The sequence below is a fragment of the Dermochelys coriacea genome, chromosome 7, assembly GCF_009764565.3.
Source record: "Dermochelys coriacea isolate rDerCor1 chromosome 7, rDerCor1.pri.v4, whole genome shotgun sequence".
NCBI classification, from domain to species: Eukaryota; Metazoa; Chordata; order Testudines; family Dermochelyidae; genus Dermochelys; species Dermochelys coriacea.
In genome coordinates this window covers 91,141,890-91,256,636 of record NC_050074.1, presented here as the reverse complement: position 1 = coordinate 91,256,636, position 114,747 = coordinate 91,141,890, and the positions used below count along the sequence as shown (strand labels likewise).

The following is a 114,747-nucleotide window of genomic DNA, read 5'->3' as shown; positions in this document are numbered from 1 at the left end:
AATAAAGGATTTTTTTCCAGTTTAAAAAAAAACCAAAGAAAAAACCACTCTCTTGTAGCCATCTGGCCTGACCCTGTCACAGCTCATAATTATGAACAAACTGAAAGGCAAACTTTTCAGTGCAAATATTGACTGTGTGGCCTTTTTATTAGAGAAGCAAAACTACATTTTAAGGTCCCAATCCTGAAAAAACCTATATTCATGCTTAACTTTGTGCACAGTACGTAGCCCCACTGACTTCAATGGGTCTACTCACAGGGCACACAGTCAAGTGTGTGAGAGAGCTATTGAGAATACATAAAGATATGCATATGTATTAGTCTTTGCAGGATCTGGGCATAATTTTGCAATGTTATTCAAGAACAAACTGATAAAGCACAATGGATGAGATATTGCAGACAGAGCCTGATCCAACTCCCATTGGAGATAAAGACAGTATTTCCACTGACTTCAATGGGAGCGGGATTAAGCCCACAATGATTCATTTCCTTTAATTTGTGGACATTTGAAATTGGCATGGTCTTTCACAGGAATACAGAAAGCCTACAGAATCAGACCTATATTGGATTTCCCCCCACTGGAGAAAGATGCATTTTTATTCATAAATGTTTAGGCATAAAAGCATCTTTTCTTTAAGGGTTATTTAATAAGAAGACGACTTTTTTTTTTCCAATTAAGCACTTTACATTTGTCTCCTTTCCACATTTCAGTCTAAAAGTGAAAAAAAAAAGGTTTTAAAACAGTTTGAGCAAATCAGTATTAAATGACAAATAATAAATTTAATTAGTTTAATAAATTTAATTTAATTAATAAATATTTAATTAGATACAATTTTAAACATTTATAGCTAAAAGGAAACTAAACATAAGAATATATCAAGAAACTATTTACATTTATTTTTAATCAAGAACTGTTTGCAGCTTTGAGTGTTCATAATGTTGTACACATATCCATGAACCAATAAAACCCACAATTAAAGTAATAAAAAACATTTTAATAAGCAAATAATTTTCTTTTAAGAACATAACAGGACCACTCCTTCAGCCCTTGTCTTGTGAGTGGTTCCATTGACTTTAGTGAAAAGAGAGTGCTCAGCACCTCCTAGGAGATGCACTTTATTTCAAGTACTCAGACCCACAGGAACCAGGGTTTCAAGATTGAGTCCATAGTTTCTTGTGAAGTACCAAGTTAGTTTTTTTATCCTTCTGAAATCTGCTCCAAGCTCTACAAGCCTGTCCAATAAATACTTTCCAAAAATGAGCTGTAACAGAAGTTTTGCTCAGAAAATAAAACTAGTTCTGGCTTTTTGAAAAATTTACACGATGTCAAAAAAAAAATCAAAAAACCAAATGCCATCTGCCCATGCATTTGTGCAATTTTGAATTGCAAAACTGAATCAAAATGTCTCTGTGCTGCTGAAATAAAATACATTTCAGCAAAGGGTGTGACAAGCGCTAAAATTCAAAGGGTAAATTCTGCTTGTTGCAACAGTAAACTGAATCTTTCTCTAGTAATCAGTCACTATGGCCAAACCTCAGACCCTGGAGACTCAGTATGGTTCTGACAACCCAAAAGTTTGTTTTTTCAAAACACTAGCATCAGCAGGACTACCTGAATATGTAAGGACTACACAAGTGAGTAAGAGTTTCAAGATCAAACTTATTCTCTCCCATGGAAACAACCTAGGGAAGGGATGAAATTACACTGAAAAGTTTGCAAATTTCAGTTCACAGAGCTCCATCATTACCCGTGGGGCAGGAGTTGCAGGGCCAGAGGGCGTGATCCTCCAAATACACAGCTTTTCCAATATTTGTGGGGAAATCCCATTTACCTCAGGACATTTACAATGGATGGGGAAGCCCTGAAGAGCACAGGCTGTTCCCAGTTTCTAACAGGACCTTCCCTCTCCTCCCTAGCAGCACAGATTCTTCTAATCTCTGCTTCCCTAACACATTTACAGATCATTTTCGGCTAGTATATGTGCACCTCTCATTCCCTCCACTCCTAAACTAGGAGGGGATAACTTGGACATATTACTTGTCAATCCCTTCTGGGCTAAAAGACTGCCTTACAGTTAACTGAGCCACACAGTGATATGCCACAGCACACCCTACATAAGGACTAATTGATTCTAGGGGCTCAGTTAGCATTACTCATCAACAGCAAGGTAAACTGTTAAACTGGGATCCTATTTTTTTATTCAGTGCTCTGAACTGAGTGGAACCACACTTGTTCTTTGGCACAGCTTAACTTTTTATGCTTGTTAATTTTGGCACCACTACACCAATCTCTTTCCTCTACTAAGAACGTAACACTAAGGCTTTTAAAGAGACCAACAAAGACATCCTGGTTACCTGAAATAAGAAGCCTTTCAGCTTAAACACAGACAGTTCGAAATGCCAAAATTACTGTACTAACACATGGGTTTTTCATATCAGTGTTCTCCAATATTTTAGTCTTCAAGAATTTCTGATCCTGTAGCATGGCACGAATTTTGAATGTAACAAGAATTCTTATATCTTGTTCATGCATCCACAATTAATTTCTATAAGAAAGAAAGAAAAAAGTACCTCCTCATGTTCCAGTCACCTTGCAAATCAAAAGCATATTGTGGGGTTTTCTTGAAATTGGTTTAATAAAGGAGATTAAAATCAGCCTTGCTAAATCTCACCCTCCCAACTCACATAACTTTTTACTTATGAGACAGCAATAACACTACTTTTTTCATTAATGTGGTAAAATTGGGAGTAACTTTTGTGCTTGGACATCATTTTCAGGATGATTTTACAAGGCTGGATTAAATGGACAGATATCATTAATAAATACACTCTGTTCTCTTCCCAAAAATACGACAGGCGGTTGTGTGAAAGAAGATTATAGAAAGATTTGTCCAGTGAATATTTTGCCAAACACAGAACCCTGTAAGTGTTTGACAAATTCCATAGTAAATTCTGATGGGGCCACTTTTTTTCTTATTCATTAAAAGCAACACTTTTAAATTAGCTCTGCAAATAATCCTACTTTGACAGTTACCCCATGTCCTTCATATAAATAATAGGTTTTACCTCAGGAATTGAAACTTGCTGTGGTCTAAGGTCTGGAACGTGTTATACTCTGGATCAGTTTCAATAAGTCCAGAGGTCCAGAGGGACAAGTGACAATGTTAAAGTTGGTGATTGCATAGTAAGAGGGGACATGTTAGTCAAGTTGCTTAATATACAAGTGAAAAGTTCTCAGATTGTATGGCGATGAGCTTGGTATAAGAATCTATAAAAAAATAGAATAGAATAGAGAAGGTCGGTCAAGCACTTCTATTTAACATTTCACATAATACAGGAATAAGGGGCCTTCCAATGTAAAAAAGGCAACACATTTAAAATTTAAAAGGTGATAAAACTAACTTTGTCACTGAGCTGTTACAGTGTATCCAAAAGAAAAACATCTCCTTAAGAAAGCGGCAATATCAGTCTTTTACAATTTAGTAGGAAAAATAAATAAGATAGAGGTACAAATTTTAACTTTAACTTGAGCTATTTGTTAATTTTTGGTTTTAAAAAAAACTCAGGTGAGAACTTTAAAAAAAAAAAGTGTCCTCTTCACTTGGAAGGTCTGCATTTCAGCTCCAATAGGGATAGTCTTGGGTCAGGGATCAGACAGAAAAAAAAATGATTCTGGTACCTTAAGGATTTTAAGACAATGAGGTTAATGTATGTAAATAGACCTTTCTCTTAATATAAAGTTATAACCTTTGACTTTACACAGTGTAAACAAACTACTGATATCTCTTATCATAGCTATGCATGCAATGCTTTGTTTAAAACAGCATAAAATTTGGCCCTGCATAAAATGTCACTTAAAGATCATTTAATTTATAATACATTGTGAGATTAGATAAATGCTTTGCTGCTAAACAAGGTTACAACTTCTTTAATTACAAGAGGTAGTAAAAAGAAAAGGAGTACTTGTGGCACCTTAGAGACTAACAAATTTATTAGAGCATAAGCTTTCGTGAGCTACAGCTCACTTCATCGGATGCATTTGGTGGAAAAAACAGAGGAGAGATTTATATACACACACACAGAGAACATGAAACAATGGGTTTATCATACACACTGTAAGGAGAGTGATCACTTAAGATAAGCCATCACCAACAGCACGGGGGGGAAGGAGGAAAACCTTTCATGGTGACAAGCAGGTAGGCTAATTCCAGCAGTTAACAAGAATATCAGAGGAACAGTGGGGGGTGGGGTGGGAGGGAGAAATACCATGGGGAAATAGTTTTACTTTGTGTAATGACTCATCCATTCCCAGTCTCTATTCAAGCCTAAGTTAATTGTATCCAGTTTGCAAATTAATTCCAATTCAGCAGTCTCTCGTTGGAGTCTGTTTTTGAAGCTTTTTTGTTGAAGTATAGCCACTCTTAGGTCTGTGATCGAGTGACCAGAGAGATTGAAGTGTTCTCCAACTGGTTTTTGAATGTTATAATTCTTGACGTCTGATTTGTGTCCATTCATTCTTTTACGTAGAGACTGTCCAGTTTGGCCAATGTACATGGCAGAGGGGCATTGCTGGCACATGATGGCATATATCACATTGGTAGATGCGCAGGTGAACGAGCCTCTGATAGTGTGGAAGTTTACTGTTTGCTATTCCCCTTTCTAAGCTTTAACTTCAGAGTTACCTTACACACCAAGTGGAGGAAAGGGGAAGCTGAATTTACATACATACTTAAACTGGAATTTCAAATTTGAACCTTTATATCCATCCAAAGATTTGAATTATAGCTTCTAGTTTTTGTGGTTCCTCATTATTTTCTATGCCTAATTCCTGTATCCCTTATTATAATGTTACCCACCCAAATCTGAAGGAAATTTGAAGTCTTCAAAAGCCTGAACTATGAAGAAATACACTAAATGATTTTGATTACTATGACATGGCAGCAAGCTATATGGTTAGGATTGTTCACTTGTTCTTACCAAAAACCTGATGTTCCTGTTCTGGCAGGATAGGCTCTATATTATCTCCACAGGTACCTGCTGTAGAACTCAGTGTAGTTATACCAGCACACTCTGACCTGTCTGTCCTGGCATTAGTCTATTTAAGGAAGTGAGCAATAGGCACTCGATACTAACATGGTCAACTACCTTCTTTTATTTATTTACAAAAATGGTTTTTTGGAGGAGAATTACAAATAAGCCCCAAGAAGAACAATGAGACCAGAAACATAAAACAGAGGTCAAGTATTGGGAAATTCAGAAAGCACCAGGAGCAGGCACAGCTGAATATGCTAAGTTTTAAACCCTCACTACTGTCATTTAACTTATTTTTTTAAAAAAATTGCCTTGACAATATCACCAACACAAAAAAACAAAGGGCCAAATTCAGCTTCAAGGTGACTCCATTAACCTTAGTGGTTTTACAGCAAAGCAAGCTGGCCCCTAGTTTAAAAACCTAACTGTGCAGGCGAGATACCAACTCCACATAGCAGGTCTGAATCTTTTTCAAAGGCTGAATTTTCGATTCTCATTTTCAGGATGATTTTACAAGGCTGGATTAAATGGACAGATGTCATTTAATAAATACACTCTGTTCTCTTCCCAAAAATATGACAGGCAGCTGTGTGAAAGAAGATTATAGAAAGATTTGTCCAGTGAATATTTTGCCAAACAGAGAACCCTGTAAGTGTAAGAATCCTGGAAGCAGATGCACCACCTTCTTAGTCAATACATAAAAGTAGCCTTGTCACTGGTTCTGGATGGCAGCCATTCATCCACTCTGTCTGGCAGTTAGATTCTGCACTAGTAAAGGATGGCTGGAGTGGGGATGGGGAGAGAAACAGAAAAAGGGTTAAAAAAGCAGAAATGGGGAGGAATGTCATTACAGGGGGAGCCAATAGCTATTCCTGTATTTAGGTTGCCTAACACTTTCCATTATAAAAAGATTCCTGCAACTTTTTTTCAAGAAGTTCTAACACTTTCATTGTTTGCAGCAGGTCTTTGAAATTTGACAGGGAAAAAACTATGGGGCTAAAGATGTACCTATCACTTGCCCCAAGGACAAGTGTCCAGATTTGTCCAGTTTGGGGTGAGTTAAAAACTTTCAAAATAACTATTTCCCTTCTCTCACCTGCATTCCTCAGGTAAACATTGACAGCCTGCCAAAATAACTAAATGTGAACATTCTAATGAGCCAAGTTCACATTGCCTCCCAAGCAGCAGCAGCAGCCACTGCCCTGGGAATCCTGGGAATCCAGAGAGCAGCTGCTGCAGCAGCAGTTGAGTGGGGAGAGCAGGGCTGTATTCTTCCTCCGTACCCAGCACTTTCCACCCATCCAGGATCTGACACGTGGTCCCAGTGGCCCGTTTCCCACCTCTGGAAGCGCAACATGGGGGCAGGATCCATGAAAAGAACCCATTAGACTCAGCACATATAAAAAGAAAAACCCTTAAGAAATTAGATACAAAAAAGAGTTAGAAGAATGTTATTTAGGTTGGCAAGTCAAGCACTCAGAAATTATGGTTGCCTGGGCAAACTTAATTAAGCTCCCTTGAGCACATGCATCATGACAGTGTAACTACATAATCACGTTCTGTTTTTTTCCACAGAACTCCTGCCTCATTCAGTGGTCAGAATGGATGCACAATGGGACAGAATTAAGTTGCTCATGCATTCTTAAATGTAGCATTTCCTAAATTCCAACTGCTTGACTTTGCAACCTTAATGTTCTGGGGTGATCTTTTTATTATTTTAAATGTAATTTCTGTTTAAAATGCTTGGGGTTTATATACTTGCTCTTTGGTATTTTAGGTTTATGGACAAGAGGAAGATTCTTTTTTGACCTTCATAATATCATCTCTGGGAATAGAGCTGAGAGATGAGCAATCTGAATAGATCAGCTATCATCAGAGCAGTTATGACTTTTAGTTTTCTTTTTATTATTTGCAGCAGTTGTATCAAGTTGTTAATCAAGGATCTTTTTTCTCTAAAAAAAACAGAAGCAGGTAAATGAAGCCTATGTACTTCAGTGGAAAGAGGCAGGGCCTGATCTTGCTAACTGCCCTCTACTCCTGTTGATTTCAGTGCTGAGTGAGGGAGGTTCAGCATGCCAATGGATTGGTCCATCTTTAATCATAGCACTATGTATTATTTTCAAACAAACTATTATTCCAAGGCTATATCAGTTTGGCAGCATGTTTGTGGTTAATTGATTAACTTCTTTATGACAACATTCAGGTAAGCAATCAAATCAAAACTACTTGAGAAATCAGAAGAAAATGTGATATAATGGTAAACTGTTAATATGGGACTTTCCTAGGCAGCATGACAGAGCAGATTTTTAGAGAGACAAGATGGGTGATGTAATATCTTTTATTGGACCAATATCCTGGAATCAACATGGCTACAACTACACTGCATAGAGCAGATTTCTATCAATCTACCATTTGTTTCCTCAATCATAATTCAGTCTGAAATACAGGAATACTTTACTCCTTTTGTGAGGTGTGAAATTGCGCTGGTCATTTTCAGCATATGGTCTGAGCATTAATCTGCATTTTACAATACATATATCCCATCTTTTCATTAGGCATAGCAAAGATGCACTCTGTGCCTCTTGAAGCCCTGGAATGGATTTCATCCTTTCTATTAACTTGTAAAAGTTTCTGTTTCCATACAAAAGAAGAATACATATGCTTTTTCTCAAATAAAACAAATTACTTTTAAAAGTACAAGCTAAGCTTGTTGCATTGCTAAGATTATTACGTTTGTTTCCATGTTGTATTTTTATCTCTGATTTTACTACACTATAATAATACATTGTAAATAACCATTACAGCATCGATACCCTGAACAGTTTGGATTCTACTCAGAAGGGGGCCAGACTGTACAACTCTTGCTTACATTAAGAACCACAGATTTCAATGGGGGCTACTTATGGAATAAGATACCAATTTAGCGTGAGTCAGGTTACAAAATCTGGCCCTGTATAGCAATATTCTCCTATATCTAGCTTTAGGATTGAACTTTACTCTCTGGAGTAGGAACAATAATTTAAAAGAGAATAATTTAATCAATGGAATTAACCTCAATTGGACTACATTATCATAATTGAGAGAAGAATTAGCCCTTTGTGTTTAAAAATCAGAATTGTGCACCAAGCACCTGACACCCTATCTTTGTGCCATATCCTACCCTTATTTCACAGGCAGAATTCCCAAGGAAGTCAATGAAAATTTTGCCCAAAACTCAAGTGCAGACAAGGGGCAAATCTGTATTGAAAAGGAGTCAAATCCTTCTACTGAAATGGATGACCGTTTTGCCGTTGACTTCAATGAAACCAGCATCTGACCCAATATCATCATTGCATGATGTTACTTTGTTCCTCAAAACATAAAGCAAAACTACAGAGGTCAGCTAATAGATGAGCAAGGAAAATTCTTATTGCAAACCACTAAGATGCTTCAGATCAAGAAGAATAAACAAAAACTTTGGATATATTTCAGATGTACAGAGCATGAATAAAAGTATTTCCCTCCTGCTACACTCATATTGATTTACTTGGGGGACAGGTGATTCTGTTAAGTCTAATTGGAGTAGATCAATGTAGGAAAACTGGGTGTACCTGTGGGCTTCCTGAGCCTTACCCATAATTCAGGTAGAAGCTCTAACGACCTCATTCTGGGAGCTCCAAGAGAGAGTTCCCTTCCCACCTCCAGGACTATAAACATGCTGGATGAGGAAGAAAGTTAGATTCTCAGTCTTGATTAGCTTAAACTCTTGGTATAGAAGATTGTTTAAAAAATATGTATAATACAGGATTTGGATTTGCTGAAATAAGTAAATGAAACTTGTTAGTTTTTCCTCAAGGTAGACAGTTAAAAAGAAACTTGATCAAAAGGGATTCTTATTATGATGGAGTTTCTATAGACAAATTTAAAGATATATGTTAATTTTTTGCATCTTTTTGGACAACTGATTCTTACAGTAAATACTTTCCCATGAGGAACGTTATTTTGGATTTTATTTTATTTTTAGTTTGGCTGCTTAAGATATTAATACAGGAACAGCCCTGCGACCATGTTTGAAATATTAAAAGCTTTCTTTCTGACTGATTCATTGTTACATATAGAACCTTTATCAGCCAATGCTTCACTGTTCATAGATGAATCAGAAAAACATTTCAGATCGTATATTTGCGGTTCCAATTTATAGCTTAGAGCAGATTCAAATTTTTTTGCTGGGTCCCCTGTGAAAATATTTCAGCCTGTGACAACCTCCCCCATAAAAAAAGTGATAGCAAATTATTGTACATACTCATAGGAGCATAGTCATGGTATTGTCATCCTTACTTATGCGCTGCTGCTGGCAATGGTGCTGCCTACAGAGCTGGGTGGCTGGAGAATGGCAGCTGTTGTACCCAGATCCCCTCTCCCAGGCAATATTTTTTGTGGTCTTGCAACCCCCTTACAATAGCCTTGCTATTCTCTTTTGGGTCAGGACTCCCAGTTTGAGAAACGCTGATTTAGAGGATGAAGATGAGCAAGAGAGAAATGAAGATGATTAAATAACTGCTTTAACAAAATAGTCCCCAGATAGCTCTGATGCTTACTGGAGGGACTTCATGGGGAAGGAGTACATTCTTAAACATCTTATGGAACTGCCCAAAATAAGTAAATGTTGGTTGCATGCTTTAGTTCAGTGTTTTTCAAACCATGGGTCGCGACCCAGTACTGGGTTGCGCCATGTAAGGCACTGGATCACCTTGCTCTGGTCAGCACTGCCAACTGGGACGTTAAAAGTCCTGTTTGCAGTGCTGCCCAGCTAAGGCAAGCTAATGCCTACCTGTTTTGCAGCCAGCAGCAGGTCCAACTTCTAGGCAGGAGTGCCACGGGGCTCCATGCGCTGCCCCCATCTTGAGCACTGGCTCCACACTCCCATTGGCCAAAAACTTGGCAATGGGAGCTGGAGGGGTGATGCCTGCGGGTGAGAGTTTCGCAAGCCACTTGTGCACCTCTGCCTAGGAGCAGGACTCGCTGCTGGCTGCTTCTGGGGTGCAGTACAGTCCATGGTGCCGGGTCAGGCAGGAAGCCTGCCTCTGCACCCCAGCTGAGCTGCTGACCAGGGGCCGCCAGAGATAAGTTCGTGACCCAACCTCATGCCCCAATCCCCTGCCCCAGCTCTGAGCCCTTCCAAACCTGCAACCTCTTCCTGCACCCCAAACCCCTCATCCCCATCCCCACCCCAGAGCCTGCACCCCCAAGCCAGAGTCCTGACCCCCTCCCACAGCCCAACTCCCTACCCCAGCCCTAAGCACCCCCAAAACCTAGAACCCCTTCCTACACCCCAAACCCCTCATCCCCAGAACTACCCCAGAGCCCTGACCCCCTCCAACACCCCAATACCTGCCCCAGCCAAGAGCCCCCTCCCACACCCTGAATCCCTCATTCCTGGCCCCACCCTGCATCCCTCACCCCCGCACCACAACCCTCTGCCCCAGCCCTGAGCACCTCCCACACCCAAACCCTCCATCCCCAGCTCCAATGGGTTGTGGGCATCAACAATTTTCTTCAACAGGGTCTAGGGTGACAAGTTGTCCCAATTTTATAGGGACAGTCTCAGAGGTGAAAGTAAGCCGGTGTGCCACACCGGGGTGGATCGGCTTCCCCAGGCGCAATTTAAAGGGCCTGCAGCTCCCAGCAGTGGCTGGAGCTCCCGGCCCTTTAAATTGCTGCCAGAGCCCCACTGCTAGAGCCCTGGGGTAGCGGCGGCGGGGCTGGGGCAGCGATTTAAAGGGCCTGGGGCAGTAGCGGCAGCCGAGCCCTGGGCCCTTTAAATCAGTCTGCTTTGGACCAGCTCTAGGGATTAAGTGTGTTATTTTGTAACCAATAGGCCTCTCAGTGAAGGGTACTAGAAGGGTCAAAGGGTGCTAGAAATCCTGTTGATTAAGGATGGGATTTTCAAAGGAGCCTAAAAGAAGTTAAGCACATTACTGCCTAAATCTAAAGCAGTGGTTTTCACTCAAAAGTTAAGAATCCCAGAATGTCCCCCTTCTGTGTATGCTGTATAAGTGTAATACAAATACACTTTTTAATTACATGATTCATAGATTCTAAGGCCAGAAAGGACTATTGTGATCATCTAGTATGATCTCAAGTATAGCACAGGCTATACAACTTCCCTAAAATAATTCCTACAGCATTATTTTAGTAAAACATCCAATCTTGATTTAAAAATTGTCAGTGATAGAGAATCCACCACAACTTTTTGGTAAATAGTTCCAATGGTTAATTACTCTCACTGTTAAAATGTACACCTTATTTCTAGTCTGAATTTGTCTAGCTTCAACTTCCAGCCAATATCTAACTTAAGTAACATCTGTTTAACATCCTCCAGAGATATAGTGGAATGGAAAGAATGTTATCACTATATGATGAGATTGTGTTTCTGGTTTTTACCCAAATACAGAACAGAAATATGTGTTGAATACTTCCTCTTTTCTGCATTATTATTGATAATTCTACCATTTCCATGTAGTATAGAACCAATATTATTATCAGAATTCTTTTTGTCCCTAATATATTTTAAAAACTTTGATTGTCCTTAACTCTTCTAGTCATGGATGTCACCTTGTGTCACTTGGCTTCCCTTATCACTTTTCTACAATTCCTATATTCTGATTTATATTCACTATTATCAACTTCCCCTTTTATTCCACATTACTTTTTTATTTTTACAGCTGTCTTCACTTCACTTCCCCTCTAAACCAGGTTGATTTTTTTAACCAGCCTTTATCCTCGATTTTAGGGTTGTGGCTTTTTGGGTATCTAGGAAGGTATTCTTAAATAACTCCCAATTATCATTCAGATTTTTCTGATTAAATTCTTAATTAAAGTAATTAAGTTAAGTTCCCCTAACTGATTCACTTATAATTGTTTTCAACTTTGTGAAATTAGCCCAATTAAGGCACCAAGTATATGTAATTACTGGTCTGGACTTTATTTTACTTGCACATTATAAATGTGATCAAGTCACGATGACTTGTACCTAAGCTACCATTAACTTTTAGTGCTGTGATCAGTTCTTTTTATCAATTAGAACAAGGTCTAATATAAAATTCCCCTGTGTTGGTGCAACAATTTTTCAGATAGGAAATTGTCATAAGAACATAAGAATGGCCTTCTAGCCCAGTATCCTGTCTTCCAACAGTGGCCAGTGCCAGACACTTTAGAATGAATGAACAGAATAGGGCAGTGATCCGTCCCTAGTCATCCAGTCCCAGCTTCTGGCATTTAGAGGTTTAGGTACACTCAGAGCACGGGGTTGCATTCCTGACAATCCTGGCTAATAGCCATGGATGAACCTATCCTCTATGAACTTATCTAATTCTTTCTTGAACTCAGTTACATTTTTGGCCTTCACAACATCCCCTGGCAACGAGGTTAACAGGTGAACTGTGCATTGTATAAAGTAGTACTTCCTTATCCTTGTTTTTAAGCCACTTTCTATTGATTTTATTGGGTGACCCCTGGTACTTATGGCATGTGAAGGGGTAAATAACACTCCCCTATTCACTTTCTCCACACCATTCATGATTTAATAGATTTCTGTCATATCCCCTCTTAGTCGTCTCTTTTCTAATCTGAACAATTCCTGTCTTTTTAATATCTCCTCATATGGAAGTTATTCTGTACCCCTAATTAGTTTTGTTGCCCTTCTCTGTACCTTTTCTAATTCTAATATATATTTTATTTTTTAAATACAGCAATCAGAGCTGCATACAGTATTCAAGATATGGTGTGCCATGGATTTATGTTAGTGGTGTTATGACATTTTCTGTCTTATCTATTGCTTTTCTAATGGTTCCTAACATTGTGTTGGGGATTTTTTTTTTGGACTGCTCCTGCACATTAAGCAGATGTTTTCAGAATACTATCCACAATGACTCCAAGATCTTTCTTGAGTGGTAACAGCTAATTTAGACCCCATTACATTGTATGTATAGTTTGGGATGTTTTTCAGAGTACATGACTTTGCATTTATCAACACTGAATTCATCTGCCATTTTGTTGCCCAGTCACCCAGTTTAGTGAGATCCCTTTTTAACTCTTTGCAGTCTGCTTTGGACTTAACTATCTTGAGCAATTCTGCCACCTGACTGTTCACCCCATGTCTAGATCACTTATGAATATGCTGAACAACACACGTCCCAGTTCAGATCCTTGGGGGACTCTGTTATTTATATCTCTCCATTGTGAACACTGACCATTTATTCTTACCCTTTGTTTCCTATCTTTTAAACAGTTACCGATCCAGAAGAGGACCGTCCCTCTTATCCCATGATTGCGTACTGTGCTTAAGAGCCATTGATATGGGACCTTATCATAGGCTTTCTGAAAGTCCACCTACACTATGTATCCACTGGATCACCCTCCTCCACATGCTTGTTGACTCCCTCCAAGATTTCTAACAGATTGGCAAGGAATGTTTTCCCTTTACAAAAACTATATTGACTCTTTCCCAACATATCATGTTCATCTATGTGTCTTGATAATTCTATAGTTTCAACCAGTTTGCCTGCTATGTAAGTTACGTTTATTGGCCTGTAATTGCCAGGATCGACTCTGGAGCCTTCTTTAAAAGTCATCATCACATTAGCTATCCTCCAGTCAGAAGCTAATTTAAATGATAGGTTACAAACCACAGGTAATAGTTCTGCAATTTCATATTTGTCTTTCTTCAGAACTCTTGAGTGAATACCACCAGGCCCTGGTGACATATTACTGTTTAATTTATCAATTTGTTCCAAAGCCTTCTCTATGGACACCTCAATCTTGGACTGTTGCTCAGATTTTTCACCTAAAAGAATGGCTCAGGTGTGGGAATATCCCTTACATTCTCTGGAGTGAAGACTGATGCAAATAATTCATTTAGCTTCTCTGCAATGCCTTTGTTTTCTTTGAGTGTTCCTTTAGCGCCTCAATCATTCAGTGGCCACACTGACTGTTTGGCATGCTTCCTGGTTCTGATGTACTTAAAAAAATTGCTGATAGCTTTTTTTGTCTTTTGCTAGTTGCTCTTCAAATTATTATTTTTTTGCCTGCCTAATTATACTTTTACACTTGCCTTGCCAGAGTTTATGCTCCTCTCTATTTTCCTCAGTAGGATTTGACTTCTAATTTTTAAAGGATGTCTTTTTGTCTCTAACCACCTTTTTTACTCTGTTGTAGCTTTTTTTTGTCCTCTTACTTTTTTTTTTTAATTTGGGGATATGCATATTTTCCATGCAGCTTGCAGGCATTTCACCTGTGACTATTCCTTTTAATTTCTGTTTAACTAGCTTCTTCATTTTTGCATAGTTCCCTTTTTGAAGTCAAATTCTACTGTGGGTTTCCCTTTGGTATTTTTCCCCCTACAAGGATGTGAAATTTAATTATTATTGTTGCTATTACTGAGCTGTTCAGCTATATTCAGCTCTTGGACCAGATCCTGTGAGCCACTTAGGACTAAATCAAGAATTGCCTCTCCTTATGGGTTCCAGGGCTAGCTGCTCCATGAATCAGTCATTAATAGTGTGTAGACATTTTATCCTGAGGTGACGTACCCAGTCAATAAGGGGATTGTTGAAAAATCATGGTTATTACTGAGTTTTCTGTTTCTGTAACATCTCTAATCTTCCTGACCATTTCACAAGCACCATCACCATCCTGATAAGGTGATCGGTACTATATTCCTATTGCTACACTCTTATTATTCAAGCTTGGAATTTCAATCCATTAAGATGTTATGGTACTGTTTGATTCACTTAAGATTTTTACTATATTTGACTCTGCTTTCTTTTACATATAGTGCCATTCCCCCTCCAGTGCCACCTACTGTCATTCCTATATATTTTGTATACTTGTATTACAGTGTCCTATTGATTATCATCATTCCACCAAGTTTCTGTGATGCCTATTATATCAAGATCCTCATTTAATGCCAGGTGCTCAATTTCACCAATCTTTAAATTTAGACTTCTAGCATTTGTATATATGCACTTATAAAATTTGTCAATATTTAGTCGTCTGCCTTCATCTGATGTAACTGAATGGGACTCTTTTTCACTTGACTGGTACTCTTCATTTCCTACCTGTACTTTATCAGTGTCTCTCCTCTCCTCTCCTCTTTGAGGATATAGAGTATCCCCTTTAATAAATCCTCCCCTGAGGATGTCTCTCTCCAAACAGTTTGCTTCTCCACAACTCTCTGCTTTCACCCAGCCCTTAGTTTAAAAATACTTCTCTGACCTTTTTAATTTTATATGCCAGCAATCCAGTTCCATTTTGGTTTAGGTCGGAGCTCATCCTTCTTGTATAGGCTCCTCCTATCCCATTGCCTAATAAACCCAAATCTTTCCTCTTTCCACTATCATCTCATCTACTCTTTGGGATCCTGCAGTTCTGCCTAACTGGCTCTGTACATGGCCCTGAAAATATTTCAGACAATGTTACCATGGAAGGTCTTGAACCTTAATCTCTTACCTCGCTGACTAAATTTGACCTCCACGACTTCTCTTCTACCTTTCCTTAGGTCACTGGTATGTACATGTACCATGAAGACTGGCTTCTCCGCAGCACTGCATATAAGTCTATCTAGATGTCTTGAGAGATCAGCAACCTTTGCACCTGGCAGGCAATTCATCATGCAATTCTCCCAGTCATCACAAACCCAACTATCTAGATTTCTAATAATCAAATCCCCCATTACTATTACCAGTCTCTTGCTAATAACTGGGGTCCCCTCCCTTGGAGGGATATTCTCAATGTGAAAGGATACCATGACATCCGGATGGTCCCAACTATGGGATCATTTCCCTTCACTCCAGCTTGATGTTCTCCTTCCCCAAGACTTCCATCCTCCTCAACAGCACATAGGCTATCAGACGGGGGTAGTACTCTTCTATTGTGTTTCTGAAAATCTCATCTATGTACCTCTTTGTCTCCCTTAGCTCCTCCAGTTCAGCCACTCTGGTATCAAGAGCCCATACTCAGTCTCTGAGGACCATGAGTTGTCTGCACTGAATGCAGACATATGCCACTTGGCCAAAGGGAAGGTAATCATATATGCTGCATTCAGTGCAACTAACTGCATAGCTCCAACTCTGCTACTGGACTTCTGCCTGCATTGTTTTTTTACTCTTCCAGAGGGCTCTCTTTTTTGTTTGCTTGTTCTTTTGTTGTTTGGGGGAGGGTAAAAGAGGGGTTGGGGGGATACTTGTCCCACATTTAGAATATGTCCATAGGTTTGTCAGCTATAATGTTTAAAAATTTCAAGGATGTTTTAATACTGGCAGCATGAGACTTCTAGCTTATGTCACTCACATTGAAGTCCCCCATGATCTCACAGGTTTTTTCCTATACAGTACAGATACATGAATAAGGAGGTAGTCATCCTTAGTGTGATTTGGTGCTCTGTAGTTGACACCAACTAATGCCCCATCTTGTGCTTTATCTGTTAGGACATTGATCCATAAGTGCTCAAGACCAGTTTCTTCTGAGTTATCAGTGATGCCAAATCAGGTAATTTGGTGTAGAGTAGCACTTTCCCTCCTCCTTTGCTCACTCAATCCTTCCTAAATAGGTTATAGCCACTGATTTTAACATTCCAATGGTGTGAATCATCCCACCAGGTTTTAGTAGTATCAACTAGATCAAAGTTATGCTCATAAAGAGCAATTCTAATTCCTCAATTTCAGAGTAGCAGCCGTGTTAGTCTGTATTCGCAAAAAGAAAAGGAGTACTTGTGGCACCTTAGAGACTAACAAATTTATTAGAGCATAAGCTTTCGTGAGCTACAGCTCACTGCATCGGATGCTGTAGCTCACGAAAGCTTATGCTCTAATAAATTTGTTAGTCTCTAAGGTGCCACAAGTACTCCTTTTCTTTTTAATTCCTCAATTGTTACCGAGGCTCCTAGCATTTGTGTATAGGCAATTCAGGAATTTCTTCTCTTCATTTCCTTTAGTTTCTTGATTAATTTTGTTTTCAGTATCTTGATTTCGTCTTGGGTGCTCATATCTTTCCTCTTTTTACCCTCCCGTTTGGCTATTAGTTTAACCCCCTCCTGACTATTCTAACTAGCCTATTCCCAAGGAGATTGAGCCCTCTTCTTTTGAGGTGGAGACCATCCAAACTGTATGGTTCCCTTTCCCTGTAGAAGGTGGACCAATGTTCCACAAAACAAAAATCCTTCACCAGACACTAAACCTATCTTGCCAGTGATTCACTTCCAGAATCTTCTGCCTTCTGTTTTCCTTTGTTCATTGGACAAGACAGATCTCAGAGATCATATACTATTTTCCCCACACAGAATCCCTGCCTCATTCAGTGCACAGGATGAATGGTGCTCAGTTAATACACATCTAGTCAAAGAAAAAGTCATCGTTTTTTTTTTTTTAAAACATAGGCCAAACAATGTATTTTCCCTGGCCTCATTCTTAGAGACAGCTTAACCATTCTGGCTGAAATCTTCCAAAATAACTCAGCCTGAGGCTCCCACCCACATGACACATTTCAGCCCACATGCTTAAAGTCTGGCAAGTAGAAGCAAGTGAAAACACAGTCTTACGATGGGAACTGTCAGACAATAATAGGTGATACAACAAGCTCTGCTTATAATATTACAAAATCATAGAAATGTAGGACTGGAAGGGATTTTGATAGGTCATCTAGTCCCCTGCGCTAAGGCAGGAATAAGTATTATCTAGACTATCACTCACAGGTGTTTTGTCTAATCTGTTTTTAAAAACCGCCAGTGATGGAGAATCCACTACCTCCCTAGGTAATTTGTTCCAGTGCTTAACCACCTGACAGTTAGGAACCTAAATCTCCCTTCCTGAAATTTAAGCTCATTACTTATTGTCTTGTCCTCGGTAGTTAAGGAGAACAATGCATCACCAATGCAATGTTATATCTTTATAACAACTTTTTATGTATTTGTAGACTTAAATCCTCGCTCAGTCTTCTCTTCTCCAGACCAACAAATCCAATTTTTAAAATATTTCCTCCTAGGTCATCTTTTCTACACCTTTAGTAATTTTTGTACAATTTGTCCACATCTTTTCTGAAGTGATATTCCCAGAACATGACACAATACTCCAGCTGAGGCCTTACAATTCCTGAGTGGAAGAATTACTTCTTGTGTCTTGCTTACAATACATCTGTTAAATCAACCCAGAATCATGTTCGCTTTTTTTGCAACAATATTACGTTGACTCATATTCAGTTTCTGATCCATTATAACCCCTGGATCCGTCTCTGCAGTATTCCTTCTTAGGCAGTCATTTCCCATTTTGTATTTGTGCAAGTGATTATTCCTTCCTAAGTGTAGCACTTTCCATTTGTCCTTATTGAATTTCATCCTATTTATTTCAGACCATTTCTCCAGTTTGTTAAGATCATTTTGAATTCTAATCCCACCCTCCAAAGCACTTGCAACTCCTCCCAGCTTGGTATCACCTACAAACTTTTCTACTTTTCTGTTATCCTGCCTAATAATGCATGCTACCACGGAACTTTGAACATCTATAGCTCTTCTTTGTTAATATTATACTGTGAGAAAGTTTTAAAAGACAAAATATTCAATTACAAGGGGTGTAGTGAACTACTCTTTCACTTTCTGCAACTATGACTTGGAGTTACCGCAGGGATAAATTTGGCCCATCATGTACTTGAGAGTAATACATTAACAGATAATATCCTGAAGTGAACCCAGGGTCAATGCACACTGCCTCTGTCAATGTACTTTCAGGACTCTTGACTGTTATTGAAGTACTAGTTCAAGGTAAACAACGTTATCCTACCCAATATCACACTCATGACATAGACAGTTAAGTGACATTATCTTCTTGTCGGATGTATAGATACAAACTTATCGAAAGCACTGTATTTTAGATATAAACATTGTTTCCACTTAAACAGATATTTCAACAGTCAAAATCAGCCCCGGGATAAAAGTAAATATGCCTACACTCCAGTTTCTCAAAAACAATCACTGAGTTCTAGACTGTGAAATTACAACATTCATCTATTGCTTCTGTGTGCCTGTCAGCATGGTCAAGGGAGGAAAGTAGTCTTCAAACCGAGACCCTTCTCTACACATTGTCTGCTCAAGATGCAACAGTGGTTGGTCATACTTTTGAGTTAGCACAGAAGACAATTTAGGAATTGTCCCCTTACACTTCCAACGCATTGCAGAACAGTCAGTCACTCACATCAACTGCCTGGAGTGATTGTGGCATGGCTCCCCGACTGCCATTCCATAAGGACCATGCTATCAGTGGCAGGGGGGTCACCATGCCAACTGACACTGCCTGACAACATTACTGCTATCAGCAGTGCTGGATGCTGTGTGGCTTGGTAAATACAGAGCAAGACAAAGCAAACCAAAGATTGAGGACAGGCCCACATTTTGCTGTACCCATGAAACCAGAAATCACTGGTGAGCAGCATATGCATGCCATGGTCCCTTTGTGCCACAATATGCAACATTAGACCTTACAATTATAACCTTCTAATTACCATCATGCCTTCCCTGACATCTGACTTCAGGGGCTGCCATCTCAAGAACAACTAGAGGCAGAAACCTATACCTGAAATTAATATAGAATCATAGAATCTCAGGGTTGGAAGGGACCTCAGGAGATCATCTAGTCCAACCCCCTGCTCAAAGCAGGACCAATCCCCAATTTTTGCCCCAAATGACCCCCTCAGGGATTGAACTCACAACCCTGGGTTTAGCAAGCTAATGCTCAAACCACTGAGCTATCCCTCCCCCAATATGTTGATATAGATTTCTTATTGACAATGAAACATTCTTAATTATGCCAGCAAACTTGAGGACTGTTTCTTCTGTGTGACTCTAGTGCTTGTGAAAGGTGCAAGATTGACAGTGTAGAAACCGAGGCCAGGTCTACTCTAAAAACTGAAAAACTAAAAACTAAAAACTTTTACAGGTATAGTAATGTCACTTAAGGATGTGATTTTTTAATGACATTTCCATACTGGCCAAAGTGTTAATATAGATACAGTTATACTGGTAAAAAAGTTATTTTGCTGGTATAGCTTGTTTCATTTGGGGAATTTATATAAGCTACACCAGCAGAAACACTCTTGCCAGTATAAGGTGTGTCTCCACCAGGCGAGTTTGCAAGTATAGCTATGCCAGAAAATCTTTTCCAGTGTCGTCTAGGCTTCATGCCTGCAAAGATCTAGTACAATACAGGAAATAGCAACTGCTTCTGCACCTAGCTGCAACTCTGACCTGACTTGTCCCGTGGTTGAAAGGTTTCAAAGTAGCAGCATTGTTAGTCTGTATCCGCAAAAAGAAAAGGAGTACTTGTGGCATTTTAGAGACTAACAAATTTATTTGAGCATAAGCTTTCGTGAGCTACAGCTCAATTCATTGGATGCATTCAGTGGAAAATACAGAGAGATTTATATACACAGAGAACATGAAACAATGAATGTTACCATACACACTGTAACGACAGTGATCAGGTAACATGAGCTATTACCAGCAGGAGAGTGGGATGGAGAAAACCTTTTGTAGTGATAATCAAGGTGGGCCAGTCTACATGCCTGTTCAATCCCAACCTGCTCTGCCACGAATGCTAAGAAGGGTGCTTTTATCACCAGGTGTGGTGGGTTTTGTGCACAGTAACGTGAACATTAGTCCACTGGGAAATGAAGTAAGGCCACCCAGCTCAGGTCACCAAACAGCTACTACACAATAACTTCTAGTAACCAAACACTTAGGTTTGGCCTAAGTTGGTGACACAGAGGTAAAAGACTAACTGTTTGATTACCAGTCCCCTGAACCATCCAATCTCGCAGAGCGCCAAAAAAACAAACAAAAAAAACTCCTTAATTTTTATTTCATATTAGCCTCTGCTGTGATCCATCTTCCAATAAAGTCTATAAAGCTGAGTTTCATAATCATACACTGAAAAAGAGAATGTTTAGAAAAATGGAGTCAACATGAAAACCACTCTTATTTTAACTGTAGGGACACAGAAAAATGTCTACCAGTTAATGTAAAAATGCATATTTATGTGTGCATGTACACTTCCTTTCAGATGGCAAGAACCTATCCTTCAATAACTGACATTTAAGAACACTAAATACAAACAGTAAGCTATGTAATGCTAGCAGCCCTTTAAAACAGATAGTGTTAATAAGCTAATAAAATAAGTTAATAAGTTAATAAAATCCACAAAAGGGAAGAGCAAGGATTTTGGGTGGGGCAAATGGACAAAAATCAAATTGAACAGCTATCTAGTTGACGGATACCAAGTATAATTTCAAATTGAAGTACATCTTTACAAGAGTTATTCTTGACAAACTAACTGCTCTTCTAAAGAAATAGTTAAAAAGCAATATGATACTCCCCTATAAAGATCCTTTCTGCAAAAATACCTACCATGTTCCAACAGCCGTACTTGGATATATTTACTGGGGGAAGAGCTGTAACAATATTATTGTCTGTGAAACTATGCAGATGTAATTTTCTGCATTTCTTTATTTGAAAGAGCAAAAGTCCAACTCCTACATAGCAAAACAGTCATATTTCACCATCACGAGGCAATAAGAGGACCACTCTATTTCACAACTGTGAAGTAATCATAGTTGTAAACTATGACTATTTTAAAAGTGTTATAAAACATCAGAAAAATGTTTGAGCAATTCAGCTAACAGGACTGCAATATTCCAATATACTACAATCAATTTACCCTGATGTCAAAATTCCACTGCAGCGAGCTACCAGTAGTTTTCTTGAAATAATATATCTATAAAGCTTTTTTCTTATTGTAATACAAGATTATCAAAAATGAACATGCAAAAGATTTAGTAGTATGCACTATATAGGATTTTTATAAATTTTTATCTTTATGTTGTCCTTCAGTTAATAAAAAAAACCTTTAAGGCTATTGATATCACTCAGTACCTTGCAGTGTGTATCATTGAGCTCTGCTCTTATGGTCGGATGGCTATTTTAACATCAAAATACATTGAAGTTATATAGGCTAGTTATATGTGAGTTAACCATATAATGTTCTTTCATGTATCAGTGTAATTTAAACAAAGAAACTGAGCCTCTTTAGATGTTAGAGAATTACTTTTTTGTGTTCTTTCAATAATTTATAAACGTGGAGAGGTTTTTCTAAATCCAACAGTACATATTGTCACATATTAATTTCCTTTTTAAATAAAGGAAAAAAATGCAATATCTTCAATGTAACTGAAAAAGAATAAGATACTGTTAATGAAGTCATTTAGTTTCATTGAGATGACATTTCAATCTCTGTGGATGAGAGGACAGGCCTTCAGTATCCAATGATCATTATAGACAGTCATGTCAATGATGAGTCCATCTGAAGGTCCTCCACATCTATATATTTATGTATTACCAAAAGCTCTCTATCAATAAATTATTGTATTATATGTATTCTTATGAATGTTATGAAAAGACCACTTGATTATGAAAGATAACTTTTGTACTGAATTAAGAAAATGCCAATGAAGCCTCAGGTGCATAGAGAACAAGTCTGAAGCTTGTGGATGTTGTGAGGTCTACTTAGTCATGAATGCTACACTGTGCAAAAACTCACATAATAAACAAGGTTAGGTCTACAGTTACACATTACTCACTGCAATTATTTTCAAGTATATTTATTCTCAAAAGTATTAGTTCACTCATAAGAACACAGAAGTTTTATGCAAGTAAGGTTAAATGTTAAGGTCATTATTGAACACCATTGTTCTAAAAAACTCATTTAGCGCCTCAAAGCTAATATTTATTGCTTTTAGAAAAGAACTCTGGAAATCAATGATGTCTTTTCAAATTCAGTAAAACAGAGCATGTGCTGAATTAGACATTTCTCTGTATAATTACCATTAGAATTCCAGACCTCCGCAAGTATCATATACAGAACTAGAGAAAATAATTTTCATTCTAACTAGCAAAAGTCAGATTGCTGTATGTAAAATATTTTGTTCTTAATCTGAATTAAAACAGATTATTTACTAATGAGAGGGACATAGTGCAAACCCTGCTAACAGTCTAGAAGTCAAAGTGATATTCTTCTATTGTTGCCTACATAGCTAAATGGGTATAAAGTGAAAGTACTACCGAGCTAGAATTTTATGAACACAAAAGTGACATCTTGGTTTTCTTAAATTTTGGATTATATAACTCTCTACCCAGTTATCATAAAAGGGTCACATAACCAAATAATTTGTTTCACTGACCAAAATGTAGTTAATACTCACTGCATTTCAAAAGATTAAAAATTCGTAACTACTAAAGATCATGTATACATTCGTTTTTCTGACACATTATCAAACTGTCCATATTCATGGTAACGTCTATTCTGCTACATGAGTATGCCTTCATAGAGCCCCACAGGATACAGTCTGTTGGAGAAAGGTTAATGCACCATTTTCCCCAATAAGGAGCTTCTTTTCATGGAAGAGCAGGAAGAAATCAGGATTTCATTAATGCCCAAAAAGCAGAAAAATTTGGATTCACACTCCTGGAAAAGTAGAGAAAGTGATCAAGTGAGGAGTAAAAGAAGGGAAAGTCTCAACTACCACACTAAATGGGATCTTGTTCGGATATGTAATTTTCTGAGGGCTCCCCCCTCGACAGAAGGAGCCCCAGCCTGCCTGCCCCAGTCACAAAAGATCCCTCGCCCTGAGCATGGGCCGAGTCACCACCCTCCCTGCCCCGAAATCACCCCCACGTCGGCCAAGCCGCCGCCCCCCCAAGTGCTGGGCTGCTGGTCCAGGCTAAGCCAAGTGTTGGGCCAAAACAACAGCACCCCTGCCCCGAAGGGTCCCCCACCCTGGCCCCGGCCAAGCTGGGCCAGCTCCAGCACTGGGCCAAGCCAGCGGCCCCCCCGAACACTGGTCCAGCCCCAGGCTGAGCCACCAGCCCTCCTCACCCCTGAAGGCCCACCCCATCCGAGCTGCTGCCCCCTCCCCCCGCCGAGGCACCAGCCCCCCACCGCATCCGGCCAAGCGGCCTCACTCCCCTGCCTGCCTCTGGCTTGCCACATCCCTCTTCACTTCCCCTCCCCAGAGGCAGAGGGACACAGCGAGCAGCGGGGACTTCCAGGGCAGGGGTGGTGCTGGAATAGAGGACTTTACTGGCAGGCAGCAGCAGGCAGTGGGGGCTTTGGGGAAGGGGCAGGGCCACCATGGCCCAGGTGTCCAATGGAGGGTCAGCAGCAGTTGCGCCAGGGAAGGCTTAACCTTTCTTGGCCTTTTATACCCACTGCCCATGTTGTTTCATTAGGTTTCTTTAATGCCCATCTCAACACGGTGAAACAAACAATTGTATATACATTGCATAAACTAACCAGATTTTATGACCTCTAGAATTACACTACTCCCATGTGGACCCCTCTCCAGAGATTTACTTCCACTCAAAGGAGTTCCCCTGTGACTGTCTGCTTGCAAACAGCAAAGCAATAGATTATCTGATGTGGAAGAGCTTTAAAACAGAGCACCACCAGTTTTATTACAATATGAACAGAATGCTAATATTGCTATATAGTTGCACTTGATGTGCATGGGTTTGATTTAATCAAGGTCTGAATGAACTTGCATCACATTTAAAATATGGTGAATCCATTTATCGAATGACAAATAATGAGAAGATACTTGGAAATCATCCAGTTAAATTAATAGGAGTTTAGTTTAAAGACTTGTATAGTTCTGATTTAAACCAGGAAAAATATGGCAATTCAGTTTGTAATCAACCCTCAAATTCCAAGAAATAATGGAAAACAGTTGGCAACTGAAAGGTGATTTTTACTTATGCATAAGTATTGGCACTTTAATTCATAGATATTAAGGTCAGAAGGGACCATTATGATCATCTAGTCTGACCTCCTGCACAATGCAGGCCACAGAATCTCACCCACCCACTTCTGCGAAAAACCTCTCACCTATGTCTGAGCTATTAATGTCCTCAAATCGTGGTTTAAAGACTTCAAGGAGCAGAGAATTCTCCAGCAAGTGACCCATGCCCCATGCTACAGAAAAAGGCAAAAAACCTCCAGGGCCTCTTCCAATCTGCCCTGGAGGAAAATTCCTTCCCGACCCCAAATATGGCGATCAGCTAAATCCTGAGCATGTGGGCAAGACTCACCAGCCAGATACCCAGGAAAGAATTCTCTGTAGTAACTCAGATCCTACCCCATCTAACATCCCATCACAGGCCATTGGGCCTATTTACCCTGAATATTTAAAGATCAATTAATTGCCAAAATCATGTTATCCCATCATACCATCTCCTCTATAAACTTATTGAGTTTAATCTTAAAGCCAGATAGGTCTTTTGACCCCACTGCTTCCCTTGGAAAGCTATTCCAAAACTTCACTCCTCTGATGGTTAGAAACCTTCATCTAATTTCAAGTCTAAAATTCCCAATGACCAGTTGATATCCATTTTTTCTTGTGTCCACATTGGTACTGAGCTTAAATAATTGCTCTCTATAAATATATCAGAGGGATAAATACCGGAGAGGAAGAGGAATCATATCTCCCCTCAACCTTCTTTTGGTTAGGCTAAATAAGCCAAGCTTCTTGAATCTCCTTTCATAAGACAGGTTTTCCATTCCTCGGATCATCCTAGTAGCCCTTCTCTGTACCTACTCCAGTTTGAATTCATCCTTCTTAAACATGGGAGATCAGAACTGCACACACTATTCCAGATGAGGTCTCACCAGTGCCTTGTATAATGGTACTAAAACCTCCTTATCTCTACTGGAAATACCTTGCCTGATGCATCCCAAGACTGCATTAGCTTTTTTCATGGCCATATCACATTGGCACCTCATAGCCATCCTGTGATCAACCAATACTCCAAGGTCCTTCTCCTCCTCCGTTACTTCTAATTGATGCGTCCCCAGCTTATAACTAAAATTCTTGTTATTAATCCCTAAATGCATAACCTTACACTTCTCATGAGTGAATTTCATCCTATTACTATTACCCCAGTTTACAAGGTCATCCAAATCTTCCTGTATGATATCCCGGTCTCTCTCTAAATTGGCAATACCTCCCAGGTTTGTATCATCCCCAAACTTTATGACCACGCTCCCACTTTTTGTGCCGAGGTCAGTAATAAAAAGTTTAAATAAGATTGGTCCCAAAACTGATCCCTGAAGAACTCCACTGGTAACCTCCCTCCAGGGTGACAGTTCATCTTTCATTAGGACCTACTGTAGACTCCCTGTTAACCATTTCCTTATCCACCTTTCAATTTTCATATTGATCCCCATCTTTTCCAATTAAACTAATAATTCCCCATGTGGCACGGTACCAAATGCCTTACTGAAATCTAGGTAAATTAGATCCACTGCATTTCCTTTGTCTAAAAAATCTGTTACTTTCTCAAAGAAGGAGATCAGGTTGGTTTGGCACGATCTACCTTTTGTAAAACCATGTTGTATTTTGTCCCGTTTACCATTGACCTCAATGTCCTAAACTACTTTCTCCTTCAAAATTTTTTCCAAGACCTTGCAGATGTCAAGATGTCAAACTAACAGGCCTGGATCACTTTTTTTCCTTTCATAAAAATAGGAACTATGTTAGCAATTCTCCAATCATACGGTACAACCCCTGAGTTTACAGATTCATTAAAAATTCTTGCTAATGGGCTTGCAATTTCATGTGCCAATTCCTTTAATATTCTTGGATGTAGATTATCTGGGCCCCCCGATTTAGTCCCATTAAGCTGTTTGAGTTTCGCTTCTACCTCAGATATGGTAATATCTACCTCCATATCCTCATTCCCATTTGTCATGCTACCATTATCCCTAAGATCCTCTTTAGCCTTATTAAAGACTGAGGCAAAGTATTTGTTTAGCTATTGGGCCATGCCTAGATTATCCTTGACCTCCACTCCATCCTCAGTGTTTAGCAGTCCCACTTCTTCTTTCTTTGTTTTCTTCTTATTTATATGGCTATAGAACCTTTTACTGTTGGTTTTAATTCCCTTTGCAAGGTCCAACTCTACTTGACTTTTAGCCTGTCTCACTTTATCCCTACATGTTCTGACCTCAATAAGGTAGCTTTCCTTGCTGATCCCTCCCATCTTTTACTCCCTGTATGCTTTCTGCTTTTTCTTAATCACCTCTCTGAGATGCTTGCTCATCCAGCTTGGTCTACAACTCCTGCCTATGAATTTTTTCCCCTTTCTTGGGATGCAGGCTTCCGATAGCTTCTGCAACTTTGATTTAAAATAATCCCAGGCTTCCTCTGCCTTTAGATCCATAAGTTCTTCAGTCCAATCCACTTCCCTAACTAATTTCCTTAATTTTTGAAAGTCAGCCCTTTTGAAATCAAAAACCCTAGTTGCGGATTTATTTTTGTTAATCCTTCCATTCAGTTTGAACTGAATTAGCTCATGATCCCTTGAACCAAGATTGTCCCCTACAACCATTTTTTCTATGAGGTCCTCACTACTCACCAAAACCAAATCTAAAATGGCATCCCCTCTAGTTGGTTCAGCAACTATTGATGAAGGAATCCATCAGCTATCACATCTAGGAAAATCTGAGCCATATTATTATTATTACTAGCACTCATCCTCCAGTCTATATCTGGGAAGTTAAAGTCTCCCATGATCACGCAGTTTCCATTAGTATTTAATTCATTAAAAACATTAAAGAGGGCTCTATCCATATCCAAATTAGATCCCGGCGGTCTATAGCACACGCCAAGCACTATCCCAGGGGAGGCTCAAGTGTTTTCTTCCCCAATGTAATTTTGCCCAGACCGACTCTGTCTTATCCATTCCATTGCTTCTTATTTCTTTACATTCTACTTCATCGTTGATATACAATGCTACTCCACCACCTTTACCTTTATTTCTGTCTTTCCTAAACAGCACACACCCTTCAATACCTGTACTCCGGTCATGACTACTATTCCACTATGTTTCTGTTATCCCTATAATAGCTGGTTTCACTTCCTGCACCAGTAGCTCTAGTTCCTCCATTTTGTTACCTAGGCTCCTCGCATTGGTGTACAAACATCTTAATTTTTGCTGTTTGGCCTCGCTCACTTTCTGTACCTGATTAGGTACGGTCATTCTACAGCCAGTATTACCTATTAGACTGGTATCCACACTGCCCTTCCTCCTTATATCCATTCTCCTACCCACAGCTGTATCTTTTCTTACTTCGTTTTCTTCCCTCTCAGTGCTAAAATCCGGCATGGAGATTACCTGGACATCTCCCCCAGATTCCTAATTTAAAGCTCTCTTAATCAGTTGTGCCAGCCTCAATCCTAGAAGTCTATTTCATTCCCTACTCAGATGAAGTCCATCCCGAGAGAACTGTCCTCTGTCCATGAATGCCTCCCAGTGGCCATACATCCCAAAGCCCTCCTTATAGCACCACTGCCTAAGCCATCTGTTGATAGTCATAATCTTGTCACACCTTTGTTGCCCTTCTAGGAACAGGCAGAATCCATTACACTTGTACTGTGAATTTCATCCATTATTTATTTAGTTTACAGTTTTGTTTTGTTTTTTAAAATATGGTTTTATTACCATGTTGAAAGTTGCCAGATGACAGTGAATGCTTCACCAACTTATCTTGTCAATATGGCTCAATCCTATTCTGAAAAGGCTAACCTCAAGTTTGAGACAGCAGTTCAGTCTCCTTGATAATTCAATCCTTGGCCTTTCCTCAGAGATTGACAGCTTTGTTGGCAATTAGTGCTAGTTACAGTTGTGGGTCTTGTAACCTAGACAGTTATCCACTGTAGACTGAGATTAACAGCATATTTCATGCAGTCAAAACACACATCGACTTATTTATTTGTATTTTTCCATTTATGCTCTTGGTATTTTACAGATTAATGAATGGCAAGGTCCCTGCTCCTAGAACATAAATCTGAGGGCCTGATCCTGCATCAGTGATTCATAGATTCCAAGGCCAGAAGGGACCATTGTGATCATCCAGTTTGACTTCCTGTATAGCATAGGTCACAGAATTTCCCCAAAATAATTCATGGAGCATATCTTTTACAAAAACATATAATCTTGATTTAAAAATGGTCAGTAATGGAGAATCCACCACAATCCTTGGTAAATTGTCCCACTGATTAATGACCCTCAACATCAAAAATGTACAAAAAATGGACGAGAAGCTGGATATGAGTCAGCAGTGTGCCCTTGTTGCCAAGAAGGCCAATGGCATTTTGGGATGTATAAGTAGGGGCATAGCGAGCAGATCGAGGGACGTGATCGTTCCCCTCTATTCGACACTGGTGAGGCCTCATCTGGAGTACTGTGTCCAGTTTTGGGCCCCACACTACAGGAAGGATGTGGATAAATTGGAAAGAGTACAACGAAGGGCAACAAAAATGATTAGGGGTCTGGAGCACATGACTTATGAGGAGAGGCTGAGGGAGCTGGGATTGTTTAGTCTGCAGAAGAGAAGAATGAGGGGGGATTTGATAGCTGCTTTCAACTACCTGAAAGGGGGTTTCAAAGAGGATGGCTCTAGACTGTTCTCAATGGTAGCAGATGACAGAACGAGGAGTAATGGTCTCAAGTTGCAATGGGGGAGGTTTAGATTGGATATTAGGAAAAACTTTTTCACTAAGAGGGTGGTGAAACACTGGAATGCGTTACCTAGGGAGGTGGTAGAATCTCCTTCCTTAGAGGTTTTTAAGGTTAGGCTTGACAAAGCCCTGGCTGGGATGATTTAACTGGGACTTGGTCCTGCTTTGAGCAGGGGGTTGGACTAGATGACCTTCTGGGGTCCCTTCCAACCCTGATATTCTATGATTCTATGATGATACACCTTATTTCCCATCTGTGTTTGTCTAGCTTCAATTCCAACCACTGGATTGTGTTATATCTTGGACTGAAATATGTGTTCCCCTTGTAGATACTTACAGACTGTGATCAAGTCAACCCTTAACCTGAGCTCCTGGAGTTTATCAATATATCAATATAAGGCATATTTTCTAATCCTTTAATCATGGCTTTTTCTCATGGCTCTTCTCCATTTCATCAACATCCTTCCTAAATTGTGGACACCAGAACTGGACACAATATTCTAGTAGCAGTCAGACCGGTTCCAAATACAGAGGTAAAATAACCTCTCTACTCCTACTTATGCATTCCAGGACTCCATTAGCTCTTTTGGCCTCAGTGTCACATTGGGAGTTCATGTTTAATTGATTATCCATCATCACCCCACAAAATTTTTTTCAGAGTCACTGCTTCCCAGGATAGAGTTCTCCATCCTGTAAGTATGGTCTGCATTCTTTGTGCCTAAATTTCTACATTTACATTTAGTGAGTTCTGTGCCTGGAGTGCTTACACAATAAGGCCAGAAATGATGTTAACATCGCATCTTATCAACGATCTTGGAACTACTGAGAGCACCTATTTGACAGTGTACATCTAGTTTTTGCATGTGAACTTCTTGGGATTATTTAATCAATCATTCTAAACTCCCTCTGCTCTACCACTGTTACATTCTCAATGTGTGTTCAGAATAATTGACTAGATTATAGATAGCTATACACTACTTTAACTTCTTTCCATATACATATATCTATATCTCTATAGATAGAGATATATATGCACACATATATTATTATTTCCATATATAAAATATACAGAATTGCCTTGCTTTTAGGTTCTTTCCAACCAAGTCCCTCTTCCGTCCTTCTACTACTGTGACCTGGCAAACAGAAATGCAACTCCCGAATGATTTTAGAAGGAGCTGTGGCTGCCCAACACTTCTCAGACTCAGGTTCATAATCATTTAAAGAGTTCATAGATTAAAAGCAGGGAACATTCTTTTTCTTTTTTCAAATTGCTGTCCTTGATCATCATTTTCACTAGTAAGCCATCCTTGCTTTTCCTTACTGTTGTGTCCAACGCTAGCACACAAATTATTTCAATTTATTGTAAGCACAGGGCCAGATCCATGGCTAGTATAAATCATTGTAGCTTTATTGACTCCAATGCCAACAACCCCAAGAGTTGTTAGACTGCGTTACCCTTTTCTGTAAGGATGTAGTCATCATTGATGTTACAGTGGAAGTCAATGAGATACAAAAGTTTTCTTCGATGATCAATTTTAAGAAAGAGCATTTCTTTCAAATCCTTACCCTCTTAGCTGTATTGTAACCAGGGTATCAAATATCATGGCAGAACTGCAGTTGGACAATCATTTCACAGAACCGGCCTCTGCCCAAGTGTACTGTACTGTAGATTAATTTATCATTTTATAGTTGGTTTACATTTGTTTTTCCTTTCTACAGTTCTGGAAGAATATAGAAAGGGAGAAATTTTGTGTCAGTGACCCTGCAGAAGCATTGAAGATTTGCAGAGAGGCAGTATGATAGCAGAGTAATATAGTCCCAGACTCCTGGGTTATAATCCCACCTCTGCCCTTGACTCACTGTGTAATATCAGGCATGTCATTTAACTTTGTTCCGTTTTCCCTACTCTGTAAAATGTGGATAATACTTGATTACCTACCATACAAGTGTTGTGAAGACTGGTTAATGTTCATATGGAGCTCTGAAGGTTAAAAGTGCTTTTATTATTATCCCTCCAGTTTTTCCATACATTCTCACAGCTTCAAAGTCCTATGATAAGCTACTGTTTTTCAAGCTAAGCAGGACTGAAAGTGATAACTTAAGTTGCATTCAAGAGTAAAGTATGCTACCCCCAAAGTACTCCCTTCTAGCCTGGGGAATAACAGCCATGGCGCAGGTCATCTGGATTGCTCTACTCCTTCTGCAGAATATAAAGGTCTTCTGAGAATTAATTAGTGAATGTATTATAAAAGATAGTTGTGCTTTGAGATGGGCTGGGAAACTTCAGGGGTTTGACTAAATGAGAAGTGTGTATAATGAGCTAGGTGGAATTTGTCCAAAACAACACAAATAGAGAATAATTAAGCAAGGTGAAGATATATTTTATGGAATCACTCATAATTAAAGTGGTATAGTTTTAAAAACCAATATAGAGGAAACTGTGCTAATCATCAATTGCTAACATTGGCCACTAGGCACTCCCAACAGGGATTTCTTCCTATTAATTGCAGATCAAATTGCTACAATAGCTAGAAAAATTGCTGTTCTTTTATTGGCATTAACAGATTCCACTGTAGCTTTAATATCTTCATGAATGGTTCCTTGAATACTCCCACCTATCTTGAGAGAGGCTACATTTTTAAATTACACTGATAAATATTCAAGGCATACAAGAGAATAAAGCTTTGTGATTCTTTTTTCCTCTAGCCATCTCCTACATGCAAAAAAAATGGAGGGCCAAACGCTAAAATTAAAAGTAGAAAGTTTGCAACTCTGGTCTAACAAAGACATGGCTCAAATTTAAAAGAAAATCATGTGAGGAGATCGTGAAAATAAAACACAAAAGCATATGATGTGTTTCTATTGACTTTAAGGACCACAAAATCTGTGGCTTAAACTGTAAGAAGTGTCCTTGGCCAGAGGAGGCAAAGCACACCTTCAGTTCTGCCATGGCACACTGGTCTTCAGCACAGGTGCTGGAACTAGGGGTCCTGCAGCACCCTCCGGCTTGAAGCGGTTTCCATAATATACAGAGTCTACAGTTCAGTAAAATGGCTCTCAGCAGCCTCCCCACTGTACCAATTGGTCCAGCACCCCCGCCCCCACCACCAGCCTCCTGGGCTCAGGGGTCCAACAGGGGCAGAGAGGTGGGCAGTAAATTGACCAGAGCCCGTTTGCCGGGCGGCTGCCTGCCCGCCCCAAGTTAACCAGACAGACGAGAATCCCACAGCTCTCAACCCCCCTAGCTCCTCCTAGCTGCTCCTTTCAACGCTCCAGTGTAGACGCTCGGCCAACGGGGAGCTGAGCGGAGGCGGTGACTCGCTCCAGCCCCGCGAGCGGCAGGCATTGCACGCGCATAACAAGCCCCCTCGCAGCAAGGTCCCGGCCCAACCAGACTGTCCCCCTGACGCGCGGTGACCCGGGGCCAGGCATCCCTCGGGGAGCGTTCGCGGCGGGTCGGGCTCCCAGGGCGCAGCCGGCAACGCCAAGCGCGGTGCCTGGCAGCGGCGCGGCGCCGGGGCCGGGGGAGCGGCCGCGAAGGCTCCGCGAGCCCGGGGGTGCAGAGCGCGCGCTGGCTCCGCGGGCGGGCGCTAAGCGAGCCTCCTACCGTCGTCGGCTTCTTGCTCTCGGACATGTTGCTGGCGCTGGGCCGGGCACTGCTCGCGGGCGGCGGGGGACGAGGGCAGGCGGCGCTCCAAGCACTGGCGCTGGGGGCAAGGCGGTGTAAAGACTTGGGAGACACGTAGCACTTCCCGGGACCGGCCCCTCAAGCCTCACCCCTCCTCCGTCTCCACCTCCCGCCCGCTCCCCTCCGCCCCCCGGCAGAAGCAGGCGAGCGGGGCTCCGAGCGCGGGGGCTGTGTCCCGGCTTCCCCGCCGCCGCCCCACCGAGCCGCAGGGAGGGAGCGGCCCCCGCCGCGCGGCCGCGAAGGGAACCGGCCGCTCTGCCCCGGAGGCGCGGGGCTGCTCCCAGCGGCGGCGACCGGCCGGGGGCCAGGACAGCGGGCAGTTGTTCCAGGGCTCAGTGAAACACTCCCAAAAGTCCCTGACAGGCAACGGGAGCAGGAGGGGCCAGAGGCGGCAAACAGAGGCAAACAGAGCCCCTCCTCCCCCGTGCGCCCAGCTCAGGTGGAAGCCAACCGGCCCCGGCTACCCACCGCTGCGCTTGGGACCGCACTTGGCTGCAGCTCCCCGCCTCCCAAACTCATAAAGGGCCCGATCCTGCGAGTCTCTTTCCTCACCCCAGTGCGGGTGGCAGAATCAGGCTCTTTGCCACCCCCCGCCCCCCGCCTGAAGTGGACAAATGAGTAAGACGCAGGACCACACATTCACTGGCCAGCTAGGCATAGCCCCCAGCTTCTCTGTTCCCAAGCCCTGCTCTCGCTCCTAAACCACACGGCCTCATTCAGCTCTGACTTCAGCGGAGCAGCCCTGTTAGTCTGTGTTCCCAAAAAGAAAAGGAGGATGGGGGGCACCTTAGAGACTCACAACTGTATTTGAGCATAAGCTTTCGGGAGCTACAGCTCACTTCATCTGATGCGATGAAGTGAGCTGTAGCTCCCGAAAGCTTATGCTCAAATAAATTTGTTAGTCTCTAAGGTGGCACAAGTACTCCTTTTCATTCATCTCTGCCTCTCCTGAAAGGTGACAGGTTTGTAAAAGCACTGGAAAAAATGAACCTTTACCTATAATCTAAGGCTTGTTCTCTTTCTGCACATGTACAGCCAGGTGCTTCTTTGGAGAAATCAGGGAAGGAGGCCTCTTTTCACAACGATTCCTTGCACTCCCTTTGTGCCCTGCCATTTGCCTATGCTGGAGAAGAAAAGTTGCAAAACACCACTGTGGATATGTATTAAGCCTCAAGAACGACAGACACTGGCAAAGGTATTACAGGCTCAAGCCACCTCATGCAAGTAGAAATCTGTGTAAAGTAAGGTAATACTGACTGTCCAACTAGTCTTTTGCAGGGAAATTAGTACAGATTTGGAAGGGAATGATACTACAGAGAGCAGCAGTCCCCTTGCCTGGCTCCCTGCCCACCTGTCCAAAACCACAGAGCCCCAACTGCACAGAGATCCTCTCTAGAGGTGTCCATGGTATTCGGCACGTTTGTGAACCTGTGTTGGCTGAAACCATTCCCTCCAACGAAATGTTAGGCCAAAGGAGCAAGTTTTCGGCTTCTTTCATTCTCTCACTCTTACCCTTCACCTGGGGGGGGGGGGGATGGAGATTCACTCATTGATCATACAGCAAATAAATTGGTCATGTAGGGCTGTGACATGCCCTCAAAATTGAAATCAGATAGCAGTATGCAATGGCCACCAACTGAGGACATCTGCCTAATTAGTACAAAGGAATATGGATGACCTGTTCAATTCATGTCTGATGAGTCCTAACTTTTCCACAATGCAGTTAGCCTGTGCAACTCTCTTCCATTAGAAAACCTTGAGGCCAAGAGCTTAGCTGGATTAAAAAATGGATTGGATGTTTGAATAGATGAGGAGAACATTTAAAGTTAGGAAATTTTTTTAAACTTTTAAACTTTATGATAAAAGCCAACCTCTAACTGATTAGAAAGAAATTTGCCCAAAAGGCAGGAAATTCCGTGAATACCTGGTCAGGACATCTTCTGCTGAAGTGTCTGGTACCAGCTGCTGTCAGAGACAAGACACTGGACTAAACTGGCCACTGCCTGATCCAGTTTAGTAATTTCTAAGTTATGTTTGTATTGTTACTATTTCCACCCATTTTCTGACCCAATCACAACTGTTCTCAAACTCATAATTTAATTTGGCTGTCATTGGCTGAGCAAACCAAGGACCTATACTCAACTTGATGACATTTCTCTGGCTGGTTGGATGTAATGCTGTAGCTTTTGAATGCCACATCTATTCAATTTCAAAATTTCAGGGAATGTTCTAGGTGTCAATGCGTAGAACCCTATTGATTTCGGTGAAAGTCAGAAAACTGGAAGGGGAAATGGGGAAAGTGCAGAGCCCCTACCATCTAGCTAGTAGACCCAGCAGCTTCAAACAGGGTTGTAACTATCTATAGATCAAAGAACCAGTTGATGACAACCATTAAACAACTTTACCTCAACCCCATTTCAGCTCTGCCTATCCTCTCAGTAGAGTTTAAAGTGTGAATGACCTTTCTCCCAAGCAGAAAGGGAAGAAATAAGAATGATAGGGAGTAGGAGGAATGGGGAGTCACACAGCTTCTGGAAGTGAGGGAGAATGGAGGACCATGACATAGGGGGAAGTGGCACACAGTGCACAGCCCCTGGCAGGGGTAGAATGTGAGGGTATGGGAGGAAAGGAGAAAGGGGTAGATAGGGGCTCTGTGTCCCAGCCGGTATGATGGGGAAAGAAGGGTGAACCTGGCATGGGGAGACACGGGGGGGAAGAGAATGGAGGGGGCGGAGCTTGTGGGGAATCTGAAACAGAGTAAGATAGGAGGGTAGCACACAGGGAGCTTGTGAGGGAAAAGGAGAAATGCAAGGAGTCCTGCTGTGAGAATGTGCTCAGCTTATGGAAGTGACAAAGTGTGTGACCCATTAGTGTGTATTACTGACTATGGGCTAAATTCCTCCCAGATATAATTCCAGTGAAGTCCATGCTGTTACATTCAGGATGAATTTGACCATAAGTTTTTCAGGAATCAGCACCCACTAATATATCATGTATTTTCCTTTGATTAATTTTTGTATTAATTGCCTGATTGTAAAATCTGTTCTTGAAGTAAAAAGATAATATAAAAAAACTTCTATGGAAAAAAGTGTCATGATGTAATGATGATTTTAAAGAATTTCTTCTTCTTGATAGTTGTTGGCCCAAGGGAAGTTTGCGTTTGCGCCTCCTCTCCCTGTGCTAGAAGTTGGCAGAAGGCCACCGTCAGTGATTTTACAGTATATTTGGTATCGTTCAACGAAATTCTGAGCTGTAAAAAGATTTCCTTCAGAAGCGTCACAGCTTGGAAAAGAGATGACGAAGAGGGGATTATGATAGAAGTCTATGAAATCATGAATGTCATGGAGAAAGTGAATAGGGAAGTGTTGTAGGAACTGTGGGGTGTCTAAGGGCTAGATAAATGGGAATATCTGTGGGGGATGGCTTATTGCTGAGTGAGGTAGCCTGAGGCCAGTAGAGGTTCTCCACTATCTTCCGTCCCTGCCACCATTTGTGGTGCTGTTCTTTTGCAGCTCAAATATTACAAATGAAGTAATGAGAAAGAGGCCACTGGACTGCAGCTCAGTAGGCTGTGAGACTGCAACTGCAAGCCATTCCTGCGTCACAGCCAAATGCATGACATTCAGTATGTACAGTGGATGAATGGACATGCATGTCCCTTGCGCCATGCGTGAGACGTGACAGTTCTGATTCTGTCGTGTAACCATATGGAATGATGCTATAGTGATTCTGTCACTGAAAAGTGTTTCAGAGTAGCAGCCGTGTTAGTCTGTATTCGCAAAAAGAAAAGGAGTACTTGTGGCACCTTAGAGACTAACAAATTTATTAGAGCATAAGCTTTCGTGAGCTACAGCTCACTTCATCGGATGCATTTGAATGCATCCGATGAAGTGAGCTGTAGCTCACGAAAGCTTATGCTCTAATAAATTTGTTAGTCTCTAAGGTGCCACAAGTACTCCTTTTGTTTTTACTGAAAAGAGTGTTAGGCTGTTGCTTTAATTATTAGCTATAGGCCCAATCTTGCAATCATGGGATTTCTACTGATGCCTGTGGCATTCTGCTAACAGGATTAGGTGCCCTAAGAGGTGGCTTGATTGTACATATATAAATTATAGATGTTGATAGCCTATTTCTCTAACCAAAGAAAGTTATTCGTCTGATATGTTGTCACTGTGAGATCTCTTTCTTGGGAAGGGAGATTCATTTCCCTCTTGCAACCCGGAGTATCATCCAATTTTTTTCTGTTGCTTAACACCCCACCCTTAAAGGCCAGTGTTATAGCTATAGTTCTCTAGGCAAAGAACTCACTGAAGATCCTAGTATGCAACATATTTATTGTTTAACTAACAGGACATTTAGATAGGACAAAGTAAAATAGGTAACCCATAGAATGCTGCCCAACTGTCAGCCAAGTGAATGCTCTCACAACATCCCAAGGAGAGTTCTTATCTCTACAGTCATGAGTGTAAGTATTGCTTGATGGAACCTGGCCAGAAATGCTGATTATGACTCACATGCACACTTGTCTGGTCTTGGCAAGTCCATTGCAACAGTCACTATTGCTGAGATGTGCAAGGAATAGCATCCTGCAGAGATGTGCTGAACACACAGAGATCCCTTGGGAAAAACAAAACATAATTTAATCTCTGACAGGGCTCCCCACCACTAGACTGCAACAGGTGGAATTTACCTGCTCATTTTCTTTCCACCCACAGAAACAGAGTACATCAACCAAAAAGGATACTACACACCATTGATGAAAGCCCTGGTGGTTCAGAGGACAGTTTCCATAGGATGGTCTTGAAAAGTACATAAGACACAAATTGCCCTCTTTGGCTTGAATACTGTTCTCCCCACATGACAGGCACTATCTCCACAGTGATTCTCTATCACCAAGCTTATCTCCTCAATTCTGTGGGTTACGAAACCTCACCCTCACATCCACAGGGAAAGGGTTTTGCCTTAATAATCATTTCATCTTGGGAATGCACAAAGCTGAAGAGCAATTGCAGTATTATTACTGACTACATCACCTATGCTATTTTTGCTTGCTCTGTTTTGCACATCATTTGTAAAAGCAAAGGTGATGTTTTCTACAGGGGGTGGGTGAAGTGGAGAAAACAGATAGAAGCAGCAGCCTGAAACAGCTACACTGTAGGAGTCCACCACTGCTGCAAGTAGCAGGCAAACTAATACCATGAGGGGATGCTCTCTATTACTTTGACATTACCGTGACAATGTCAGCTGTGATTCTCCCTTTACTCTTGTTTTTACTTGTTTATCTAGCATCAGGTCCTCTACTGATCAAAGGCTTCACTATTTAAGTGGCTTGTATAGTCTGTCATTTTGAAGTGAGGAGGGGTTATCTGGCAACACTAGCACTGCTATTACATGACTCATCTCCATTGAGTTTCTTTAATTTTGTACTTAATAAAACACCCACCACAGAGAGCCACATTCTGTGGTCCCCCAGGGAAAACATCACTATGCCATTCATCAAAGGACACTCATGAATTAATCTATCTGCAGCAGTTTTGAGATGTGCAGGGGGTGGGAGTTAACTATAGCTCAAAGTGAAGTGTGAGTGGGGAGGGAGGACTGGTCTGACAGAGGCACTCCTGGTGGTAAGAGGGCACAGAAGTCATTGCTGATTGGGGTTTTGGGAGGAGGAAAGATCATGCAGGAGACAAACAGTATATGAAGGGCCATCAGGACGGGGCAAAGGACATGGAGAAGGAGTCACCAGAGAGAAACACTGTTTGAGAGAAGTAGGTAAAGTTGATTTTCTCCCAGGTTTCACAATCTCCTGCTGGCAGAAAGGACCTAGAGGGGGTCCCAAGGCATGCCGTAGTAGCTCCCTGCTCCTCCAGTCCCTGAAAGGATGGCAGTGTCTATAGTTCAAATGTAAACATGTATACATGACATGTGTTCCTATAATAATTATTATGCCACAATTGAATACATGTAATAACTTTGGCAGCAGCCTTATACCTTGTCATGCCAATAAAGACATTAGCTCTGATAATAAACTGCTCTAGCTTGCATGTCCTGCTTACCAACCCTACTTTCCATCTACTATTTAAAAAAAATATATTGTACAAGCCATGTCTGAAATTGTATATGAAAACTTCATTCACGCTTCTGCAGAAATACAAGATTTCCAGAATTACATGCTCAGAAGATATTTTTAAATTAAGTATAACTTAAAAAATTAACAGAAACTAAGCAAAGCATATTATATATTATCAAAGATGCTGACCATGTCAAACCTCAAATTTCTGCTTGTCTGGTTCTAACCCCTTTCAAGGACAGTGCAATTAGAGTTTTTGAATGACAATAGGGGAAAAAAAATTCTCCCCAATATCCTGTAACTCAAAAATGCCTTAAAAGGATTGTGGCCAAATTTCAAAAACAAGCAAAAAAGCCCGAAATTTTTCAGGTACAAATCACCCATGGAAACATTGATCCCAAAAGGTCAGTTCTTTGGAAAGTTAAAAGATCAAGAAAAAGTAATAATGAAAGGAATTTTGCAACTTTAACAGTACCAGTGATTGCTATGAAAAGAACAAACACTTTAGATACTCAAAATTAGTTTGCCAAGGCTTCACAGCACAGATTAATAGATAAAACAGAGCCATGAAATAATTAATAATAATAATTAGCACTTGTATAGTTCTTTGCATTTTCAAAGCATTGTATAATCATCTAATCTATGTGCTTACTGTCTGAAATCATTATTTTCACTTTACAAACGGGGAAACAAATATCATGTGAGCAATGTCTTTCCCAGGGTCACAGAGCAAGGATATGTCCAAGACAAGATCAGAATTCATTAGCTTTTACATTTTTGCTCATTCCATTAGACCACAGTGCCCTGCGCATTCCATAAAACAAGTTACCGTTAAAAACAATGGTCTCCTGTCTGTTTGTGGAAGGAAGGTCTACGCCACTCGTTTATGAATTATTCTAATCATAATGTTTTCAGACCTTTTTTTATTCTTTAAAATTTCCATGGATGGGCACATATTGTCCCATCTTCCTGCTTCTAAGAGTGATTCAGAAGCACACTATTTTTCAAAAACAACAGTCCTTCCCCACGAAATCACAGAAGTCATGACTTGCTGGTCTCCCATGGTAAAACACCTATCCCTGATTATCATACACTGTTACCCTCTCCTGCAGTGAAGTGACAACTCACAAGGTTCCCAGTTATACTTATTTAACTCTTGCTATTGCATCCACACACCCAACCACATGCAGGAGCCTGCCCTCCACAAAAAGAGTTAATGAAAATGCACTAATAACGATTCACATAGAATCCCATCACTGCCTCCTCCAATCCTCTTTTTTCTTAAACAGGAATTAAGTTTAAGCTTCTTGCCTTGCCTTGCCTTCAAGGCCCCCGCAGCAAAGCCCTGAACTCTGATGCTGTTCCTGGCAGAGTCCTTTCTCCCCTCCTTGCTTTCCCTCACTAACCTCTTATTCCTTTTTCTCAAGCCCATCTTTGTTCCCGTTCCCATGATGCTTCCTATCCAGGGATCAAGTCTCAGTGCGCAAGGCCTCTGCTGTGTCATCAATCACTTCCCTCCCTAAGACTCGCTTCTTTAAAGAGACTACAGATACTAACTAACTCTTTCCCAAAGAAGGAAAATTCAGTGCTGTAAGTCTTCATGCCCTCTATCTCCCAGCTCACCCTGTCTTGTCTTCCTGCCCTTAGGGCAAGTACTCTACCTACTCTACCTCTTCAGTATCAAGCCCATTCTCAGCCCCAAGCTGAAAATAAATGGGAACAGATCCTTGACATTCCCTTGCCTCTTCTTTCCCCAGTTTTCATGGTATCTCCTCCCATCTCTAACCTGCGTGTCTCTACCTTCAATGCTGGCAATACATCACTTATTTCCATTTTCATCATTTTATATTCTCCCTCTCTTTGCACCATCTTCCAGGGTGCTTTGTCATACAGGTTACCGGTCACTCTGTATTGGATGTTATCTCAGAGGCTAACACAAGCATTTTAACTTTTATAACTTGCCGGTGATTTGCTACTACAAGTAAACATCCCGGGTAAGTTTTAAATAATTGTATCTTAAAATTTTTCAGAACACCATAGATCTTTACACCAAAGCAGGTACATATTTTAAGTTTGCAATTTTTCAAGCACTCTTTAAGAAACAAACAAACAAGGATACAAACAAGTGATTTATTGGAGGGGCAAACCCTTTCAGTGTCAAGAAATCAGGGCTTCTTTCTCAGACCAGTTGTGAAAATGACCTCATTGCACATTAAGAAGGTACGGCCCTTTGTCTGGCTTGTCAGAAAAGGTGAGCTAAAGTTACCTGCTACCTGTAGGCACTGCCACACCAGGTCAGCTTGGGGACGCTGACCTATCCCCCACCCTCAGGTGATCGGAAGAGAAGGGGAATACTTATGCCCACATCTGTGCAGGAGAGGCCCTCTTTTCACCTGGACCAGGCTGAGCAGTGCCCACGCTCCTTCCCATGGAACCAGTTGAAATGCCAGGTCACTCCTTTCTCAGGGGGCTGGGAAAGAAATTTTCCCTCACTACCAGATTGACCAAGGCAAGGTGGGTTTTTTTCACCTTCCTCACACCAGGTTAGGGCTTATGGGGGGGAGGGGAGTGTCAAAAATGAAAGGGGGAATTAGGCTATGGTGTTGCAACTCGTTATGTAAGCTTGGGGCGGATGTCCAGAGCAGGTATTCCATAGGGAATGGATACAAAATCTAATAAGATGGTTTGATAAAGGATTTAAAGGAAGTATTCTTTAAAGGAGTGGAAACAGGGCGTGGCTCTGCACTCTTATTACTGGTACTGCAGGGAGTCAAATTCCGCCCTTTATACTCCTCCTTAACCCTCATTTGAGGAGGGAGGTGAGGTCCCAGCAGCAGGCTGGCTGTGGACCAGGAAGGGAAAAGGAGAGGGCTGCCAGCTGTCCCATAGGTATATGTAAATGAATATGGAATTACCTGCACCGTACAATTTTATCTGCCAGATACTCCCAGACATTTAGGAATAAGTTACCAAAATTAAACTACATCCAACGTCCCCTATCCTCCTTCTGGCATACCTGGACACACAGTTTAGGAGTTTCATTGAAAACTGTTTTTTATTTTTAAATTTGAAATTTACATTGTGTTCTTTTAACCCTTCAACAATTTTATTTATCAAATTGTTATGGAAACTGTTGATGTACAGTAAACAGAAGAGTGGGGTTTCTGAAAATGTCCATTTCTCATCTTTCTTTACATACATCAGTAGATTTTTTTCAGTTTTATCTTGGTTCGTTCTGTGTTAGTGTCTCTTTCTTCTTTAAGCATTTGATTACACAGAATTCAATGCGGAGGTAGAATCTATTACATTATTCATGTGTTACTATTTGACCATTGGTCTGACCCACTATGGCCATTCTTATGGAACTGAGGACATTAAGCACCTGTTATTTAGTTTGACCTTTATATATCTGCTTTGCATGTGGCTTTAGCTGTATTTGTATGGCATATGATGCTCATGGCTTGCGCACTTATGTTTAAGCACCCAAGATGAAACAATTCATAGAATGGGTTAGGGATGCCCTGTAGTAACTGTGCCCAAAGAGTAATTAGGGATATTGCATGGGCTAAATGATCCTTTTGAGGGCTGTTAGACATTTCTCAGGCTCCTTGGTGCTACATAGCAGCTGTGCAAAAGAAAGGACAATAGCCTGGTCACCTTTTCCAGAGCATGCAGTACAAGGGGAGCCTTAGACTGAGACTTTCCCAGATGAAAAGTGCAGGGGAAGAAAGAGGAATAAATGCACAAAGTATGCTTAAGCAGTTGGTTGTGTTTGAGATTTGTACAACTCCTGGAGAGAGACGGAGGCCCAACGCAGCTGCTTTGGACAAGGCAGCAGTGTCTGACCTGAGGTTTCTGCAAAACAGAGTAGACTGAGTACAGTTTGTTCAAGGAAACCGGACTTGTGTACAGCTGTAAATAAGTTACATCAAGAAACTGTCTTGGTGTCACAGCTTTCTGCTACAAATGGGAAACTGACCTTCAAGGTGTCAAATTCTGCTTCCACTCAGCAAAGGAGCAACAGTGTTTGGTACATTTAATCTAAAACTAAAACATCAAATGAATAGAGAAATGAACATGAGGGAATAAATAAGAGAAGAAAGTGCATCTCCAAAGGAAGACTGCTCCTGAATGCAGCTGACTAGGCTTTCACATTTTTTAGCAGTAGCAGCCAAGTACAAAGAACTGCGTCAGAGTTCCTGTGAATGAGAGGCATATGACTTCTTTGTCGTTGTCACTCCTCTTTATCACACATTACATGAAGAAAGTTCACAGCCTGATCAAGGTACAGTATATCCTAGGCATGCAGTTATTGATTTGCTCACCAATGTACTGCTAGGACTCTGATCAGAATAGCACAGGCAGCTAATTTGATCACATTTCACTTGAGTTAAATCCACGGATCTGAAGGTATTTTACAAAAGTACCAGAATGGCAGGATGTTGTTGCGTTTACAAGTCTTGCTTAAAGGTGGCTATTGTTGAGATACTTCAAATAAAGATTGAATTTTGCCCTACAAAGATCTGCCTTAGTTCTCTGTTGCTATACTGTATTTTCAGTCTATTTGTAATAAAGTTTCCCTAATAAAAATGAAAATGAATTGGAATTCAAACAACAAATGCCATGCCCATTCTGTCAACTGGAAAGCAACTAAAAAAGGCTATAATTTTTTAAATTGTAGTTTTATTGCTTTTTTAACATAAATGTTTATTTAGCATTATTAAGTGGGAAGTCTTGGTACTGTCAGGAGGAATGTATTATTAAAGTAATTATTTGGATTATATAGTCAGAATAAAGGGGTGGGAGAGAAGGGAAAGAACTATAGTTTTGGTTTTTTTTAAAGGGGGCTTTGTTAAGTTTCACTCCACCATTTTGTTGTTACATTTAATCAATCTAAAATACTGTCCAAAATCTTTAATTGGATACTTTTTCTTGGTTTCTGGTAAGATACTGAAGTTATTTGTATGGGATAAAATCCTGAACTCCTTACTTAGGCAAAGCTCCCATCAAAGTCAATAAAAGCATCACAAGTTCTCCTTACTGACAACCAGAATGGCCCCCTTTTCCTCTCTCCCTACAAAATTAAAAAATACATGAGTTTCCTTCTCTTCTTAGTTCATAAAAAGGGCCCAGACAACTTCCTAGTTCATAAAAAGGGCCCAGACAAAAAGCCACCAACTTTCCACAGTACCTGACAGTCTCAAATGAAATCATTCCCTTTCCCTGGCTTGAGTTCAGACAACACACAGGCTTACCAAACTTGCCAAACTCCACATGGCTGGTGTACGGGTATATTATATTGGGCATCCTGACCAAGAGTGGCTTTATAAGAGGGATTGTGTATGCAAAAGGGGCCAAAAGCAGCAAGCAGGACTTGCTGCTTAGAGACAAGGGAGTCTCTACATAGCCAGAATAAGGACAGAGCTTGTACCCAAATCTGAGGGGTGAGATCAATCTACAGGGTGTGGGGGGGGGAGGATGTTTGGATGTTTGTTTTTCTATACAACTGTATCTTGTGCATTTTAAGAGTAAAGTGTGTTCAAGCTGTTCCTTTGCCAAGCCTGTGTGTTCCTAGTTGTAAGGGCCACGCAGTCCCTGGAGAGTTGAACTGTAAAGTGGAGGGCCCAAGAGGGTAGAGCTCTGGGGAGAGCATGCATAAATGAGTGGAGAGCTTGTGAGGAGGGTTCAACACCAGTCTTGGGACCGATGGCAGCTGAGCCATGGGGCCAAACATCCGAAGGAGGGTGCCAGAGAGGGAGGCTGTGCCCCAGAGCTTGCCTGTGATGCCAGAACCAGACAGCGTCTGGATGCTGCTCAGACCCAGTTGGCTTGAAAGCATGTGGGATCCAAATGTTGGGTCTAATAAAGCAGACTGGTGATCTTCCACTAGAATAACTCATCCAGGACTGTAAGACTGTGTCCAATATAGGGTGCAAATATTCACAGCATCTGTTTAGAAAATGTGGTGTGCTGTTATACAAGAGCAGAGATACAGAAGCAAACCCCCCAACAATTCACAATAGCTCAAGGTTTAGCAAATACTTTACCATAAACAAAATGCTCTCTTTCATTAACCAGCTGGAGATAGGAATCAAAATACAAAGTGCATACAAAATCACAATTTTTCCTCACCTGCATAGGGCAAGGTGAGATAGGATTGGTACACCGTCCCCCTGAATGGGTGACGGCTTATGACCAGCTTCAGCATAATAGAAACAATGACGCATCTCATGCAAATTTAAAAGAGACACTGCACCAATTTTGAGCATTAAAGGAACACAGAAAACTGATTGGGGAGGATTAAGTCATTCTCCTGTTCTTTCTTCAAAGCATCTGTAATATAGGTTTGCGAGAATGCAATCAAGTTTGCAGAGAAAATGTAGCTAGTTGTTTAAAGTTTGCTCCCTCCAACAGCATTTCCAATAAGGGTCCAATCCATCTGTCACAACAGGTGAGTAATCATGATCACTTAAACAATGATAATAAACAGCTACTCCCACTTTTAAAATAACTGAACTACTTGAAGAAAAGTTTTTTATTCATTTTAAAAATAGAATTGGGAGAAAAATTGCTGCCTTTGACTCAACGCTAATGTATACCTCCTTACACTGTAAAGATTTTCTCTTCAGGGGAGGAAAAAAAAGGGTGGGTGGGGGGTAGAAGCATCAGCCTTGCCAATTTGGGACAGATGCCTGAATACTTTATTAGTTCAACAAATTCACTCAATTTCAATACATTCCTGTACCGCTACTGTCTTTCCTCAGCACTGACTATTTGCAAACTTGATTCCTCCAACCTGCTCTGCTGGGTGCTCCAGTAGCCACAGCACCTTCCATCAGTCATGATCTTCTCCACAACTGAAATGTTCTTGATGCCACCAAAGATGAGTCCCCCATCAAACCACATTCTACATCTCAAAATACTTGAAACCCTTGCCACTTTCTATACGCTCAGCTTCCTCACTGAAGTTGTTGTTCTGCTTCCACTGTTTCCATTCTTGTTGACATCTTCTCCCTGTTGTTGAAATTCCTAGCATGTTGGTATGAGGAAGCAGATGACTTTAGCAGGAAAGTCAGATGAAATAGGCTGTGGCAATCAGGTCCAACCACCCCAAGGGAAGAACTGGGGGGGGTCTAAGCCCCAAAGACTAAGTAATTGAATCAACTGGTTGTATATGGTGTTATTGTGCATAAGAATATGTCGAGTAAGGCTTTTTATGAAAGCTTGTAATGATCTGAACTTGGTGGTCATTATGACATATATTTACAGAACTGGTTATGAATTTATGTATACAGAGAACTGGATTCATGTCCACCTTCCCAACCAGATGAGACTTAGCTCCAAGCCCTAAGCATTATACAATCCAGGAAAAAATAAATGATGGGCCATTACATTTAAAGGGAAAACACAGAGATCCTGGCTAGAATTTCACCACTCTATGTAACCATGAGCCAGGACAGAAAAGACAAGAGCCCTTTCTTTAAAAAGAGACTTGAAACTTAAGTCTTCATCCAGAACCAGAGGGACAGTTTCGAAGCCAGGAGGCGGTCTGTGAACAGTCTGTGAACAGTGGATCCCCCCTAGGGCTAGGGAACACACAGAGAAACTCTTCAAAGGTGATAGGAGACTTGCATTAGACTCAGCCTCAGCCTCCCTCACATACTCCAAACTCCTCAGCCCCAGCCCAGAGCCCTCTTCTAACACCCCAAACCTGTCATCCCCAACCCCACCCCAGAGCTTGTACCCCTAGCTGGAGCCCTTACCCCCTCCCACACTCCAACCCTCCCCTTTTTTTTTTTAAAACAAACACCTGGGGAAATTTAACTGTTTAAATGTCACACATTCTCATTAAACACACAGTTTTAATGAGAATGATTATGACAAGACTAGAGAGAGATTTTCAATTTCAGATTTGGATAAACATTTGTTAATTCAACTTCTTTTCCTAATCCACTGTCTACGTTAGGTTTGCTGCTAAAAAAAAAAAAAACATACCACGGGTCAGACTTGATGTTTTCAAACAAAAAAATATATCAAGTGAAATTCATGAGACAATATGAAAAGTAAATGTTTCAAAATTATATCCAAAACAAAGTTCTGGCCTCTTCCTCATTTCTAATATGACATAAGGACAGAGTTTTACAGATATACAGGGAGTATGTCTAGTAACTTTAAAAGTAATCTTATTTTGGTGTAACTGGACCTCAGAAGTTATTCTTGATGATTTTCTGGGGATTGTTTGAGACCTTTTCCAGCCACTGAGAAATCAAAGTATTTGTATTTCTAAAGATAATAGATTCCCTTAAACTACAAAGTCAAGAGACATCTAAAGAACTTCACAACCCAGCACTATCACTGACCATCACCTTCAAATTAAAAAAAAAAAATTGCTTCTGACTCTACAGTAAGTTTTGTCAGTAGGAAAAAAAATGATTATGAGTAAGATAACCGACGGCAGAGATGATCCAGATGATCTTAGAGATCCTGTGCAGAGTTCTCTGCTGTGCATGACATCCACAGGACATAGCAGGCGTACAGAGGAGGTAGTTACGACTCCCTGTTTCTGGTACAGTTCTACACTAGGGCTGGTATGGAGGAGCAATATTGAGAATGCTCTATTCTACACCATTTGGATTTGCACATTAAGGGGCCATTTGGAAATAGCCAGAGTGCACATTGTCCACAGCCCTGCACACCAGAAGTTGTAGGGAAGTGACATAGGAGCCACCTAGGATAGTGCTATGTAAGCTAGGGAGTCCTCTGTGCTAGGAGTTTTCCCAGCTGAGGCAACCTGGCAGCTCATCAGTCCCTTTCAGTGAAAAATGGTGTTTGAGCAGGGCAGAATCTTGGCCCTGCCTCTACATTAAAGTTTTAATCAAAACACATCAAGAAAATCGCTGCCAAATCAAATAAGACTTCTCTAAAAGAACTGAAACAATATTAAACATATATGCTATTGCTAATGCCATGTTCAAAAAGGAAACACAGAACACAATAATACATGGTCCAGTCAAAATGGTACTTAAGAATGGACATACTGGGTCAGACCAATGGTACAGCCAAATATCCTATCTTCCAACAGTGGCCAGTGCCAGCTGCTTCAGAGGGAGAGAACAGAAGAGGGTAATTTATCAAGTGATCCATCCCCGGTCATGCAGCCCAGTTTTTAGCAGTCAGAGGTTTAGGGACACCCAGACCACAGGGTTGCTTCCCTGATTATTTTGGCTGAACATATATTCCATGATCTTATCCAATTCTTGTGACTTCCTGGTCACATTTTGGGTCTTCACAACATCCCATAGCAATGAGTTCCACAGGTTGACTATGCATTGCATGAAGAAGTATACCTATTAATTTCACTAGGTGACCGGTAGTTTGCATGTTATATAAACAGGTAAATAATACTTCCTTATTCACTTTCTCCACACCATTCATGATTTTATAGACCTCTATTATATCCCCTGCTCCCCCCTCAGTCATCTCTTTTCCATGGTGAACAGTCCCAGACTTTTTCTCTTTCCCCTCATATGGAAGCTTGCCCTTCTCTCTACTTTTTCCAATTCTAATATATTCAAGGTGTAGGCATACAATGGATTTATATGGTGGCATGATGATATTTTCTGTCTTATCTATTCCCTTCCTAATGGTTTTTAACATGGTTAGTTTTTTTGACTGCTGTTGCACGTTGAGCAGATGTCTCAAGAGACCCCATCATTGTGTACGTATAGTTGGGATTATGTTTTCTAATGTGCACTACTTTGGATCTATCAACACTGATTTTCATCTGCCATTTTGTTTCCGAGTCACCCAGTTTTGTGAGATCCCTTTGTAACTCTTCACAGTCAGCTTTTGACTTAACTATCCTGAGTAATTTTTACCTCTGCAAATTTTTGCCACCTCATTGTTTACCCTTTTCCAGAACATTTCTGAATATGTTTGACAGCACTGGTCCCAGTACAGACCCTGCAATTTACCTCTCTCCACTATGAAAACTAAACATTTATTCCTACCCTTTGTTTTCTATCTTTCAACCAGTTACTGATCCAGGAGAGGACCTTCCCTCTTATCCATGACTCCTTACTTTGCTTAAGAGCCTTCAGTGAGGGACCTTTTCAAAGGCTTTCTGAAAGTCCAAGTACACTATATTCACTGTATCACCCTTGTCCATGTTTGTTGACCCCCTCAAAAATTATAATAGATTGGTGAGGCATGATTTCACTTTATAAAAGCCATATTGACTCTTCCCCAACATATTGCAGGCACCTGTGTGTCTGACAATTCTGTTCTTTACTATAGTTTCAACCAATTTGCATCATATTGAAATTAGGCTTACTAGCCTGCAATTAGAAAAGGAGTACTTGTGACACCTTAGAGACTAACAAATTTATTTGAGCATAAGCTTTCGTGAGCTACAGCTCACTTCATCGGATGCATTCAATGGAAAATACAGTGTGGAGATTTATATACACACACAGAGAACATGAAACAATGGGTTTTATCATACACACTGTAAGGAGAGTGATCACTTAAGATGAGCTATTACCAACAGAAAGAGGGGGGGGGGGAGAAAACTTTTGTGGTGATAATCAAGGAATGGCCCACCTTGATTATCACCACAAAAACTTTTCTTCCTCCCTCCCCTCTCCTGCTGGTAATAGCTCATCTTAAGTGATCACTCTCCTTACAATGTGTATGATAAAACCCATTGTTTCATGTTCTCTCTGTGTGTATATAAATCTCCCCACTGAATGCATCCGATGAAGTGAGCTCACGAAAGCTTATGCTCAAATAAATTTGTTAGTCTCTAAGGTGTCACAAGTACTCCTTTTCTTTTGGTGGATACAGACTAACACGGCTGCTACTCTGTAGCCTGTAATTGTTAGAATTGCCTCTGGAGCCTGTTTTAAAAATTGGCATCACATTAGCTACCATCCAATCATCTAGTGCAGAGGTTGCTTTAAGTAATACGTTATGTACCAGAATTGTTAGTTCTGCAATTTTACAATTGATTGCCTTCAGAAGTCTTAGGTGAATACCAATTGCTCATAGTGACTTATTACTGTTTGGTTCCAAAAATCTCCTCTAATGACAACTCAGTCTCGGAGAGTTGTTCAGTTTAGTCACCTAAAAAAATGGCTCAGGAGTGGGAATCTCCCTCACCTCCTCTGCAATGAAGACCAATGCAAGGATTCATTTAGCTTCTCCCTAATGGCCTCCTCTTGCTTGAATGCTCAATTAGCACCCTGATTCTCCAGTGATTGTTTGGCAGTCTTCCTGTTTCTGATGTGCTTAAAAAAAAAATAGCTGTTAGGTTTTTTTTAATCCTTAGCTAAGTTGTTCTTCAGAATCTTGTTTGGCCTGCCTAATTATACTCGACTTGCCACAGTTTTTTTCTCCTATTTTCCTCATTTGGATTTGAGTTTCAGAAAGTCTTTTTGTCTTTAACTACCTTATTTTACTCTGTGGTTTAGCCATCACTGCACATAAGTCTGTGCAGAGGTCTGCATCCTTTGCACCCAGTAAGCAATTCACAAAGTGGGCCTCCTGGTCATCCCAAACCCAGCTAACTATATTCTAATAATCAAATTCCCCATTACTATTATCAGTCTCTCCCTAATAACTGAGGTCCCCTCCCCCAGAGTGGTATCCTCAGGTAAAAGGATACCATGACATCATATGGCAGGAGGATCCCAATTATAGGACTGTTTCCCTCTATTCCAGCTTGATATTCTCCTTCCTAGAGACTTTCATCCTTTTCAACAGCACAGAGGCTGTCAGATTTGGGGTGAGACTGCTCTATTGTGTCAGGCTAGTACTGCTCTACTGTGTCCCTGAAAGTCTTGTCTATGTACGTCTCTCTTGGCTCCTCCAGTTCAGCCACTCTGGTCTCAAAAGTCCATACTCTATCTCTGATGCCCCTGAGTGGCTTGCACCGAATGTACACACTTGCCAACTGCCCACAAGGCAGCTAATCATACATGCTGCGTTCAGTGGGCAACCCCTACTCTGCTGCTGGACTTCCGCCTGCGGGATTTTTACTCTTGTGGGGGTGGGGTAGGATTGTTGGTTCTTTGTGTGTCACTTTTTTTTCTTGGGGAAGGGGTATTATTGACTTACGTTTAGAGACTGTATATTAGGTGTATCTTGCTCTCATGCTCCCTCCCAATCCCACACAAAAGTCCCGTGTGGTGCTCCTGTTTGCTAGCTCTTCTATTTGCTGAGGGGCTGGCTTTTAAACTCCTGTTCTCCCTGATTAGTCCCACCTCCTCATTAAAGGAGCCTAAAGAATTAGAGATATAAAAAAATCGCAGGCTAGAGCCTCATTACGAAGATCTCAGCCTTGCCTAGCAGGCCACTAAGCTCAGCACATAACCCACCAACAGACCACACTATGAAGTTCAAGCAAGCAAGACCATAAAAATTAACAAAAACAAACTTACCCCAAGGTCACCTTAGTCACTCTTTTCAGAGTAGCAGCCATGTAGTCTGTATTCGCAAAAGAAAAGAGTACTTGCGGCACCTTAGAGACTAACAAATTTATAGAGACATAAGCTTTCGTGAGCTACAGCTCACTTCAGTACTTGTGGCACCTTAGAGACTAACAAATTTATTAGAGCATAAGCTTTCGTGAGCTACAGCTCACTTCATCCGATGAAGTGAGCTGTAGCTCCGAAAGCTTATGCACTAATAAAATTGTTAGTCTCTAAGGTGCCACAAGTACTCCTTTTCTTTTAGTCACTCTGTTATACCTGGAGAACTCCCTTGTAAAACTCCTCTGTTTGCTAGCTTCTCTGGTCACTTAGGAGCTGGCTTTTTAAACCCCTCTCCTCTCTGGATTGACTAACACGCTGCTTCTCAACCCAAGGATCACAAGCAGGTTTCGAGGGTGGAGTGAAATGACAAAATCATTCTCCCCTTCTTTATGGACAGATTGGAGGTAGGGATCCCGAAACATTTTTCTGTTCATAACATGAAGTCCAAGTATTGAAAAAAAGTTGCGAAGCACTGAACTGCCACTTTCATCAGTAAAGGTCTTCTCCAATTACTAAAAATTAACAGCAACAAAAGTCAAATTATTTAAGAACAGAGACCCCCCAGATTTCTCTTCCCAGGGAATTTTTCTTGTAGTAACTCTAGAAAAATTTCAGTTCCCTACTTCACTAATTCCTTACATTTACATTAACATTAAGAGTAACTGAATGGAGATAAACAAGTTTTTAGTACAAATTCAACCCAAAGAACTACGTATTATATTTACAGAGTTAATTCTAAAAGGACAGTATTGCAAGCTAGTTAGCTCATTGCTCTAAGTTACTCTTGATCAAATACATTTTGTATACTATAGCTTATATGGCACGCTATATAGTATGAAGTGAACAAACAAAGGAAGTTTACAAAAAGGGAGTTCTCATTTTGGCACAATATTTATGAAATAAGAACTTTGCAGAAGACCAATCAGAAATAATCTGGAGGTATATACTTATGGCATTGCTACAAGACAGCTGCATTGGTGAAATTCACCTGCATTCACCTTCAACTCCCACACAGACAGCTAATATTGACTTTTTTCAAGTGCGCTAAGTATGTCAAATGCAGAAACATACAGAGGGAAAAACAGCAGGAAAGGTTATTCTCAAAGCTTCAAGCAATTCTTGAAAAATCTCAAACCCATAAAGCAAAAAAAAAAAAAAAAAATAAAACAAACAGAGCTTAATGCCAAGTGCAAGGGCCACCAGATACTTGGAAATTTTTCTGCTATTTCACAGTCGCAAAGGTACAATGGGCTAGTGGACTGAGCAACAGTCTAGACTCCAGAATTCCTGAGTTCTCAGATAGGACTAAAGAATATTCTGCTTTGGGCAAGTCACTAAACTTGTGTCTTAATTTCCCCATCTTTAAAATTTACTTTGCAGGAATATAGCAAAACTGAGTATTTGTAGGGTATTTTGAATAGGTAAGTTATGTGTAACTTCCCCCTATCAGCCCATAACAAGTGCTTTAGTTCCCTCCAAACTAATGAAACCTTCCCACCCTACTGGTAAGTAGGAGACAAAGAGCAGACATCCATAACTTTCTGAAATATCAGGAACCTTTAAAATAACTTTTCATCATGAGAAACTTTGAGATTGGTTTGAACTCATAGGCAGCATTCTCTCTCCATGATACTTTAATTAATTCATGCAAAACTTTTCTGTAAAAGCATCTCAAGTTGGTGACTTTTGAAAGTTTAGTTTGCAGATTCTCATCTGTATCATGATGAAATACAGGAACATTTATTTAAATCAGTGGCTGGAGTATGAGTTTTTCATTTACAGCTCAATTGTGTTATTTTATCCAGCATTTTCAATACATATTTATGGAAAAAGTTGCAACTTTTAGGTCTTATACTAATACTGTAAAATGGAGAGTAATTAGAACTTCACTTGCATTAATGGCTAGTCTCCTAAAATACACTATATAATTTCAAGACACAGACAATGGTTAAAGCTACATTAGGAGAGAGCTATCACGGGGAGAAAAGGATGCACTCGTTAGTACATCAATAGGAGAATACAGCAAATATGGAAAAACTATTGACAGTCTCCACAAACTACCTTTCACAGCAACAGGAAATGCTCTGGTAATGTTTCAACTACACAAGACACCCACCACCAGGGGAAAGTATCTTTTACATATTAAATTACACAAGATGGGAAGTTAAGCGATACCCAAGCATCAAATATAACTCCACGAAGTGACTATATTTAACACTAAGAGCTATCTAGAAAAATGAAATACCCTGGGTGAAACCTATTTGTCACAAGCCTGGGTCTGAACAAAGCTCTTGTATTATGGTTTAAATGGTTCATTTAATTGTTTTTTTTTTCAAAGTTTCTCAAACTCTAAATTAGGCCCCTAAAGTTTATGGCTTCTTCTACATTGGATAAGTATTTTATTAACATTATTAATAATCTGTCCTGCCTGGTGGGTTAACTACTACAGAACACTGAAGGGTCAGTGATCCGGGAACAAGTCATAACATGGAGAACAGCAGAGAGCTGGTTAACTACAAATAATTGCTGCAGAAAGACACAAGAGTACTACAGAATACCTTTAAAAATAAGTACTAACCTTTCTGTAACTGTTCTTCTTCGAGATGTGTGCTTGGGTCCATTCCACATTAGTTGTGCGCACGCTGCTAGCACAGTCACTGGATATTTTGTGCTTGGTGGTATCCCTTTTGCTGGCTCTAATGCCTCTGGTGCTGCACACTCATGCGCCTGGTATAAGGAGCCTGTCCAGCTCCCCACCCTCTCAGTTCCCGCTTGCTGGCTAATTCTGACCATGGGGCAAGTCAGTGGGTTGTGCAATGGATATGAGCAATACATCTTGAATAACCGTTACAGAAACGTTAGTAACCATTTTTTTCTTCAAGTGCTTGCTCATGTCCATTCCATGTTAGGTGACTCCCAAGTGGTACCATAGGTGGTGAGCTCGGAGGTTCAGAGGACATGTGGATTGCAACACTGCTCTACCAAATGCAGCATCATCTCTAGCCTCCTGGGTGATGGCATAGTGGGGATGAAAAAGTATGTACCGATGACCAAGTCTCTACTCTACAAATATCCTGGACTGGGACCTGATCCAGAAATGCTGGCACCCACCAGCTCATAGCACCTGCGAATGCAGGAAGTAATCCAGGAGGAAATTCTTTGGGCTGAAATTGGCAGGCCTTTCATCCTGTCCACTATTGCCATAAAGAGCTGTGTGGACTTATGGAATAGTTTAGTCCATTCTACATAGAAAGCTAGAGCATGCCTAACGCCCAGTATGTGAAGATGCTACTCATCCTTCTTATTGTGTGGTGTCAGGAAGAATACTGGCAGGAATGAAACTGCGAAACCACCTTCGGGAGGAATGGGGGGGTAGAGGCAAAGTTGTACCTTGTCCTTAAAGGACACTGTATATGGGGGTTCTGATGTAAGGGCCACGATCTTTGAGACCCTCCTGGCCGAGGTAATTGCTACCAGGAAGGTGACCTTCTAGGAGAAGTACAACAAAGGGCACAATGCCAGCAGCTCAAAGGGAGGGCCTGTCAGTCTTGAGAGGACCAGGTCCCACGGTGCACTGGGCTCACAAATCTGCACGTATAGTCTCTCTAAGCCATTGAGGAAGCAAATGGACATTTTTGGGGGGAAGGGGGAAGACAACCTACCATCCACCAGAAGGTGGAAGGCAGAAATGGCTGCTAGGTGTATCTTAAATTGATTAAATGGCTAGGTCCAGCTGTTTCAGATGAAGCAGATACTTCAGCACAGACTGGCGAGGTGACTTAGTGGGTCAGAAGCCTTGTTGGGATGACCACACAGAAAAACACTTCTACTTGGCAAGGTAAGTTGCTCTAGTAGATGGTTTTCTACTACATAGCAATATCTGGTGGACTTTGTCTGAACAGGCCAGCTCTGCTGGTTTAACCATGGAGCTTCCACGCGGTTAGGAGGAGGGCCTTGTGGTTCGGCTGGAGCAATCAGCTGTGATCTTGTGAGATCAGGTCTGGGAGGGAAGGGAGCAGCATCGGGGTTGCTATTGACAGGGTCTAATAATGTGCCAACCAGTGCTGGCATGGTTATGCTGGGGCTATAAGAATAACCTTCGCTCTGTCCTGCTTGAATTTGAGTAAGACTTTGTGCACAATAGGAATGGGAGGAAATGCATAGAATAGGTGCTTTGTCCAAGGGAGCAGGAAGGCATCTGTGAACGAGCCAGGCTGCACCCACGTAGAGAGCAAAACTGCTGAGACTTCCTTTTTTTTTGGTTACAAATAGATCTATGAGAGGAGCCCCTCCTCCCCACATGCTGAAGATGGTCGTGGCTATAATGGGGTAAAGGAACCTGCCGAGGTGATCTGCCAGGTTGTTCCAAGCACCCACAAGGTGAGAAGCTTTTAGGTGGATCGAATGTTTCATGCAGAACTCCCACAAGTGAATGGCCTCTTGACACAGGAGAGAAAGAACATGCCCCCGCCTGTCTGTTGATATAAAACATGGCTGCTGTGTTGTCTGTAAGGACTCACACAACCTTGTCTGCAATCTGGGGTAAAACACCTGGCATGCTAAATGGACTGCTCTGAGCTCTCTGACATTTATATGTAAGGAGAACTCCTCCTAGGACCACAGACCTTGAGTTCTGAGGTGCTTGAGCCGAGACCCCCAACTTAGCTCAGATGCATCTGAGCTTAGGGATACTTAGGGTTGGGGACTGATAAAGGGAATGCCTACCATCTGGGGGTCCCTCCACCAATCTAGAGAGACAAGGACCTGGGCAGGAACTGCAAGCACTGAGACCAAATGATGATGGTTTGGCAAGTATGATGAGGCCACCCACACTTGGAGTATGATGCTCAGTCTTGCCTGCTTACCATGTATGCGCACGCAGCCATATGACCCAATAGTCTGAGACAGAAACAGGCTATCATGATGGGGCAGACCTTGACCTGTGATACCAGGGATGACATTATCTGGAAGCGAGCCTCTGGGAGGAAGGCTCTGGCCGAGGTGAGAATCGAGCACCGCACCAATAAACTATCTTCTGAATGGGGATGAGCATTGACTTCTCCTAATTTATCAGCAGGCCTGGTGCTTGGAAGGTAGCTTGGATCAGGTGGATGCCAGCTCTCACCTAGGACTCGGACCAGCCCTTGATCAGCCTGTCATCAAGATAAAGGGTAGACTGGCACACCTTGCCTTCTGAAGAAGGCTGCCACTACTGCCATGCATTTTGTGAATACTTGAGGGGCTGTCGCCAGGCCGAAGAGGAAGATGGTGAACTGGTAGTGGGTTTGGTTCATGACAAAACCTGAGAAATCTCATGTGGCCCCGAAGTATGGAGATGTGAAAATAGACATCTTAAGTCAAGGGCAGCATACCAGTCCCCTGAATCCAGGAAGGGAATAATGGAGGCAGGGAGACCAGGTGTAACTTCAGTATCCTCAGGTAAGTATTGAGGAAATGCAGGTCTAGGATGGGTCTGAGACCTCCTTTGGCCTTCGGGATTAGGAAATAATGGGAGTAAAACTTTTTCCCTCTCAAGCTCTGAAATAGCTCCTCTGTAGTCCTTACCCAGAAGAGGGCTTGCATTTTCTGAGCAAAAACTGCTCGTGAGAAGAGTCCCTGAAGAGGGACGAGGAAGGGAGGTGGGATGGAGGGACTGAAATAAACTGGAAAGGGTAAGCTTCCTCCATCATCCTCAGTACTCAGCGGTCCAAGGTGATGAGGGACCATGCCAGGCTGAAGAGGGAGAGATGGCTTGAAAACAAAAAAGGGGCAGTATCCAGTACAAGAACTGGTATAATGTCCTTGGGCACCCCATCAAAAGTTCTGCTTGGAGCCTCCCATCTGTGAGGGCTCAGTAGAGAGGCTGAAGAGGGGGTGGGTGGATGTTCGTGTTTATAACCTGTTTTGCTTCTTAAACAGGTCTGGGTTGTGGCGGTGAAGCCGAGAAGTGGACTGGTTGTTGTGGCCTGGAGCATTCCTCAAAGGCATACAGCACACGGACCCAGGGTCTTGAGAGTGGCTCTAAAATCCTTCGGCTGTGAAGCTTCACATCCGTTTGCTCAGAGAAGAGCAAAGTGTCTTCAAACAGAAAGTCCTGAATGGGTGTTGGATCTCCGCTGGGTGACTTGAGGACTGGAGCCAAGAGCATCTGCACATGATCACTGTAGAAGCCATGGAACTAGCCAGCGAATCTGCCGCATCCAGGGTGGGCTGTAGGGAGGCCTTGGCCACAGACTTCCCTTCCTCCACCACAGAAGAGAAATCCTGGCTGGACTTCTGGGGAAGAGAGTCCTTGTATTTCATCACTGACTCCCAGACATTAAAACCGTATCTCCCCAGCAACACCTACTGGTTGGAGATGCAGAGCTTTAGACCCCATATAGTTTAAACTTTTCTACCAAAAGGTCTATTCTCTGGACTCCCTTGCTTTGAAAGTTGTTCCTTGCTGTCCCTCTTATTGGCTGCCAAGATCACTAGGGACCCCAGAAGGGGGTGGGCATACAAGTACTCATAGCCCTGGGCACGGACAAAGTACTTCTTTTCGGCCCTGGAAAGGCAGGGTTTGCTACAAGGCCTTAACCAATCCCATAACGGCCCTAATTGAGAGGGCTGCTTCAATGGGTCTGCGGCAGACAAGGTATCAACCACGCAGTGGGAGAATTCTTTGATTAACTCCAGCTCCAGCCCAAATACCGAGGCCACACTTTTTCAACAACTCCTAGTGAGCTAAGAGTCATTGGGGGTGAGGTGGGGGAAGGGATACATGTGCCCCAGACACTGCCTAATCTTGGGAGGAAGAAGAGACCAGCACCGGCAGCGGGTCCTCTTCTTCTCCTTCTGCACCAACGAGGTCCTGTAGATCTAGGTCCTGAGGCTCGATACTGGGCTTGGTACTGGAGTCAAGGTCAGGTGCGGTTGTAGGGATGGGAGCTCTCTTCTCTCTGAGACTATGGAGTATGAGCATCTGGAAGAGGGCCCTTGAATATGGGGAAACTCCTATGGATTCCAAATGGCCATTGCATCTGCATAGGCCAATGCATACTGGGCCAAGTACCCTGTGTCTGGGTCCATCAACCAGCAGAGCTGCCCGGGGCGGAACTGGCTGACAATAAGCCTTCCTCCAGAGACCATGGAGGGGCAATACCTGTCGGTCTGGGAAACAGTGCCGAGGTGGGAAGACCTGTGTCAAGGCAAGCAGGAATGGTTTCCATCTAGACAGTACCGAGGGCAGGAGTGGCAGAAGCTCCCTAAAAGTGTGGGGGCCACCAAACTGTGGCTCTGCCCTCTTGCAGCCCTTTCTTCCCAAGCTCTCGCACCACACCTTCTCTCTAAGCCTCCACCATCGTTCTGCCCATTCCCTCCAAGGCCCTGCCCTCGCACTGTCCTTTCTCCCAAGGCCCCGCTTCTGCGCTGCCTCTTCCCCAAGGCCTTGCCCCTGCGTGCTCCTCTGAAGCCCCTTCCCCCGTTGTTTTCCCTACACCTGGCAAAGCTGACAATAATTGTCTTAGTCACCCATTTTCCCCCCTTGATAGTCATTTGGTAATTTAAGTAAAATATTTCTCAGCTCGATAAGTACTGGATTGGACTGAAAGAGCTTTAGATGTAGTGTTAAGCTGTACACAATTAGCAATTTCCATCTGGCGATTATAAATTACAGTGCTTATGCAGATGGATTTTTGTATAATCCCCCAGCTTTGGGAGCTAGATTTTCCTTTCGTAGCTGCAAAATCAATAAGGCTCCTTGAAGAGTGTTCAATATACAGGAAATATAAAGCAAACTGAAGTAAAATTCTCAGCACTTGTGGTTTAATACAGATGAAAAATCATCACATGAAGGCAAAAATAGCACTTTAAACAGAAAATAAAAATAGGAACTTATTGAATGTTACTATGTAATCATCATTGAGTTGATGCTCAAGAGCTGCTACACTGATAAAATACAAGGAAATTAAACTTTAATGGAATAGAAATGGCATGTTTATTTACAGTAAGAAGATACACATGTTCAGGGTTTAAGTTTATTGAATAAAAATATTTCTCACAATATTATTATATTTCCATAGTGCCTAGGAGTCTTAGTCAGGAGCAGGACTCCACTGTGTTAGGTGCTACACAAACAGATGTTTAAGTGTCAAATTTCTGAGGTACAAAAGACAAGGCAAGAAATCTATTCTTTTTTCCTTAAGATATTATTGTAATTATTTTAAAAGACTGGCTTCAGTCATGATTAGGGCCCTACTAAATACATGGCTGTGAAAAACGTGTCATGGACCATGCAATCAGACCTCCCCTGTGAAATCTAGTTATTGGAGGGAAAGGGAACGGCTAGGGAACCTACCAGGCCTCTGGCTCCAGCTGCTAGTCTTGGCCAGGCTGGGGAGGAACAGGACTTGCTCTTCCCCTGCACAGCCACTTGGGGGAAGTGGGGGGAAAAAAAAAATCTGACCTACCTCCGGGTACCTACCCCAGCTACAGGAAGCTCCAGGACTGGGCAGCAGCCCTGGTGCTTCCTGCAGTGGTAGGAAGTTGATAGAGATGGGGCTGATCTCCCTGTGCTGCTGAGAGCACTCCAGCCAGGGGCTCCTAGCTACTAGTTCTGGCTGGGCTGGGAGGGACAGGACTTGCTCTACATCTGCAGGGCCGCACTCGGCAGGGAGATCAGATCCACCTCCGGGTACCTACCCTGTGCTGCTGGGAGCACCCTGTAGCCAGGAGAGGTACCCACCTCAACCTCCAGCAACCTCCTGTGGCTACAGGAAGCTCCAGGGCTGCTGCCCAGTCCCAGAGCTTCCTGCAGCCACAGGAGGTACCTGGAAGCAGGTCTGATCTGCCCCAAGAGTGGCTGTGCAGGGGAAGAGCAAGTCCTGTCCCTCCCCAACCTGGCCAGAACTAGCAGCTAGGAGCCCCCGGCTGGGGCACTCCCAGTAGCACATCTAGGTCAGACCCATCTCCACCTGTAGCTCCAGGGTTGCTGCCTTCAGAGCCCAGAAGTGAGGGTGGCAATCCCATAACCCCACCACAAGAGCTTTGCGACCCCTCCACAACCTTCCCTTTGGATCACAACCCCTACAGTTACAACACCATGAAATTTCAGATGTAAACTTCTGAAAACATGGAATTGACTAATTTTCAAATCCTATGGCTGTGAAATTGACCAGAATGGACTGTGAATTCGGTAGGGCCCTAGTCATGATAGTTATTTATTCTAATTCTTTAAATTGCATTTCACTCCTTTAAGTTGTGTATCAGAAATATTAATATAGTCTGTGAGAAGTTTAATTTGGCATACTATTATCCTTTCAATAAGACCCCCATAAAGATCAGTAAATACAATGCACTCCAAAATACAAATTGAAAAATTAAGTTATTGGTTAATATGTAGGTAATGTACATCAACCCCCACTTCAAGGTTACATTAACCAGAGAAAGACATCAATGTGATTATGCTAATATAAATTTCAAATAAAGTAGTTACTAACTGTATTTGCAGGAACTTGCAGTATTTGCCAGAGACCTCGTGTAGTATTATTGCCGACAGAGCTATTGAGATTAGATATCTATATACTAAATAGGGTGAGACTTTTCATATTTCACAGTACTAAAAGGTTTGGCCAAAGCCAATTATTTTCATCCAAGCACCTACAGTAGCACTGCAAATACATACTAGTATAGTAAAAAATATTGGACAACTTTATGCTAGCCAGAATTACAGCGTTGAGATTCATGTTTAGTATGAAAAATTAAGAGGTGGTCAGCTAAAAGATGCCAGAAAGATTGCTCTAGCTTCAAACAATTCTTAGTAAAGGACTATTTCAAGTATTCAATAGTAGCATTAAATATAAGAGATCCAATGTTGGTAGTCGAGTATTTTTGATTGCAGAACGATTGCAAATTAAGGCTTCATCTGATAAGTAAAACATACATCAGATGAAGTGAGCTGTAGCTCACGAAAGCTTATGCTCTAATAAATTTGTTAGTCTCTAAGGTGCCACAAGTACTTCCTTTTCTTTTTGCGCATACCTACAGTATTACTTTGCCAAGATTTTACCATTAAAAAAAAGTAACAAATTAGTTTTGCTCATACCTCTCCAGAAACAAGGAGTATCTAGCATCAGCACAAGTAAAGTCTCAAATGCATAATTTAGAAAGCTTGCCAAAGGAAAAAGATTACTCAAATCATAGTGAATGCTGCGGGATTAAGGTTCCAATCATGCAATTGACGACAAGACACAGCAGTCTACCTGTTGTGACAAAGTTCTGTCCTTGCCTCCATGGGTCCCACGTTTCCTGGCGGATGTTGATAGCCTCAGAGGCTCACTGTGACCCTCCACGTAACCCTTCTTTCTGTAGAGACAAGGGTCACAGTCTACTGAGCCATTTCATCATAAGCCAGCGAGAGAGATGAGGAGAAGTTGTCCTTCCTGCACAGTCTCTGTTGTCTCCCAGTCTCAGTGATTAATCAGGGGGCAAGGTGGTGAGGGGGGGAGCCCAGGCCCACTCTCTACTCCAGGCTCCAGCCCAGGGACCCTATAGTAGCAGCTATGGTAGCTGACCTTTTAGAAACATGACGTACAATTTCCTGGGCTATTTCCTCCTATAGCAGCCCTCACTTCCTCAAGCTCCACTTCACCCTTACCTCAGGGCCTCCTTCTTGTGCCTGATATGGTGTGTATTACTCAGCCTCTCCAACAGCACAACTTCCTCCCACAGCTCCTGACATGCCCACCCACCTAACTGGGAGGCTTTTAACTAGTTTCAGCCAGCGCCTGATTGGCTTCAGATGTTCCAATCAACCTAGCCTTCTCCCTGCCTTCTGGAAAATTCTTAATTGGCCTCAGGTGTCTAATTGACTTGGAGCAGCTGCCATTTCACTTATCCTGGTACCAGGGATTTGTTTAGCCTGGAGCTAATATATCATCTATCTCCCACTACTTTTCCATAGCCATCTGGCCTTGCCCGTCACACGGGCATTGCTGATAGCAGGACTAGCGCCCAACTCTGTAATGGAGCACACTTACCATCTTTCTTAGTTTCCTTTTTCATTTACTAAACAGCAAGTTATGTTAAATTTACAGGTTACACTAAATCACCCAACCGAAGTTAAAATCTTAAGGAGCAGTTACAACATTCATGTAGTACATTTTCAAATATACATTTGCATCGGTAACCTTTTATTAGAATTCTGCAAATTAAATCACTGTCTGAAATAATGAGCTCCAAAAACATACATCTGATTATGCCAAACAAGTAAATCAAGCTTCAGTTTTCCAAAACACCTTACACATAATACAGCAGTATCAAAATAGCACAATTTCAATTATTCAAACTGATTTTCCACCCAGCACACTGATTGACTGGCAGGACACTACTGAATTGTCCTCCGCTGAAAAAAAGAACGCACCTCTGCTTCCCTTTACACATTCCCCTCCCTGTTCCCCCCCCCCCGAAAAAAAGCCTCCACGCACTACAGTGGATGGGACGACTCAGTAGTACCTCCATCTTGGAGCAAATTTAAGTGAATGAAAAAGGCGGCTGCTTTAGTTATAGGAGGCTTATGTCCATTTGTCTATATACTCCAATTTTGTCATCTGATCCCTTTTAATAAACTTCATAGGGTAAAATCCTGGCTCCTAGAAGTGGAAAAAACTTCCAACCTTCAATGAGGAAAACATTTCAACCCATAGGTTCCAAAGCAGAACACAGTCTCATTAAAACAAGGTGAATCACTACTGGAATAGAAGATTATTTGTTTCAGGGGGCTTTTCATAATTGCTTATGCTTACTTTGTATTTAAGCTAAGTGTGTTTAGAAAAAGTTTAATTCTTCATAGCTTTTCTCCCACTTGCTCCTGCAGTGAAGCCCATAATAATGAGTATTATGAAATGCTATTATGACAATAACTGAAGTCATATACTACTATAGCTTCAATATAGGATCAAGCAAGAGAAAAAGCTGATATGAAGATGGAGATAAAACAGAAAAGATCATACAAATACTGACAGTTCATTTCTTTGTCACATTTGCTTCAGTATAAATGATGTTCTTATCCATCCTATCAGTACTTGATTCACTTAAAAAATAACGTGCAGTGATTTAGCTTTACTAAGGTACTAATATTTCACTAAGAATGTTTCCAAATGTTTAGAAATACCCACCGTTTTAGTAATTCCATTCAGTGACAAGTCCTTCTTTGAGATTGGCACATTTATAATACAGCATTGTACTGCCCAGCATAATGCTAAGCCTTGTAAACAGATTGAAACGATGAAAATATAGGTATGGTTCCATTAGAACGTATTAAAAATCAAATTATTTCAAAATTATTTTGAGTTCAAATTTTATATTTCCAAAAAGTTATTTTATCATCTCATTTGACCCTCCTCATTCAATTAACCAATATGACTTGCAAACAACAGAATACATGAGCAAAATTTTCAAGAGCACCTAAGTGAACTCAGTGGGATTTAGGCACTTAGAATTTTACTCCTTGTAATTTTGCAACTGCTCGAGTTTCATTGGTTTTCTATGGGTCTTGACGTTTCTCAATCTGATCTGCCTAATGAGACAATCATGATAAGGATTCTATTGACTGTTTTCAGTATCTGTATTCTATTCAGACACTTATTCTTTGTAACTATCTGCATTTTTTATATTAAAATTTTCTTTCCAGTATTTTACATTTTTTCAGTGGCAAATAATCCTACTTCAATACAGGTGCAATCTCCTTTAAAAATTAGCAATACTGTATTCAAGGAACAAGTAGTCCATTCTTTTAGAAAAAGCAGTCCTGTTTCAAGGATTGGCTGGCACATAGACAGGGGGTACATCTCCACTGCACTTTGGAGTGTGCTTCCCCAGCTCAGGTAGACAGACATATGTTAGCTCTGCTCGAGCTGCATGCAAAACCATCAGTGTAGCTGGAGGCCGCACAGGTAGGAGCTTGGACTAGCCAAACATGTATGAACCCAGGGTGTCCAGTGGGTTAGTACTCAGGTGGTTAGCTCAAGCTGCCACCCATGCTACTCTTGGCTACACTGCTGTTTAGCACGCTAGCTCAAGCAGAACTAGTTCATGTCTGTTGACCCAAGCTGGAAGGACACTCCAGTTGCAGAGTAGACATACCCAAAAAGCCCAAGGTGGCTAATATAACGATAGCATTTGGTTCCAGAACAATATAAAAAATCCCTGCCTGATAGTTATTAGACTATACTATCACCACCACTTGTCAGAGGATGAGGAAATCCAGTCTGAATGGGGCCAAACAGGCAATATTCATATGCCTAACCTGAACTGTTAAACAAGAACAGTATGAAATTGAAGGAGACCTATAAGACTGGCAGAGAATTGTACATCTCTAGAGCAACAGCCATTGCACGGCTTCAGAAAATTCAGGACACACTTCCCTCAGGGACCAATTAGCTCTGGCAGGTAGGCAGAAGCTTTATATGCCATGGAAATTCAACTCCCTGTGTCTTTTTGGGTGGATAATACCCCTTGGTGCACTATCCAAGGAAGTTGCTATGCTCAGAAGAGTGCAGGAATTAGACTCATGACTGACTCCTGCCTAGACAGTGGTTGGAGAGATGAAAGCACTTTGCGCCTTTTCCTTCTGAACCCTGAAAGGGCAGCCAACATCTAGCTGTAAATAAGCAAATAGGAGAGGATCATTTTATGCCTGAGACATCACAGAAACACTAAGAAACAGAAGGAAGGATAGAAAGGGGGAGTCAGATGAGAGGGAAATGCCATCAGTCCCATTAAGTGCCGTTCTGGTAAGCTAAAGTGTCCTGGTCCACTAAACCGATCTACTGTGCAAGCTTAGAAAACAGGAATAATATAAATAATTATATAGTTAATGCATATAAATGTAGAAATATACTTTACTTGCATCTTCATATTTGTAAACAAGCTTATCCCCACAGCCAGTTAATAAAGAAATTATTTTCAAAATTGTGCTCATGCAATAGGACATATATGCTTAGAATTGTAAGAAATCCTGAATTAAGACATAGGATAAGCATTTATCATCAGTCTGGAGATGTAAGAGAAGAATGTGAATATATGAGCAGGAAATAAAAAACCAACACTGATGAGAAACACTTGTTCACCACACAAACCAAACTGCCTACCAGAAATCAATTTCCATGATATTTGCTCTATTCTGCTCCCTCAACAGTTCGTCAGTGGAAGTATCATTAGTTTTTGATCATTACATTCTTCACTGAAGTGGCAGTTTGAAGGATGTCCTTATAATGTTCTTCAGATCCGTGTACAGAGACACGGTTTCCTCTGAGTGAGGAAATGGCAGCAGCTTTTCATTCAACAGTCTCTGTACTTGGTACTCCATCCTCAGGGGTCTTAGCTTGGCACAGTGATAAAGCACAATATCAGGTTTGAGGCATAGGCACAATGCGACCACTACGAAACTTCCGATGCATTGGTTTTTCGTAATTGTTAGCGGCAAGGGGCTCCTCATCCTTGAAGAAACCCATTAGAGCAAGCAGTGGCTGAAGGGTCTCTGCATGTCCAAATTGCAGGATTACAGGTGAAGAAAGGGCATGGAACTAGAAAAACTAAAAGTGAAGAATAAGCAAGATAGTCATCTGTGTTTAAAAGCAAACACTAATGTACCGTTCAGTTATTAGCAAAAAGTGTAGATTATTTTAAACATTTGTTTTACCACTGACATTTACTAAAAACCCATTTGGAAACAGAGGTGTCCAACTATCTGAAACTTTTTATTAAAAAAACAAAACAACAACAACAACATTTTAAAATGTATTTTGTAACAATCAAAAATGAATTGTCCTTTTAAAAAAGTTAGCAGCTGTATTTTACCTATTGAAGTACTATTACTAGCAATTAATGCTAAGTAGTGACCAGAAGTTTTAGTACACAAACAAAACGATGACTTATTTGCATGCTGAAATATCAGATGATTGAAATATTAGTATAGACGGGCAAAGCCTGTTCAGAAAGGACAAGCACGGAAAAAAGAATGATGGGTTCCATTACATACTAAGACACTTGCTCTGATACCTGGTGAAAAGCAAACCCGTTGAAAGACTCTTGGTGAAGATAAAAGGAAGAAAACTAGGGACAATGTCATGGCAGGGATCTACTATAAGGCCACCAAATCAGGAGTAGAAGTGTATCAAGCATTTTTAGAATAAAACCACAGAAGTATCCAAAGCACAGGACCTAGTGATAACGGAGGATGTTAGCTGCCCAAATATTTGTTGAAAAAATATATGGCAGACACGGATTGTCCACCAAGTTTTTAGAATGTAACTGCGGACAGCATTTTTGTTTTAGAAGATAGGATGGAAGTAAATAGGGGCTGGTTATTTTAGATTTTATTCTGACAAATAGGGGGAACTGGTTGAGAATCTGAAGGTGGAAGGCAACTTGCGTGAAGGTGACCACACACACACACACACACACCACAAAAGAGTTGTGATTCTGAGGAAAAAGCGAGAGCAGCAGAATAAAATATACGGACGATGAAATCAGAGAAAAGGTAGGCATGGTCACATGGGACAGAAATCTATGGAAAAAGGGAATCCAGGAGAGGTGGGCAGTTTCTAAGAGACACAATATAAATGCACAACAGCAAAGTATCCCAAGGTGGAGGACAGATAGATCATCACTAAGAACAATGACTACATCAGGTGCTTTTTAATAACTTGAAATTCAAAAGCAATTTGTACAAATTGGAACAGGACAAAAACATACAAGGGAAAGTACAAAATAATAGTACCAACATGTAGGGACAAAATCAGAAAGGCAAACTGTAACTGAGTTACATTTTATCCTTTACGTTCCTGGCTAATTGTAAGTCCATCACCTGAAGGGAAAGGAAAGCAAACAACAGATGACAGAGAAACTGAAGTGTTTAATGCCTATTTCACTTCATCTTCACTAAAAGGTTAATTATGACCTCATGTGAAACACATTTAATATTGACAAAGGGGAACATCTTGGTCAAAACAGGTTAAAGAGTATTTGTATAAATTAGATGTATTCAAGTTTGCAGGGACAGATGAAGATCACCCTATAGCACTTAAGGAACTAGCCAAAGTAACCGCTGAATCTTTAGTGATTATGTTTGAAAACTCATGGAGGTCTTAGAGTACTAATGAAGGGCAAGCAGAACCCATCTTACAAAGGGGAACAGAGAGGACCTAGGGAATTATAGGCCCAGCTGGTCTAACTTGATACCCAGAAAGATACCGATACAAATTATTAACAATCAATTTGTTCAAACCTAGTGGATAAGGTGGTAAGTACTAGCCAATACAGGTATGTATGTCAAAGCAACCTATTTCCTCTTTAATAGGGTAACCAGCCTAGTGACTAAGGAGGAAGCAGTAGACGTGCTAAAACTTGATTTTAGTAAGGCTTCTGACACAATCCTATATGACATTCTCAGAAGCAAACTAGGGAAATACGGTCTAGATTAAATTACCATAAGGTGGGTGCATAACTGGTTGAAGACAGTTCTTAAAAAGTAGTTATCAGTGGTTCAATGACACGCTAGGACGACATTACTAGTGGGCCCAGTACTATTCAGAGGGTGGGCCCAGTACTATTCAATATTTCATTCATGACTTGGATTAAAAAGTAGAGAGTATGCTTATAAAATCTGCAGGTACACCTAGCTAGGAGGGGATGTAAGCACAAATTCAAATGACCTTCAAAAATTGGTCTAAAATCAACAAAATGAAATTCAATAAAGACAACTGCAAAGTACTATACTTAGGAAGGAAAAATCCAATGCACAAATACAAAACAGAGAAAAACTGGCCTGGCAACTGTATTGCAGAAAAGGATCTGGGGTTATAGTGGATCACAAATTGAATATGACGGGGGGTGGGGGTGGGCGGTGGGGGAACATACCTGTCTTCAATATGTAAAAGGGTATTATAAAGAGGGTGATGATCATTATCTCTGTGTCCACGGACGATAGTAACTGACTTAGTTTTCAGCAAGGGAGATCGGTTAGATATTAGGAAAGCTTTTAATTATAAGGGTAGAGAAACACTGGAAAAGATTACCTACGGAGGGTTTTAGTAATTCCCATCAGTGGAGGCTTTAAGACCAGTTAGACAAAAATCTATCAGCCATGGTCTAGGTATACTTAATCCTGTCTCAGCATGGTAGATCACCGTATGACTTCTGAGGTCCTTTGCAGCCCTACATATCTATGATTTATTGCAGTGCACTATAACTATGTGGAAACAGGTCAAGAAGAGTTACCTGGTTGCATCCATATGATATATGAAGATTTATCTCGATCGTCAATGCAAATTGTCAGGTCAACCTCTTCCTCCCTCTCAATGTTAACTAACATTCTAATCACAAGCTAAGAACTGGATATGAACTGCAAGACAAATTTTGGGATCCCATTGCTTCCTCCCCCAGCAGAAACCCTGGGAAGAGGCAGATAAGCAGGAAGCCGCTATAAAGTAAGCTTTAGGGAGTCTTATGTAAGTGGAGTTTCCTTACAAGATTGATTTGGGAGATTAGGGGGTTGGCACACAGAGAAGGCACCTATCTCTATCTGTTTCAAAATATAACATCAAAATTGCTCTCCATCATGAGACTTGTGTGTTGAAAAGTTTGCCGAAACTCTAACACATTGTTATTAAGCCTAACAATCGAAAACATGATGCGTAATAAGACAATGTTTTGGATAGCCATATAGTTTTCACTGTATTTTGTTCTGATGAATGTGAATTATTAGAATGACAATGCTTGGTTTCTTCATTACACCGTGTAACTAGGTAATCTAGGGGAGCTGTGACCAGGGTCTCTTGTTTTTGGCCTTTTGCTTATTTTAGGGAAAAGCACAAAGATAATTTAGCAAAGTAATACAACTTGTATTTAAGATACTGTTCCTCTTAAAATGCCCTGGATAAAAACTTAAGTCAGCTCAGCATTTTATATGACAGCGCCATTTTAAATCACCTCATGTTTTAGAGTGAATCCAAGGGATAGCACCTAGAACGACTTAATAAAACCAACAAGTTGCAATCATCTTGAAGCAGGCAAGCTTTAAGGTTTCAAAACAGCAATTCTGGTACAGTAAGCCATTCAGAACCTCTAAGTGCTATGACAAACATACAAGAGATAAGGGCAAATTAGTGCTAAGGTATAAATTATGTTAATTGGGCACAATTTATTAGCACTTCATGTTAATAAATAACATCAAACTGCAATAAAATTCAAGTGTGTTTTTTTGAGGTTACAACTTTTAAGAAAAAAGAAAAGGAGTACTTGTGGCATCTTAGAGACTAACAAATTTATTTGAGCACAAGCTTTCATGAGCTACAGCATTTGTGCACCAATGAAGTGAGCTGTAGCTCACGAAAGTTTATGCTCAAATAAATTTGTTAGGTCTCTAAGGGTGCCACAAGTACTCCTTTTCTTTTTGCGAATACAGACTAACATGGCTGCTACTCTGAAACTTTTAAGTGTAAACTTCAAATCACACCAGAGCAAACTAATTTATAGTTTTAAAAAAGGTATATTTCTTTTTGGTGCAGTATAACCACCACAGGATTATCTATTTTGCACACTGGAAAAAAAAACGACATACATCCATAATATCAGATTCTGTGTTTGTGTATCATGCTAAAAAAGGGGAATTATGTTTAGCTTACTGCAGCCATTCACAGCTGCTACTACCAAGGAAACATTTGTTTTTCTTGCAGATGCTACTGCCTGATTCTCTCTCTACTTTCATTATGCAGAGACGTCATGCACATTTTTTAACTGAAGTCTGGATTGTGACCAGAGGTAGGAAGAACTTCAAGAAAGGATACGTGGAACTTTTCCATCTCAGCACATCTGTAAAGCGGCCAGGCATAGTCATAATGAGGAGCATAGATACTGCTCCGTGATAAACTCCTGAGGACACTAGATAGCCAAAAAGAATGCACCATCTCAGGAGTAGGAAAATAAGAACCAACCATAAAAGGAGCTAAAAAAGACGAAAGGAAGACTGACAATATCCAATTTACAATTGCATCTGCCAGTCTCTCCGAGACTTACAGGATCAGCAGCTAGAGGAGGTTGCTAGAAAAAGACTCCCGTAAAAAACGAAAACAAAAAAAGTGAACCCAAGAAGTGAAAGAAGGTACTATAGCTTTTTCCAAGGACCATGAAGGTAAGTGGAAGATGTCCACACTGATATGAAATTGGAGAATGTCCAGCACCAGTGAGTTAATTCAAGTCCTCCCAAAAAAATGGAACAAAGAATTCATAGTAACTTATGCCAAAGTTTGCTACTTACTTATTTTGCTTTGTCATTTAAAAAAAAATAGATACTTCTCCAGTTAGTTCCCTTTTGAGGTATGAGAATTCCCTTACTTCAGATGGTAATGGCAGGTTTAGTTACAACCTCAAGTGCTGTATAGGACTAATTTATATAACTCTTCTATAGTGATGTGCATCTATATACATGCTTCACTTGAAAGTAGACCATTAGGGAATCAATTTCACCACTATGAAAACTACCATCATAATGACAAGACACTGCTGATTTCCGGAGTTATTTATATGAGGCTGTATAAATATATGTACTATAAATGTAAATTAACCTTGTTTAAGCAAACTAACCATGGTTCAGAACTATACAAATCTACATCTATGTATCTTATGATCAATAGTTTATTAAAGCTAGAACCAAAAATGTTATTAACAATTCTTTCTATACAGTATCTAGCAGCATGAGCACAGAATTCAGTTCATGAGCAATTGGCATCTTGTCTGACTGTCTGGAATCAGGATTTAACCTTACAGAAGTTTCTCCACTTGTAAAATGATAATAATTCCTACTCTAATACTACCTTTAATAAGCAGTAAGGTATACACATGCTGAATGGGAAAAATTATGTCCTAAGTGCCGAAATCACTTCCAGCTACCAGATAGACAGAAGCTCAGGAAAAATGCTGTCTTCTACCAACCATGGTTGAAACTTTGTTCCCTAGAAGTCGTGGGTAAGCTCTCCCCCTTTGTCAGGTGCAGAAGTCCTCCTCCACAGATCATCTCTTTATTGTCAAGAAAGACAAAGTCCTCCTGTTGACACCATCTGCAGTGATTTCTATTGACCTCCAGGATGTGTCCATCCTTACCTGGGCCTTTACCATCAGTTGGAAGGACTGATGAGACCACTACCTGTGTACCTGATTCTTTAACCCTCACTCACAGATCCTTGCAGTCACTATGGTCTGATCAATCATATCTGGCAGTATCATTGATGCCCACATGGGATGAGTAACATGGGGTAGTGGTCAGAGAGCCAGACAAGCCTCAGCAACCTTTCCATGATGCCTTGGATTTGGTCTCCAGGCAGAAACCACACATCCTGGGATGTTAGGTTGGCAGATGGATACCTTTATCTCCCTCAGAAGGGAATCTCTGATCATCGCCACCCTTCTTCCGAGTGCAATTTATATAATTGTTTAGATGATGGTGTGCACCTACACACATAATTGCATTTGAAAGCATCATAGGGATGGGAAATTCACCCCCATGCAAATTGCCAATAAAATGCCTATGTACTCCTAAACTTCTCAAAATAAAGCACCAGGATGGTGTTCTTCATCCTCACAAATCCAATGATTTGCATCTGATCATGTGTAGATGAAGTCCAGTTAATTATAAATATTGTTGTAGCAGCTAAGATCATGATGCTGCAAACTGCTTTGTGTGGGTGAAACCCTGTACCTCTACCCAGCCCCAGTGACTTTAATGGGGGCATTGTACTGGTGTAAGTCCACAAACACAAAGCCTCATTGCAAGGTTTGAGCTATACAGATTTACTGCAGAACTAAAATGAAAGCGCCCAGAAACAAGGCTAAAAAAGACAGTTAGAAATAGTGGAGCACAATCATTAAGTTTATTCAACCCCAAAATGATTTAGAAGGGACTTATCCATGTTTAATCATCTTCAATACTTCAGTTAACAAAATCTTAGACAAGAGAGATTGCAAAGGCCTATCATCTAAACCATCCTCATCCAACACAGGATCACTCCCTAATATACATTTCCTAGTGCAAGATCTAGTTGAGTTTTAGATGTGCCAAAAAAATGGACTTCTACTACCAGAAGTTTGTTCAGACATTCAGTTTAGCTGTCCCATTTTAATTATTTTTAATATTCCCTGTATTATCCTGAACAATTCTACTTTCTTTGTGTTTAACCTTTTAAATACTAAGTTTTTTGCATCTCCTTTCTACCTTCCCATCCACCTACAAGGATACTGCCTTCTATTTATTTCTGTTGATCTTTCTGATTCAGTTTGTCAATATGTTTCTGGTACCAAGGTCTCCAGAAAACAATACAACATATCAGGCTCTCTCACCTAGAACAGAAAGCAGGACACATACAATACCTAAACAAAATCTGAAGGGAACACTCCATTCTCCAAAATAAGCTATATTAACTGTCCTACAATTCACTGGACAGTACTGACAGACAAAACTATTTAAAATTTATCTTGGAGCAGAGAGTACTTGTAAGTCTAAATTCAATTGAATTACAGCCAGACAACATTTCTTGTGTCTCTTTCAATCACTTATTTTGTAATTCCATTCCCCAATAATACAGCATGCCCCCAAATCAAGCTTCTCTAGCCAAATTTGTTCTTTATAAAACCATATTGCTTATTGCTCAGGATTTTATCCTGAAGATGATTAGGTCTGTTTCTGAATATTTATTCCATTATTATAAAGAGGATGACGTTACACACACACACGACAACAGAGGTCAGGATGACACCTTTCCTTTTTCAAGATCACAACATTGTTTCTCTCCATTTTCTGGTACTTTACTAGCTCTTCTTGACTCCCCATGATCTGGGATTGGATTGTGACCTACCCTTTACCTCCGTGTAAGGGGCAGCACATAACTGTATAATCCTAGAAGATATAAGTTATTGAAGACCCTTATGGGCTACTCCCTCCTCACACCAGCTTGGCTTAGCTGGCCAGTGTGTTGTGGGATAAAGGGGAAGGACCACTATGTATCTGCCACTCCCCTTCCACCAAGTTCATGCAGCATCACCCCAGAGCCTTTGCCTCCCCACTTCTCCTCACACCCAAAATCATAAACCAAGCAGGCCACTCAGGGAGTGGGGCTCAATCTTTTACTCTGGGTGGTGATATAATGCCAAGCAATAATCATATCCTTGGAAGCTTCACGGACAATTCTCCTAATATTCAAGAACGCTCATCACCAGGACTGGTTCATTTGTATATGTGTAAGTTTTCCAGGCATTCCCTTACCTACTTTTAAAATCACTATTCTTATAAGGCTGTATCTTTAAAAAATATGCTTCCTGTTAAAATGCTACTATCTAGTCCCATGCTCAGTCTAGTAGACCCTACCACCTTTACTACTTCTGCTACTGACACATCCTTTGGGATGGTGGTCCTTCAAACAGCTGCTGACCCCTGCATCCTTGCACCATCCTCCTTCTTGAGTACACTTGTCAGTTGCCCACAGCAGAATACACATAGAGAATACAGCACTCAAAGAAGAGAGGTTACTTATGTTATAGTAACTGGAGTTCTTCAAGATGTTTGGTCTCTCTCTGTATTCTACTATCACACTCTCCTCCTCATCTGCTTGGGCCATACTAGATTCAGGTACAGATAGGACCGTAGCGGCAGTTGGCTGACCCCACCCTTTATCTGTTCAGCTGGAGCATGAGGAGAGCAAGGACACAGGCATGGATCAATGGATACTAATTGCAAAATTCTCTCAACTCTGGATACTGGATCCCCACAGTGGAATACACATAAAGATCAGCACTCGAGAGAAGTTATGACACAAGAATTGTTTAAAAATAACTTCCATTAGTGAAAATCTTCTCATTGTCCAATTTGCCTTGAAATTTCCAGAAAAATTCTCTATGATATAAAAGTCACAAGCAAAATTTCAGATATACTAGATAGTTTTGGCATCGTTGTATGGGTGACATAGGGAAGGAAACAAAATGTACTTATCTTCAACTTCAACTAGCAGTTCTCTCTAATTGCATATGAAACCTCCAATGACTTTAGAAAGCAGAAGCATAGAGAAGCCTATAGTGTTGGCCACAGTACACCAGTTGTTCATTGCAGAGCGCTTAGATTTAAATCTTAAAATCCTATTTATTTCTATATAAACCAACTAGTGTTCTCTACAGGACCAGGAGTCATACTGTCATGAAAGTCACGAGGCCCCCTTAACAGTGACTTTCACTTGATAAACTGCCAGTTTAGAATTCAGTTACACAAAAGTGTGAGCACATCAGAATTAAAAACTACTCAGCACAGACTAAGCCAACAGCTGCCCATTGTCTTCTCTTACTAAAGCTGATATTTATGCTCTATGATGTTTAAACATCATCTTACTGGACAGATCAATTTACCTTTGAGACACCTGTTGCGGTTCTCTTCCCTGAAAACATCAATAACTTAAGAGACTCAAAACAGATCTTTCCTTATAAGCCATATATTCATTTTTTTATATATAATGGATCAAATGAAAATCCTCTATGTATGAACCATAAGCCTTTGTATGAGAATGATCATATAAATCATTTCCTTAAATAAAGCTCTTAATGTTATATACACACTGATCAGTTGTCCTCTATTTGTGCAAGCTGTTAAATCCAGTTATCAACTGCTTCTGTGACAAAGAATCACGCCTTTCTTCAAAGTGTACTGGCAACCATTAAATAAGTTATCCCATATTCCTAAGAACAGCTGACATGGAATAGGAAGCCCAGATCAACTGAAGCGTAACATCTTGCACATCTAATTATATGCAATTTTGACCTTATTCACAAATGGAGTACCAGACTGCTACCTCTTGTGTTTATTTATCATGGCATCCAAAAGATGCATGCCATTTAACATTAACACAGAAAGAAAGAAAAACAAACAATAGCTGAACATTATGGCCATTTCTGCAAAAGCACAGAAGCACACAGAAATTATGTATCTTGCTCTTGGAGTAAGTTTTAAACCCAAACAAGCTATCTTACAATTAATGCATAAAATCTGTGGGGTTTTATTGTTCAAATACATGATGCAAAGAAAGAATTTCAATTGAGTTTATGAATCCATATTTAATTACTGGCACACAAAAGTTTAGTCACAAATATTGAAGCAATTAAGAGAGTATTGTGCAAAGAAGATTGCTCATTTTGACAGTCCAACCTTCTAACATGCACTTGGACAACAGGGTAGTGGTCTAAAAATCGTTCTGTGTTTCCTCTGAAGAACCAACATTAAATCTAAATATTCTAGGCTTGCATCTTCAGTTATCCTCACCTCATAACAATGGCAAAATAACCCTATTCATTGAAACATACTCCAACCAGTTCTCAAAACCAGTCTTTGGGATCCACGTCTTGCCAAATATTATGGGAGGGCTAATGTAAAAGTGCAAATAGAATGGTCTTATTGGTAACTACGAAAAATACAGTAGGTGCATATCAAGGAGTGCGATGTTACAGTCAGTTCCTGAATACCAAAATAGACCAAGGCAGAAATTTTGGAGTTTCACACCTAAATAAGGAAAATTCTGCAGTTCCAAGTAAAATGACTTACTGCTCAAGAATAAGTTGTCCTGAGCCCCGGAATCACAACAGACTAAGGAGAGATTGAAATAATTACTGGCCTTGAATAAACAGCAGACATAATTTATTTCTAAATCTAACCCACTTAATGGCCTAAGGATGTTTTAAAAATGAATGATAGAAAAATGAGTTAATTCATACATATTTCAAGTAAAAGGAAATGTGTGTCATATCAGAAGAAAAATTAACTATTTCAAAGCTAACTTACTTACCAATATAAATCACTAGTTTTTATCTAAACGCCTAGAATTTTAACCAGCAGCTTCTCAGAGACCTGGATGCATGTCCTTTTTTCAGTTTCAGAGTAGCAGCCTTTTAGTCTGTATCCGCAAAAGAAAGGAGTACTGTGGCACCTTAAGACTAACAATTTATTTGAGCATAAGCTTTTGTGAGCTACGGTTCACTTCATCGGATGCAGCAGTGGAAAATACAGTGGGAGATTTATATACACAGACAACATGAAACAATGGGAGTTACCATACACACTGTAACAAGAGTGATCAGTAAGGAGAGCTCACCACGCGCACAACAAAACACTAACCCAGGAACCTATCCTGCAACAAAGCCCATTCCAACTGTGTGCCAACTGTGTAAAAGTGGCAATTGTTCAACAAAAAAAAACTTCAAAAACAGACTCCAAAGAGAGACTGCTGAATTGGAATTAATTTGCAAACTGGATACAATTAACTTAGGCTTGATAAAGACGGGAGTGGATGTGTCGTTACACAAAGTAAAACTATTTCCCCATGTTTATTCCCCCCCACCCCACCGTTCCTCACACGTTCTTGTCAACTGCTGGAAATGGCACACCTTGATTATCACTACAAAAGGTTTTCCCCCCCTCCCCGCTCGCCTGCTGGTAATAGCTCACCTTACCTGATCACTGTTGTTACAGTGTGTATGGTAACACCCATTGTTTCATGTTGTCTGTGTATATGAATCTCCCCACTGTATTTTCCACTGCATGCATCCGATGAAGTGAGCTGTAGCTCACGAAAGCTTATGCTCAAATAAATTTGTTAGTCTCTAAGGTGCCACAAGTACTCCTTTTCTTTTTTTCAGTGTCTCTGAGGATTTTCCAGTACTACATTTTTAATCTTTTATGTAGTACTAAAAGGCTTTCGGAGACAAGACTTCAACCTATTTTGTGTTAGGTAAGATATCCCAACCTTTCGCCACTCACTCTCATCACTCAGTTAGTTAAAACAAACATCCTCTAGGGTGCCTTAAAGCTCCCAAGAGAAATGGGAGCAGCTAGCTTTTTCAATATAAAGGTCTAGTAAGGTGGTTTACTCACCAACCTATAGTGCACCCTTGTGTCAGGGTGTGATGCTGCAAGGGGTCCTCATCCCCGGTGCCTCCTTTAGCTGTCTGCCTCTCGCGAGGTGTTCCAGGCCTCAGTTCCCTGGCAAGTCACAAAATCCAACCCCCCTAAGGAGGGAACAAAAGGTTCAAAAGAAAGCCCTAACAAATCCAAAGTATAATTCTCTTTAGTCCCTTTCAAAGCAAACTAGATACTACTTCTCCAGCAGGATTCCCCACACTTCCTGCCTCACTCAGGGGCTCCGACAGTTTGCTGTGGAGATCTCCGTCTTCCCAGTTAAAAGTCCTATCCCAGGGCTTCTCCCATGGGAGCGTAACCCGTTTCTTGTGGGTTTCTACTATTCACTGTTGGCTTTAACTCAGGCTTTCCATATGGGAGTCTACTCTGCTCCTGTGGGTTTCTTCCGCCAGATCTCTCTCCTTCTTAACCCCTTCCCAGGAGCCAGAGTCCACCTATAGGACTCTGGTCTGGACGCCTACACCAGCTTTCTTCTCAGAACCTCATGAGAGGAACTCTGTCAATGTCTCCCTTGCCAAGGGATCCTGACCATTCTTTTGGTTTCTCATTCACCCTGACAGAAGCCTACTCTACCTGCTGTGAACTCCTTCCAGCATGTTGCAGATCTTCTCTGAAGAGCTCCTTTTTTCCCCTCCCCCTTCTTTTAAGCATCTTTTCCTTTATAGTGTTCTAGCAAACTCTTTCTAGCTAAGTTGCTCCATGAGCTAATTGAGCACCACCCTAGATACTTGATTAATCCAAGTGTAGCCCACAAAGTCATCATGGGCTAGTAGCCACAATGCTCCTGACATGCCATTCGCTCCATGACAGTCTTACTGATTTACTTTCACAGAATGATCCTATTGATTCAACTTTGGCACAGTGGATATGGGAGTTACACAAGCAAAGAGATTTGAAACTGTTGTAACTGAGCAGGGGTTAACGGTGTACAGTGGCCCAGCACCAAATACCAACAAACTACTGAAGAAGAGAGCACGTCATACATTTAGTCACACAATATTTTATCAAATCTATCCCTGACATGTGGATTAACATCTGAAACCAGATTCCACCTCAGACTAAAATATGCAAGGTTATTAAACATACTATGAGGAACGTTTTTTCTAAAATAGACGCAAGAGCTGTGGCTTCAGTCATCAAAACAGTGGAATCCCACAAGATATTTCAAATGTGGTTGAAATTTATATTTAACAAAGCAGGAGGACAAGTCATTTTTAATTGTATGGGTATCACAAAAAGCAAATGTAAAAGTAGAAAAATGACTGAGGTTTGATTTTCTAAAATGATTAGTGAAGCAATGCAATAACCAGAACTGCTTTATAGCCTTGACAAAGTCTGAAAGCCTCTACTGAGCAGCAGTCGCGCAATAATGGAGGGCTGTGGCTCTAAACAGGGTACAACTGATAAGGTATTTGTTTTAAACATGCTATTTACCTAAGAATAAGGGCCTTCTATTGACTTTAACAGGCTTTGTATCAGGCCATAAGTCTCCCCATATCACTGGCCAAGGGAAAAAGCCTCATTATCCCAACTAGCAAGTGACACAATCACTGGACTTTCAGATATACTATGAACCAGTTCATCAAGATTATTAGAGCACTTCGTGTCACCAAAACTAAATAGAAACACTGACACAGAAACACACCCCTTGTTCTAGATCTTTTCTGAACTCACAGAACAAAGTTTTCTGCAGCTTTTGGAACAGGAATACATGCTAATGTCTGTTACCTCAGCTTGCGCAAATATTTTGAAGCCACTAGATTAAAATCAAGCTGTTCAGAGAAAACTAAATACACTAACTGGAATTCTGACTTATGTAAATAGCAGTTAAAAATAAGAAAGCCCAACAACTAAAATGATGTAGAATTTTGATGCCATGTTTAAAAATGTTATGTATGTATTGACTAAAGAACACAAGTTTTATCAGGAAGACTTTTCAAGGGATTGATTACATCTCATATTAAAAAGAAGCCCATGAAAATACTTTGCTTTTAAGTTGTGCTAAGATTTAAGAAAAGGAAAGAATTTTTAAATTAAACTTTTTTGCTCATGCTATTTCAAAATGGGAACAGCTGCACCCATTATGGTTAAGGTTGCATCCATTCTAATCCTATTTGGTCATTTACAGTTTAAGAAAACATTTACTAAGTCAGTGGTTCCCAAAGTGTTTGGCAGGACCCCATTTTGATGGGGTCGTCAGGGCAGAAAGTCCCAGCCAGCAGCACCGGGGGCGGTGGTGGATACAGTGGATTTCGTAGATATGGTACTCCTGGGATAATTCTGCGCTACTGTGCATACACAGAATTCATGTCCCCTACAGATTTCTTTTCTTCCCTGCAGAAAAATTATTTTCTGATAGGGAAGCAAAGGGTAAATTGCAATAGAAGTCACACACCACTCCCTAGTTGTGACATATGTTGAAGTGAGGTATCATCCCACAAAAGGGTATTGTAACAAAGCTCTATCCTTGCCTCCGAGGGTCCCGCGTTTCTTGGTGGATTTCGCTAGCCTCAGAGGCTCACTGTGACCCTCCACGTAACCCTTCTTTCTCTCGAGACAAGGGTCACATCTACTGAGCCATTTTCATCATAAGCCAGCGAGGGAGGTGAGGAGAAGTTATCCTTCCTTGCACAGTCTCTGTTGTCTCCCAGTCTCAGTGATTAATCAGGGGGCAAAGGTGGGGGGGGAGCCCAGGCCCACCCTCTACTCCGGGCTCCAGCCTAGGGACCCTAATAGCAGCAGCTATGGTAGCTGACCTTTTTAGAAATATGACATGTACAATTCCCTGGGCTACTTCCCCCTCAGCAGTCCTCTCTTCCTCAAGCTCCACTTCACCCTTACCTCAGGGCCTCCTTCCTTGTGCCTGATATGGTGTGTACTACTCAGCCTCTCCAACTGCACAACTTCTTCCCACAGCTCCTGACTAACTGGGAGGCTTTTAACTAGTTTCAGCCAGCGTCTGATTGGCTTCAGATGTCCCAATCAACCTAGCTTTCTCCCTGCCTTCTGGAAAGTTCTTAATTGGCCCCAGGTGTCTTAACTGACCTGGAGCAGCTGCCATTTCACTTATCCTGGTACCAGGGATTTGTTTAGCCTGGAGCGAATCTCTCTCTCTCTCTCCCCCCCACTGCTCTCCCATAGCCTTCTAGCTTGGAGGGAGGTGGGAAGTTGCTACTCCTGCTGCTGCTGGGCCCTGAGCTCTCCCTGCTGCTCCAGCTGCTCCTCTGGCTGGGCCAGACACCCCCCATTCTCTGCTACTTGACTGCTGGACCCCCCACTCTTGGGTACTGCTACTGCTCCAACTGCAGCCCTGGGGGGGGCTGCTAGCCCACTCCCCAGAGAGGGGGAGTGAGGGACCCCAGCCACTGCTGTTGTGGACACCACCACCACCACCACCACCACCGGAGAGGGGTCCATTCTGCCTGCCTGGACTACAACCTGGAGTTCCTGGAGCTGCTGCTGCTGCAGAGGCCGCTGCCTGGAGCTGCTGAAGCCCGAGGAGGAGAAGAAGAGGATCATCTGCCAGTGGGGCAGCACCTAGAGACTTTGCAGACCACCGTGGAGGGGGCCTAAGACTGAGTAATTTTCAAACTGTGCTCTTGTGGTGGGGGTTTTGACTGTGTTTGTAGGGACACGGAGGGTGTGGCGTGGAGCTGCCCCCCGATCCATCTGTGTGTCCCACCCAACCCCCACCACTGTTACCACCACCGCTGCCCCCTCCACCACCCCCACTGGCTGTATACCATCTGCCTCTGGACTCAGCTGCTTGCTTGGCTTGCCAAGCCCTATTTCCACCCTTTGGGCCAGAAACAGCAGCCAGCTAAAAAAAAAAGACTTGTGCAAGTGCACATGGGGACATGTGCCCCCCCGGACTGCCTACTCCCCAGCTTTGCCCTTTACTACCTGCCCCATTTGCCACTTGCTTTGCCTCCTCTTTTGCTCCAGCCCCCCTTACTAGCTTCAGTTTGTTTGCCTGCCCCGCCCATTTCCTTCTGCAGCCTTTGTTTGTTTGCCCCACCCCAGCCTCTGAAGCTAGCCCCTTGGTTTCCCTGTTCTACCCCCAGACCGCTTAGCCCCTCGCTCCGTGTGCCCATGCCCCCTCCCATGCGCTTGTGCAATTCCCCATTTTAGTTGCAACCCTCTTCACTGCACCCTCAATCTTGTTGTATCCCCCCTTCCCGTAGTGCACCAAGAGGAGCCGGAATTCCACCTTGTGTCGGTGACGGACCCCTAACCCCTGATTGCCCCCCGTCCAGCCCACCCCTTTTGGTGCCCTCCTCCCCTGCCTGCAGCCTAGCGGAGAGGAGTGGTCGACCTGCTTCCCCTCTCCCCTCCTCCTTTTGGTGTCCCCCTTTCCTCCTTGTTCATGATGGTGGGGGATGAGACGGGTAAGACCTCTCCAGTAGCCCGAGCTCCCCCTCCCCCGCCTGCCCCTCGGTCACCCCCCCAAGCTTCTACCTCCGCTGCCAAACCATCTGCCATCGCCCCCGCTGGGGCACCAGCAGCGACGGGCACCGGGGTGACCTCCACTGCTGCCACGTCTCTCACCCCCTCAGATTTGGGGGGAGTCCCCCCAGCCGGCGGGAAGGGCCAGGGGAAGAAGAAGGGGAAGGGCCCCGCTAAAAAGACCAGGCCCTCCAGGGCAGGGGCTGCCCCCAATGCCCCGGCCCCATCTCCAGCTGGGGCGCCCCTCCCCGCTGTTCCCTCCACCAGCTCTGCAGGTGTCCCTCCCCTGGCCCCCAGAGCATACGCCCAGGTGTCAGCAGCCCCTTCGCCTGCCGCTACGTCATTTCTCCAGCCCACCGCCTCCGCTACCATCTATAGCGGCCGGGGCCCCTTTCCCACCATGACCAGGAAGCACGGCGTCCGTTGCCTCCTGGTGCCCGCCTCACCCCACGTGGAAACCTATGTGCGGGCGTTGGCGAGGGTGGTGGGGCCCATGGCCATTGTGGCGGCCTCCAAAATGTATGGCAAGGTCGTCTTCTTCTTAGCATCGGAGGCCGCCGCCCAGGAGGCGGTGGAGAAGGGCCTGGCGGTGGGGGGCGTGTTCGTCCCTTTAGAGCCGCTAGAGGACCTGGGCGTTCGCCTGGTCCTGACCTCCGTCCCTCCCTTTCTGCCCAATGCCGCCCTGTTACCTGCCCTTTCTGCCTTGGGAAAGCCCATCTCTGTCATCAGCCCTCTCCCGTTGGGCTGCAAAGACCCCGCCCTCCGTCACGTCCTCTCGTTCCGCCGGCAAGTGCAGCTTCAACTACCGCCGGTGGCGCGCGACGGAGAGGCACTCGAGGGGTCCTTCCTAGTCCCCTACCAGGGGACCCCTTACAGGGTGCATTATTCCACGGGGGAGGCCCGGTGCTACCTCTGCCGGGCGATGGGGCACGTCCGGAGGGACTGCCCCCTGGCCCGGGAAGAAGGGGCACCCAAGACCCCCGAGCCCCGGCAGGGCACCGGCGCCGTCATCGCCGACGCCCCTGGCTGCCCGGCACCTGAAACCGCCCCTCCTCCTTCACAGTCCACTATTGCTCCCGCTCAGGCCCAAGGGGCACCTCCCCCACTATGCCCAGACGAGCGGGAGAACCCCGCCCCCGCTGCTTGCAATCTGGCGGGGCCTGTGGAGGAGGGTGCGGCAGGGACACCGCCAAGCATGGGAGAGGGCCCGCCCCAAGGGGAATCTTCCCTCCCTTGTGCTAAACACAACCCCTGCTAGCCAGCCCCCGGATGATGCCATGGAGGGCTGGACCCTAGTCCAGGGGAAGCGAGGCAAGCGGAAGGCTCGAGCTCCGCTCCTCCCATCTGATGCGGAAGGCCCCCGGAAGACCAGGAAGGGGGGCACTGATGCCGAGCCTTCCCTTCTACCCACGGGTGTGTTCCATCCACCAGAGCCGGCTGGGGAAGACGTGGCAGCACTGGAAGGCGGTATCTCCCCTCCACAGGAGTCCCTCCCCTCCAAGACCCCCGAGGCACCATCTGAAACCCCAGTGTGCCCCGAAGTAACCGTCGCGTCAGGTGCCGGCGGGGAGAATCCCGGGGTAGCGGAAAACAATTTCCCCTCTATATATGAGGAGATCGAGGCCCTGGGTCTGACTCCAGTCACCCAGGGGGAGGACGATCCTATGCCAGCGTGCCTCGATCTGGGCGACTTCACTCCAGCCCCCCTTTCCCCATGTTCCCTCCCCCTAACCGTTGCTTCTGCTCACACCTCCGAGGAGCCCCTGGACTCCTCCATCAACCCGGCTGCAGAGGGCACCCCGCTGAGAGCCGCCAAGCCAGTTGAGGCGACGGCCAGTGCCACGCGGCTGGAACCTGAGCCACCAGGGGCATCCCTCGCTGGTGAGGAGCATTCGACCTCCTTTCCGGGAGAGGACCCTACAGAAGAAAGTCCACCTCCTGATGCCGTGGCTGCCAAATCCACCAGAGAACTTGTGCCCGGCGTCAGTAAGAGCCCTCTCCCGACCCAGACTCTCACCTCTACCCCTGCCCCTGCCCTTATCCCGCCCACCTCCCGAGATATCATTGCCACCCCTGGGACTGTCTCCTTCCCCTTTCCAACTGATGACTCCCAGGGAATGGCCTTTGTGTTTGCCCGTCCCGACCCCCCAGGGGCTGCTATCCTCCCCCCGCCGCCCCCTATCGCCCCAGCATTCAGGTCAACCCATCAGGAGCCCCGTCGGGGATCCGCACCCTGTCTGCCCGTCTCGCTGGGCCAGGGGGTTGTACCAAGGGCCCCATCGGGGAGGAACCAGACCATAACCCCAGCCCCCCATGCGCTGCGAGAGGAGTTGCGGGAGTTCCGAGAAGACGTCCGTGGTTCCCGCCACAAAGTCCAGCTTGCCCTCCAGCGATGGGGGGACTTTAATCAAATCCTCCGGGCCGCAAGGGCCCTCATGGGGGAGAGGAAAAGGACCGGGAGACAGGGCGCTGCAGCCTACCAGCGGGTCCGCCACTTCCGTGACTCCTTACTCACCTACGGGGTGGGTCACGGACTGCTGCGCGGCCCGCCGGGAGCCACGAGCATGCCTGCCGGCGAGGATCCCCCCCAGCCCTCCTCATGGCACCCTTTACCATCGCAGCATTGAACACCCGTGGCTGTAGGATGGGTCTCCGCAGGTCCCAGGTGCTCTCCTTCCTTCGAGAGAGGAGGTACTCTGTGGTTTTCCTACAGGAGACCCATACGGATCCGACCGCCGAAGACAGCTGGCGGCTGGATTGGGGGGACAGGGTCTACTTTAGCCACCTCACAGTTCATACGGGTGGAGTGGCGACCCTGTTCTCCCCCGACCTACGGCCCGAGGTGCTGGGGGTCGCCGAGGCTGTGCCGGGTCGCCTGCTGCACCTCCGGATCCGCATGGAGGGGCTGGTAGTCAACCTCGTCAACATCTATGCCCCAGCAGCGAGCCCGGAGCGGCTGCAATTCTATCAGCAGGCATCCGCCTTCCTCGGCACCTTGGATCCTCAGGAGTGCCTGGTCCTGGGAGGGGACTTTAACATCACCCTTGAGGAACGGGACCGCTCGGGAACCGAGCAGAGCCCGGCCGCCGTCGCCGTCCTCCAGGAGATAGTCGAACACCACTCCCTGGTGGACGTCTGGCGCGACCACCACCCAGATGACACTTCCACGTTCACCTTTGTCCGGGTGGAGGCCCATCGGTCGCGGTTGGACCGCATTTATTTATCACGCTTTCATCTTACACGAGCCCACTCCTCCAGCATCCGGCCAGCCCCATTTTCTGACCATCACATAGCCACCGTGACAGCCTCCCTCTGCGCGGAGAGGCCGGGGCCGGCCTATTGGCATTTTAACAACAGCTTGCTGGAGGATGCGGGCTTCGTGGCGTCCTTCCGGGAGTTCTGGCTGGCCTGGCGAGGGCAGCGGCGTGCCTTTCCCTCGGCACAGCGGTGGTGGGACGTAGGGAAGGTGCGCGCCCGGCTCTTCTGCCGTGACTACACCCGGGGCACCAGCCAAAGGAGGGATGCAGCGATAGAGCAGTTGGAACGGGAGGTCTTAGAGCTGGAGAGGCATCTGGCCGCCAGCCCGGAGGATCCACCCCTCTGCGGAGCGTGCCGGGAGAAGCGGGAGGAGCTCCGGAGCCTCAAGGACCATCGGGCCCGGGGTGCCTTTGTTCGATCCCGCATCTGTCTCCTTCGGGAGATGGACTGCGGCTCCCGCTTCTTCTACGCCCTGGAAAAAAAGAGGGGGGCTAAGAAACATATCATCTGCCTACTGACAGAAGATGGCACCCCCCTCACGGATCCGGTGGAGATGTGCGAGAGGGCGAGAGCCTTCTACGCAAGCCTATTCTCCCCGGAGCCGACCGATCCTAACGCTTGCAGAGTGCTGTGGGAGGAGCTCCCAACGGTCAGCGTGGGCGACCGAGACCGGCTAGAGCTGCCTCTCACTCTGGCCGAGTTCTCGGAAGCCCTCCGTCGCATGCCCACCAATAAATCTCCGGGCATGGACGGGCTGACCGTGGAGTTCTACCGCGTGTTCTGGGACGTCCTGGGCCCAGACCTAGTCACCGTCTGGGCCGAGTCTTTGCAGAACGGGGTCCTCCCTCTTTCCCCGTGATCGCCTTATTGCCGAAGAAGGGGGACCTCCGCGATTTACGAAATTGGCGTCCCGTCTCGCTCCTCAGCACGGACTACAAAATCGTGGCAAAAGCCATCTCCCTGAGGCTAGGGTCCGTGCTGGCGGACGTGGTCCACCCAGACCAGACCTACACCGTCCCGGGCCGCAGCATCTTCGACAACCTATATCTGGTCCGGGACCTATTGGAACTTGGGTGTAGGGATGGTCTGTCGTTCGCCCTCCTGTCCTTAGATCAGGAGAAGGCGTTCGACAGGATGGATCACGGGTATCTCCTGAGCACTCTGCAGGCGTTTGGCTTCGGACCCAGGTTTGTGAACTTTCTCCGGGTGCTGTACGCTTCCGCAGAGTGTCTGGTAAGGCTCAACTGGACCCTGACCGAACCGGTCAACTTCGGGCGAGGAGTACGGCAGGGGTGCCCCCTCTCAGGCCAGCTGTATGCTCTGGCGATCGAGCCCTTCCTCTGTCTCCTCCGAAGAAGGTTGACAGGGTTGGTGCTGAGGGAGCCGGAGCTGCGGCTGGTCCTGTCGGCGTACGCTGATGACGTGCTCCTCATGGTCCAGGATCCGGGCGACTTGGTGCGGGTGGAGGCTTGCCAGGCCATCTATTCAGCAGCCTCCTCCGCGCGGGTCAACTGGCTCAAGAGCTCTGGCTTGGTGGTAGGGGACTGGCGGCAGGCGAGCTCCCTCCCACCCGCGCTTCAGGCCATCCGGTAGAGCACGGGTCCGCTGCTCTATCTGGGCGTTTACCTTTCTGCCACGCATCCCTCTCCGCCGGAGAACTGGCAGAATTTAGAGGGCGGGGTGATAGAGCGGCTCTGGAAATGGACAGGACTACTCCGGTGCCTCTCCCTTCGAGGGACAGCGCTAGTGCTTAATCAACTAGTCCTGTCCATGCTCCGGTACCGGCTCAACACCCTGGTCCCGGCCCCGGCTTTCCTGACCAACCTGTGGACATCGATTCTGGAGTTTCATAGATACTAAGGTCAGAAGGGACCATTCTGATCATCTAGTCCGACCTCCTGCACAGCGCAGGCCACAGAATCTCACCCACCCACTCCTATGAAAAACCTCACCCATGTCTGAGCTATTGAAGTCCTTAAATCATGGTTCAAAGACTTCAAGGAGCAGAGAAGCCTCCCTCAAGTCAACCATGCCCCATGCTACAGAGGAAGGCGAAAAACCTCCAGGGCCTCTCCAATCTGCCCTGGAGGAAAATTCCTTCCCGACCCCAAATATGGCAATCAGCTAAACCCTGAGCATATGGGCAAGATTCACCAGCCAGATACCCAGGAAAAAATTTTCTATAGTAACTCAGATCCCATCCATCTAATATCCCATCTCAGGGGATTTGGCCTATTTACCCTGAATATTTAAAGATCAATTACTTACCAAAATCCCATTATCCCATCATACCATCTCCTCCATAAACTTATCGAGTAGAATCTTAAAGCCAGATAGATCTTTTGCCCCCAGTTCTTTTGGTCAGGACTGCACTGGGTCCTTGCAGGGGTTCTCCATCTACCTCTGGAGGAGGGAGGGCAGGGCCTAAAACGTCTGCTTACTCAGGTCCATGTCTTCCGCCTCCAGACCCTGCAGAGGCTCCTTTATGGTGCAGGTAGTCCGGCGTGGAGCATACTGGCGCACGCCTTCCTGCGCCGCTTCCGAGGGCTCCGATACGACCGGCAGCTCCTTTATCTCCATGCGAGAGGTCTTCCGCGAGACCTCTCCGGGCTGCCGGTCTTCTACCAGGACCTCCTCCGGACCTGGAAACTCTTTACAACGAGCAGGTCCGTGGCGGCCACCGAGGGGGCAGATCTCCTCGTGGAGCCCCTGCTACACAACCCCCAGCTCCGTTTGCAGGTGGCGGAGTCCCGCTCGGTGCGCCAGAGGTTGGTCCTGGCAGAGGTCACAAGAGTCGGAGACCTCCTGGACTATGACCGGGGAGACTGGCTGGATCCCCTAACCTTCGCTCAGCGCATGGGGCTTTCCAGACCTTGTACTCCCCGACGCATACTTCAGGAGGTGAAGGCCGCTTTGCCGCCCGCTGCTCGGGTTTATCTCGACCGGGTCCTGCATGAGGGCACGCCCCGCCCACCCACTACCCCAGGCCCGCCGGACCTTTTAATTGGACCCCTGCCCCATGGACCCAACCGATCCCTTCACCCCTTCACTAGAAGCAGGCTGCACGAGATGCAGCCGGTCTATTTTCAAACCGCACCAAGAAAACATCTCTACACGCTCGTGCTCCACACCCTTCACGCCCGCACCCTCGTGTCCCGCCCCGCTACAAAATGGCGGGACCTCCTGCCACCTTTGGAGGGTGAAGAGCCCCGTGGGCCAGCCTATATTCCATCTTAGTCCCAAAGCCCGCCGGGGATGTCAGTTGGCGGCTCCTTCACGGAGCCGTGAGCACGGGCGTGTACTTGGCGCGGTTCACCACAATCCCAGACACCTGCCCCTTTTGCAGCGTGAGGGATACCCTGGCACATGTCTACCTGGAGTGTGCCAGGCTGCAGCCCCTATTCCGGCTCCTCACCAATATCTTATTACGTTTTTGGTTGCACTTCTCCCCTCACCTTCTCATTTATGCACTCCCTATCCGTGGCCCCACAAAGTCACGGGATCTCCAGGTCAACCTCCTCCTGGCCCTAGCTAAAATGGCCATCTACAAAACCAGAGTGAGGAGGTTGGCCGATGGAGTCTCCTGTGACTGTAGGGCCTATTTCCGATCCTCGATCCGTTCACGTATCCGGGCAGAGTTCCTCTGGGCAGCGTCCTCTGACTCCCTTGATGCCTTTGAGGAGCAGTGGGCGCTGTCCGGGGTTCTCTGCTCAGTGTCCCCGTCCGGTTCCCTTCGTTTGACCCTTTGACCGCACTCCTATCCCTGTTATTTTATTAGTTGTCCTCCGGAATTTTTTGGGCATCTAGGTCCTGTGGATCCCCCTTTTAGGCTGAGGGGGATCCTTTAGCAGTGGACGGGCTTCGCCTGCCCACTTCCCGGATCCCAATACGACTACTCTTCCATAGCCATCTGGCCTTGCCCCGTCACAGTATGCTGTAATTTGTTTATGAATGAGTAACTATTGTCCAATATGCCATTTGCTCACCATTTTGAAGTTGCTCTACCAAGAGTAGAGAGCAATGAATGCGTATATAACATTTATATACACATACTAACAGCGTTTTACTAGAATTATAGGGGAAAATTGGTCTGGTGGTTACAATTCTGGACTGGGGCTCTGAAGATAGGGTTCTAGCCTCAGCTTTACCCTCCACTCCTTGGGGAAGACACTTCTTTGTACCTCAACTCCCCATCTGTAAAATGGGCATCATGAATACTTCCCTGAGTCACAGGGGTGAGGATGATCAGTTAATATTTATGAAATGCTCAGATGCAATAGTGGTTGGAGATAGATATCTATGTACTTTTAAGCGTTACTTAGTGAACAAATTAGCTAATTCAGAGTATTATATTTAAATCTTCACTGTTTTAATTCTGCCATCTTCTGCTCTGTGATGGAACTACATGCTGTTTTTATTCAAAACTTAAGCTCCTTTGTAATGTTTTATAGTTTAATTACCTAAACAGAAAAGGACCATGACTTGGGGATATGAATTCTTACCTATTTGCTGTACAGATGGCACACTGTTCATCTAGTATCCATAGACAAAAAGTATAGATAAAAACAGTGTCATATAGTTCACAAAATTCTCAGTCTTTAAGTGTTCCCTCCTGTGTCTGAAACCCAAATACAGCTGTGTTTTTGCTAGTGCATGAGAACCAGAGTGAAACCAGAGAGTCTGTCCAAAGTGAGTAAAGTGTAAAAAGGATATAAATTAGATGAACATTATTCAGATTACAAATCTGAATAATCTAAAACATATTAACAAATGAAGAATTTTTGTAAGTCTCAGAATGAATGAGTATGTTTTAGGCCATTTTTAAATACATTGCTTGACTATTTCTCACCTATTTTTCCTCCCTCCTCTGTCACCTCTATTTACCATTTTATGGTTTTCTCTGAATTCTTTTTAAAGGGACTAGTAGTAAATACTTACTGGGTACAGTCAGTGATAGCAATCTGATAATAAATTTGGGTTTTTAATCTAGTTTTTATTTTAACACCTGCAAAGCTATAAAAAAAAATCAAAAATCTTCACTAGCTAAAAAGTTGATTTTATTTAACGTTCCTAGAAGGAAAATGGACATAGTAAAAGGCATGTGATCTGAGGATATTTAAAAGTCAAACCAGAATTCCATCAAAAATTTAAAGCTTTCACTCCACTTCTGTCAGAAGGAGCGGACTGGCAGGCTACGAGACAAAACCAAAGTATGTTGTGTTTGGGAACTGGTTTAATCTGACAAATAAAATAGCAAGAATGAAAGCATTTCTGGTCAGAGCTATTTCTGGAAATAAAAGGAAGTATAAATTGTATTACAAATCAATAGAAGGGGGTACAGTGGACTGCAAAAATCTTTCTGACATTAGGAAAATGGCTCCCCAACAAAACCAAGGTAACTTTAATCCCACCAAAAAAAAAAAAAGTAGGGTTCCTTTAAACGTGGCTTAGTGGTTTCAGCATGTCTAGTGCCAGCGATACCAGGTGAGACGTATCCTGGCCTGCATTCCCTCTAAGGTCCACACCTGCGCGACTGCACATGAGGCCATCAAGGACTACGTACCAGCCGTGCAAACAGGTGAATGTGGAGAGAGGAGGCTGTGAGGTGAGATTGGGGTGTGTAGAGGTGGGGTGGGGAGTTGGGGTAAAGAGGCACCTCTCTCCCCTGTCTCAGCCCTGGCTGCAGTGAAGGAGGTAATTTCTCAAATACTCAACCCTTCATTTACAATTATAAAGCTAAAACTCCACCTAAGAGCTCTGGTGACAAACAGACTGGAGCTCACATTGTTTGCATAGCCACTGGGACCCAGAATCAGAAATACAACTTTACTTCAAGGTCCTCCCACCCCTTTATCTAATACATGGATTCATATATTGTTGTGGCTTTTTTATTATTATTATTATAAACTTCATACCCACATCAACTCCTTCCCGAAACAAAGCTTCCTCTTGCAGCTACTAGATTTTAATACATGAATAATGGTAAGGGCATGACAGGAAATCAGCTCCTTAGCACAGTCTCATGTATGATACAGCAGCCAATTTGGTATATTAAACACAAACACAAAATTGAACATGTAGATTATATCAAAGCTTTGCTTCATGTTTCTCTTACCCAATGCATTTAACTAGATAATACTAATCTATATTAGAGTTCTATAAATGCTGGCAAATTAATCCAGAATGCTTATCTGTTCCAAATTTTGTGTAAGAAGAGTAAATTACAAAACACAGCTTTTATTTTGAGAGTCAAACTTTTCACGTTAAGTGTATCTAACTTCTTGCTTACCAGATGCCTGACAATTAAGTCAGACTGACAGTTTCTTTTTAATTCTCTTTAGATGAATCCTAAATGTCAGGAATTCAAAGATGATATGGTGTTAAACACGGGATAAAGAAAAGGAGTACTTGTGGCACCTTAGAGACTAACTAAGGTGCCACAAGTACTCCTTTTCTTTTTGCGAATACAGACTAACACGGCTGCTACTCTGAAACCTAAACATGGGATGTTAGTGCTGGCACCTCAGCTATAGATTGAAAAGGAGACCACGTCATAGCTAGCACATTCAATAAAAACTCATTTCCTAATACTAATTGTCAAGCAAAGGGCTTCTACAGTGATAAGCAGCAAGCATCCTTGCTTGCTTTTAAAAGCCAAATGTAAAGTATTATGTGATTTTGTTCAACTGAGTTGGCACACTGAAGCTGCAACTGCGCATGCTAGTAAAGTTAAGAACATACATATTTGTTAGCAAGATCAGAGTCTCAGAACCAAAATACTAAGGATTCTTAATATTTTGCTGTGGTGAATGTTTAACAGATAAGTCCGCGAGAATGTACTACTCTGTTTGCTGGACATGCATGACAGGTGATAAATTCAGATGAAAGTTAACAAACCTAAACATTTACTTCCCACCTCATTGCACAAAGTGGAAGTGCATGAGAAGGCGGAGAAGCACATTTGAGTCTCAAATTTCAGTAAGTTATGCCCTTTTTATCTACAAACTCAAGCAGTTTTAACGTCACCCACATGTATTAGATCTAAACTCCACTTTATTTTTAGTTTCTATAACAACTGAAGCCCCAAAGCTGTTAGGAATAAATGAATATCCATTTTGTTCAATTGCTGTGTAAGTCAAGCTAGTAGATTCAACTTTAAAGTTAGTAAGACAAAGCTACATGAACATCTTGCTGAACTGGAATGAAAAGCTAACAGGATCACTTTTAATTAAAACATGTATTTGGTACTTTTTTAATATAGGTATTTTTCCACATCTCCTCAGATACGTCTTATAAGTTCAGATGATTGATTATTCATCTTTAGCCTATTATTCTTCTGCTCGTATAAGAATTAGACTACAGTCCATAACAATACACAGGATTTAGGTCTAAAAGAGCCCACAACAGACTAGATTATTGGCACTCTACATACAGTGAAAGTGCAGCACCCTGTGGCTCTTGTTATTCTTCTCACGCCTTTGTTGCTACTGTCCCCTTCTCTTCTCCACTACTAGGGCCCTATGAAACCCATTTTATTATTGTGACTTTTCAGATTTATTATATTCGGATTTTGGTTTTTACCATTAAAAAAATTCCATCTTTATGGGGGGTTTTTAAAATCAAAATTGTTTGATATGTTGAAAAAACAATAAGTAGCCTTAAATGCATAAAAATAATCAGAATTGCATTGCAATGGGAAAAACTGATTTTACAAAAAAATCCAACAATTTAAACAAATCACTCTGCAGATATACAGTATATAGTAAAAGTAAATATAGAAGTGTGTGTGTGTATGAGAGAGACAGAATGCGAGTTGAGGGAGAGTGTGTGTTGAAAGAGAGAGTGTTTCTTTAAGCACAGCTCTCACCAGCCTGAACACTTGTTCAGATAGCAACTGGCAGCAACTGCTCCTGAGCCAGAGGCTGGTACACAGACAGGCGCCTCCCTCCCTCCCCCACCAACCCCCCATCCCAGCCCAGCGGAGACCAGGTACACCAGCCCGCAGAAGGGGACACACCAACATCTGCTCCCAGCCCGCCTTCTCAGCTCTGCACACCATAACAGATCAGGAGGCTCTCAATATGGAGCAGCTTGATTATAGCTCAGCTGTGCAGCCTGCCTTGCTCGACACTGCAGACCTAGTCTCAGGGAGAGCAGAGCTCCATGTTAATGTTTTGATTCCATGATTCCGTCCAGGTTCTTGTTAACACAGATTTCATAGGGCCCTACATGACATACCATGACAGATTTAGAAATTTCCTGCAATATCCTGGACAAGCCATACTGAATCCAGTTATACCTTACTGAAGTTTAAGTATTTTAGAAGTTCACTGTATTAAAAATGCAAATGTTTATGTATTATTGTCTGTAGCATCTCTAGGGACAAGACCTGACTAATGTAAATCCAGAGAAGAGTAACGAGCTTCAAAGGACTATTTGAAACGATGTGAACTTTTAAAGTTAAGTGAGTTTCCTAGGAAATCTTTAGAGGAAGGTGTATGCAAATATAACTTCTCCAGTTATGGAAAAATCCAGCCTTTTGAAGATACGCCTGGAGGAGAAACCCATTGTCTATCAGTTAAGTAATCCTAGATCAAAGGCTCAAACTGTATAGAAGAGTGACTCTCAGATTCATGCACGAGCTTCTTCTGAGATAACAGCTTGTCACCACAGGAAAGCCCCTTCATGGGGTTTGAAGGACTGTTCACCTGTTAGAGACATTGCTAAGGTTGGGGATTATCTCTGGTAAGGTTATTAGCAGGTGCGTAGATTCTTTTATTGTTTTTAATATGTTTTCACTGTAATGCTTTTACCATAAGAATAAACATGCTCACTTAGAAAGAGCTGTGTGGTTACTTAACTGCTGGCAGTTATCTGTTTATAGCCTCTGAGAAGAAAAGCCAAGCAGGTCTACCTAGGCAGCCTGATTGCTGGGAAATCCACAGTGTAGGCAGGAAACTGTACAGCCTGTAAAGATCCCATCAGGAGGGACAGATATGGGTCTCCACCCAAGAAAGGTAATGACTGGGGAGCCAGAAGCCTGAGAGCAGGTGTTGGTGGTGGACCTGAGAGGGGAAATACAGCTGCAGTTGCCCTGAACTGTGACATGTACACCTCTAGTTTCATTCCTCTTACTTATTCCCACAACTCTGTCAATATACATAAAGCAACATTAAGTATTAATTCATCAATAAGTGCAAGTACGTGTCTACTGAATCTGTAGTACAATGCTGTTGCAAACCCTATTTGGAGTAATGTAACCCAAAAAAATAGAAGTTATTTAATCCAGAAATTTAAGTGATATAACATGCGTGGTCTTCTCCATGATGCTAGTTAACAAGTTTTAGAGGGTCACAGAATTCAGTGGCAGCAGTAAGAAGCAATTTGTTGCATAACATTTAATGATTATGTAAGGAATGTGGGCCAGATAGGAGTTTCGGACTGGATATCTTTATTTGATCAAATGCTAAATGAAGTTTAGTAATCATCAGGAATGCTAAAGCAACTTTGATTTTAGGTGAAGGGGCACTGGAGACCTTACATCCCACTAAAGGTACCACCCACAGGGACCCGATTAGAACAGGGGTCTCAAACATGTGGCCAGCAGAGTTATTTGCTGCGGCCTGCCAAGGTTCCTGCCCCGTGAGTTATTTCATGTGGCCCCAAGCTCCCCTCCCATGCTGTTCCCCCTCAGCACGCTGCATCCCCACTCCTCTGCCTACCTCCAGGTGTTTCCTACTGCCAAACAGCTGTTTGACTGCGCTTAGTGCTTTCCAGGAGGGAGGTGGGAGGAGCAGGGAGCCACACTTAGGGGAGGAGGCAGAGAAGAAGCGGGGCGAGGGGGGGGGGATTTGGGGAAGGGGTAGAGTGGTGGCAGGGCCGGGGGCTTTTGTATCTTTATATGAAAAGGTGTCAGTGGTGCGGCCCTCGGGCCAACGTACTAGTCCTCATGTGGCCCTCGTGGTGATTTGAGTTTGAGATCCCTGGATTAGAAGAACCCCAGAGTCCCTGACTGGGCTAGGTATACTGTTTAAACTGCAAGATGACACAGGAAATTCTACAGGCAACAGAATGAATTCCAAGCCGGCTGATACGTAGGATCTGGCCTTCTTATCCTGACGCCTGAGCCTTGCTTTCCTGATCTGTCCCTGGTTCCCATTCCCCTGCCTTGCTCCTGGTTCTTATCTTCCTGTCTTGTTCCTGATCCCTGGTCTGGCTTGGACTCTCAGCTTGACTCCCAACTCCAACCAGTAGGTCTGACCAACCAAGCCCTGGTTGTAACACTTAAAAGTTTTTCCAATAGAGAGAAGGTTCATTAATCCAAAAGGTCTAGAAAATGTGGTTTCCCATGTCACTTGTTATTTTCATATTGTGTTTTCTAAAGCATAATGAAGTACATAATATGTTTAAAATAACAATTTAATCTCATCAATTGCAGTTCCTTATGCAATAAAAGTTTACTTCTGTTCCTCCTTGCAGAGGAGGTTAAATGTTACTGTTGAATAAAATAACCTGCACTACATATCATTCCTAAATAACCCCACTGATAAATTAGTTATCAGGTAGTTTAACAAACTTAAATGTTGGCGCTGAACAGTTTTATAAGCCTTAATATTAGAGTTGGCATCTATTTATGTTCTCAGAGTTTTTGAATAAAGGTCCAAATGTATGGAAACTTTCTCTCCTGCCAGCAGATGGAAACCAACTATGTGAACTTTAAAGCAGTAAGTCTACTGTAGGGCAGCAAAGAAAAACTTGCAATCACCACTGGACAAGCCAGAGTGACCCAATGGGGTCCCAAGTTAGGCTAAAAGTGTATTTAGATTCATGAAACCTTTAAAAAACAAAACAAAACTTCTCTTCCCCTTATTATTGTATACTAGGTCCAGACCTCCTCAATCCATTTTAATGTTTTACTGCCTTACAGGCCTCCGAAGCAGCCTTCTGCTCAACTACAGCATCCCATTTACTGCGTTCTGCAATAATGTGCATCTAACCCAAAGCAGCGGCCCTGCAGATCTTTAACAAGGGTGCTCTCTACTTAAGACAAAGCTAAGCACCGTCTGAACAGCCTTTAAAGGAATTTCAAATTCCTTTTTCCACCACTAAATAAAACAGAGGTCTAGTCACAGAGATCTATTTAGAAAGAGATAGCCAGATGTACCTCGTCCATGGAGGCCGCCTTCCTCCCCACTGAGCAAAAACTGCTTTTTTGAATTTCTGATGCAACATGTTGCAGCTGACTACTGAAATAGACATCTTAGTTCATACTCCCTGGCTGGAGGACGTATACAACTGTGGTCTTGTTCTACTGAACTACATGCTTCATTCTAAAAGCCTCAACTACAAGAGCTAACTTTACCACTCCCTCTTCCAGATAGTTGATGGACAATTTTCCCCATGAATGACCACTGCCAATAGCCTTTCCTCACAAAAGCTCCCTACTTGTATAGGCTGACATCCATGATTACAGGCAGTCAAGGGGATGCAAGGACATCCCTTTGAGCAACTTTTGGGGATGAGCAACTTCTTGAAGGAGATTCCATTTTGTGGTGGTATCCTCAGGAACTTAGTTCTTTGATTGCATTTTCCAATAGACCAGGTGTTTAGAGGCCCAATGTGCCTAGGAAAAATTAACATTCAGGCTTGTGATTGCAGACCCAAGGGTCTGCAGTAACTCCATATGGGATTCCAGAAGATGCAAAAGCTGCAGAACCTGGTTCAGAGTGTGTACACAGGTAAGAAACTCTGGATAAAAATGAAATTGCCTTTTTTCCTTTATTGGTCATGTTACTTCAGAAGATGGTATGCTCACAATAATATGTACCTGGCCAGTCAAAATAAGGCTTGAAAAGTTTATGAAACTGACTTTCCCGAGTATCATAACCTGAATAAAGGTTTGGGATTTGAGGGTAAACCAAATTGTAAGGCCTGGTATTAACATTTTTGTCTCAGGTTGGCAAAGCAATAGAAATAAGTGGTAGAAGAGTAAGAATCTGTAGATAGGCATCCTGAAGGTCCATAGGACCTTCCTATATTTTCCTATATTGACCATATGGACCACTGACTTGGGATTCATGAAAAAGTTTGGTGCTCAGAGAGCAATTTACATATCAAATCCTGGATGAAAGCTTGCCTTTTGAATATGCTGAGTAAATGGCTTGCCCTCTCCAGATCCTGTGGGACTGGGATGATAGCTGTGGTTTGCATGAGATGATTCAAAGCATCTATTTGGCTTGGCTCGAAAACTGCTTTTGTAGCCAGGTAGCCTTGTCTGTAGTCTAACTGCTGGTGACAAACCTAGAAGTCTAAGATGATACGCCCTTTATATAAAACTGTGAAATTAAACCTCAGAAGCTCCAATGCTCTGACTCCAGGGAGGAAGGAACCATACTCAAGTATCTGAATTGGTCTAGAACAGTGGTTTTCAATCTTTTTTCATTTGGCAACCCCTAAAATATTTCAGAGGTATGAACCCCTTTGGAAATCTTAGACATAGTCTGCAGATCCTCAGGGGTCCGTGGACCACAGGTTGAAAACCACTGGCCTAGAAAAATTAAAAAGAGAGTCATCTCCTTCCAGTAGCAGGAGAATCAGAGTTAACACAACTAGGAAAATACACGCACACCTGAACAAACTTACCTTTCATATCCAATCTGATATGTGCTTTTTAAACTCCTATTACTGGTAAGTAGTAAGTTAAATTCTACATTTTCAGTTTAACGTTTTAAAAAACAAACGTCCTTGTTGTTAATGATTTTAACCTGAAATCTCTTAAAATTATGATGTTCTTAATAAGCTGGAACAGAACATTAACACTATCTAAATCAAAATGATTAATTTATTTCAGACTTGGCTGCTGGCTAATCCTGTAAGTCTTAAATGATTCAATAACTTAAAAAAAAATAGAACACATGCTTTTGTTAATCCAACAAACAGAGATCGTCTTTAGACTAAGTTCCCTGGGGCAAAGACAGTCTTTTTGCTCTGTATTTGTACAGCATCTAGCAAAATGGGTCTTGGTCCATGATTAGGGCTCCAAGGGGCTATGGTAATAAAAATAAAATAATGTGAAGAAGTACTTTTATCCTTTTCAATGAAATTATTACAACACAAAAAATAGTGTGCTAAACACCATAACTTCTTCAAAAGTTTTCCCTGTGGGCCATAACTTGCAAAGCTTTCTCTCAGCTAAGAAAAATAAATTATTTAAAAAGTTTGAGTTAAAGCCATTGAGCTATGTGTGTGCAGAAGGAGAAGCAGGTCATAAAACAAGGAGAAAACCCTCCAGATCTTATGAACATTTTTGGATGAAACTCCATTCACAGATATTGATATGGCTAAACAAAATAAGGCAATATTAATTCCTCATGCTGCATCCTATGTGTGTGAATCAGTCCCTTAAAGGATCCTAACCAAGCCCAAGTATTATTTTATTCTTGAGTCATTATCCAAGTTCTAAGCATTAATCTCCTTCAGATCTACCCCTTTAGGGCTGTGTACGAGTCATGACCAAAGTGCAGAAAGTTGAAGCTAAAAGCAAGTTTAATTAAAAAAAAAAATAAAATAAAAAAAATGCTTTTTTACCTTTTACTCTCTGCAATGGCTTTGTCCAAGTGTTTGAAGATATCTTGAAATAAAATACAGCTGGAACGACTGTTGATATCATACCCATATCCTCTCTTCCAGTACTGCTTTAGGTCATTCAGGTATTCTAGTACCTAGAATAAGATTTTAAAATATGTTACAAAAACGCAACTTTTGTCTAGATGAAGACACTACTACAAATAGCATGGTATTGCCAGCTTTCTTAGGAAAATGGGCAAGTTTGATCAGTCTGCTTTAAAAAAAACAAAAACAAAAAACCCTACATGCCTACTGTTGCATCCTGAGTTAAAAACACAAACAAACAAAAATGGCCACTGATTTCTGCTCTTCCAGCATGAGCGTACAAATCCTCCTAATGTCATATTTGTATTAGCTTTTTATTGTGGGAAAGCTTCAAGCGGAAGAGTAATGCCATTTCCTGAACTTCTACGGCTTTCATCACCTTGTTTTTATGTATAATGCATCATTAAATTGTCAACTTAAAGAGCCTAGTGCCAAGATCTGTCTTGCTGAAGTGAATCCCACCAGACAACATGAGTGCAGAGGCTGCCCAGCTTCCCCTGCTATGGGCAGCTGCACAGGGCACCAAATCCCGATGCACTATCAAAAGACCCCCACTTTTCTCCCCCACACCAGTTTCCTGGGGCAGACTTCTGAAAAAACTAGCATTTCTCAAAGCCAGAGCAACATGTCATTGCAAATGAATACTTCAGTTCTTCTGATGTAGAGACTTCAATACTCCACCAAACCAACTTGAACCACCAACTGATTTGATTGCCATGTGGTTTACTGCACCTGCTCTCATGTTGCTAACCTGGCTGGCTGGCCTGCCCTACCCCATTATTCCTGGGCTCTTCCTCTGGTCCCCTTCTCCCCTCCCCATTTACATGCCAGGACCCACCATTCCTAGATCCCTACTTCACACTTGTACATCAGCTCCATTCTCAGAGACAGCCCTTCAAACATACTAGTTTGGAAGGAAACATACTTTTGTAAAAGATCATTTGACCAAAACCATCACCAACCTAGTGAGGAGAACTTTAAACTAGGTTTAAAGGGAGCTGGTGACAAAAGCCCAGAAATAAGTATAAAGAAAAGTGACCTTAAGAGAGGATTAGATGTTTGGGGGGATATGGAAAATTACTATACAGTCATAGGAGAACAAGAGGGACTTCAGAGAGGGAATCTGATCAACATCTTAGAAGTCTACCCACAAATACAAGGAGTATGGGGAACCAACAGGAAAAACTGGAAGTATCAGCACATAAGCTAAATTATGACAAATGGCATCATAGAGACTTGGTGGGAAAAGCCTCATGACTCTTATACAAAAGTACAGCTTGTTCAGGAAGGACAGGCAGGGTAAAAAGGAACATGGTGTTGCATTATACAACAAGAATATATAAAGACACTTACACACACACTTGTTCAGAAAGAGGTGAGAGACAGACCAGTTGTGAGTCTCTGGGTAAAGATAAAAGGGGCAAAAATAGGACACATTATAGGGGTCTATTACAGATCACCAAATCAGGAAGAGGGGGTAGATAAGACATTTCTAAAACAAATTACTCCTGGGGGAATTCTGCAGCACTGGGTATAGAATTTTGTATTTCCCCCCACACAAAAAACATTTTGCCTATGAAGTGCTGCAGTTTTACCTTTTGTCCATCAGAAGCCACTGTGGTGCCAGAACAGCCAGCTGCATTCATGCCAGCTGTTCTAGCTCCACAGTGGCCTGTGGTGGGCAAAAGGCAGAACTGCAGCATTTCTTAGCAAAATTATTTTATGTAGAAAAATACAAAATTCTATGCCCAGTGCTGCAGAATTCCCCCAGGAGTAGAAGTTCATCATAGCACCCTGCCTGCGGAGCCATGTTAGGACAGAATGGAGCACACAGGGCTGCGGGGGGAAGGGTGTCAGTCAGTCGACAGACTGCTAGTGGGGGGTACAGACTGGAGCATGGGCTCAGGGGATGGGGGGGGGCTGCAGAGACCCATGGGGATGAGGGGTGTGGAGACAGGGACTGACTGAATGAGAGAGAGGCTTGGGGGTCAGCCAGGGTCTGCATGGGGGAGGCTTCCCAACACCCTAACAATCTCACCCACACCTCCCCAAAAACCCCATCATCCACACCCAACACGCTTCAGGTTCACTCCTAGGCTCCTTCACTCTTCAGCTCTTCCATTACCTGACTCCCCCAAGCCTTTGCACTACTTCTGACAAATAAAATATGCAGAATTTTCAAATATTGTGTGCAGATTTTTTTTTATTTTTTGGTGGTGGGGGGGGAGGGACTCTAATGACCCAGAAATACATTGTTCCAGAAAAAAAGAAAAGGAGTACCTGTGGCACCTTAGAGACTAACAAATTTATTAGAGCATAAGCTTTAGTGCGCTACAGCTCACTTCACTGGATGCTCATGAAAGGTTATGCTCTAATAAATTTGTTAGTCTCCAAGGTGCCACAAGTACTCCTTTTCTTTTTACGGATACAGACTAACACAGCTGCTACTCTGAAACCTGTCATTGGTCCAGAAAGTGGAGGAAGTAACCAGGGGAGCAGCAATGTTAGACTGGATTCTGACCAACAGTAAGGAATTGGTGGAAAATCTGAAGGTGGAAAGTAATTTGTGTCAAACTGATCATGAAATGATAGATTTCATGAGTCTAAGGAAAGGAAATAGTGAGAGGAGCAGAATAAGGAAAATGAATTTTAACAAAAGCAGACTTTAACAAACTCAGAACTGATAGATAAGGTGCCCTGGGAAGAAAATGTAAGGGAAAAAGTTCAGGAGAGCTGCAAGTATATCAAGACAACAATATTAACGGCACAACTGAAATCTATCCCAACAGGAAAGAAAAATAGGAATATTAAGAGGCCCATATGGCGGCATCAGGAGCTCTGTAATGACCAGAAATTCAGAAAAGAATCCTATAAAAAGTGGAAACATGGGCAAACTGCTAAGGAGTACAGAAGAATAGCACAAGCATGTAGGAACAAAATCAGAAAGGCTAAGGCACAAAATGAGTTACACTTAGCATGGGACAAAAAGGGCAATAAGAAGATGTTCTGTAAATACATTAGGAGCGAGAGACAGATGAAGGAAAGAATATGTCCTCTACTTAGCAGAGAAGGAGAACTGATGACATTAAGAAAGCTAAGGGGCATAATGTCGATTTTGTTTTGATCTTCACTAAAATGGTTAGTGGTGACCAGATACTCCACATCAGTAATATGAACAACAAGGGGGAAAGAATGCATACGGAAATAGAGGAAGAACTGGTTAAAGAATATCTAAATAAGTTAGATGTATTCAAGTCAGCAGGGCCTGTTGCAATTCATCCTAGCATACTTAAGGAACTAGATGAAACAATTGTCTCTGAGATCTCACTGGCAACAGGTGAGGTCCCACAAGTCTGGAGAAGAGCAAACAGAGTACCTATGTTTGAAAAGGGAACAAAGAGGACTCAGGCTGACTGTTTGTTCATTTGTATTGAAGTTAGGGAATTATAGACCAATCAATTTGTAAGCACCTAAAGGGTAATAGGGTTATAAGGAATAGCCAGCACACTCTTGACAAATCCAGGTCATGCTAATGCAACCTAATTTCATTCTTTAACATTCTTACTGGTCTAATGGATTGGGAGGAAACTTTAGCAATAATATATCTTAATTTAGCAAGGCTTTTGAGATAGTCCCACATGACAGTCTCATAACTAAGGAAATGTGGTCTAGATGAAATTACTATGGGGGGTGCAAAATTGGTTGAAAGATCATACTGAAAATGTAGTTATCACTAGTTCACTGTCAAACTGGGAGGGTGCATCTAGTGAGGTCCAACAGGGGTCAGTCCTGGGTCCAGTACTATACAATATTTTCTTTCATGATTTAGATAATGGAATGGAGAGTGTGCTTATAAAGTCTGCAGATGATACCAAACTGGGAGGAGTTGTAAGTGCTTGGGAGGACAGATTTACAATTCAAAATGACCTTGACAAATTGGAGAACTGGTCTGAATTGAAGACGATGAAATTCAGTAAAGACAAATGCAAAAGTACTTCTCTTAGGAAGGAAAAGTCAAATGCACAATTACAAACCGGGGAATAACTGGTTAAAGTGGTAGTACTGCTGAAAAGGATCTGGGCGTTATAATGGACCACAAATTGAAAATAAGTCAACACTGAGATCCAGATGCAAGCAAAGCTAATATTCTGGGATGTATTAACAGCAGTTCAAGATGTGGGAGGTATTTGTCTCACTCTACTCAGCAGTGGTGAGGTCTCTGTTGGAGTACTGTGTCCAATGCTGGGCACCACACTTTAGGAAAGATGAAAACTTTTTAGGAGAGTCCAGAAGAGAGCAACAAAAGTGATACATTAGGTTTTCTAAACCTTCTATGAGAAAAGGTTAAAAAAAACCCCAAACAACTGTCAGTCTTGAGAAAAAAAAAGACTGAGGCAGGACCTGATAACAGTCTTCAAATATGCTAAGGGCTCTTATAATGAGCACAGTGATCAACTGTTTTCCATCTCCACAGGAGGTAGGATAAGAAGTAAAAGGCTTAATCTGCAGCAAAGGAAATTTAGGTTAGATATTAGAAAAAACTTGCTAACTGTAAGGGTAGTTAAGATCCAGAATAGGCTTCCAGTTGAGGATGTGAAATTCCCAACATTGGAGGTTTTTAAGAACAAGTTGGACAAACACCTGTCAGGAATGCTTTAAGTTTACTTGATCCTTCCACAGTGCAGGGGGCTGAATTTGAAAACTTCTTGATATCCCTTCCAGCCCTACATTTCTATGATTCTGTGTACATATACACAAAAAACTGCATCATCTTATACTCAAACCCATGCTCTCCTCCTCTTAAGCCTCCCTTCGTTTGTTACTGCCACCTCTTGCATCTTATCTAAAGTTAGATTTTCAGAAGAGAAACACTGTCAAACACTTAAAAATAATGTTGCAATAAATATACATTATTCCTAAATATTTATGTTGCTGCATTCTAAATAAGCTGCAAGTCACTGAAGTCCAGTAATGGGATCATTACTATGGTGTGTGTATTTGTAAGGCCATAATGGGATAAATAAGGGGACAGAATGTGCCAGTTGCACAGTGGAAAACCCCCCCACACTTGTACACACCTGTTTTTCCATAGAAAGGTCTTGGTCAAAAGTGGTAAGATTCTTAGTTAGGCACACTACTTCTGATTAAATCCATTTAAGTGGAGTTACAAACAAGCAGTGACCCTCCCATCAATAACTTCCAATGGCAAGATTTCTATATCCAAAAGGATGAGGACAAGCTAATTCAGACACATCCTACCAGGGATATTGTCCAAACGCTCCAGACAAAGACCAATTTCCAGGGTCAATAGTAAAAAATAAAGTAAAATGAAAATACACAGCTACTTATCAGTAAGGCTATGGTTTTGTCATGGAGGATGCAGAAGTTATGGAATACGTGACTTCAGCCCTGGTGGCTGGGAGCTGCAGGGTCCCGCCGCCTCCCGCAGCAGCAGGGAGCTGTAAGGCAGCAGTCCTGAGGCAGCAGGCCCCCAAGCTCTCAACCACTATGGGCAGCGGAGGTATGCCGCAGCTCCCACCGTTGGGCACAGGGGGACCCTCACCCGCTCCCTGGCCGCTGCGGGGAACCCCGCCCATTTCCCACTGCAGGGGTGGCAAGGGGATTCCCACAGCGCTCCCCACCGCTGGGGCAGAGGGATCCTGTAGCTCCCCTCTGGCGCTGGTGACAGGGAGGCCCTGGAGCTCTGAGCCTCCATGGGTGGTGGGGGCCCCAGAACTCCAAGCCACCCTGCAGCTGCCTACTCCCTTCCCATTTTATCATGGATATTTTTAGTAAAAGTCAGGGACAGGTCACGAGCTTCCAAGTTTTCTTTATTGCCCGAGATGCGTCTGTGACTTTTACTAAAAATATTCATGACAAAATATTAGTCTTACTTATAAGTATACTGATGCTTGTGTATTGGTCGACACCAGGGGGGAAAATTTTTTTGGCCCAAGGGCCACATCGGCTTTGCAAAACTGTATGGAGGGCTGGGTAGGGAAGGTTGTGCTTCCCCGAATAGCCTGGCCCCTGCCCCCTATCCGCCCACTCCCACTTCCCACCTCCCTCAGAACCCCCGACCCATCCAACGTTCCTTGTCCCCTGACAACTCCCTCCCGGGACCCCGGACCCCTAACCACCCCCCGGGATCCCACCCCCTATCCAACCCCCGCTTCTCCCTGTCCCCTATCCACACACCCGCACCCAGACAGGCACCGCCGGAACTCCCACGCCTATGCAACACCCCCTGTTCCCTGACTGCTCCCCAGGATCCCTTGCCCCTTTTCCAACACCCCACCACCTTACCATGCTGCTTACAGCAGCAAAGCCCCACCGCCAGGCCAGAGCCAGCCATGCCACCACTGCGCTGCCTGGCAGGAGCAGTGAGCCACAGCGCTGGTGGCACATCGTGCTGAGGCTGCAGGGGAGGGGAGACAGTGGGGGAGGGGCCGGGGCTAGCCTCCCTGGCCAGGAGCTCAGGGGCCGGGCAGGCCGGATGTGGCTATGGGCTGTAGTTTGCCCACCTCTGGTCTACACAGTGTTTATAAGCTCACACTCAGAGGACTCTCAACTGACCAAAACTGATTTTTATTCAGAGATTCCAAGGCCAGATGGTACAGTTGTAATCATCCAATTTGACTTCCTGTATACCATAGGACATAGAACTTCTTCAGGGATGATGCACAGCAGATACCTCAGTGATATGCCCACCATCTCTGACCAACTTTTAGAAGTGACTGAACCTCTGAAAGACAATTGCAAACATACAGCAATAGCCCTTTGTCCCCAACTTGGTCAGTCATACCAAAAGCTGCTGAGACACATAGCATAATCCGAAAGGAGAGCTGATCTTCTCAGAAGCCAAATCTAAGCAGAAGCAGATCATACATCTCCCTTACATGCGTGATCTAACTCCAACGGAATACCAGAACCTAAACTGACATCTAAGTCATGATGGTTGTCTTTAAAAAAAAAAAAATCCCCAGAACCTTTCTGTCACACACTGACACTCCAAGCTATAGCCACCCTTGGGATGAAGGCAAACGACCAATCCCCTCCCCCAAAATAGATATAAATGGGTCCTCTACCGCTTCAAAAAAGCCTCTCATCCTTATCCAGATGACCACCTTCACGACAGCCTCAACCAACCAAATATTACTTCTACATCTTTGTATTGATAATGAAAGCTGATGCAATTAATACATTTTGCATCAAATTTGGTCCTAGGAGATTTGTCTCCAAATTCCACAGTGGATACCTGATCTTGGGAAGGTAAATATCTTTACAGCTCTGAAAGCCTAAAAGGAGAAGATGAAAAGTCAACTTTGTTGACTCCAACATATCCCATAAATGCCAAATGTACTTTGGTAATGCTTAATTCAAGGGATGCCCCATTGTGTTATAAAGCTTAGAATCTTTGGAAAGTGCATCTTATTGGGCTTCCAAAAGCACTATTAAGTACCAGGCATTATTACATCACGTCAACAAACCTAAGACGTAGAGCATCTTTACCCTGATCAGTTTCAATCCTCATTCTTATACCTGAAGTACTATCCTCTCAAATCTCTAGCAGTTGACTTAGCTGTAGAAAGGTTTTTGTTTGCCAGAAGCATATGGACTATCAAATGCAGGAGGCTTAAAGCTTATTCCAGTGACAAAGAACAAAGTCAGCGTTGGGACAGACTAAAACATGATTTATACAGTTCAATATCTAAAAACAAAAAAGTGTCTCTCTAAATGGTCCTTGGTATCCTGACCTCAAATACAATCCCCTTGTTTAAAATGAAACATGGAACAGTTAATAAGACTAAACAAAAAAAACAAACCAAAAACAAACAAGAAGCCATTCAACTGAAGCAAAAAACCCTCTTCTTTTTCCCTCACCCCCAATACCTGATAAAAATGGCATGCTTGGATGGTCAACAAGTTCATGCTATTTTGGGTTGGGAGAATGATCAAGTGAATACAAAAGTCCAGGACCCCTTACAGAGTATGTCCTACCAGCAACTCCTTCATATTTAAAACAAGGGGCTCCAGCTCAAGCATCTCTGCTGATCGGTGCTGCAGCAGTGTCACACAAGAAGAGAAGCCATCTGTTTGACAGGAAGATCCCAAGCCATTTATGTCTTTATAGGTCAAAACCAACACCCTGAATTTCCACCCAAAAACCAACAGTGCAGATTCCACAGAGTACTGATGCAAGCGGCAGATATCACCAAACCTTATTTTGTTTTGGCAGGTGGAGGGGGATACATTCTTGCCAAAACTGCTCAAATGTCTTAGGAGTATCATAGTGAGTTACATGTGACAGGGACAGAAAACTCTCTCAGTTTTTTTTCCCCTCTAATGAATAGGTCTAAATTACCCTACAGTACTGATTCCTCATGAAGCAATGGATGTAATGTGAGTTTCGCTGTTTCATTAGACCAAAACTCCTCCGGCAACATCAGTTACCAGTGAGCTTTCCTGCATATATCAGTAGTAAGAAGAACTGAAATAGAGGGGATGGAAGTAGAGGCACTCTTATTATATATGGAGCCACACCAACAAACATTAGGAGGCATAGTTATCTCCCTGTATTGGGCTCTTCCGATTCCAATCTAATATTTTTCTGTGGAGAAGTGAATAATGTTCTTTTACCACTTTTCACCAAAAGATCCAAGTATGCATTACAAACACTAGTTACTCTCAACAATCTTGTGAGCTAGGCAAGAATGTTAACCCTAATTTACCAATGAGGAAACTCAGGAGGAGAAAGACAAGCTGAAAGTCACAAAAAGTATGCATCTGGGTCAAGAGTGGCACTCCAATCTCCGGACTTCAAATCCTATGCATTAGCCACAAGCTTACAAGTATTTACTCCGTTGTTTTTTGTTGCTTGGTTGTTTTTTTTTGTTTGTTTGCTTTTTAGTTTTTTGTTCCTTCCTTCAGGGCTTGCAGATCTGAACACTAACTCTATCATGCTCTAAAAAAAATAAAGGGAGAGAGACTGGGACAAACTGGGGGGGGACTGCGCACAAGGGTCTAACCACTAAAGAATCCTCACCTCAGAACCTGGAATAGAGTTCACGATTCCTGAGTCTCACCATTCTTCTTTCAGCAAGCAGCTGGGAAACCCACTGGTAAAACATGCCTCATCTCCCTCTAGCAGGTGGCCCATGTAGACAATAACTTACTACGGCTATCAATTACTCCATTAGCTCAAGTAGCAGACGTCTTTGCTGTGGATCTAGAGGTTCTAATGCTGATCAGTCACATGGGAGTCAATATGGTTCAACATGATGGAATTTGTTGGATTTTTCCTAATTTGCTTTTTTAAACATGAATGAAGTTAAACAAATTTTAAGGTTACAAAGTCAAGCACGCAAAAATAGGCAAATGCCAAAATTACAGTTGCCCATGCAGACTTAGTTCTGCCCCCTTTTGTTTAGTCTCTGTAAGAGTTTAAAACTGATTCATGACATACTGTACGTTTTTCCAAAGGACCCCCGCCTCATTGAGTGCCCAGGACTTTTTTATTAAGAGGGCTCCTCTAAGTTGCTGTTACTGATTTTCTGGAGTACTATTTCACAATTTCAAGAATAAATGATACATATTCAAGTTCAGTTTTCACCTTTTCATCCCTCTCCCCCCATAAGAAAAAGACAAGACAAACATTTGAGTGTTTTTGTCAGTGAAGCCTGATAGACAAAGGAGAGAGGAAAAACGTTTCTCTTTTAGAAGTCTAAACGATTTGTCAGTTAACACAGAAAAATGGGTATTTCCGTTACATTATGTTCTAATTGATGCTCAGATTTGCTTTTCGTAAGCGTAGTAAATCATGTAATATCTTTAATATTGCAGAATTACATCTGAATGAAACATTAAACTAAAAAACTTCTTTTTGTAAGAATATCCATATAACAAACGGTTTACATAAATACGCGAAACTGAACAGAACTTTACACAAAGTTAACGCCACCATACTACATACATGCAACACCTACCTTAGCATCATCTTCATTGAAGAGTGAGCACCAGGGAGAATTCACATTTTTAATAGCTAACTCGAACGAACAGGTAAAAAAAGCAACTTGAACCAAATCTGTAATAAATCCAAGTAAATGACAGATGACAATTAAGTTTATTTGCTCTCTACCACCCACTCCCAGCATCACCCTCCTATTGTGAGGAAGAATATAAAATAATAGCCAATCCAGAGCCTAAACACATAATTTATGCTAAGACTCCAATTTTGCACTATGGGCCTACTCAAATGTATGTATGATCAGGGCCTTAGTTTGTAAGCCTTTCACAAGGCAGGGACACGTGAGTGTAACCATCACCTGTTTAGTAATTTACATCTACAGGTGTGTATTATTATTATGCAGTAGACAATAGTTACAAGATATAGAAATAAGGGAGTAAACATAGCCTTGTTATTGGGCTATTAGATGGCAAGAACGAATGCACTACTTTTCCGATTTAAGATAGCAAATCCAACTCAATTCTTTGCAAGTTTCACGTAGGAAAAAAAAAAACCTCTCTCTCTTACATTCTCTATGATTCTAGGATTCTGAGTGCATCAGTTATTTCAGTAGCTGAAAAGGCAACTCGTGCATTTTCTCATGACATTCTAAAATAAGAGTTTCTATAAAAATTTGCATAGAAGATGGAATTTAATACCGGAGAGTTTCAATGTGGAAACCAAAAACATTTACCACATTATACAATTTTTAGTTTAGACTATGAGCTGTGCCTTTTCATCAAGAGAAGAACATTTTGAGAAGTATTCATTCAACCCGTATCACGATAATATGACCTGTGGGCTAAATGAGAAGGGCTTTTCTACAGTAGGTTCTCTGACTGTTCACTAACAATGAATATTCATTATCACAATACTGTATTTAAGAAATTTAAGTTAACACAAGTAAAAAGTGGAATAAAACTAGAATTTGTATGCGATTTGGTAAAACTATACTTTTTTCCTTAAAAGTAATCCAGAATTTTGGGTTCTTTTGTATCTTTGATCCTTCTCCCGGAAGAGTTGCTCAATTAAGCTGTTAAAACTCGTTCTTTGTGACTTTGTATTACAACATTTGTGTCAGGGTACACTACCCACGTTGGCTTCAGTAAATGAAATAATTCTTAAAAGCTGTTCTTTTCAAATAGTGATATGACATGCTGTCTTCACTAATCTTTCCAAAGGCCTATAAAAGAGCATTTTAAACTACTTGTTCTTTATAACTATCTGAAGATCCTAGAAAACAACATTTATGAAAGTTAAAGAATAAAAGAAACAGAATAAGTACACTACCTGCATTTAAATCACGCACTGGTACACACAAAGTAGCCGCAATTTTTTCCAAAACCCTTTTCATCTCAGGACCCTGTTTGAAGGCATCCACTTCGTACATAGCTGTTGCGTTCTCTTCTACGCAGGTTACAAACCTCTCACAATGATCAAAGAACCTCATTAATTTGTCATTAATCTCAGTTGTCTCTTTCTCAATATCTGAAAGGAAAAACAATTCTTAATGGAAAACCCTTACAATACACACAAAAACATAGACAATTTAAAGAATCTCCTTCCAGATTTTACAAAAGTTGTTCTGGGGACTGAATGGCAAGTCAACATGTCAGATACCTTAATTTATAACAAAAAACAAGATAACGTCAGAATTAAGAGATTAATTATAATCTTTCTATTAGATTTAAACACTGTCTAGAATAAGAGAAATGGAAAACTACATTAGTTTCAATTGTATGTATTTCAAACAAGGCTCTAAAACTGCTTTCCCTGATATCCACAGAGATTCTATTGCAGAGGTGGGCAAACTTTTGGCCTGAGGACCACATTGGGTTTCCAAAATTGTATGGAGGGCCGGTTAGGAGAGGCTGTGCCTCCCCAAACAGACAGGCATGGCCCGGCCCCCGCCCCTATCTGACCCCCTCTGCTTCTTACCCCCTGACTGCCCACCCTCCCCCGCCCGGGACTCCTGCTCCATCCAACCTGCCCTGTTCCCTGTCCCCGGACGGCCCCCATGGAACCCTGCCCCATCCATCCTTCCCTGTCCCCTAGCGTCCCCCAGAACTCCCGTCCCTGTCTGCCCCCATCCAACCCCTCCTCTCACCCTGACTGCCCCTTCGGGACCCTTGCCCCATCCAACCATCCCTTCTCCCCGACTGCCCCAGGAACCCTTGCCTACACTCCGCCACCCCATCCAACCCCCCCTCCTTCCTACTACCCCCTCCTAGGACCCCTGTCCCCATTCAACCCCCCGTTCCCTGCCCTCTGACCACCCCACTCCCTATCCACACCCCCACCCCTGACCACCACCCCGAACTCCCCTGCCCTCTATCCAACCCTGCCTGCCCCCTTACCGAGTTGCCTGGAGCATCGGTGACTGGCGGCACGACAGCCGTGCTGCCCAGAGTGCCAGGACAGGCAGCCGTGCTGCCCGGCTGGAGCCAGCCACACCACCGTGCAGAACAGAGCACCGGAGCAGGCTGCGGCTCTGCAGCTGCGCTGTCCAGCAAGAGTTCACAATCCCGCCACTCAGAGCATTGCACCAGCAGCGCAGTGAGCTGAGGCTGAGGGGGAACAACAGGGGAGGAGCCGGGGCTAGCCTCCGGGGCAGGAGCTCAGTGGCAAGGCAGGAGGATCCCGTGGGCCGGATGTGGCCCGCAGGCCGTAGTTTGCCCACCTCTGTTCTATTGAGAACCATGCTAACCAAACTATTCTTAAGATTATATCTACTCTATAATGGAAACATTTTCCTCTCTACCTACTACTACAACAACATTTTAAAACCAATTTTATCACAGGTCTTTAGGACTGGAGAAGACACTGGAGAGACAATGGCAGATAAGTAATCCTAGAGAAAATTGTTTCAAGGACAGGTGGTTTCCTTTATGCAGTGGTGGGTTTTACGCCTCCTCCCCTTGTGTGCGTGTGTGAGGAGGGGGAAGTTCTGTTTCTGCATCCCACACTTCACTTGTGTCTTGGGGCACCAAGGTGAGTCCCAGGCAGAGTTTCGCTTTACCCCCACTCCCAGACAGGGCTCCACCTTACCTGCGCCAGGGGTGTATGCTGGGGGCCCCCAGGCCAGTCCCACATCTTAGCCCTGCCAGCGTATGCTGGGGGCCCCCAGGCCAGTCCCACATCTTGGCCCTCCGCTCATCATGTGTGCGCTGGGGGCCCCCAGGCCAGTCCCACACAGGACTCCTCTTCGGCCCCCTGTGTGTGAGCTGGAGGCTCCTAGTCCAGTCCGGGCAGGGCCCCACCTTAGGCCCCCCGTGAGTGTTGGGGGCACATAAACCAGTCCCGGGCAGGGCTCTACCTTACCTGCGCCACTGGTGTGTGCTGAGGCCCAAAGGCCCCCAGGCCAGTCCCGGGGCGGGCCCCCTGTACTCCCTCCACCGCCCCGTGTGTTCGCCGGGGCACCCAGGCCAGCCTTTCCCGCTCCATTACCTCGGGCCGGGCCCTGCAGCGGCAGCCCCTTGCGGAAGGCGGCGCTGCTGTCCACGCACCGGTGCTTGGAGCTGCTGGCGAAGGCGAAGCGGCGCTGCGGCGCCAGCAGGCCCGGGAAGCGGGCGGCCAGACGCCTGGCCAGCTGCTCCATGTCGAGGCGGCCCTTGGGCGCCAGCTTCCCGTCCATGTCGGGCTGGTACCACATGTCCCAGCGGGCGAGCCGCTGCGCGGCGGGGCAGGGCCGCTCCTGGCTGCGGAGCAGGCGGTGCAGGTGGCCCAGCTTGCGGATCTGCTTCTCGGTGGGGAAGCGTGTGCCGTGGCGGATGAGGGCGCGGAGCTGCAGCGGGGCGCAGGCGGCGGAGGGCAGCAGGTACCCCGGGTCCGGGAGCCCCAGGGAGAGAGGGTCCCGCAGCAGGTGCTGATTCACCTCCTCGTACCGGGACTTGGTCCCGAAATAGCCGCTCAGCAGGGACGTGGCCGCCGCCCTCTCCTGCGCGAGGGAGACGCGGAGCAGCAGCAGGAGCACCGGCAGCGAGCGGCGCCCCGAGAGGGGGCCGCGGAAGCAGCTCGCCATGGGGAGACCAGCGGCAGCGGCTCTGCACAGACACCCGGGCAGGGGAAACGGAGCCTTCCCTGAGGGCGGGACTCGGGACCCGGGCCGGGGCGGGGCTTGCACCGTGACAGAGAGCGGGCCGGGAACCCGGTATTATGCTCCGCCCCGGCCCAGCCTCCTGGCCGCTGCCTTCCGGGGTTCAGCCAGGCCGAGGTGGGAGCTGCCCTCCGGCAGGATGCTCACCGGCTCCCCCACAGACCTTTGCCGCTAGAAGCGAGGATCCGCTTGTAAAAATGGCCCCCGCCCCCGGCTGCTGCCTAGTGTAGTGGTTTTCACACTTTTATTTCTGGGGGGCCCCAGTTGAAGAAAATTGTTGATGCCCGCGACCCAACAGAGCTGGGGGTGAGGGGTTGGGGTGTGCGAGGGGCTGAGGGTTGGGATGTGGGGTAGGGCCAGGAATGAGGGGTTCAGGGTGTCGGGGGCTCTGGGCTGGGCAGGGGTTTTGGGGTGCAGGAGGGGCTCTGGCTTTAGGGGGTCTCAGCGCTGGGGCAGGGGATTGGGGCACGGGGTTAGCTCCGGCGGCTCCTGGTCAGCGGTGCAGCGGGTGCAGAGTCAGACTTCCCTCCTGTCCTGGCCCCGCGGACCGCGCTGCGCCTGGAGCGACCGGCAGCAGGACTAGCTCCTAGGCGGAGGCGGGCAAGCGGGCCAATGGGAGTGTGGAGCCAGTGCTCAGGATGGGGGCAGCATGCAGAGCCCCTTGGCCCCCATGCCTAGAAGCCAGACCTGCTGCTGGCCGCAGGGCCCATGCAAGGATGTTTTGTGCCCTAGGTGAAACTTCCACCTTGCACCCCCCCTCCGCCCTGAGGTGCCCCCCCGTAGCAGTTCCCCGCTGCCCCCCTCCTCCCTGAAGCGCCCCCCTGCGGCAGCTCCCCTCCGCCCTGAGGCGCCCCCCTTGCAGCAACTCCCTGCCACCCCTCTCCCCTCGGGGAGCCGTGTGGCAACTCCCCCCCTTCCCTCAGACCGGGGAGCCGTGCGGCAACGCCCCGCAACAGCTCACCTCTGCTCCGCCTGCTCCCCGAGCACACCGCCACCACCGCTTCTCCTGCTTCCCAGGCTTGCAGCGCCAATCACCTGTTTGGCACACAAGCCTGAGAGGGAGAGAAGCAGAGCGGGGCAGTGCGTTCAGAGGAGGAGGTGGAGCAGAGGTGAGCTGGGTCGGGGAGCGGTTCCCCTGTGCGCCATCCAGCCCCCGTTACTTGCTGCATGCAACCCTCCCCTTGCCCCTCTGCCCCAGCTCACCTCTGCTCCACCGCCTTCCCGGAGCGTGCTTTTGGCCGCCCCAACCACTTGGCGCCATAGGCAACCGCCTAGTTCGCCTAGTGGTTGCACTGGCCCTGGCTGGCCGCTTACAGGGCACAGCGCGGTGTTGGAACAGGTAGCTGGGCAGCACCGCCGACGGGACTTTTAACATCC

General features: G+C 43.3%; 1 protein-coding gene and 1 long non-coding RNA gene across 2 annotated transcripts; both read right to left on the bottom strand.

The window, feature by feature from the left end:
• Nucleotides 1-45,723: 45,723 nt before the first annotated feature.
• Nucleotides 45,724-51,837, bottom strand: LOC122461085. Its single transcript, XR_006282808.1, has 2 exons — nucleotides 50,504-51,837; nucleotides 45,724-46,408 (listed from the first exon to the last, which is right to left on the bottom strand). It is a non-coding gene; the product is annotated as an uncharacterized LOC122461085 (long non-coding RNA).
• Nucleotides 51,838-62,934: 11,097 nt separating this feature from the next.
• MINPP1 (multiple inositol-polyphosphate phosphatase 1) lies at nucleotides 62,935-113,537 on the bottom strand. Its single transcript, XM_043518590.1, is given in 8 exon segments — nucleotides 62,935-66,169; nucleotides 66,172-66,302; nucleotides 66,304-66,476; nucleotides 80,434-80,441; nucleotides 99,192-99,318; nucleotides 109,255-109,352; nucleotides 110,565-110,762; nucleotides 112,596-113,537. Coding segments are annotated over 8 exon segments (1,497 nt in total). The 5' UTR covers nucleotides 113,296-113,537; the 3' UTR covers nucleotides 62,935-66,107.
• Between the last annotated feature and the right edge of the window lie 1,210 nt (nucleotides 113,538-114,747).